This window comes from Excalfactoria chinensis, chromosome 1 (genome assembly GCF_039878825.1).
Source record: "Excalfactoria chinensis isolate bCotChi1 chromosome 1, bCotChi1.hap2, whole genome shotgun sequence".
Taxonomy (NCBI): Eukaryota; Metazoa; Chordata; class Aves; order Galliformes; family Phasianidae; genus Excalfactoria; species Excalfactoria chinensis.
The window spans coordinates 72,677,282-72,789,494 of NC_092825.1; the positions used below are offsets into that span (position 1 = coordinate 72,677,282).

A 112,213-nucleotide genomic window follows, 5' to 3' on the forward strand; every position below is an offset into this window, starting at 1 on the left:
AGTCTCCTCTTCTCCAGGCAAAACAATCCCAGCTCCAAGAGCCGCTCCTCATAAGACTTGTTCTCCAGACCCCGCACCAGTTTCATTGCCCTTCTCTAGACACGTTCCAGGGCCTCAATGTCTTTCCTGTAGTGAGGAGCCCAAAAATGAATGGAATACTCAAGATGCGGCCTCATTAGTGCTGAGTACAGGGGGATGATTACCTCTGCTCCTGCTGGCCACACTATTTCTTACAGGATGCTGTTGGCCTTCTTGTCCACCTGGGCACACTGTCAGCCGAGCATCAACCAACCCCCCCAGATCCTTTTCCTCTCCACAGTCATGCAGCCACTCAGCCCCAAGCCTATAGTGCTGCATGGGGTTACTGTGGCCAAAGTGCAGGACCCGGCATTTGTCCCTGTTGACCTTCTGAGGGGTCTGGAGCACAAGTATTGAGAGAGGAGAGGAGAGGAGAGGAGAGGAGAGGAGAGGAGAGGAGAGGAGAGGAGAGGAGAGGAGAGGAGAGGAGAGGAGAGGAGAGGAGAGGAGAGGAGAGGAGAGGAGAGGAGAGGAGAGGAGAGGAGAGGAGAGGAGAGGAGAGGAGAGGAGAGGAGAGGAGAGGAGAGGAGAGGAGAGGAGAGGAAAAAGAAGCTATCAACTGCACAGCAAGGCAGGAAATCAGTCACTATAGTGTATTTCCAGTCTGCAAACAGGAAACCCTGCACTTCATACATGCGCAGGAGTAGCTACCACACAAACTCCTCCATTGCAGTTTCCCTCTGACTCGATGTTTTACCATGATATGATTCACCATGTCTGGACAATTTTTCTGTTAAAGTTTTTAAATATGTTGAAGGACTAGAGATCAGAAGCAGAGGAAGGTACTGCATAGCATTAGAGATGGACAGTGGGGATGAATAAGTCATTTCTGCACTGTGACTCCTGTGTACAGTGCAGCAGCAGAGAGATTCCCAGTGCTGCCTGATCTTTGCATGACCCAGGTTGAGTGCCCATGCCAATTCTGCTAAACTCTTGACCTCATCATTCTGTCAGCTCAGTTTTTCTTCTCCATTTGAACCTTTCTTTCCTGCTTGCTTGTTTGCTTTCTCACTTGCTCTCTTTCTTCTCTCTTTTGTTTGTTCTTGTCCCTCACCTCCTTTCTGCTAAAGGTTTTCTTTTGATCTTGCCACACCTGATAGTTCCTCTCCCCTTGGAAGAGAAAACTTTGCTTCAGGACAGGAGCTTCTCAGCTCTACATATTGCTGTGCAGTGTTGAGGGAGGAGTGAAGCTCTGCTAAAATATACCACAGCACTGACTGAACAGTACCTACGTCATAAACATTCACTGGTAGCCCTTCTGCTGGCCTGATCACAGCCTATATGCCATCTATCATAATCATAATAACTCAGAATTTAGTGCCAGGCTACATGGAGAATCCTGTCAACCTTTCTTGATAAATCAGGATAATCTTCACAAATCTCCACTTGTTACTTGCCCTCTAGATCCAATTTTATTATTTTTCCTGACACAGACAGGTCAGAATTTTCCCTTAAAGGTCCTCTCTTTGGATCTTCCTAATCACTTCACATTCTAAAACTGCATGAGGTATCTAAAAGAGCATGACTTGACTGTATTTGTAGTATTTATTTAAGTGAAAGTGTGCAAATTTTTGCATTTTTCATTTCTTTAATTATAGTATACAGAAATGCAACCTATTGCTCTCAAATGTAACTCTTGTGTCTGATTAATGCCTTGTGGTTTACATAGATAATTCTCATAGTTTAACTCAAAAGAGCAACTATTTTGAAACATAACTTAAAGAATTAGAAAACCCTAATGTTTGGGTAGTCAAATGAAACTCTTCTAGGCTCCAACCAAGAACCAAAACTCCTGGCCTTCACATTTAAGAAATTACACACCCTTGATAGAGAATTTTTTCTTCTTAACATACTTCTATTATGGCACAGTAATCAGAACAGAGACAGCTTCCTTTGTGGTTTCTCTGGAAAGGCTGAAATATAAACCATTCCCACTGCCCCATCTGTCTTTCTGCAGCGTTCCCCATCTCCCATGTACTGCTGTTGCTGGAAAGAAGCGTGACAAGCTTAAGATGGAGGATGAGGAAGGCTACACCACATTAAATTTACGACTCCCAGCTTCAGTTATTACTGATGGATACTCAAGCAATAACAAATGTCCTACATTAAGTACTCCAGCCAAATGTGTTACAGTAGACAGTAAGTAAATACGGAAATCAGTTATCTATCTAAATAGGGACGTTACATGAATTAGCATGTTCATCTTGATTGCTCTAGGATCCTTCAAAACTTTACAGTATATTCTTATATAAATTTTTATATAATTTTTCATCAAAAAAAGCAGTCTTGTGTGATGTATTAAGACTTTGAGGTCTATTATTTACGCCAATTATTTTGCTCTATTTATGTGAAAGAAGACAAATTCTGCCTTTATATAGGTTTTATTGCTTTGGTAAGACTCATTTGGTACAGCAGGGTACTACAAGAGTGGAAGGCAGTCTTTGGAAATTGAAGGAGTTTGCTCAGCCAGTGTGAGTAGAAAGCTGCCCTGCTTTTCAGTCATAGCATGAATGCAAGCTTATATGGGAGAGTGTTTTTATTTGTTCAAAGTTTTTCTGTAAGGAAAATGAGTGCTAAATGAAGTAGTTCAAAGCTTTTCTATAAGGAGACTGAATGTTAAATAAGATAGTGTATCGTGCCTGTGGAATGCCCGAGTCCATAAGAAGGCAACTTGAATAAAATTGGAACTTAAGGAACAAGCTTTTGTGTGAAAGAACTGATGCTAATCATATTTTGAACAGAATAGTCATAGAATAAACTAATATAACTCTGGTGCTGTTTGGAATAGATTCAGGACTATTTTCTGAAAATGAAGGGGATGGATAAGCTGTTGGCAAGCAAAAGCCAGGAAAGCAGGGATAAATATTAGGTAGTCTGGTCTAAAGGCAGAGTTTCCCAGAAGGAAACATGGTGGCAGGCTCAGAAAACTTGAATGTCCTCTTTTTGGACATAAAGGACATGTAGATAGACTTATGTACCAATTAAGTTAAGAGTAATCACCATAGTTAATATTTCCCAGTCTCCATCTAGAAGGGGCTAGCTAGCAAGCTAGCTAGCTTGAAGACTGCTTAAGTTGCTCAGTCTGCTTGAATTTTGGAAACCTCCGGGCATGGAGACCTCACAGTCTCTGTGTGCACTTATTCCAGTGTGGAAGGGCAGAATTCTTTTCGTTCACATCTAATCAGAAGTTCTTCTGATGCAAATTGTGACTGCTGCATTATACCCTTTTCTGTGCCTCTGAAAAGAGTGTGGCTCCACCTGTGAAACTCTTCAACTATGCAGTAGGTGTGACCTATCTTATCCATCTTAGTGGTTCTCTGCTGGACTCTGTATAGTTAGCTGACATCTCTCTTGACTGAGAGGCCCCAGCACTGGATGTGTTACTCCAGATGTGGCTTCATTGCTGCTAAGCAGAGCAAAATAATGTCTTTCAAGCTGCTGCCTACAATCTTGACAGTGCAGCACAGTGTTGGTCAACTTTCTCTTTCAATAAAGGCACACTGGTGACTTGTGTTCACACTGTACATCAGGACCTTGAAGTCTTGATCAATATACCTGTCTTCTACTCAGTCACTTCTCCTGCTGCACTGGTTAATGGAGTCGTACTGTTAGAAGTAGAGGAGTTTGCATTTGTCTTTTCTGAGCTCTGCTATGCTTACAGCTCATTCCTGCTTTAAAAAAGCATCTCTGCCCTCCAGTACACCAGTCACTACCCACAGTGTAGTGCTCTGTCTTGTGCAGACTTTTGGAATGGCCTTAACCAGCAAAGGTTAGAATCATCTTTCTCAACTGTGGCTATGTAAGTTTAAGCTACCCAGTCCAGGTAACATCTGGAGACCTCTGGAGGGTAATACTTCTCACCTTATAAAAACTTTTTCCTTGGATGACTCAAATAATAGTACTTGGCATATGTAACCTATAGAGTGTGGATTGGACTTGGAAAAATAGAATAGAAAATTGTAGATCACTACTTCACAAAATAATTATATATGAAAATATTTTAATGAGAGAATAGCCAGCTTTAAATTTCTGAAGGACTGTATTCCTGATGGGGCACTGAACTCCAATGGAAATTTGGAGAAAGAGCCTGCAGAAGGATACACAGTTTAATGCTGAAACATTGCAAGCATTTTGAAATCCCAATCAGAGTGCCTAGAATTTTTTATCTAAAACTAGATGGTAACTTTTTTCCTTTGTGATGAAATCTTAAGAGTTTGTTTTATTATTTCTAGAATTGTGGAAATTTCAGAACTTAATTTACTTACCTACCTTCTGAGAAGAGATTTTGCTTAGAAACACGTAAGCTGCAGTTAATACAAATTGTCAGTGGATATATTGATATTTCTAGAAACAAAAACAAAACACATAAACAAAAAACTAGAAATTGAGGACAGTGATAACAAAAACTTTGTAGTAAGTAAAGGAGAAGCTCTATGGAAGAGATAAGGTGGTGATGTCAGAGAGCAGGTAACGCCACTGTGTGGTGAGGAGGCCTTTTTGTTGCTGAATTCTTTTCTTGTTTGTTCCAGGAGTCTCTGCCTCATCTGCCATAAGGCAACCAGCAACCTTTGCCTTCTTCATTTTGAGCCTGGTACTTCTCACAGGCCTGGTGGTCTTACTGTCCCTGTGTAAGTACTGTGGTGTCCCGAGGTATTGCTGTGGCAATTATTTACTTCCAGCAGTGCAACTACTTTGTCTGTTTATGCTGACCATCCCTCCAAACACCTGTGGAAATAATGTAACAAGAATGGAAGATTCCCTGCTCCATAGTGCATCTGTACATGTCACTTGGAATGACTTCAGTCTGTATTCACAGCCTCAACCCCACCCCACACTGACTGGCAGAAAAGCTTCCAGGTGCAACAGAAATTCCACAGCACTTAAAGGAGTAACCAAGCAGTGAAGGTCTGAATCCTTCCTCAGATGCTTAGTTTTTGTAACTTATATTGATCTCCTTGGCTACACAGTGCGCCCAGTGACCATTACTGCAATGTTTCACTTACCATTCCTACCTTCTCAAATTGCAAGTTTCATGCAGGGATGACAGTCTTGATTACAGTATAAGCATTTCAAATTTTCTGTTGAAGGTGATGCTACAGTACATGCGAAAGAAAAGTGAGTTCAAGCTTCTTTTCAGCATGAGGGATTCTTTTGCAAGTGCCCAGGGCAAACACTAAACTTAGTCCATGACTGTCCGCTCAGAAACACTTCTGTGAGTTTACCCTCCAGTGCGTCCCAAGCTGAACCACTTGAATGAATATGCATATGGTTATGAATACGAATACGAATGAATAAAATCATTTATACCTTTGTTTAGGTCACTTTTCAAATTCTCCAAGGGTGGAGCTGCCACCATTTCCTTTTTCAGTGCTGAACCTTGATGAAGAGCCCTGTTGGTGACCAACATGAATATCTCAAGTCTTAATTTGTTATGGTTGCCCACTGTCGTATTACTTTGTGCTCTCCAGGGCAGTTTTGTTCCCTTTTTGTAAATGTCCTTTGAGTAGCTGTCGACACCTATTAAATCCATTTGCAATTAATTCACATTTGGCTGAAAATCTCCTTCACCCCACTCCTTTGGAAAAAAAAAAAATGAAATGCAACCAACATGCAGGCTGGATACGCAAATAAACCAGACAAAAATTGTAAGAATGCCAAAAGCTATGACTTAAAATTATTTTTCAAGAAAAAGCTGATAAGAATTTTCATTCCCTTCAGTTTTTCAGGAATACAAGGATCCTGAAGAAGAAAAGAAGCTGCAGGCCATGAGGGAAGCACTGTGTTTTGAAAGGAAGGCAAAGAATGGTAAATGTAGTTGCTATGTAAGTAAGCCTGAATCATCCACTTTCAGAGCCCATTGACTGAGAGGCTGTAAAACCATGGGGAAAATAACCTGTACACCTACTGTCTGCTTTTAAGTGTGGTGGTATTTGAGATGTGGACATGTACAAACTAACATGTAAAAGAACTTGTCTCTCACAGGCCTCCAGATATCACAGTTGATTCATAACTACCCTTAATCTTCTTTCCTCAGTCAAGCCTGCAGTTAAAGCCCCAGTGTTACTTGCAAATCTGCGAGAACTTTCTCTCTGATTTTTAGAAACAGAATGTGCTCTCTGTCCAGCAAGTTGGAAAAGCAGTGAAGTCGGCAGCTGCTTCTACATTTCAAAGCAGAAGAAAACATGGAAAGAAAGCCAGGAGTTCTGTTCAACAAGAAACTCCACTCTTCTTGTGCTGAAAGACAAAGTAAAGATGGTACAGTCTTAATCTCGTGCTTCCTTTATGTCACATGTGTTTTAACTTCAAGAAAAGTGGCAGTGAGAAAACAGTTTGCTCATTTACAGGGCCTTAATTTGAATTCTCTGTGTCAAGCGGTCTTCCTGAAAATTACAGGATTTTCATGACTTGTAACGCTTTCTAAATTGGGTTATCAAGAATAACACACAATTTATGAAATACCTTAATTAGCTTATCCCTAGATTTTCACAGAAACAATAGATTGCATATTGTCAGCATGGTCAGGATGCCTAGCACTCAGAGCATATATCATAGTATCATAGTATCGTGCGAGTTGGAAGGGACCTTGGAGATCATCGAGTCCAACTCCCAGGATTTGAGCCCCTCTGTGTAGCAGAGCAGCACTTCTACCACTTGCACCACAGGGGGGATTCAAACCCGGGCCCTCCGGTGCTGCAAGCAGCACTTTATACCACTGCGCCACCAGGGGCACACAATATCAATATTATCTCTTTCCACAAGTTTTGTTACTGAGAATCATCAAACCTACATCTACAATTGATCTAGAGTGGCCAATATACCATGCTGTCATTTGTTGTATAAAATGGCAGTCCAGTTAAACCCTTCATAGACCAGCACTATTGACAGCACAAAGGCTAGACAGCAGTATATTATGACTGAATAAGGGTTAGGGAATTAATAGTTTTAGATAATCTTCTTAATTTTGTTATTTTTGTTGACTATTGAAAAATCAGTAGTTTCCCATTCTGTACTCACGCATCTAGGTAGCTCTTTTTCACAAGCTATTAAGCTTACACAAAGCTCAAAAATTATTTGCTTTTGGCTACATAAAACTTTTGTAAGGAAAATGCTTGAGTGAAAATCCCTCCTTTTCTCAGATGGATTTAATTTCAAATGTGAGTTCTCAGCTCTCTTACTTTAACGCTTAAAATACCCATTTGGATTTATTTTTTATTTTTTTAATGCAAATCAGCTGAATAGACACAAGTAGAGAACTGATACATTACTGAGCCTAGCAGAACCGAGAGCAGTGAATCTGGTAAAGGGTCTCAAAATCAAGAGTTATGGGGAGCCTAGAGAAGAGGAGGATAAGGGAAGACTTCTTCACTCTCTTAGAACTCCCTGAATGGAGGTTGCAAGAAGGAAAATGTTGGTGTCTTTTCTCTGGTGCCAAAGTGATAAGATGTGATGCAACAGCCTGAAGTTGCACCAGGAGAGGTTTGGAGCAGCTGTTCAGAAGAACTTCTTCATGGAAAGGGTGGTTAGGCATTGCCCAGGGAGGAGAAATTTCTTCCCTCCCCATATGTGGAGATTTAAGGGATGTATGCATGTAGCACTTAGGGACACAGTTTACTGATAGACTTCATAGGGTTAGATGATGGTTGGTTTGATTATCTTAAAGATCTTTTCAACTTGAAGTTTCTATGTAAAATTTTCTTCTCAACTTTAAACTTTCTATGATTCTATGATCCTGAGCTTATAATCCTTGTCCACATTGCTGGGCAATACCTGATCACCATGCCTTAAATGACTATTCAAGAGATGATGTTGGTATACTATATAAATCCATGTGTGGTTTGATGACACTGGGTGGTTGTTTTATCTTCCATGTTTGGTATGTACCAGTGGACCCTGACTAAAACTAGGCCAAGTTAATCTAGTTGTAGATTTTCGATTTTGGATGAGTCCCTAAGCATGCTACTAAGCAATGGTTTCTGGAGGATCTGAGCAGGTTAAGATGCTTTATACAGTTCAATAAATAAAGATATTTGAATGATCCTATAGTCAGAGCAGCCAGCATTGTATCGTGGAGAACAAGAATAGGCAACAGGTTACTCATACATATGAGCAATTGCAATTTGGTTTCAGAAACTTCACAGCTGGAAGATACAGGAATTTGAGTCTTATTTTTGAAATATCATTGTGATGATTTTCCCACTGCTACAGGTCTCTCTGCCATACGATTCACAGTTTTATTGGGTTGGATTATCGTACATATCTGAAAGAAATGGCTGGTTCTGGGAGGATGGAACAGCTCTTTCAGGAGAAGCCAAAGCCTGGTAAGACTTCATAACTGGTGTGGTTCTGTCTGACAGACCCTAGTAACATGCAATAAACTTACAGTTACTCTTACTTTCCCATGTTTGCCACATGTGCAATGATGAAGGAGCATGGTGATGATCATATCTGCTATAGGGCTAAACAACAGCTCGGTCACTGGCTGTGGACCCAAAAGGGACTAACAAAATAGCTCCAAGTGGTAAATAACTCTACATTTCAGTGGCAAATCAGTATGATTACAAATCCAAATACAGAGAACATAATATCACTGGGACATTATTAATTCCTGTCTTTTAATTTTCTAGGACTGTATTACGTGAGCACACCTTCTGTGCCTCCTTATATGGACAGATTATTTATGCCAGTAACTCCTGTTCAACAAAGCAATCCTGGATCTGTGAGAAAGGAGCCATTCAATTTGCCTGAAGAAGCACTGTGAGAAGGAACATGGATTCTATCACTGTTAGATACCGTTTCTAGGAACTAGGTGTTTTCAATGTAGTTTTATTTTTGTTTGTTTATCATGCAGTTTTCTCAGAACGTTAATTCAAACAGACAAGTCAACAAATATTAAACTTCCTCTTTGCCAGCACGTAGGTTCATAAATGAGAGAAAAATACTATAAAGCTTCAAGCTACAAGCCTAGGAAGCAACTTTAAAGGGTTAGCAACAGTCCAGTAATAATTCTTACACAAATTTCTAGAAGGACAACCACACATACTCACAGGGCCATATATTTATTGTTCTTCTGTTAGAATTTCTACTTTCCTCAGCACTCAACAGCTGCCAGTCCTAAACCACTCCATCTACATCCTTGATGATTTTACCCACTGAATTACTGCACACACTAACAACATAATCCTGTTATAGTTTGCCAAGTCATGCTCTTGTTCCAAAATCAGTTCTTCCGGTTCTTCCCTTCTTTGAGGTATAGAAATACAGAATGAACACAAGGTTCTATTTACCAATAAAACTCTTTTTTCATATGCATTAATATCTATAGAAACAAAAGGACATTTTTGGAAGAGTACAGGAAATCCCTGGAAGAAATCTCTTTGAAAATTAGAGTCAAATGTCATGCGCAGATTAAAATATCACCTAAATGAAACTGCAGTGCTATAATAAATATAATTGCTGTGCAAATAGTAGTAAGGATAACAATGACATGCTTTATTGACAGATAACCTCAATGAGTACTCAAGCTGGTGCAGTGTCTGTTGCCACAAATCTTATTTATGTTCTTTGGTTGTATCCACACTGTTTGGGATCTCTGAAGCACCAGATACATAATATGTGTCATATACTATTAAAGTATTTGTCACACTTCCTGGAACAAAACAATGCTTCTAGATTTCTGGGTGGAGTTTCATGGCATGAGTTCCTTGAAGTTTGTGTATGGAAATAATGGATGGATGTTTTACATCATACATGAAACATTCCTTAAATATATGTATATGTGTGTGTGTGTGTGTGTAATAGTACTCGGAGACCTTCCTTAAAATAAGTTAAATACAATTCTGTCTTTAATAATCATAATTTCCTTTGAAAATGATATCAAAGACTGAAGCAGTTCCTTCAAAAACAACCAAAACAACCAGGCCTCTACCTAGCGTGCTGAAATGAACTGAATTAATTCACAGTACTCAGTAGAGCCGAGTCCTAATGTATGGATACTGGAGGTTTTCAGAACAATTCTCTTCTGTGATTCTGTTCTATGAGATACCAGGTGAACTATCTAGTATTCATTGCTATTGCAATAAAAAGTGCATATCTGAAAGCAGGGTGCAATATTTCATCCATTCAAAGGTTTCAGCTCCTTCAACTTGAAAGAAAAAATTCACAGGTGGCAACTAAGCTGCTTTGTTTTGCCCCCCTTTCATTTATAAAACCAAATATGACTAACACTTGTTCTGTTGGTTGGTTGGTTGGTTGGTTTTCTTAGCAGTCTGTTGCATGAATTTGCTTGATAGCTGCATTGTGAAAAGAAGTGTTAGACCCCAGGTTTCCTGTTAATTGCTTGCTAGGCGCTAGAGTGGGGAATGTTATTACTGTGGGGAACGTATGAATCAGTTCTCAAGTGCTAAATATGAACACAGAGGAAGAAGATAGATACTCTCATCTAAACCATCTGCCACAAGGGCCATCCAGACACTGTCTCTGAATATCAGTGAAGGTGTGACTCTTTGAACTTGCTGTGCCATGCTATTCAGTGGCAATAGAAATGGTATCTCCTTATTAGGATCTACTTTAGTAAATGAGAAAAATATGTAATTGTAGGATTCATGTTTATTTCTGTGCACTATTTCATTGCTTTGTTTTTTGTTTTTTTTCCTGACAAGAATAAGCATGCAAGAATGTGAAAATAAAGTGTTGCCCTAAATTTCTGTAGAAAAAAGACAAGTGGCTTTGGATTCAGATTCTGAAGTCTGGAATCGGTTCTAATGTGATTTGTTTTATTTATTGTTGAAAGTGCTACAGACATTAGATGATCTGACTTCAACAGAAAAAAAGCTTTCATGCTTTGTCCTCTATTAAAGACTGCCGAAGTGTCAGACAGGTGCCTTAGAATCATAAAATGGCCTGGGTTGAAAAGGACCACAATGATTCTGCAGCTTATTTAAACTTCTTCAGCTTTTCCCGCTAAGGAGATTATTTGCTTAAATTTATCCCAGATCATTTTTGTTTAGAGTATACTTTATTTCCAAGCATAACCATGGTAGTCAAGCTGAAGTCCCTATACCTACTATCAGTTGGATTGGCTCCTGTGCTAACAGTGTATTGTATATATTGTTTTTGCTATGTCCATTTCAGATCTTCTTGACTACAAACTTTCTTTATTATAATTAAGAGAAATATTGCCTGTAATTTTATTTCACCAAATTCTTCACAATTTACAACTGGAACTTTAGAAGTCCCTTCCAAATGTTCAATCTAATCAACACTTGGTATCATAATTTGGGCAATTGTCACGGAGTTCTCTCTAGAGCTCTCTCGTGACAGGGGAACAAACCCAGGGGAGCAGGAACAAAAGTACCTCCCTTCCCTAACAGCGCGGCGCGGCCACGTGCGCTCCGGGAGAGGGGAAGGGAGACCGCGAATAGGTCTAGAAGGAGAAGAGAAAAAAAAAAAAAAAAAAAAAAAAAGAAAGAAAGGATGATCTAAGAACGAACGGCAGTTTAACAAACTCCGTAACACTAAACAACAACGAGAGAATTTCAACAATGAGAAAACCAAATCCCAATCTCATCGACGGGCTGTGGGAGGCGGGAAGTTCCGACCACGCTGTCTCCTCGCAAGGAGCCGGGCCAGAAACTCCATCCCCTTCCCGATCTCCCCTCCGGTGCCGCTCCACACATGCCCATTTAAGGCGGTCCACAGAAAAAAAAAAAAAAAAAAAAAAAAAAAAAAAAAAAAAAAAAAAAACTTGTCCCCTTAATTCCCATTATCCTACATGATGTTTTGATGTGGAATTCCAACACCAACCAAATTACAAAACCATAACAGTAATTTTAAAACAACAGACTGGTTTGCAGTATTTTGCAAACAGTTTTACCAGAAACACGAAAATTTATTTGTGCAATTCAATACTCCAAATACAAGCACACAACCAAAAACATCAGCGGTTCCTCTTGTGGACACTTCAATCTATATATGTCAGCCCTTCTTTCCAGTCACAGGTTCTGTTCATTCTCTTAATTCAGTGTGAAGATGAATAATCTTTATTTTCCAGTGAATCTTCTCTTTCTCAGTATTAGGGTCTTTGGAGGCTTTAGCTCATGTATAGTGTGCCCGCCTCTCCTTCTGTAGTTCTCACTGCTGTTTTGGCAATCAGCAGTAGTGTCGACCTGGTTTATGCTAATTGAGAGCAAATCAAATCATATTAACTAAGACATGGCTGAAAAGTGTAAGGCTAGGAGAGGTGCTTCTTTGGCTGCAGGAAAGGTTGACTGAATCAAAATAGCCAGCATTTAACCCAACATGAGTGACTCCTTCCCCTGTGTCACTGTTTTTGCAGCTCAAAGTTAAAGCTCATTTTCAATCCTAGGCTATTAAGTTCACGCATGCTAGGCTTGTATATGGGCAATCACTGGTGGACAAAGAAATACTGAAGAGGAAATGAATACCTACATTAGTTCCTACAAGAGTTTATGACTAACAAATAATTAGACAGTGATGCTGATTATTTTACAAGGGATTACTTTTATCCTTCTACCCAATAAAATGTTTTTTAAATGAGCTTCTAAAATAAAAGAAAAAGCATTTCTGTTGGTTTTGTTACTTGATGAACCATTTAAGACAAAATTTTCTATTGAATTTTATTCTGACATTTCAATTCTGAAAGGACTGTTGTGCTCATTTTGGTGATTTCAAGGAAAATCTTTTCCTCTGATTATTAATGCCCTGGTTGCAACGAGGAGCTCATCTATGCATGGACACATTCTCAGTTGCTGGGAAAAGCTCTCCAAATCCTCTCTGCTACCAGGACTCCCCAACAACTGTGTATCTGGACGAAGGTAGTATATTAGGGCAATTTGTTATGTATCTTTCTCAGTTACCATCACTATCCTCGTTTCATAATGGTTAGGTGAATTGCCTTGTTCTGTTTTATTCTTGTTGTATCATTTCACTTACTATCTCACTGTTTAACACTTAAGATAAATTTCTTTACCTTGGTGTCTGTGACCTTTTTAGTGACCTCATCCACTGTTGTTTTGCTTTGCTTATTTTAAGGGCTTTCGTGACACAGAAATACCAGAGGTTGTTTACAATCAGCAGAAGTTAAAACAGTTTCAGAACAGTATTTAACTCTCATGTATATGCATAGAAATCACCAGTTCTCAATTCATGGAACAAATACTTAGTTACCTAGTTTGGAGAATAAGTCCTTTCTCTGGAAATAAATAAAAAAAAAATTAAATTTAAAAAAAAAAAAAAAAAAAGGAAGAGAAGAGGTGAAGAGGAACTGATGTTACTTTTAGATTATGTCTAAACAACTATTTGATGTTTTTCAGTAGCAGAGACATTTGCTTCCTGGCTTTATTCCACAGTGATTAATGTTCAGAAAATCTAGCTAGAACGGTTTCCCAGTCTCACTTTCTAAGATGACAAGGAGAACTGAAGATAAAATGAAGTAGAAACCATACTTATCCCCTTTGCTTATTGCTTATGAGTACATCATGCTTGTCCTGAAGGGGTAACTCATGGTCTTGTCACAGCCACTGTCCATTACTGGGACATGAATAAATCCAGGTTTCTCATCTGTTGTTCCAAGTATGTCTGCACTGTAAAAGGCAGTGAACTGAAAAAATCAAGTGAACTAATGGGGAGTCAGGTGGAAAATTTACATACCAGAGAACAACGCTGTGCTCCTAGGCTGGTTGAGGCCCAGCAGTAATCTAGGCTCAGTTACACGTGACATGTGATAATTCCCTCCTTCTAGCAAGAATGATTAGTGGAGCAGAGCAGCATATCATTTGCTGGGTTGCCATTGCATCCAAGGCAGAGTCACAGCTGCTCTATGTACTTTCAAACTTCAGGTACATGGATGTATTGTGGAAAAACTTAACTAGTTTCTGATTTATTGTATATGACACTACTGCATCAGCCTAAATACTATTGGTCTCACCAGCTGTGTGTGAATTTCTGGGACAAAAGGAGAGCATCAACTAGCATAGAGTCCCAGACTTATCTAAAAGTGGAAAAACTGGGTGCAGTGACTTAGACTCCATTATCTGGGCAGACACAAATAGACCAATAAATGCCAGTTTCCATGAGTGTCTTGTTTTTTCTTCCATAAGATGATGCTTTTGGATCTTCTGTCATACCTTCTCACAATAACTCTTATGCAAAGAGAATGAAATGTAGAAGTGTTCTGCTTCTTTGCACACAGTTCATTCAATAAATACCTATTTTTGCTTTGCAAGAAACAGAATCCTTTCAGATTATTAAATATAAAAAAAGTCTTGGTAATGACTTGCCACACCTGCAAAAGTATCAGGGAGGCCTTGTGAGTCCCAGATGTGTTCTACATTTTACATTTTTAAATGCCTCTGGGGAAGTATTTGGTATGACTAATCAAGCTGGCTTCATAATGTAACACTTCATAGAAGAGTAAGCAGTAATTTCTCAACAAACTCCGAGAGCAGTACAGTGACATGTTTTCAGTGCTTTAAGTTTTATTCCCATTTAAGATCATACTACGTAATAAATAAAAGAACAGCCTTGACATCCACCCCTTGGTAAAACCAGAACATGATAGCTGACAGAAGACACGAGCATATTCTTACCACATTCAAACATGCTTTGACTGGTATCCAAGGAAGGATACATGGAAATCACACAGCCTACTATGGCTTTGACTCTTAGATTTTAAACAATGATTTAAAAAAAAAACAAAAAAAAAAAACAGTGAAAATTCAATGATGGGATATTTTGGTTTGTTTTAACAAGTCTGTAGGAGTCTGATCGCATTTTTAAAACCTTTTGAAAGTCAGTAAGGGAAAATATGAAGAGAAAGTTTACTTCAATATAAGATAGAGACAAAATAGAGAGATAACTGAGGCAAAATAACAAGAGACAGTGAAGAAATTTAAATAATCATTGGACGGCAGGCTAGCAGGGCAGCAGATAAATTACTGGAAGCACAGTATTAATGGCAATGCCATATAAATAGAAACAGAGTCATCACTAAAACTTAACAAGAATGAGTTATGCTTTTGGAGGAGTCACTTCATACTGCATTGATACTGTTTCTTTATAATTACTTAATCATTTTATCTGATTTTTTTTCAATTTGTTTTTTTTTAGCATTTGAAACTCTGAATTTCATCTAAAAAACTGGTGGTAATCTATTGAATCATGAGAAAAATCCCCTGAAAAACATGGATAATTTGCACTTCTTTTCTGCATTGAATCCCACCAGTTTTAAAGGCTGTCCATACAAGAAAAGCTATTTTATATTTATTCAGTTTTTTTGTTTGTTTGTTTGTTTTTTCTTTTATAAGTCACAGAATCATAGAAACATTAAGTTGTCTGAGTTGAAAAAGACCTTAAAGATCATCTGTCTCCAACTCCTCTTTTATGGGCAGGAATATTTTCTACTGGAATTCCAATAATACACAAGAGACTTTAAGAAGAAGGAGATAAAAGAAAATTATCCATATGCCAAATCGATACAAAGCCAATCACTCATGCTTCTCTTTCTTATCTATCTACCAAAACACAGAAACCTTTCAGTATAGTTTTGAAACTAAAAGAAATGAGAGAGTGAAAAAAAGAAAGAGAAAGAAAAAGAAAATAAAATAACCCATCTCACACTAATGCATGTTTACACTGCACCACTACATTTATAATTAGAGAACGGTAAATGGTTTTTAGTCTCCTTGTGAGAATATGTAACATTCATGAATCCATTGGTTCTGCTCTGCAACTCTAGAATGCATCAACATGGCTAATGATTCACTAGATTAAAGTGATTGCAATATTGAGCAACATGTCTCAGTAGATGCTTTCCTGCCTTTAACATATACAGCAGTCCCAGGCAGCTCCCAAACATGAATAGTAACACATTATTACAGAGCATTATTTTTTCTGTCTTAGCTATTCAAAAGAGAAAGAGAATACAAGTTTTAAAAAGCACTATTCTGAGTAATCATGAGAAGTAACAGAAATACAAAACAGTTCTATAAATGAAAAAAAAACTATCGGATTGTTGAATTGAATGTTCTTATTGGCTGTTGGATATATACATAGTATCCATGATAAGAGAATCAGCATGGATCCCCTGCATAGTGCAGCATTTGGAGGGATTTGTCTGACCACACAGAACGCTCAGGACTGGGACCTGTGAGAGAGAAGTGAGCAGAGTGGTAATTGCAGAACTGCCATAGCAGGAGACTAGTGGCGGAGCCTTAAAATTGAGAACACAGTAGGTGCTGTATATGTGCATACATACATCATTCAGTATAGAATTACATATTATATTGCAAAAACTTTCATTTCAGCAGGAGATGTTGATCACATGGCCAATTTTGGTAGATCGAACCTACAGAATTAGGACAACATGAGTGAAGGGGCAGAAAAGGTCCTGGAGGAGGGAGAATAATCTGACCTCCAATTAAACAGATCAGTAACATGACCTTCAACCCACTCACCCTCAGGGTAGGGGGAGGGGAAAAGAATAATTTGGAATGAGCAAATTCAGACCCTTTCTGCTCTTAGAAGGGCAGGGTTAGGTCTGCAGAGATCTCTTGATGCCCTTTACTGAGCTAGTTCAACATCTAAAGAACAAACTCGTGGCCACCACTTTTCTCCTGATCTGACTGGAAGGTTTTAGAGATCCCTTCAAAAGAGGGAACGAAATATACCAAGAAAAAAAAACAAAGGAAACAGGCAGAAACAAACAGGAGCCGTCAGTGACAAAGAGCAAAAAGAGGAAAGCTAAAACTTCAAGGGCAGAGACCAGGGACAGACCCAGAGGCAGACAGAAAGAACTAATGTGGGAAGAAGAGATGGGATTCAACACACAAGAAGGAACCTGCTCCTTCTCCTAATCAGTGGACTGGAGAGGATGAACAGAAGCTAGGAAGGAAGAAAGATACCAAGTAGCTTGAGACAGCAAAAGGCCACAGATCCACCCCATAGGGATGCATAACTCAGTCATTTTCTGCTTTGTTTTAGGATGTTTCTTATGGGTAAGTCACATCAAGTTCTTTTTAACACAGTCTGTAATGTGGAGTTATGTGGGAAAGCTGCGGGCGTGTTAGCAACTGGTGATAACAGGAATTTCTGCAGTACTAGACAGAGTTGGGCATAGCAAGGGTAAGCATGGAGAAGAGAATACTTGCTGCAGTTCCTGGGGTGGTACCACAGAAATCAATGTACCAAGGCAGAATGAGAAGGGTAGGAGTGTAATATGTAGCAGAAGTGTTTAGGGCTTCAAATATTTGATCACTGAGAATGATTTATATCTGTAGCATGACAGTTTTTGGTGGGGAAAGAGAAAGTTGTGGTCAGTGTGAAGGAAACTGGGGTCTTCACTGCAAATAACGTCAAGTGGGATTTTGTTGACTATGTGAAGTTAAGATGTGAAAATGTGGTTGGAATCACAGTAACTTCAAATCTAGATCAGAATATACAAGAAAATTACTAAAGATAACAGAAAATCCTTTTCATAGGAAATTCAGACTGGTAACAGTCTATGTAACTGAGATAAAGGCTGAATATCTTGTTTTGCTCCTTCTAGTTCCCCAAAGTAAGAAGTGAGGAAGGGTGTCTCAATGCTGAATTGTGAGTATTTGTAGGTATTGTGCTCTTCTAAGAAAACCGTGAAAGGTAAAGACATAACTGTTATGATACGGGGACAGACATTTTCCAGAAAATCTTGTTTACACTGTGACTGTTGAAAATTTAGATAAGATGTCCCTTGCTTTTGAGGTGAATTGTGTTGATTGCTACCTATTCAGCACACTGATCCTGCAGTACCATTTCAGCTTCCTGTTTGGATAACTGTTATGATAAAGAGCATTCTGGAGTAATTCTGTAGTTGATGCCCTTGAGTCAGACAGTGTTCAAGAGGCATTTGAACATTGCCTTCATTAATATGCTTTAAGTTATGGTTTATCCTGAAGAGGTCAGACAGTTGGACTACATGATCTTTGGGGGGGCCTTCCAACTGAACTACTCTATCTATTCTTAAAAAATAAAAATAAAAATAAAAATAAAAATAAAAATAAAAATAAAAATAAAAATAAAAATAGGTTTCTGTTTTATTAAAGAAATGTATTTAAAAAATACACAGGCAAGGTCTGCTGACTGAAACGAAAGGAACATACAATACAGCATCCAGAATGTGCCCACAGTATAAGGCCAGAAAGAAATAAAAAAGAAATTCAGGGAAAAAAAACAAAAACAAAAACAAACCACAAAAAGTAAAACGATAGTATTTGACAGACTAAATGATGAAAAAATGTTAAAGTAAGAAAGTTTAGAAATTACATGATATAGATCCCTAAGGTGTGAAAATAGACTTGGTTAAGCCCAAATATCAGGTTAACATTTAAAAGATAAAAACCAAACAGAAGAACTCACCTCTAACAGGAAGATCAATGAGGTTGGACAACTGTTTCCTATACAAATTACTATAGGTTTCTCATCTTTTATGCCATTTACAATCTGGATGTTAAGTGTGGAGTGTGAGGGGAGCTTGAAGGGAATGCTGTGGGAGATCTTCCTATTTTGTTGTTCTATGTCTGATTATTTTTTCTCCTCAGCTGTTCAGGTACAGAGTGGATCCGTCTGTGGTATATTTGGTAAGATGGCATATGATTACTTAAAATATGTGCATCACTGGGCAATTCTAGCCACAAATAGTGGGATTTAATGGGATCTTGTAACTCATTCAAGTGTGGTGCTACTCTCTCTTCCCCTCTATGCCTTGTAATGCTCTACAGTAGCAGTGTATCCCCTTAGCCATTGCGTTGTCTTTGGCAAACACTGACTTGCCATCACAGACATTTTTATTTTTAATTGCATGTATAATTGTAAGTATAATATTAATAAAGCTTCCATGTCATTATATGCCTTTTAAAAGGCCCATTTTTAAAAATAGTTTCATTCTGATTCCTTAGTAATGCAGTTGTTGGGCATCTACAAGGCTGCATTAGTAAGAGTGAAGCCAGCACGTGGAGAAGTTACGATTCTTCTCCTCCACTTGTAACTCATAAGGACACTTCTGGAATACCTAGCTTGGTTTTGTTTCCCAAGTCAAAAAAGAGGTGTTGACAAACTGGAGCAACAACGACTGGATCCATCAAACTGGCTAGGTGACATGATGTATAAGGAGGAACTAAGTTTATTCGTCCTGGAGAGGGTTAAGAGGTAGGGAGAAAGGAGTTTAACTGATGTTTTCCACTGTATGGGAGATTGGTAATCACAGCCTGAACCTGATTAATCAGCTGAGGCAAGTATGGGGTCAGCTGTGGGAGCACAGGTGAGAGTGATGTAGCTGCGCTCCCGGAAGGGGTGGAGCTTGACTCCACCTCCTCTAGACCTCATTTAAGGGCTGACTCCCTCTGAGGCAGTATCTCTTGGAGATCACTCACCAGTGAGGACTGCCCCAGCTTCTGCAGCCAAGGCACCACCACTGGTGAGTTTTCCTTTACTTATTCCTTCTGTGCATTTGCTACCATCTGTATATTAACAAAAAATACATCCACTCACTAAGGTAGGTCTAGATTGATGGTAGAGCCATAGTTTTCTCAGAGGTACATAGCAAAAGGATCTGAGGTCACGGATCAAACTGTATCCAGGAAAACTGATTAGACAAGGAAAAAATGCTTACCTCAAGGGAATGTTACATAGAAACTGGTGCCTGAAAGGGACATGGCATCCCCTTTTCTGGAGACTATCAAACTCTATTGAAAAAGGCTCCAAATGATTGTGTCTAGCTTTGATATTAGCTATGCCTTAAGCAACAAGACATTTTAATATGTCTCCTCCAAAAAAAAAACCTTTCTGTCTATATTCAGTTTTCTCTCTTCTTCCAGGCTAGTGGTTGTGATCAGTGGACTGCTGCTGCTGTGTGGCTTGGTTTCTGTCTGCATGAGATGCTGTTTCACTCACTGCCTTCAGACTGGGGAAGAATCAGGTCCTCAACCCTATGAGGTCACTGTCATTGCTTTTGATCATGACAGCACTCTCCAGAGCACCATTACCTGTGAGTTGGCTTTGTCGATACTGGGTACCTCAGCACACCCTGATGTGGGGGTTGCACTATAAAATGTCCAGACTGAGGCATCTCAAGTCCCTCAGTGGGCTTGCAGAGGGATGTCCCAGGCAGAGTGCTAGGAATGTGGCATCTGTAAATACTATAAATTAAGGTACTCACCAGGCCTTATGTAACAAATATGGTCAGATGGTGAACTGTTTGTAAGATGTGTTTGGGTAGACTAAGGGCAGCTACGAGATCCCTGATGGCATGAGAAGAAGGAATAATTATGGAATGTTGCTGATGGAGCTTCATTCCTCCCTTTAGAGGAGGACCAGGGGGCAGGAAAACATTCAGGCCACAGGGAGAGAAAAGCTCATGCACTGCAAATATACCCTTCCCACTTTAATTGTACGGTGCTTTCAGGATGAGGCAAATAGCTTCTTTCTCCTTCTTTTCAGCTCTCCATTCGGTATTTGGGCCAGCTGCCAGAAGGATACTAGCAGTGGCACACTCCCACAACACTGTGCAGGGCACGCCACCCCTCACAACATCAGACACCCCTCCAGTCTATGAGGAAGCTCTACACATGAGCAGGTTCACCGTTGCCAGGGCAGAGCAGAAAGTGCTAGACCTGGATCCAGCGACAAAAGAAAAACTGCAGATGTCTGCCGAGGACAAGGATGTCCAGCCAGTCCCTGCAGGACAGTAGTGCTTACATTTACCGAACAGCAGTAAAATATAGAACAGTAACATTCTGAGAGTAGTTCTTGTGGTCAGGGATAGGAACATCAGATTAACCTCCTAAGTCTAATGAAAAAGGGGAAAAAAGAGACTATAATTCTGGATGGTTCTAGATGCAGTGTATTTGGATAGCTCCTTTTCACACCTTGAGATAACTGACCATTGGCAATCCCTAGATCCATTAATTATACACACACATCACCAGATTCACAGATTGCACATATGCCAGTCTAAATTTCCTGGGGATGGCAGAGGTTTTCAGAGCAGAAAAAACAATATGAAAAGGTGTTACAACCAATATTAAAACCAAACTCCAGGAGAGCACCAACCATTCACAGTAAATTAAAGAAAAAAAAAAAAAAAGAGGCTACATGTACATAATCCGCACATAAGCGAGCATAGTAGTATTTACAGTTTCCTACATGCTCTACAGGATATATAGGAGTACTCTTGTCTTGAATATAATATATAGCAATTCCAACATAGCAGTTATAAGCTTTGGTATTTGAATTGAAACTATGATGTGTGCAATAACAAATCAAACAATAGGAGAAGAAAGAACTCTGTCATTAAAATAAAGCTTAATTACGTTTTGCCTTCATATTGTATCACTTATTATTCCTACCACTGCTGTCAAAATTAAATCAGACTAAATAAGATGATTTAAAACATTTAAGCCATTTCTCAGATATAAATAATCTGTGAGTCTTTCCTGATCCATGAAGATATGATTAATCAGGAATAAATATTCATCAAACTGCTTGGATGAGCACTGTTATGGGCTAACTATGAAAAGTTTAATTCAACTGGATACTCATGAGAAAGTGACAGCTGAATTACAGTGGTGTTGCCTGTACCCCAGGTTCTGCAACTGAAAACATTAAAAGGAGAATAACATCAAATACAAAACAATAAGCAGTCATTGTTTATTTTATTTCAATACTTTAGTTAATAATTACTTTATCTGTTAATGATGATGTGAATGCAGAGGTCACAGACTGAACAGCTATCTGAAGTGTTGGCACAGCTCTTCCTACTATTGTACCCCAAACCCCACAGACATGTTGAAGTTCACAACACTCCTTGTGAAATATGGAATAATACAGCCACTTTGTAGATAAAGAGAGAAAGGAGCAAGTTGCCAAATATGTTTAAGAATATAACTGCTGATTATAATCATCAAGGGATCTAGAAAGGAATGTTTGTAAGATATCTCCAGGGGTAGCATAAGGCAGAAATGAACAACTAAAAGATCTTTGATCATGTTCCAGACTTTGGCTGGTCACAGAAATTTTGTATCCAAGTAAATAATTTAATGCAGGTCTCAGTTCTCTAGTTCACCTTTCCCCTCCCTCCCCCCCCAAATTGCTTAGTCATGTTCTATTTGCATCAGTAACAGATGATAAAGTTGAATAAAATAAATAAGTGACATATAAGGTTATGTCTCTTCTGCTACACAGTACTTGACATGATAATAACTGTTTGTGAAACATCCAGTTGTGTGACCTATTTCATCAACTGATCTGTGGAGTTCAAGCCTGATGTCCCTATCACGCTGCAGAACATTTCCTGGGAGGCTCTTGTTTACTTCACGGTAAAGTCCTGAAACAAACTGAGGCATTTGCTGAAAACGTGTCTAACCCTTCTGAGACCAGAAACTTCTTGGAAGCATTCACTAACGTTTCCATTCGGAACATACCATTCCCGCACTGTGTCCACCCCTTTTTTCCTGCTGAAGAACTCAGCCGGCCAAGTCTTGAGCTGTGCTCACATTTAACAGAAGATGGTGGTCGTTTTCCACAGGGGAGCAATCTTGCTGCTAGAATTCTTCCCAAACCCAGTAATACAAGAATAGATATTTTAACAGAATTTTTGTAATAAGTTCACTGTAATTTTGATAAGGTGTTCAGTAAAAAAGGGAAGTTTTAAAATGTTTTATTCCCTCCCCCTCCTCTGCATCACATCATCACCTTTGCTATCTCTGTTCTCCATTTCAAGGAAAACAGAATGTGTCGCTTGTACTGAGAGCTACTCATCACCTGATGATGTGAGTGTATTTTCCTCGACCAGAGCCCCTATTGCCTAACTGTCATACACTGCTGTCTGCTCATGTCTTTTTCCATTTGACTCACGCTTCACTGTGACTGACTATAACAGGCCTTTTGCTGGCAAGAGATGAAAGAATGTGACAGTAATGATGCATACAATTTCATTTGTTAAGGATTTCCTAAAGGGACTTCAGATGAATGAATTCAGAGAAAATAATCTTGCAACTGATCAGACGCTTGAAGCCCACAGGATATAATGAAGTACCAGACTAGGGGAAAATAAAAGCAGACAAACAGACACTAGATCTCATGGGTGTCAAACCTTTTGGCTTGCCTGGGCTGCAGTCAGTGAACAGAAATTGTCTTGGGCTGCATAGGTTGCTCCAAAAGTAACACCTCCTATTTATTTCCATGGAGATTACAGCTGATACAAACATTGTATCAGTAACATTGTTTGTGATATTGGTGGGAAGGTTCCACTTCCACTGTCATACCACTAACATCCACCTCTGATGTAATGGGTCAACATAATAGAACAGGAGGCATTACTTTCGGAGCAGCCCTCATAAAATACACGCTATTTTTAAGATATAAATGAAAAAACATTTTAGTTGTAAACATTTCTCTTAAAATTAAAAAAAAAAGAAAAAAAAACTGGTGGGATATTTGACCTTGTTTTTGTGAAAACAGTCTGGTTCAATGGCAGTGGCTGCAATTCTTAGTGAGTTCTCAAGCTGTTCAACAAAGACTTTTAGTCTAATCTTGCTCTTCCTGTAATTCACCCCTGAAAACAGTTGCTCACAAATGTATGTGCTGCCTAAAACTAAAGATATGAATAAGATGTGGAAGTGAAGGATATTTTTCTCTGGTAGGACAGGGCAGAGGTGTGCTGCAGGATAGGCTGGGATGGGAAGCGAGCAATCTGTGGGTCATGGGTTGGATGTGATTGCACTGAAGACTTTCTAAAACGTCTGTCTGTGGTGATACAAACAGAATAATCACCTAAAGGGAGGTACTAATGAAAGAGGTAAGCAAGTGAGTCCTCGTTTACAAGTAGCTGATATGACCAAACAGCAGTTTCAGGTGGCATCTCCAAGAAAAATAAGGCAAATAAGAAAATAACAGGGATATTTTTATTCTGAAGTCAGGGAATTTTATCCAGTCATGTAGTTATTTCTAAGCTAGCTATGCTTCACAGTAGAACACTGCAAAGCTCCAAGCACTGTCCCCGGAGTGCTGTGTGGTACAGTAGGGACTACAGCCCCCTCCCCTTCCCCTGCATTCTGTGTAAATATCTTTATTCCCTGCTTCCATGGCTACAGCGTTGGCAAGGCTTGAGGAATCCCTTTTTAAGTGAAGTGCCACACACACAATACGCAAACACATCACTACACTACATAAACAATATACTTCTAGCACCCCAGGCTAAGACAGTTCGTTGGTTTAGCCACTCCGTGAACTCGTGAACTTCGTTGTGTCTGGAGTCCAGCGAAAGAAAAACAACCAATCCAGTTTCCAGCTCCTCTCTCCAGCACGCGGATCCTTAATGTGGGATTCGTCACATGCCCATGGGTTGACATTTTAATAAGAACTGTAAGTCAGATGCTTAGTTGTTTGTCTCTGCTGCTGCATGGATCATCTTCCGTCCCACCGCGGTGCCAGAACCGCGGCTGTTTTTTACTGAGCTGCAGGAGACGGAGCCGAACTCAGCCCTGCACGGGAGTAACGGGAAGGGGGAGGAACGACCTTGTCGGGGCGCGTCCGGGCTGAGTCAGCGGGCTGGGATTTGCGATCGTCACGTGGAATTTGTTGTGGGGAGGAGAACCGGGTCGTGTCTTGGCATCAGAGGAGGAGAAAACGCCAAGACTCTCTCTGGTTTGTTACAGAATTTCAAGCTAGATGTTAGCTCATATGCAGTTGCCTCCTCTCCTTTGTCCTTGAGGAACACATCACTACGTCTCTACAGATGTGGAGATTTAGCAACTGCTGTGTGGCAGGCAACTAGGAAGCAAAAAGGAGGCCAAATGTAGGTGTTACAGAGAAGCACTATGACATGAAGACAGCCTTTTCGCCTGGCCTGAACAAAATCAGTGCCTTGCTTCTGAGTCACCCTTCTGAGATACTCTGACACTACCAGCAACTATGGGAAAATGCCCCAATGCCTAATGACAGAGAGAAAGAGAGAAACAAGTCAGTGATGCTTCCTGTACTAACCTCGTGTATGTGAAATACTGAAGACTGGGACACACTGATCCATGCCGTTCCCACCATGGGTTGCTCTACCCTTAGTAGAATCTGGCATATACTTCTTGGAGGTCACAGCATCATGTGGAGATGTAACTACTTAAGCACTAAAACATCTGCCAGAGTTCTCTGGGAGGGGGTGGGCTGTTGGGGGATGGGAGGTAGAGTGGGGGGGCACACCTGGACACAATTTAGCCCTCCAAAAATAGATGTCATTATTCAGGTGAGAAAAATCACATCCAACATGCCTGTTTATTACCTTACACTATGAAGGCATTTTAAGGTGACAAGCTCTGGTACAAATGCCTGATTTGTAAGTGTAGGTGAGATTTCTGTCTCATGCCCGTCTGTGTTCACTGGGCAAGATCATTTGTGAACTGCCACTCTCAGAGCATATCTGCTTCTAAGTAAATATACTTCCTCCATATCTCCCCTTCATGCATGATGAGAGATCACAGTCACCAGGGCTTGGAGAGACCATTACCAATATACCTCTGAATTTAAGAAGCAGTGGGCTATAGAGTGCAAAGGTGGGCGGCAGGCAGTATATGATAAACAACTTGTGTGCCTCCAGTGGCGCTGTGGTATAAAGTGCTGCTTGCAGCACCGGAGGCCCCGGGTTCGAATCCCCCCTGTGGCGCAAGTGGTAGAAGTGCTGCTCTGCTACACAGAGGGGCTCGAATCCCGGGAGTTGGACTTGATGATCTCTAAGGTCCCTTCCAACTCGCACGATACTGTGATACTGTAACTCTCTCCAGGGCAGAGAGCACAAACTAGCACCCTGAATCTGCTGTGGGGATTTGCAGTAGGTCCTTCCCAGTGTTGGGATAACTCCTTCCCTTCAGGAAAGACTTATGTATATAAGCATATAGGGATAAAGAAACCATTAATGCATGAAGTATGAGTTTCTTGAAGCATGTGTACAAGTATTTCTAGAAAAGGGCAAGGGCTTCTTCCTGATCCTGATCCCCTGATATTATTTTTATTACCTACTATTTTGTTATGATGCCCTTACAAAGCATTGTAATGGAGCATCCATCTTTGGTCTTCCATTTCTTATGGTTTCAAGCTGACTCTAGTCTGGATCTTTTTTTCCATTCTAACTACACTACAGAATCATGGTGTCTGCAAAGTAGCAACTATGTTTTTTCCCACTCACATTCACTCTGTGCCAACAGGTTAGCACGGAGTTGAATAAAACACGCTGAACCTGCATTCTTTTACCTCTGCCCCTGCTGTGGCCTTGGAATATTGCCTTACACTAAGGCAGTCTACTATTCTACTATACAGGCCTCACTGCTACTACCAAAACTGCTGCACAAATAAAACATCATTCTTGGTAAAGTTCCACTTCTATGGATGAAGCATACAATAGAATAATTATTTGATGCACACCTGTTCAATGTTTCCAGGGCAGCAGCCATTTCTGGTACTGATTAGACCATGCAGATCCATATTTCAGCACCTTTCCTTTTGCTGGCCAGTATTGTGCACCTAGTCACGCTCATCAAAAACAACAAAAAACAAAAGATGATATTCCTATGTGTATCACCTAATATTGGCTGGCTGTTTAGTCTTCTTTACTGTCAACTCCCTTCACCACATGGTGCTTGTAATGTGCCTCTGGCCTGGGACATCATGTGACATACTTGTGATTTGAACAAATCGATGCATAGGAACTTAAAAGCAAAGTTTTGTTACTGTTAAGTCAGGTATTCTTTCTTAGCAGCACTGGGAAGCACTTGGGGATATTTCCACCATAAGTGCTTCCAAGATTACATGATTCAGAGTCCATTACATTTCCACAGATAGTACCTACTCATCAATTATATGTGAGACAGTGAACTTATACACACTTTTCTCAGGTAGAGATGTATGAGGTTTCCAGTCTTCTATTCCATGGTCTCTTCTACCATCTGGTGTCCTTTTAGCATCATGGCAGTCCAACTGACAGTCTTTTACTTCATCCAGAGGTCTTCCCCACTTGTCCTCTAGATGAATTTTCTTCACTGATGCATGCTCAGCAGGAGAATGCCTATTTTAAGTAATTTATAGGTACCAACATTGTAACATTTGCCCACCAGGCCATTACTTTTGGACATTTGCTCATCCTTGTATAGAGATAAGTTTGGCAACCTGTCTTTTAGTGATATATACCGGGGTGTTAACCTGTTTTTTAATAATATGTACTGGGCTGTAGAAGGATAGTTTTAATAATACATACTGGGTTGTAGAAGGATAGAGGGGAAAACCTTGACACCTGCAGAAGGAGACAATTTGGCCTCGTGTGGAGGTCTCACCTTTCATTATTGCTTTTCTTTTGCGGAGGGTCTCCTGTCAAAACAGAACAGCCTTACAACACGCTTTCTAGTCCATAATACTACACTCACACTATTCACACTACATTAATCACAACCACGTACAGAACAGACTCATCGGACAGCTGAAGGCACTCACACGGGGACACCTCTGAGGACGGTGCGTGGGTAACCCCTGAGTCACACACATTATGTTTATTTTGATGGCTGTGTTTTTGTGGATTTGTTTTTTCTTTCTTTTAAAATTGTTACCATTAGGTAACCCGAAAAGCACAGTAACCGAATGTAAACACAAAGGCCCAACACACTGCCACACACACACACCCGAGGGCAGCGCGGTCGGTGGGGGCACCGAAAGCGCCTACACCCCGCTGCAATGGCGACCGTGCCGGAAGGGGAGGGTACGTCGCTGTCGTCACGCAATAGCACGGCGCGGGGCTGCGCTGCGCTGCGCTCGGCTTGCGTACGCTGCGCGGGCGTAGTAGGGCTTGTTGAGTGCCCGGTCATAGGTGACGGAGGGAGGGTAGTGGCCGGCTCGGCTGTGTCGCATCATGAAGTTCCAGTACAAGGAAGACCACCCGTTCGAGTACAGGAAAAAAGAAGGGGAGAAAATCAGAAAGAAATACCCCGACAGAGTCCCTGTGAGTGTGCTGGACGAGCGCTGCCTTCGGGCTGGCTGTGCAGACCGTCGCCATTCTTTGCTGTCCTTGTCGTTGCCGCCTGCTGCTTTGCTTCCTTTTGCAGAGAAAAGGAACGGGATTGGGAAAGATGACTGTTACCTTGGCGTGTCGGTATTAATTCCGGATTGCTTTCTCTTTAGTGCGACCATATTTGTTGTTCTACGCCGAGGTCCGCGGGTGGGTGTGGGGGTCTTTTTCGGGCATCCGCAGTAATTCGACAGCAAGAACGCTGTTAATCTTATTGTGGCAGTCTATGCGCGTGGGGCTGAAAGGGTGGGGAAGGAGCTTACGACTTGCTCTGGGAAAATGGAGGTGAACAGTGAATGGGTGAAATAGGCGTTCTTTGTAAGAAAAAAAAAAAAAAAGAAAGAAAGAAAAAGGCCTAAATCGCTGCCATCAGATGTTTTGTTTTTATTTTGTACTTTTTTTCTTTTTGGAGCTTGCTTTTCAGTGTAGTCCTATGCCGTTCTTCTCAGTTTTGTGTTTTGCATGAGAGGAAAAAAGAGATGGATGCTCAATAATAATTCCCAGACTTACTTCCCTCCTGTTTAATCACCCCAAAAGCATCATTTGGAAAACAAGATAGCTAAGCTTTCCTTCCTTGTCTGTGTGGAATCTCAGTGGAAAACTCCTGGCTTTATATTTCTGGCAATAATTGCAAAAAGAAATAGTAACACTAGGGTTTATTTTGTTTGTTTTGTTTTGTTTTTGTCCCCTTTTAATGAATGTTTTACAACTTTTCTTTCCAGCCCCACTGGAGAGTTCTATTCTGGATTGGGGTGGCCAGGGATGCAGTGTGCAAAAGAACTGTTACACCTTAGCTTTTCCCTGTAGGATGAGAGCATTTGAACACGCAGTGTATGCAGGTCTGTCTTTTGAGATGAGGACCACAGCAGGCTCAGCTGCTCAGGAGAGTGGCAAACTGTAAACTGAGGATCAGTGTGGCAGCAGGTCATGATACAAGTGACTGGAAGAACTATGTGGACAAGCCAGCAACAGACCTGGTCTGGCAAGGAGTAAAAATGTTAAGACAGGGTCTTTAGTAGAGTGTAATGGACAAAAACAGGATCAAACTAAGCGAGCTGTGCTGCAGCTAAGGGGAAGTGAAATCACTGCCTGGAGAGGCCTGGTGTGGATTGTTGGGGAAGGCTTGTCAGAGCTGCACACGGGACAAATGAGTGCAGCTGATGTTTTTTTACATCACTTCTGTTACTGCCCTTCATGACAGTAGGATCCTTGACAACAATGTCCCATTGGCTGCTGGCACTTCACTGTTGTGATATATCTGCATTTTGCTGAAATTAAAATACTGGCCCAATCTGTTGTTACCACAGTCATCACCCAGCAGCAACAGACATCAAGATAATATATCTGCCCTTTGGATTGTCTTTGTAAGTTTGTCTCTCTGTGCCAAGTAACCTTTAGAAGAGATGCTGTGCCTGAGTTATCAGGGAAACTCACTACAGTTGATTATCTAGGAAAACACCTCCATTTTCCCCTCCTTGCAAGAGGGAGATCTGTCTCAAACTTGATTATTTGAATCCTTTCTAGGGGTTTAGAATCCTCAGAACTCACTTTGTCCTCATAGCTGTGGCTTAAATCAAGGTACCCCCTATCTTCTTTTCCTTTATCTAATGACTAAGCTACATGCCATCCTTTTGAGTCAGTTTGATCCTGTCACTGCTGCTACCTAGCAGTTCTGCTTACTAGTCTTCTAAATTGAAAGCAGAAACTAATGGCTTTTTTTCTACTTCAGTTTATTTGATACTATCTTGTAGTGTTTTAGGGTAAGAAAACAGGCAAAGTACTGTTGTTGGTCAGCCTGCAGCTGTGTAGTGAGGTTGTGCAACTACCTTTCCTTCACAATACTTATCAATTTTATCTTGTATGGAAATTCATGACCTAACACAAACTTAGTCTGAAAGAGCACAGTTGCCTAGTAGTTGACGTTCTTGAAGTAGCAAACTACGCTTGTGTTTTAGGAAGAAACATAGAATTTTCAGGGCTTTTGGTTGCATTGGTGGCATCTAAATGGAGCACAGTATACAGGTATCCAAGCCAGCATCTCTACTCTGTGATATGCTTTGTGGATACTTGGATCTGGAACGAGGAGAGTTTGGTTGGCATGGCACTTTTTCCAAGTTAATACACAAAGCTCATCATGTCTTTTTCCTTTGATGTACTGTTTCATTGATATGACAACACCATTTTCCTTCCAAAGAAGGAAGGAAACACAAAGCACAACAGTTCAGCCTTTTCTATTGCACAGCTGACACCACTGCTGATTTTGGTTGCCAAAGGGCTGGGAGCACAAGTCCTTAGAAATTAGTCTCACAGTGTCTCAGGTACAGTATATTACAATCACAGGTTCTAGCAGAATTGGAAAGTTTAGAAAGTTCAGAAAATCATGCTTCCTTTTTAGAAGGTCAAAATGGTTTCTGCAGAGCAGTAAGCCACATACATTGAATCATGTAATGTATCTCTACTTGATCAAAAATACATACCAGGAAGAAAACAAACCTACCAGTGGCTGCATTTTCTTTCCACATGCACACAGTATTTCCATGGAAACGTGTCACCAAGCTTTGGAAAGGCTTCCAGGCCTTTTCATATTCATGTCACTCGGGAATAGTTCCTATTTCAGAGATAAGCATTTTGCCTGGCTCTGGTAACAAAAAAAAAAAATTGTACGTAGCAGAAGATCTCTTTGCCTCTTTGACCTCAGAGCTACTGAACTTATGCTTTTTAATGTCGTATAATGAGGATTAGTATTTTGTGTCAAAGGTTTCTGTAAGTCCAAGTGGTAGTGTGTTGTTTAATCATTATATAGTTACATGAATGAAGAAATGTTTGTAACTATATTAAGTAGGGAAAATAACATCAAGCTGTTGGAGCAGATCCAGAGGAGGGCCACAAATATAATCAGAGGGCCTGAACACCTCTCCTGTGAGGAAAGGATGAGATATGGGTCGCTTCAGCCTGGAGAAGAGAAGGCTCTTGGGGGACCTTTATAGTGGCCTACCAGTACCTGAAGGGGGCCTATGGGAAAGCTGGGGAGGGACATTTTATAAGGATATTGAACAACAGGATGAGGGAGGCTGGTTTTAAACTGAATAGGATAGATTTAAACTAGATGTTTAGGAAGAAAATCTTTACTGTCGGGGTGGTGAGACACTGGAACAGGTCATTCTGCCCAAAGAGATTGTGGATGCCCCCTCCTTGGAGGCTTTTAGGGCCAGGCTAGATGGAGCTTTGAGCAACCTGATCTAGCAGGAGATGTCCCTGCCTATAGCAGGGAGGTTGGAACTAAGTGATCTTAAAGATCCCTTCCAACCCAAGTCATTCTATGAAATAGCCAAGGGATGTGAATTTCAGAGTAGAATATAACTACTGAAGATCTGTGAATTTGAAGAAAATAACCTTCCTCAGTAAGCTGTAACTTCTCCTTTAATTCATTCTAGATCACTGTGAGTGAATGTAAAATTTAGGATGTGGGACTACTGGGACTGGAGCTGATTTGTGTCAGGCAGTTTGGAGCTGTAACTTGGAAACAGCTCAATTTACTTGTGTTTGTGTAGTAGCCTCCCAATAGCTCCTTCATGCAAAATTAACCTGCCTTAAGACTATCAAGGTGACCTGATTTTTTTAATTTTTTTATTTTTTTTTTCCCCCTTGGCAATTGCAGTTTATTTTTATGCTTATTCCAGTTTACATTTTTTCACTCGTTATGCTTACTGTTATAATCCTGAGCTCCCAGCACAGACATTGCCAGTGATTTGCTGTCTTCTTCTGACTTGTCTGTTCTTTACTATTGTGTACTTGTTAGGGATTAAAGACATTTCTAAAGGCCTGGTAGCACCAGCTTTCTCAAAGGGTACTGTCTTCTTCAGGTCTGTTTCTTTTGTTCATTTCCTTTAATGATGCCCATGGCTTGTCTCTTTCTACCTCATCAGGTAATTGTGGAAAAAGCACCAAAAGCCAGAGTACCTGATCTAGACAAAAGGAAATATCTTGTGCCTTCTGACCTCACAGGTAACGAAGTCTGCCTCCGTTCTTCTTGATTTTCATTAAGATGGACTTATTAAGTGACTTTTGTTCATCTTATCATCACCAAAAATGAAAAATCCAGGCAAGTTCAACATCTTATCACTACCCCAGTTTGCCTGGCTCTACTTATTGTATCTGTCTGTCTTACAGTCAGGATTACAACATGCAGAATTCTTTGAGATCGTAGGTGTCACAGTGACTAAAATAATATGCATGTGTCAATGTGACTTCTAGCTGTGGTGAAAATGACTGAGTTGTGTATCACAGGCGGTGGTGAAATCATCAGTCACTGATGACTTAGCTCAGGTAGCCAGAGGCTGTATACTTGCTGCAGGAAGACAAGTTCTTGAAACGTTCTCATTGTTTTCCACCACTGTGGTTGGAGTCATGACAGTGAGGTTTTTTCCTGAGTGTTCATGGACATTTTTGTGTGGTAACATTTGTTTTCATTTGAGAACATAAATAAGTTACAGAAACAGGTTTTTGTTTTTTTTTTTTGCTTTCCCCCCCTATTGTAGTATGTAATTTATTGCAGCCTACTTTTCTTGTGCAAAATAGCTCAAGTCAATAAGCAGTTTGTTTTCAGGAATTGCAACCCATTTACAATGGGGAAAAGTCTCTTAGCATGTTTTTGACGTATCGAGTTTAAAGGTTAAGCAAGTTAGATATCTTCCCAGTAATCCCTACAATACATACCATAATAGGTGGAGTATGGATTTAGAGAATGTGATGGCCTGAAGCAGTATTGACTAACTTGTGAAACTGTCAGCTCAGTGTGGATTGGCTGCTAATACGGTTACTACCTGCTTTGCCACACTGTCCATTTCCCTAGTTTCTACATAGTGTGTGATTTCCCATCACTTCATTCTCTAAAGAAAACAGCCATGTTTAGTTGGACATTCTCTTTGTGTGTAAGGCGTTCTCTTCTGTTTCTCTTCAGTTGGGCAGTTCTACTTCTTAATCCGAAAGCGGATCCACCTGAGGCCAGAGGACGCACTATTCTTCTTTGTCAATAATACCATCCCTCCCACAAGTGCTACCATGGGTCAGCTGTATGAGGTAGGTCTGACCTATCTTTCTCTTTTTGTTCAAGTGTCCAGAAGAATGCATATCCTCATTGAAGTACATCTGAGCTTTACTGAGCTGGTGGTAGCAGCAGCTTGGCCACAGATACCTGAACATGGACCCCTTTGGTCAAGGCTGTATTCCATCATCTCTTTTGGGAATGTTCATTCTGCTGTTATGAGGAGCCTAATACTTTGTTGCCAGGTTAAAGCATGTTGCATCATGCTTTCTCCAGCAGTTATATGTTGGTCATACCATTTTAACAGGCTCCTGGAATAAATCATTTACCTGAATTTCAAAGGCAAAAGTGTCTGGAGCAGGAGTCAGAGCATATGTGCTAGCTTTCCTGTTAATATGAAAGAAATTTCCTCTTAGCAGTAGAACACAGTATCACTCTGCAACTAACTGTCTGTAAATGCATTTTGAAAGAACACTTATTTGTGGTTCAGGAGTACTTTTTCCTAGCTTGTACTGTATAAGGACATTGTGAACATTGCTTGCTAATATTTCTACTGAGCAGTGTCGCTCATTTAACTTTGAAGGCATATTCTGTGTCCATCAGAGGAATATTCCTCTGTTATATGGGCATTAATTATATCATGGTTGTTTTGCAGCCTGGATTGATTTCTCCTTGATTTCTCCTTTGGCTGTGCTTGTGGTTTTTAATAGAAGAGCTCCAGTTTGGTGCTGCAAGCCTTATTTGACCTAGCGCTTTTTGACAACAAGTGGATGATTTGTATGTGTGGACTAAGGCAGATGTAAGATTAACATAATCAAATCTGGTTATGTAGGAAGAAGTACATCTAACCATCTAGAGCTGAGATCAAGACCCTCTTTCTGGCATTCTGCAGACTTTTTGTATTCATTTAATCATTTAGCATCTCAGCTTTACTGCCCATATTTAAAACAGGACTAGAATCACAGCCGTTTGGTAAGGTGTTCTGAAATATGACAAATGTAACAACATTTATCAAATATCAAAGTATGCAGAGATTGTTTTTAATGTTAGAGCACTCCCAAATCACTCCTCCTGATCTTAAGGCCATATCAGTGCTGACATTCTGCTGCGTAGCCTGCAACAGTCAGAGCTGTTTCTGTTACATATTTGCAGCACGTTATCTTTTCTAGTAAATCCAGTGTATCCAAAAACATGACATGTCTAAATTTAGAGGTTGAGCTGTGGGTAGAGAGCGCTTCTGTATGTATTCTGATAGGAGGTTGTGGAGCTATCAGCGTAAAGGGAAAGATTAAGAGGGAAAGGCTACAGTGATTTCCTTGTTAGATTTTTTCATATGCAATAAAGAGCTACAGGGCTATGGATTGATACTTCTTTCCTTTCTGCCCTTGCAGGATAACCACGAGGAGGACTATTTTCTCTATGTGGCCTACAGTGATGAGAGTGTCTATGGCAAGTGAGCAGCAGTCTCCCAGGCATGCAGGCGAGATGGACTGATGGAAGTGACTGGGGGGTAGGGGGAGGGTGTTGAAGAGGAGGAAGAAGAATGTTTGAGAAGAGGGGAAGAGAACTGGAAGTTAACCACATACACAATGCCATCATCTTCCATGTGTTAATTATAACCATTATTTTTAAATTGAGGGGAGGGAGGGTGGGGGTGTCGTAAATGAAATGGTGAACTGATAGGCTAACAAGAGGTTCTTTGTTGAGGAATGGGAGAATCCACTTGTTTGTACTCTTCCCTTATGCAGCTGGAAGTTGTTAGCTGGTACTGGAGGCTGCTAGACAAGCCAGTGTAGTGGAGCTCCTGGAGAGTGAATGAACAGGAGGGAAACGGTTGTTCATGTGTAACCTTTCCATTGGATGTGGAAGGCATGCCTGGAACCTGTACACTGATCTTGCCGCACCTTACCCATGGCACGGGCTGCATACCTATGAGCATTCAGTAAGCTGTGAAATATTTCACCCTGACCATACAAGGCTGTCCTGTGCTGATAGTCCTCACTCTAGCTGCTATATGTGAAGTGTTTCAAGACTACTGTATTTCCTGTTGCTTTCATCATTTTAGATTGCATTTACTCCCAGCCCCCAATTCTGAGGGCTGGGAACTTCTCAGCTGTGAGACACAGAGATGGAGAGGATGGGGGAGAGAAGGGATGCATATTTTTTCCTTTGTTCTTTTAATTGCAAGTGCTGGACAGAACAATGTGAGACAACTCTTTTGTTCTTTTCAGTGAAGATAACCTCTGGACCTCAGAAGAACAACTAGCCCGCTTCAGCACTGAGGCAGGATTGAGTATACCAGTCATGTTCATAGCTATTCATCCAACTTGTTCTCAGAGATATTCATTTAGGCAGACCCTGGAGACTGCTTAGATAGCCTGTTCCAGTTTCTAGCTAACCTACAAGGGAGAGCTTTTCTTGCTGTCTAAGTTTAGTCTCCCTAGCAGTGCATTAATACAGTTAACTAGTGATGGTCTCGTTGCTAGTGAACACAGCATTGTCCTTGCACCAATCTTCTGCAGATTTGAAGTTGGCAGAAATCTTTTGAGTTTAGCCCTCCCTTCCATGTCTCATCCCTGTACAGATCTTGTACCATCCGCATAAGCAGAAGAGATCAGTCCTTCCTGTGTGTCTTTTGCTTTTTGTGACTGGACAGCGATGCCACTCTTTGACATGAGAGGTGCTTTTAGACATGAAGAGGAAGGGGAAAAGATTCTCTGAAGGTTTTGCTTTGATTTTTTTTGTTGACGTTTTTTAATTTATTTTAAGCCAGGGTTGTATATGCCCTGTCCTTGAAGGTGTTCAAGGCCAGGTTGGATGGGACCCTGAACAACCTGACCAAGTACTTGATCTTGCAGTTGGAAAGCCTGCCTATGGCAGGGGAGTTAGAGCTTGATGATCTGGAGGTCTCTTTTAACCCAGGTCATTTTGTGATTTTATGGAAGTTACCAGATAGATGCTGTCCTGTGCAAACCTTATGCTGTCATCTCAAAGCAGTTACTTCCTGGTGGCACAAACAGCAGATTTTCCCAAAGTTGCCATAACTCAGATGAGGGGCTGTGGTCTAGGGGGTGAGCTGACTTTCAGGAATGTTCAGGGGTTTTATCTAAAGATCGAATAACTGGACCTGAATTACTGCAAGCATTCCTATATCTAGGGGGTAGATCAAGAGGGAGGAAAAGATGAGAAAGATGAAGGAGACCGCCAGAGTCCAAAATAAGCTGAGGGTGTTTACTGTATTTACCTGAAGAAATTAGATCCCAGTTCTCTGCATTACTCAAAGATGATAGATCAAGATGAGTGCTTCTATGACTGTGGGAGACAGGAAATCAGATTGCAGCCTTTTCTGACTTGATCCACTAAGGTACGGAAGATGGAGAATGAGGCTGGGAGTGTGAAGCAGAAGTCATTAATACAGATGTGTGAAGGACAGGGATGCAGTGTAGTACAGGAGAGTCACTGCCTGTGTGGTACAGTAAGTAGCAAATGAATGGGAGAAAAGGGAGCAAGGAATCTAGGCAAGATGGTCATAAAAAGGAGACAGAAAATGGGAGAATAGAGGATGAAATGGGAGAGTAAAGGATGAAGTGAGTGGGTTTCTACAGGCATTTTTCATCCTGAATTTCAGGTTTGCTGTTCTATCAGGTTCATCTGGAATAAATGCATTTGGAGGACTTTTATCTACTGCAACCTTACGTAACTTCCTCTTTTACTGGACCACTCTCCTTCAGTCACACTCTGTTAACGTCCTTGGGGTGAGAATCCACATCAGTCTACTCTTTTATGAATCTCTGAATGTTCTGAAGTAGAGAACAGATTCAGAAGGCTCTTTATGGTAAAAGAGAAGATGGGAGCAGATGGTATACAGCCCTTTGCCATTGTCCCACTTGCTCACGTGTGTGCTGCTAGGCATGTGATTGTGTGTTGTCTCAAACTAACTTGTGCTTAGGCACGCTCAAGAGAGAAAGAGTTGGAATCTGGGTTGTGTATTTTGTGTTCAGACCTCTTTTCCCCTCCTGCTGCAGGGTTTATAAGTAAAAAGAATGGGACTTATCTCAGCTTTTGCGATCTTTGGAATTTACACTTTACATTAGTTATTTTATGTTTCTTTTAATTGAATTGTGACATTTACTTCTGTTTTTGTGCTAGACTAATATTGTACAAAATAATGACGGTAGTTCCTTTTTTGTGTTGGTTAGCTGCAGGTTCTTTTAAAAATTCATACTACTTAAGCTAAATCAACCTGTCAATAAAGATGCATTTGAAAATCACAGGATTGGCCCAAAATATGATTGACTGTAGTACTTATCACCATGTGTGCTTGTAAATAAAGAGCCTGACTAACTGGGGCTGCTTTGTCACAACTTCTTGCTGCTATGTTTTTGTAGAACTCTAGATTTCTTCTGTCCTGTCTATAAGTCAGACCTCTCCTTTTGTTTTGTTTTGTTTTTGTTATATTGTCACATGCACACACTTTTCTGTCTTGCCATGCCACTCATGTCATCTTTATTTAGATGCAGACCATGTAAGAATGTGGTATGAAATATCTCTTCGGTTAGTTCATATCATCTGCCTAGTTATGTCCCTTCCTTTAAATTTATTCACAAGGGAGAGACAGACTTGGCACTGCAAACATTCTTTAGCACTAGCTAAAACATTGTGTTATCAGACTGCTGTAATAAAAATAAGCTCCATCCTAATCAGACCCATACAGTGCTGTGCCCATGCTGATGAGGAGTGGCCTTCACCTCTTGCCTTGCAGTCCATTCCTTCTGCAGGCTACACCTGCAGAAAGTTGTTTTAACCACTGAAGTCAAAGTCTGTAGTACTGAAACTCACAGGGATATAACCTGCTAAGTCTAATGGTATCTTTTCTTCCCCCCTGACTACAAGGTACAGCCACTGTGTGCTTTTGTTGCTTACACCAAAATCTAATAGAGGCAGTAATTCATCCTGCACCGTGTTAACTCAGAGCCTGACCACAGAAGCAGTTTTTGTGTCCATATTCTCCACCAGGACCAAAACAAATCTCCCTGTATGACAGAATGGTGTGGTGACTCGAGCCATACAAGGCCATAAATCTGCTCAAAACATAACTATCTGAAATATCAAAATAGGTGCTGTTTTCTGCTTTGATTTTTAGCTTCAAGTATAGTGCACATCTTGTTTGGTCGGTTCTGTATTTAAAAATAAAAATGAAAAGCCTAATCTCCCTGAACTCTAGCACCTCTAGTAACAGTATTATACACACTAGACAGAAAATCTGAAATGTAGATCCTATATACCGCTATTATCTTTCATTAATGAAAGAAACTCCTTGTTGTATTTGGGAACACAGGCTCAGAATGTTTTGGTATTCTGCCATTTGCAGACTGGAAAAGCTCTGATTTCTTTGCCAGAACCAGCAACTAGGAGTTTGCTCCTATTCAGATATACTGCCAAGTAAACACTGCTGAGTTGTCTTTGAGCAACAGTTCTGTTCAAAAATCTTCTATTCGTTTATCAGTGCCTTCTTTCTCTGGAACAAAAGCAAACAGATAAACAAACAACAATAACAAAAACAAAGACATCGCCACCAAATCACAGCACAAGCCTGCAAAAAATATGTTTTTTCTTCTTGTTATTTACATTTTGTTGCATTTTGTCATCTGCTATTCTATTATGAAGATGTTTCATAAAATTTTTGCAAAAGGATTTTAATTATTTAGAAGCTTCTTGGTAAGTACAGAACAAAAGACACAGTGAGCAAGCGTAGCACTCTGTAAGTGAAATAGAAGCCTCCTAGTTATTCTAGTTTTCAGACAATTGTTATAAGTACACATTTTCTTTTACAGATTCTTGTTTCAGTCAAGTAACTCAAATACTCACTGATAATGTAAGATATTTATTTATCTGCCTGGTGGAGTGTAGGAGAATCTCCAAAATGTAGAAGAGTCATTAAAAAGTCATCCTACCAGACAGATTTAATCATGTTAATGCTGGACCTAACATGGTAGGATAAATAGCTATGAAGTTCAGAAGCTGTAGCCAAAACTTGACGCTTAGTGGATTTACGCTATAAAGGAGCATAGCTTTATCCTTTCAAATGGATTTCACAAGAACTCTGTTGATCAAAACTACTGAAGATGTTGGTCAATTTAATACAGCCTTCTGACATACAGACCAGGCCTTCCTTTTGTGCACCCCTGCATGCTGATGTTTGAACTTGCCTATCATATTGGTATAGGGAAAATGAGTGTGATTCTGTTTGGGACTAATGTGTCAGTCACAGATGCATCTTTCTGCTACTGGAATTCTGTGCTGCAGAATTCGGATTGGAATCACTGAATTTTTCTCGTCCAGCTAATAAAAAGAATTGCACCCTCTCATAAGGCAGCTAGATGAGCAGCTGTTTGTCTCTGCAGACATTTCTGAAGGTATATGTATGCTACGTGTGATGCTGTGAATGTTAACAACAGTGACATAACAAAATGTATTCTTCAAATGTTACATATTTATTTCATGCAGTCTTTGGACCTTAACACCACTGAAGACTACTAGATGATTGTTATGGTCCTTTTCAACCCAGGTCATTCTGTGATTCTATGATCCTCTTTGTTTCCTCTTTGTTTGATACCATCCTGAATGACATCCTTGTTACCAAACTGGAGAAAAATGGTTTTGATGAACTCAGAGAGTTGCAGTCAATGGCTCAATATTCAAGTGGAGACTGATGATGAGTGGTGTTCCTCAGGGATCTGTGCTGGGACCAGTGCTATTTAACATCTTTGTAGGTGACGTGGACAGTGGGATCAAGTACACCTTCAGCAAGTTTGCAGATGAAACCAAGCTGAGTGGTACACTTCATGTACTAGAGAGAAGGGATGCCATCCAGAGGGACTGGGACAGGCTTGAGAGGTGGGCCCATGCCAACCTCCTGAAGTTCAATACAGCCAAGTGGAAGTTTTTGCACTTGGGTTGAGGCAATCTAAGCACAAATACAGGCTGGGCAAAGAATAGCTTGAGAGCAGCTCAAGGAGGAGATTGATTTGGAGGTATTGGTTGATGAAAGACTCAACATGAACCAGCAATGTGTGCTTACAGCCCAGAATGCCAACCATATCCTGAGTTGCATCAAAAGAAGCATGGCCAACAGGTCAATGGAGGTGATTCTTCCCCTTCACCTGGAGTACTGTGTCCAATTCTAGGGCCCCCAACACAAGAGGGACATCAAGCTGTTGAAGTGGGTCCAGAGGAGGACCATGAAGATAATCAGAGGACTAGAGCATCATCCCTATGAGGACAGGTGCAAAGAGTTTGGGCATTTCAGCCTGCAGAAGAAAAGTTTCCTGGGGGACCTTATAGCAGCTTTCCAGTGCCTGAAGGGGGTCAACAGGCAAGCTGGAAAGGGACTTTTTAGAAGGGCATGTAGCAACAGGTCAAGGGGAAATGGCTTTAAACTGGCAGAGGATGGATTTAGACTAGATACTAGGAAGACTTTCTTTACTTGTGGGGGTGGTGAGACACTGGAACAGGTTGCCCAGCGAGGTTGTGGATGCCCCCTCCCTGGAAGCATTCAAAGCCAGGCTGGATGGGGCTTTGTGCAACCTGGTCTAGTATGAGGTGTCCCTGCCTATTACATGGGGTTGGAACAAAATAAGTCCTTTCTAACCCAAACCATTCTATGGTTCTACTATTCTATAGGCTACACTTAAGTCAAAATAAGTCAAAATACCTGGGAATCCCTTCTGCCAAACCTGTGCGTTGTTTCAAAGTATTATTCAATTTACCTTTTGTACAGGGAATACTAATCGATCCCATCATGACTAACTTTGTTATAATTTGCAAACAAAACCAGAACAACAGAATTCATTAACTGGTCTGACCTACTGTATGGCAAATTGGTAATCACAGCCTGAACCTCTGATCAGCTGAGGCAAGTGTCAGGTCAGCTGTGGGAGCACAGGTGAGAGTAATTTAGCTGTGCTCCTGGAAGGGGTGGAGCTTGACTCCACCTCCTCTAGACCTCATTTAAGGGCTGACCACCACTAAGGCAGCATCTCATGGAGATTGCTCCTTGGTGGAGATTGCCTCAGCATTTCCCAGTGGAGATATCCATATTGGTGAGTTTTTCCTTTTAAATAACCTGTTGAATATCTGTTATCATCTTTGTATCAATCAACCTTACACCTACATGTGTAAAACATTTGAAGGCATCCAAAAATATACCAGTCAAGAAGTAGTGAAAAATTAAGGGAATGATTTTATCCTTTTGCTAACACAGATGGAAAAAAGGAAAAAAAAAAAAAAAAAAAAAAAAAAAAAGGAAAAAAAAAGCAAATTCTAAATTCATTAAAAAACAAACAAACCAAACAGCATAGATGTCTGAAGAAATGTTATGTTTAATTAGATGCTAATTTCAAATAAATTATTTACTGTATGTTGAATACTATTCACAAGCAGTAACATTGTAATGGTTCTAAGTGCTTAGAACTGCTAGGATTGGCAGAACAGTTCTCATTCACATCTGCTCCAGTAAGAGATCGGTAAGCCAGGGTTACTTTATGAACATGATATTTTCTTCTTCTTTCCAAAACAGCAGGAAAAAATAGCACCTACTCCCAGAAGTCTTCAACTGGAAAATTTGACTCCAACTTATAACAGAGTATTGGAATAAGTGGCTGTTTCACCCTTCTGATGAAAGGTAATGGAGAGCTGGCTTCCTCAGACATAGAAAAAGCTGAGGTACTCAGCAAGTGCTTTGCCTCAGTCTTCACAGGTGGTCAGGCTTCCTGTGTTTGCCAGGACCCTGAAACTCCAGCTGAGGGTGTGGGGAGTCGATTCCACCCCACTGTAACAGTGGAACACAAGTGGTGATTTGTGTTCCAACTGTGTAAGGCCAACTGTGTTCTGGGCTGTGTTAAAAAGCTTATTTTGAGACCCATTAAGAAAAAGTAAAATAATCTAGCAGGAAAAAGTCCTGCTAGATTAAAGGGAAGGGGGGGTGGGGGTGGGGGGTGGAATTGAAGGGTGAAAAGGATCCCATAATAAGGAAAAGGGAACACCTTGCTACAGAAAGGGCAAAGGACTTCACAGGAACCAAGACAGGATAGTTACAGATAGTATTGCATATCCTAACATAAACTGCCATCTGTTGTAGGCTACCATTACTGTGATTTGAGTCAAAGCTAACATCGTTATTCCTGAAATTTTGGTGAAGCTTAACAAATGATATATGCCATGGTTCTGTTTGAAATGCCAGAGTGAGTGTGGTGTGAGACACGGCATAGCTGTGGGGTGAGTGCGGAGGCCCGACCTGCAGTTCCATCCTCCCACAAGGGAAACAGCCAGGGATGGAAGAAGTGAAAGTCATATATGTTGTCTTTTCAATACGTGTTTGTTCTTGTTTTGTTGATTGTTGGTCACTGTAAAGTGCTTAATTGTGAGGTGCATACAGGGTTGGCTGGGAAAAGGGTAATCCACAAAGGGTAAGACCACAATTAAGGTTGAAGTGTTCTTACATCTATTGTAAGATGGTATAGCGGTTTAAGTGTGATAGGATTTGATTAGATTTGGTAGATTGAGTTAAGATGGAGGGATCACAGGGAAAAGAGGTTCCTAAGTGCACACCTTTGGGATGTATACTGGCACATTAGTGAGATATCACTGGGGAGCCAGGGGGAACCCTGAGCCGGAAAACTCTGATTAAATACTGCAGTCAGTGGTGGTTGGTGTATAAATTGGAGGATGGGGAAAAGTGGCCCCTGAATGGGACTGTAAATTATAATACAATCTTACAGCTTATGCTCTTTTTGAGAAGAGAGAGCAAATGGAATGAGGTAGCATATGCAGATATGTTCTTCACCCTCTGTAACCATCCTGAATGGCAGAAAGAGTGTGGGATGGGGCCACTGCAAGATCCATTCATACTAACTGTAGAGAAGTAGCAGTGGGAGGCAAGGGAAAATGCTGCTGCTCATCCTGTAGTGTCGGACAGCAGTGCATAAAGGCAGGCAAGGTCAGAGAGCCCGTGGAAATGTTGGAGCATCTCCAGGCTCCCTGGGCAGCAGGGGTGATAGTCGAAGAAACCCTACTAGAAAGGGAGAGATCCTCTGAGGTGCCTCCTCTTGATTACCCTCCTTCGCCTCCTAATCCTCCTGTTCCTCCAGTGCCCTCAGCACCCCCTGCCTCCCCAGCAGCCTCACGGACCCAGAGGCAACAGCAGCAGCTGTTAATAATAGCCCTGCTGAGGGAGGTGATAGGGCCAGATGGAGGTACAATGTTAGTCAAAGTTCAGTTTTCTTCATTTGACTTAGAGTCCTGGAGAGAGATTTGCATAAACTACCAGGATGATCCATTAAAGGTAGCAAGACATTTTCAGTTTCTAATTAGACAACATGAACCAGATTGGAATGATATTCAGCTGCTGTTAGATCAGCTGACCGAAACAGAGAAACAAATAGTCTTAAAAACAGCACAGACCCTAATTGAGGACAGTTTGTGAGGAACGAATGAAGACATTAAATCCTCACTGGGACCTGAATACAACACATGGAAGGGAGCTTCTGGAGAGATACCGAGAATGGGTAGTGAAGGGAGTGGAAAGAGCTATCCCTAGAACAATAAACAGGTCTAAACTATTTGAGGCAAAGCAGGGCCCTAAGGAATCTCCCTCAGAATTCCTGGACAGATTGAGGGATGCAATGAGAAAACATACCTCCTTGGACGTGAGGTCTGAAGAGGGCATACAGCAGCTAGTATCGTTGTTCACAGGGTAGTCTGCGGGGGATATAAGGAAAAAAATGCAAAAACTACAAGCTAGTCGGAATCTGGAAAGTTTTCTAGAGGAGGCTTGGTGAGTGTTTAGCAATCCGAAGGAGGTAGATAAGAGAAAGGACAGAAAGATATTGATGGCAGCTTTGCAGGAGGCAAGAAAGGGTGCGATGAACAAAGTTAGGAAGCCTCCGGAGCAGGACCAGTGCGCCCTCTGCAGGAAAAAGGGATACTGGAAAAATGAATGCCTGCTAAGAAAGCAGAAAGGGGGGGGGGGGGGGGTAATTCTGCTGAATTTTCTGGGACTCAATGGGTATCGAGTCCCCCCACAGAAAGCCCAAGCATGGAATAAGATCCAAGCTCCTGTGGAAAAGGACTGACGGGAACCAGGAGAATCTACCCTAGCAGATTCACTGGTTAAGATAAAGCTAGGGAATAACAAGCAGAGGGTTGAATTTCTAATAGATACTGGTGCAGCCTGCTCAGTTTTAAATGAAGAACTAACCCCATTAAGCAGAGAATTAATGACTGTAAAAGGGGCCACTGGTCAACCTGAAAAGGCTTATTTCCTCAAACCTCTGAAATAAATTGGGAAAACAAGTAGGGATACCTCGGTTCTTATACCTACCTGACTCACCACATCACCTCTTAGGGTGGGATCTGTTAGAACGATTGGGGGCAGGAATAAAATTCAAGTCAGGAAAGATGAAGTTTAAAGTGAAGGATGATTCTTTTATTGAAGTACTTAGTCTGGCATTGATAACAACCCCAGGGAATGCAGGGGGTATCTGGAAATTGCCTGAGGAAATTAGTAATTGGGTCTGAAGCTACCATGTAGTACAGGATTTGAGGGCAATTAATAAAATAGTAGAGGATTTGTATCTTCTAGTAGCAAACCCACATACATTGCTCACAAAGTTATCTAGTGAATTGGCTTGGTTTACCGCACTGGACTTAAAGGATGCATTCTTCTGCCTGCCTCTAAACCCTGAAAGTCAGCTATTATTTGAGTGGGAAAACCCCAAATCAGGCAGGAAAACACAACTGACATGGACAGTGCTCCACCAGGGATTTGAAAGCAGCCCAACTATCTTCAGGAATCACCTCACCAAGGATTTGGAGTAATGGGAATGCCCCTCGGGGAAAGGAGTTTTGTTACAGTATGTAGATGATCTGTTGATAGCTACAGAGACAGAGGGATCATGTGTAACATGGACTGTTAGTCTGATGAATTTTCTGGGACTCAATGGGTATCGAGTCTCCCCACAGAAAGCCCAAGTGGCCAAGCAACAGGTAGTCTATTTAGGCTATGAAATCACAGCTGGATTGAGATTGTTGGGAACAGTGAGGAAGGAAGCCATCTGTCAGACCCCTGAACCTTGGACTGTGAAGGGGCTGTGCACATTCCTGGGGATGGCAGGCTGGCGTTGACTCTGGATCCGTAACTATGGACTATTGGTACCACTGCTCTTTGTGCTCTTAAAAACCAACCCCAATACTCTCAATCCCCATCCCAATGTGGGATGGGGAGAGCAGGAGAGCCTTGAAACAGTTAAAGCATGAGCTCATGCAGGCCCCTGCAGGGGAATCTAATGAACATGTACCCAAACTTGGGGGGAGACTATTGATTATGTATTAGTTCAACCTATATCTGTAACATGCTTTCTCCTTATGGCACACAAGTCTGGAGCGTTAACCCCTTGCACCAGGGCTCTGTGCACATCTCATTATTAAATCATACCTGCTTTATATCCTAACAGTCTATAGAGTTTGATTCCACATGTTATTTGGACTCACCTGGTCTAAACTAATGTTTGTCAAGGAAAAACTGTTGATCTCCCTTCTCCTGACATCTATTTTTCTATTGTAAGAGGCTGTCACTCCTGAACGCTACAGTAACAAACAAAAAAAGCCCAGAACACCCAGTAGCCAGTAATTAATGCACCTTTTTGATATTACTTTGTCACATGACAGCAGCTCTGATGTGGTGAGGCTGCCCTTGCAGTAGGACTGAACTATCTCAGCACTAGCTTCCTAGTGTTCCAGCTGACAAAACAAGACTATCCGAGACCATGTGGTCCATTTTCTTTCTCAGCAATGACAGTTCATTGCATTTGCATGACAAATACTGATGTTGCAAATTAGAGAGGTAAAGCTCAGGTGCAAAGTCCATTCTGACAGTTTTGCAAGTTGTGACTCTTGTGTTCCACACCAAATGAGCATAGTAGACTGAATTAAGCAGATTACTCTGCTGTCTTAAGAGAAAACTGCAGTGTAATACTAAAGAGTTAACATTTTCTATGGAAACAAGATATTTCAATTAAACAAATAAAGCAAAAGTGAAAAAAATTCACCAAGCCCACAGTGGTTGTGGTAAGGAGAAACTCCTACATGACTCTATGCTGATCTTAAAAGTTTATAGACCCATGCATGAATGGAGACTGCCATGTGAAAAAACAAGTCTATATTCATTATCACAAAGTGTAGTTGAATTTGGGTATGCCCATGTGTTTAATTCCTTTATGCCAACAGAAAACTCAACCTGATTTTGATTAAGTTGCTTCCAAACCTGTATAAGCTAATGTGGGGAAAAAGCAAAGTAATGTAAGAATGCCCATGCTGGGAATTAAGCCATTTCAATGAAATGAATTTTAGATATTATTAAATAGCAGGAAAATGTCTTTCTGTGGACAGATTCATAAACAGTTCCTTGGCATGGGCTTGATCTCAAGTAAAACTGAAGCATTTATTTTCCTAGAGATTATACGATGCTCAAAATAATAAATTCCCACAGCTTCCCTTAATCAAAGCTTTGAAAACAGAAGCAAAATACAAGGGTTCATGTAAGCCTGAACATTGTTTTTAGGGATGTAACACAATAGGGAGCTCTGAGAACAGTGAAGCATTTGTCACATTTGAAGCCAGTGACCCCACCTCTGTGCCTGGGAAGATCATGGAGCAGATCCTTCTGGTTGCCATATTAAGGCACACATGAGACAAATTGGTGATCAGAGACAGCCAGAATGGCTTCACCAAGGGCAGATCTTGCCTAACCAATCTGGTGGTTTTCTATGATGGAGTGATGGCTTTGGTGGATGGGGGAAGGGTGATGGATGTTTTTTTCCTGGATTTCTGCAAAGCTTTTGACATGATCCCTCACGGCATCCTAAGATGATCCAAGGGCTGGAGCACCTCTGCTATGAAGAAAGGTTGAGGGAACTGGGCTTTTTTAGTTTGGAGAAGAGACTCCAAGGAAACCTCATTGGAGTCTTCCAGCACTTGAAGGGAGCATAAAACAGGAGGGGGAACGGCAATTTAAGAGTGTGGATAGTGACAGGACAAGGAGGAATGGTTTTAAGCTAATATGGGAGGTTTAGGTTAGATATTAGGAGAACGTTTTTCACTGAGATTGTGGTGAAGCACTGGAACAGGTTGCCCAAGGAGGCTGTGGATGCCCCATCCGTGGAGGCATTCAAGGCCAGGCTGGATGTGGCTCTGGGCAGCCTGGTATGGTGGCTGGTGACCCTGCACACAGCAGGGGGTTTGAAACTACATGATCATTGTGGTCCTTTTCAACCCAGGCCATTCTGTAATTCTACGACTCTATGATTCTATGATATGTAAGTCACTAGAGCAGTCACCCTAGCTACTAAAATCTTTAACAGAAACAAATCCACTGATCACATGGAACGTACATGGCTTAGAAGAATAATACACGCAGAAAATTTCTGATATTACCATTTTAAATTGAAACTTGAGTTCCCACTCAGCAACTCACCAAGCACAAATTCACATTCGCTGTATGATTACCAAAGTATCTGTGATGCTTACATATGAGACTTTGAAGTAGCTGTGTTGTCCCAAAATTAAAGTACTTTAACCTAATGTGCAAAGAACCAATATGCACATGGAGGCAATTATTTATCTCTAAGAATACTGATAACATTTACCTACAAAATGATTTACTCCTCTTTTTCCATTTGAAATACTGTCAGTTCTAATTTCTGTGAGCAATGCTCAAGGTTAATGCCATTTGCAGCTAGTACATTCCATGCGACTCAAGACATGCACAACAGACATCTTCTTTCAGTAGGCTGGTTGACTTGTTTCCTTTAGACATCAGCTGTGTTTTCATCACCATATTCACAAAATGCTACATGCTGTCACACCTGTCATATGGTAGCTAAGAAAGAAGTATCAAATATCCATATCCTCAGAGCAGAAGTTTTATAACAAAGTTGTCATCAAAGAGATAAATATAGTCTACAGTCTACTCCCACACAATCACACATCACCACTATGCATGTTTATTCTGATTATGTGTTGTTTTATTGTAACTCAGCCTTTCTTCTTTGGTGCACTCCTACTATTTCCACACTCTTTTTACAGTAGTTGTTACGACTATAACCAGATATCATCCTCCCTTAAAAGAAAATATACATTTATTAACCCAACAAATTGTGACTCAAAAAAGAAGCATAAATGACCTGTTCTGCTCAAAGGAACGATTGATAATGAACCACCCCTGAGAATTTTAGGTCATTTAGAACTTTTCCCTGTGATAAGGATGGGATCATATTCCTCATACTCCTTTTATCTTGGAGTATTGCAATGGTGTCCCCTCCCACAACTTCCTCCTTTGGTCTGACTATTACAAACAGGGGCTTGCTCAGGAACAATACTATGAGCATAATATATGAGCACAATACTAGTTACACTCAGAATCCTCCCAAGACAGATAACAAACACAAATCTGTCTCAAACTTGGTGCTGAAAGAAATGATGGCACACACATAGTTCAACAGCTGAGGGCCAGTTGAGCATGTGTCAAAAAAATGCAACTATGAGTTAATCATCTTACCCCACAAATAATAAGCAGCCCAAGAAAGCCTTGAACCCTCCTGCGTGGCAGCTCGCTGCATGACAGAATTTCCTTTTAAGTAGGGAAGGCTACTGAGTTTACACCTGCTGTAAAGATCCCTTACACCCCAATGCCAAGATACAGAACCTCTGTAAGTGATTATTTAAGGTTTGTTAGCTTTGTTAAGATTGTATCTTGGATTGATAGTGCACATATAAGCTCTTAGACATAAACCTTTGACCAAGTTTGGGTCTAACAGTAGATTTAGCCACATCCAGGCTCTTTACTTCCATTGTCCAAGGTGTTTAGAAAGCAAAGGGCTGCACTCTAAACCTCATGACTCAACAGGAAGGTCTTCTGGATGAGCATGTTTATGCAGTAAAGAATTAAGTGTACTTTGACATCTCAGTCTCTGTACTCTGCCATCTAAGTTGCTGTCTTATTTATGATTAAGCTTTGCTAAATCACTATATTATTTCAATAAACATACTGCTGCTTCTCCCTTATGACTGAAGCACAGTTTCCATTTGTGACAAGCATGCACTCAATCTCATCACTGCCACAGAAAAGGTACACTCTATGTGGAGATGTATCACTTCAATTCAAAAATTTCTGTAGTCACAGATATGTAAGCATTTTATTTTGTTTAAAATATACAGAGCCTATTCGTTCATGCGAAGTTCTGGAGAGATTCCAGTCATTTATTCAGCGCTTAACAGGCAACAATGCAAGTTAATCACGTAGGTTGATTAGTGAGTGCGTAAGTAATAGATAGTGTCTTGGTTTTATGATTGTTGGCAGTATTCCACATCATAACATCAAAACATCATGTAGTGCACTGGGAGTTAAGGAGTTAATGCTTCAATTCTGGAAACCTGTCCCAGAAGAGAAGAGAAGAAAAACTACATCTCTCTTAGGGCTATTTGCTGTTCTGTTACTGTTTTCCACCCAGAGGGAAAAATAAGAACTGTTCGCAGATCATGGGACCTCCCTTTTTGATCTTCTGGCTTGTCTCTGTTGCAGGTGCCATATTGCATCAGCTTACTTAGAGTAAGGGTTTCAGGTTTTGGACTCTCTCTCTCATTTTATTTGATTTATTATATTAAATTTCAATTATATTGTATTATATCGTGCTATCTTGCATTTTGATATCTTTTTTAGTATTTTAGCTTGTTTCTCCTCAAGTCATCATTGCTGTTTTGTTTTTAGGCCCGTCCCCTACCCTTTCCCCTTTTCCCTTTCCCAGGGTGTGGGTCTGTGGGTCCCCTCGCCCCGCTAGAATTGGGCTGAGCCAGCCTGTAAACAGTTGACAAGACAGGAAGCCATCCATTTCTGTTACCTACTCTGTCCACTTCTTCCAGTAAGATGGTGCCTAAGAGCGTATTCCTCAGGACACCTCTTCTGAATACTAAAGTGACACAGTTTCATGGGAAAGAAAAATGGATAGAGATTTCAAAAAAACTCAAATTTCTCATTGCATTTTTTATAGCTTCCTTAATCCATTTTGCTTTGAAATGACCACTATCAAAATGGTATCACCAAGGTGATTTAGAAGTACTGCTACTACCAGTTCATTATTTCAAGTGTGGAGGACAGATCTGAAATATATACATAAACATCTCCTGAATTTGCCAAGTGTCTTGAAAGGGCAATACAGAGACATCTCCTTTACTTATATGAGAAAGAATCCTTCAAAGCACAGTATAATCACTCACTAGACTGTCCATTGCAACACCAGTGATATCAGCATAGAGTTCAGGCACCACTAGCTCAGGAACCTGCAGTACTCGCTGGTCATTGCTGGTCTTTATAGCTGTTTGTAGGCTCTGGATCAGGTCTGACGGGGAAGGCCTGTCAGCTGCATTCCACTGCCAACAGGACTTCATGATGCTGTACCTGTAAAATGAAGAAGTAGAGAGGAGTGAAATGAAGAATGAAGAGGAATGAAATGGAGGAATGGAGAGGAATGAAAAATACCAACAAAAATTTTATCTCATATGTAAAACATCTGCAGGCCTCCTCTCTTTCTGCCTCATAGAAAGTTCTTTCAGCAAAGCCTGTAACTACGCAATAATGTGTGAGGAAAAGGGCAGACAGCTGTTTGCCAGGATGTCATGCCCAAGTATGGGAAAAAGGGAAATGATTAGATTTGATATTTCCTTTTGAAGCAGAAACTGGGGATCCTACCAATGAAAAAAGCCTCTGAATACTAAAAACAAAACAAAACAAAACAAAAACAATTTTTAAAGACTTCACAAAAAGAAACACAATCCCTCAGATCTTACCTGTGGTTTCTTAGTTCATTTCAGAGATAATTCAGCACTTACAGGAGACTGATTACTCTGGAATAGTCCGGTACCTTGCAGAGAAGCAGTGGAGCAACAGAATTTAAGGGCAGAAAATAAAGCAAAAAAAAGAACAATTTTCAAAGCAGGTAAGAGAGTGGCAGTCAAGGTTTCATGCAGGAGAATCCAGTAAGATGTGGCAGGCATGAGAACAAGTCTTTTCAATTAAGAAGATACAGTTTTGTACAGTCTAGACTTCTAGATTTCTAAGTCTAGACTTAGAAATCTTTAAGATACAGTTTTGCATGCTGCATTTCCATTTATCTCTGCAAGTCTCTCTTTCAGTGAGCATGGCTTGTGGCTTACATGGCTTGCTGGCAGCTTGAGGGCTGTTTCATAATGTTTCGTCTCTGCAGGTATGGTAAGATATCAGAAGGTCGTACCTCAGGATATGGTGGATCACCTGGAAGATGAAGGGGAAAACAGCAGAAAAGCTATGAGGTAAAGGTCACAGACAGCAACTTCAGTACAAGAATGCCATCTCTGCCTAATAAAATCTATTCTCTTTCTCTTTCAGTTCACACTGATAGAAAAACTAAAAACAATTGCCACGACTTTGCATGTTAGAATAAAAACAGGTTGCTTATTATTTAAGTTAGTTTCAATTTTGCATTCTTAAATGTCAGATTTTTTATCTTGTTAATTTGTTGCTAGCTTCTATATTTAAAAAACTTTTTAAATTACATCTTCTTACCTAATGTAATCATTTCATACAGTAGAATTCCAAAAGACCATCTGTAAGAAAAGAAAAGAAAGCTATATTAAGTTTCTGCTCCAGCAAGCTCACTAGCTTAAACACATACAAATGATTAGTTATGTATACTGCAGAAATGAGAAGGTATGAGATGTGAAGTTAAGCACTGTGCTGAGAACAGGTGAGCCTTGCTGTGAACTTCAGGACATGAAATTATTATACATAAAGAAGTGAAAGAGAGGTCTGACAGATGAAATTCTAGTTCAAAAATAAAATCATACATGTCTGCCTTGATGCTAGGGGGGTTCTTTAGAAGCCGCTCCGGTGCCTGCCACTTTACTGGCACCATCTCTGTGACTGAGCTAGCACCATATGTATGAGCTTCATACACCACCCCAAAACCACAGAGCTTGGCAGTGAAGTTGTGATGAAGTAGGACATTCCTGGCAGCGATGTCACCATGGAACAATTTCTTCTGTTCAAGGTAAGCCTAAAAAGTTGGAAGAGACTATGATCATTTTAAAAGTAATTCTAATTGGCAGAAATTTTTAATGAGTTTGCACCCATCCTCCACAGTGTAGAACAGAAGTGTAGGCCCACCAAATCAATACAGGTGTATTTGGCTCAGTTTTAACAAATGGCATCCTTACTGCCTAAGTTAAGAAAATCTAGGCAATCATGTGAGCTTATGTTGCAATCAAACTTGAAACAAAAAACTGAGCAAATCTGAGCAGACTTACCAGAGCTCCTGCAACTTGTTGTCCAACTTTGTATACTTGCCTTTCAGTGAGGTCACAGGGGATACCATCCATTGTCATTACATCCTAGAGACAAAAGAGTAGACCTTGGATTACAGCTGCAAGGTGCTGGGGAACCTGTCTCCTTTTAATCTCATAAAATGAGTATGACATAATGATAAGCTTCCCTGGCTAATTTCACAGATTATTCATAAACTGACTGAAAGACAAGGGCATATGAATGGTTGATGTTCATGATAAATGGTATGTTGGGTAAGATAAGGACAGCTGAGACAGGTGGGTAAACTGAATAATGGAAAATAATAGCTTGGACAAAAATGAGCAGAATGACAGTGGAGAATGACAATTCATGCACATGAGTGAAAGAACTGCAACAAATTAGAAAAGCACATCTGTAAAACACAAATGAATATCTGGGATGAGATTATCAATCCATCTCTTACACTCTTGCCTCTAACAATGACCCTGGCTGTATACCCAAGTGAGAGAGAGAAAACAGAATAAGTATATGTTGCTTTTCCTAAATAGTCTTCTGCCCCCGGTTCTTTCCAGTCTAAAGACTTCCCAAAATGGTTAGGATCTCTACATGTTCAGTAACCTTCATAGTTATCTTCCATGAATTTATCCAGTCTTGTCCTGAACCTGTAAAAAGCTTCAGTATCAATAACACTCAGTGAAAAGGAATTCCATTAGTCAAATCCCTACTTTGTGAAGAACTACCTCCATGTGTTTGCTTTGACCATGGTACTTACTAGCCTTATTTGTTACCACCTTGTCTTTCTGCTGAACAAGACAGAGAGCAATCTCTCTGTATTTAGTATTTCAGATGTGGAAGAAAGACAGATACAGAGACATAACAGTGCTTTGTTTCTATGCCTTTCTTACTAATTTCAAATATTTGTGGATTTATTTATTTATTTATTTTTTGCTTGAGTTAACTTCTTCATGACAGTATGTGTGTTCATAGAATTAATCCCATAATTTCACATCGGATCAGCAATAGGCTAATACAAGACCATCATTAAGTCAAGATTGCTTTTGTTCATATGCATCATTTTATTTTTAGCTGTGCTGAATTTTATCTGTTTCATTTTACTCATTAGTTACTCAGTTTTGAAGGATTCTTCTGCAAATGCTCAAGCCCTTGCTATTCTCATCACCAATCATGATCACCTCACTTGCAACATTTGTGCTAGGCTATTGACACACACATTGAAAAGCTCCAGGTCCTAATACATTTCCTAGCACAGCTTCATGTGTGACCTCTCTCCAGTGCAAGTACTGACTGTTCTCACCTGTATTCCATTAGTTGTCTTTTAATCATTTAGTTATCATTCAAAGACCTTCCCATCTTTATAACTACTCTGCTGCTCTAAAAGCTTTTAGAGTAGAACTTCCACTTAAAACTCTTGGGAAAAAAAAAGTATATGTCAGTGTATCATTTCTTCCATTGCCTGCTTAACCCTTCAAAGAATTCCAGTGGTCTACAAAGTCAGACTTCTTACAAAACATCAGCTTCTCCAGACTTTTAACACACCTATTCAGAAATGCATTGCTTCTATTCCAACTCAGAACTTCATAGAACTTCTTTGAGAATGGAAATGGTCTAGACCGATACAGGTGGATGCACAATTAGATGAAAGGAATCTTCTGTGACTTACACACAGATATGCAAATGAGCAATTTTAAGAAGATATGCTATCACATCACTTTTTTTGACTCACCTTACGACATGTCCATAGAAACTTTAGCAGGTCACCAAGAGATACATCTTCCATTACCATATAAAGTGGGAATTGATCTACACAGCATCCAACCAATTCAACCAGGTTCTCATGATGGCCAAGATTTTGATGGAATTTAATCCTTCCCAGGAAATCCTTTACTTCCTGGGGACTAACCAGGTCTGAAAGAATCAAAGAAGTCCCAGTCCACCACCACACGGAAGCAGTTAGCAATTAGCTTGAAATGACAGCAGTCTTCTTTGATACTACTACAATACCACTTCAGTGGATTAGTTAACATATTAGTATGTTACTGAACACAGCTCAATCTTGCCCAGTAACGATTACAAAATTCTGCCCACCTTCATGTCTTTGACATGCAGATCTGTATCAAACTGGATTCTCTGCCATGTGCTTTACCTTGTAAGGCTTTCAATATGACACTCTTAGTCTTGCCCGAGTTCCCAGTTTCCAATTCTGCCCTGTAGATGCTCCCACTGCGGACATGTTTTACAATCTGCAGGCTGCCTAGTGAAAGCTTTTCTCGTGGTATCTGCAGTTCTTTCAGAGTCAAGGATGCAGAACTTAGCAGGTTCTCTGTAGATACCTCACTCAGCTGTATGCAGTGGTTCTCTTGTGAACTGGATTCTTGGTGGTTCTTGTTTGCTGACAAAACCAAAGACATGTGAAACACAAAAAAAGACAGATGAACTCTTGTAACAAGTAGCAATGCCCATTATTCTATTTTCTTTGATTCTTGCTCCACACTACTTTAGGAAATGAGGACAAAGGAAAGAAATACTATTGCATCTTATTTATCCCAAACCTGGAAGAGGTGAAGGACTTTATCTCACTCTTTAATTGACAAAAAGGAAGAATGAGTTTGGAGATCTCTACTACATTTAACTATGCAAAATTTCTTTCACTTTTGTAATTGATTCTTGTGCTGAAGAAACAGACATTATTTTCTTTTATTACAAGCTAGAATCATAGAATTGTATAGCCACCAAGACTGGAAAAGACCTCCAAGATGATCAAGTCCAACTGTTCACCTATCACCAATATTTCCCACTAAACCATGCCCCTCAGTACAACATTTAAATGTTTCTTGTACACCTCCAGGGTTGGTGACTCTATCACCTCTCTGGGCAGTCCATTTTAGTGGGCTAAAACCACTCTTTTGGAGAAGTTTTTCCTAATGTCCAACTTGAATCTCCTGTGGCATAACTTGAGGCCAGTTTCCCTAGTCCAAACACCAGTTGCATAAGAAAAGAGGCTCACCTTCACCTCACCACAACCTCCTTTCAGGTAGTTGTAAAGAGCAATAAAGTCTCCCCTGAGCATCCTCTTCTCCAGACTAATCTGTTTCCTCAGCTGCTCTTATAAGACTTGTGCTCCAGATCCCTCACCAGCTTTGTTGCCCTTCTCTGCACATGCTGCAGGGCTTTGATGTCTTTCTTGTAGTGAGGGACTCAAAACTGAACACAGTAGTTGAGGTGCAGCCTCACCAGTGCTGAGTACAGGGGGATGATCATCTCCCTGCTCCTGCTGGCAACACTATGTCTGACACCGTCATTTATGAAAGAGACACACAGAGGGTGCTTCCATCTATACCTTATCATGGTTTTCAGTTACTTCCCTTAACACAGGCTTTTTTCTTGTATAGAAAGAAAATCAGTTCAGAACTAGAGTTTCATTTCAGCATAGCAGCATGCGCTTGCAGTAATGACAAACTTTTCCCCTTCTCACTGCTCCCTGTTCTCTTTTCTGTTGTCCACATAGGACACCAACCTAAGATGAAACTTCATAAATGATAATAAATGAATGGCATAACTAGGTGTGATACAAAATTATTATATACGAACTTTCATTTGTAATTATCCCTGTTGCTTGCAGGAGCATCCATGAAGGCTCTTACATAAACATACTTTGTAATTCTCAAGTGACGTTATCATTTGTTAATTCACTTACACAGTATGCTGGTTTAGGTTTTCTCAGATATCTCAGTACTATAGATTCTATCATTGCTAACAGAAGTTGGACAAAAGAAAGTTCTCCAGTTTTCTTTACATTCTCTAGATGGATGAATACCACTCAGGAGCTTCAGAAACCCAAGAGGGCACTGAAATCAATACTCTTCCCTCAGTTTGAAAATGGTGATGTTTACCTTGTTGTCCAGATGATGATGATTCCTCCCGCTTTGTTCTTGTTCGCAAGCCACGGCAATGCAGCCAAAGGATCACAGTTAGCAGAATGACAAAAAAACCCACAAGGAGAGCTGGGACAACAATCACTTCAGTCTGATATTCACGCACAACTACAAGCAGATAAAGAAAATGGGAATTAAAGGAGCACTGCTCTGAGGACTATGTGCAGCATTGCCTTGTGTGTACCAATTCTACAAAACACAGCAGTAATAAACTGTTTAAGGTGTAACTATTTCAACTCTGACAATATGTGTGTGTGCCCATCCACCTGCGGCATCTTAGAATAGCAACTGAGCACCTCCTAGTGCTGCAACCCTGTTTCTCAAACCTCGTTTCTCAATGGTGCTGAAAATTTGAAACCTCATAAAGCCATTAGAACTCCCTGTACTTATTTAGATGCCTTATTCACTTATTTAGATGCCTTAGTACACAGTCAAGGAACGTCAGTCGTGTAAGTATCACCCACCACTGAAAAGTTGTGGCCCTGGAAGAGGTATAGGAGGGCTTTGGGAAGATTTGGCCATTGCTGTGCCATCACAAATCTACAGTGAAATTACATGTTAAGCTTCTTTGATTAAAAAAATTAGGGAGCAATTTAATTTAAAGAAAATAGGGCATGATCACCTACTTTGGAGTCTGACCAAAAGACACTGCCATTAATAAGGAGTTGCAGGTAACAGACAGCATTATGTCCCCAGATTTGGAGGTGGTGATATTTTTGCATGGGACAAGGTTTCAAAGATGACATAAAGTGACAGAATCAAAATCTCACAAAATCGGTCCTTAGGAAAACAGAAGAGAATTTTGACTGACTGTGTTATGAGGTTTTAACCTCATTTTTATGTGTAATTCAAAGTAGAAATACTTGGCTGTAAAGGCTGGGATCTTCACAGGACTTTCTGCAGTCAAATCCTCTTTTGTGGCATGGGATGTAGGTGGACAAGGGGAAAGACCTTGTTCATTTTTTTTATCAAAGTAGGCCTTCCTGCTCTGTATGTGGAAAAATACTGCCTAAAGGAATAAGTGAATCTTACCACACAGCTTGTCATTGCTGTTGCATTCCAGTAGCATGCGTGTGAATCTTTTCACATCTGCCATGTTCAATTACAAGCAAGCAGATCTCCAACCTCTGTCTCCTGCATCGATATGAAGAATATTAATAAAATTTGTCAGAAGGAAGGATGATTTATTAAACAATTAATGAGCAGAGTATGGACATTTCCACTCCTAAGTTCAGAGGTAGTGTGTAGAAGAGGCACAAAGACTTCAAGGCTTAGAGAATGATATGGAATATCTACTATCAAATGCCATGAACCATAGACAGCATGACCAATGATAACTTAAGATTAAGCTTCTACAGTACTACACAAGTATAGCAACTGAGCACCTTGTAGGAAGGCAGGGCCAAACCAAGGGAGTTCATGTGCATGCAATATACCTGAGTGTTCCACCCCTTCCCAGACCTAATTTAAGGGCTGGCAATGGAAGCAAGGGTATCTTGCTGGAGATCCCTGCCTACCAGAGGTCTCCTAAAGGTAAGCAGTTTTTCTTCCCTTGTTTCTGTGTCTATGGCTGCTGCTTGGGTTCTTATTTGTTGAAGCCTAGGTTTATGCTGCACAGCTACTGTTGCTGTACTTTCCAGCGCATTATAGTGTTACAACAAGTAATTTGGTATCTCTAAGTCTAAAGGTTGGCATATGCACAAACATTCACAGTCACTTACTCAATCTTACCTAAAGAATCTGACTCTTCCTAGGTACAAGAGTGACTTGGCCTTTTATCTTCTGATCCATAACAATCAGAAGTATGCATATAGAATGTGTGTCATTCTGGACTAGTATTTCTTATGGCTCCACTAATACAAGAAAAAAGAAGGCTTGTCGTTAAGGTTCTCTAATACTAACAACTTTATATAGATAAATCTATTACAACACCTGGGACCCCTTCTACTGTCTACAGGAATGCATTTGCAGTTGAAAAACACAAAACCTGTGCAAACATATGCATTTTCAGAGTAATTTTGGCTGTCACTATGCTAATCCCGTAGCACTTGCAACTACACACTTACAAAAGCTCCTGATTTTTATATATATATGCATTTGTCACAAGTACAACCTCAGTCAGGCAAGGCTCGACTCATGAGTACATGACATTGACTTTGTACTGCACCAGGGCTGCAGACCAGCTGCAGACCCTGCAAAACACATCCTTGAGGTAGAACTTCGGTTGTTCTGTACTACAGGTGGAGATTACCCTTGTAGAAATTTGTTTTTCGGTATAAGCTGTTCATGTTTTTGTTTATTCTCTAGAGAACATGTAAGAGTCTTAGAAGATGCCACACTGCTACACTACATATAATACCTCTACCGAGGACTGCAGTTACAGGATAGGAATAGGCTCTGTGGTGCGGTGCTGTGGGGTTGTTTGTTTGTTTTTCTCTCCCATAAAGCAACTAGAGTTGGAAGGAACCTCTGAGGGCCCTATAGTTCAACTCTCCTGCAAATGAATGGGGACACCATAGCAGGATTAGGCTACTCAGGGCCCTATCCAGCTTTGCCTTGAAAGTGTCTAGGGATGGAACATCATTCACAACACTTAGGTAATCTGTTCCAGTGCCTTGCCACACTCAATGTAAAATATTTTTTCCTTATATCCAGCCTAAACCAACCTTCCCTAAGCTTAAAACCATTTTCCCCTTGTTCTGCCACCACAGACCCTGCTGAAGAGTCTGTCCCCTTCTCTCCTGTAGCTCCCCTTTAGATACTGAAAGGCTACTATCAGGTCACCTTGCAGTCTTCTCCAGGCTGAATTGCCCCAGCTTTCTCAGCCTGTCCTCATAAGAGAGGCATTCCATTCCACATGTCATTTTTGTGGCCCTTCTCTGGATGTGCTCCAACAGATCTGTATGTCTTCTGTACTGAGATCTGAACACAGTATTCCAAGTCTGAACACAGTATTCCAGGTGAACTCTTACCAGCACAGCGTGGAGAGGCAGGATCACCTCTCCTGACCTGCTGGTCATGCATCTTTTGATTCAGCCCATGATACAGTTGGCTTTCTGGGCTGCAAGGGCATTTTCAGCAGCACAGAACCTAGAATACTATTTCTAAACTGTGAGAATTGATGTAGTGAATGGTGATAGCTGATAGAAAGGCAAGACATTATTTAGCCACTGTTTCTTATGAACTTTGCTGGAGGTTTAAGACTCAGCATCCTCCCAGACAGTATCATCTACATTTTTTAAAATTTATTTCTCATAAGTACTTCCTTTTATCCCCCCCCTTCAGCAAAGGGTTCAAGGCAATTAACTCAAGGAAAAATGTGAGTGGTAACATGGGATGCTTGTTAATACTAACATAGCTCTATAGACTTTGATGATAGATAAAACATTAGCAAGTTTAATCTCATGCTTAAAATTAAGATGAAAACTTATTCTTTATCAATTGTATGAGAGGTAGTAGAAAGAAGAAAACTGGCTATATCTGTTTTTTAAGATATTGCAGAAAGGTTTTTTTCCCTTGGTTCTTAAAATGTTAGTTTTTGCAGTGTAGCTACACAGTGAGTTACATTAATGATAACACTGAGATTTTTCAGGTACACTCTGAAAGCGAGCAGACTAAGTTAAACTACCTTGGCTATAAGACAGGCACACATAGCAACACATACACCACCTTAAGGGGAACATTCTGAACTTTTTTTCATTCTCAGACAAATGCACACATTAAAAAAATAAATCAAAACAGGTATGAAGAGACATGACAGCATCACAGGAATATAAACTTTAGGACTATTTAGACAGCAACGACACTGTATAATCAAAGTCAGGCATGTCCTACCTGTGACCCTTAGGACACATTCAGCCTGGTATAGCTCTCTATGCTGCCTGCTGCCATGATGGCATGGGGCAGAGGGCAGGTTGCACTGTGAGCTGTGCTGGGCCACACACACTGCCAGAGTGCCCAGCCCATGCCGAGAGTGCAACTGTGACTCAGCACCAACCAAACACTGATGGGCTATTAACCCTACCTGGGCTGAAACCAGGGCATGGGAAATGAGCAGTGCTAACTCAAGGTATGGCAAATTATTGCATGCATTTTGGTACACTGATAACACAGTCCTGTGAACAGCAAAAAATATGCTGATGGATAGCTTTGTAGTTTGTTTAGATATTGGGAAGAGTCTGTGTCTTTGTACCAAGCAGATAAGTGCTCTGCTTTGTCAAAGCAGGTACTGTGCAGTCAAGGCCAGGAGCTAACTGAGCATGAATGGAGACCAGGTTCAACCAGTGAAAACAGTGAGGAAGAGTACTAACTTCCTCCAGAGACCCTGGAACCACCACCACAAAAAGACTGAGCATGTGCAAGGAGGTGGAATCCTGTGTAAATGATTTCTGGGAAAGTATTGAATATATACATGCTGCCCAGGAAAGCCTTTGCCTGTGTAACACAAGGAATGTATATAAGCTGAAGATCTTACATTCAAGGTATGTATGATGGGCAGAACTTATCACTCACACATCCAGTGCCAAAAATAATGTCTGCTTTCTAACATCAGAGTATTAGAGAGTTTTCTGATCAACCGATTTACAGTGACATATTCACCAGACTTTTATCCTTTTATCAGCTCTGTCCTACCTCTTGCTTCACTATCATGCCATATTCATGTAATCACTTTTTGGCAGCATGCACATTTGTGATCAACTGTTTTCAAGGTTGAAGCACAGGAAAAATACAACTTTATCAAAGTTCTCTGGCAATCAAATCAATGTGACTTAACAGATTAATTATATATATATATAGGTAAAAAGCATGGTAGTAGGCCCCTTTGCTTTCAGAATGACAAAAATCGAGGTAATGCTGATATGTATGGTGTGGTTTCAGGCTCTGAAAACCTCCTGAAGGATATCTTTTCCTTTGTACATTGACCAGAATGCTACTTAGCCTTTCTAGAACAATGTTTCTCAGAAGGAGAGAACAACAGAAGTTTGTTCTTTACAAAGAACTTCACAACAGAGAGTGCAAAGTTCTTTGAAGAAGAGTTTTGAAAAGTCACCCATCTATTTCCCAGAACAGGGTGGGGGGAGCAAGAACAGGTTTTTCATTAAACAAAACCAGTGAGATGTGAGAGTTTTTGCTGTGGCAAATATACAGTGACTTACAAGGCAATGCTCAATTTATTGTTAACAATGTTGAGATACAACATGGTTCCATACAGACTGTAACAACAATGTCAGTCAAGCCTTTCTTTGACCAGTACCCAAATCCAAAACTCCAGGTCCAAGCTAAATATATATCCAAGAGTGTCATAGCTAGAAATAGCAGAAGCAACTGTCCTTGAACTGTAAGAGATATATAGCAAAACCTGAGCAGAGGCTATCCTGCAGTCAACACTGTTTGCAAACTGATACTAGCAGGCTACCGAGTAAACTGCGTATAGGGCAGTTCCACAGCTACTCCTTTGTTGATAGTGCCAAGTGTGTTAGCTCCCATATCTGGCTCATACTGACTGCTTACCTCTCCACATCTGACAACATGATGAGCACTGGTGAAAAAGGTGGTGTTTTGTTTTCAGCCATGTGTGTTCCTCAGGCTGTTCTGCCACTCTGGTAATTGATGGTAATTAATGAACAACATCAGCTCAGGAATAAGTAGGTAAAATATGTCAGTTGTGGGGTTTGTATAAATCAGTTTAGTGTCCCAGTAATTAATACAAGTAAAGTTTTGTGATTGAAGCCAAGCTGAACAAAGATTCACCGCTACCAAACAGGGCAAGAGTATCTTTCCTTTCTGCTCTCTTCCCACACCGTTTTGCTCTCAGCAGGGCATCTGGTCACATGATAAACTAATTTAAACCTCTATGCCAGTACAAATAATATTTACCACAGCAGTTTCCTATCACTTGTCACCAAGCAATTTAACAAGTGCCAGCACAGGCTTGAGGAAGTGGTGGGAGCGTACGTTCAGCAGCAGAAAGAGGGAAAATTGATCTCCCACTACCCAGGATGATGAGCAGCTATTTTGTCTAAAGCTGTATTGTAATACTATTCCCCATGTCAGAGCTGAGCCAGAGGCACGTTTTCTCATATTCTGCCAGTCATTTTCAAGTCCTTTTAGTGCTAACAGAAGTACAGTGCATGTGTTGTGAGACAAAGGGTAGGTAAAGAATATCTGAGTAGTTACTCCAGCCTAGCATACCGTCTGACTGATAAAGCAAAGTAAATCCTTTAATCATGATACATCCTATTACTCTGAGGACTACAGGCTTTTCAGAAGGAAGAGATGGGGTAGGAGGAGTGGGGGATAGATTGCTGTGTCTGAGAAACAGCCACAATCACATTGAGAGCTTGTGGCTTAAAATCAAGGATCAGTCCAGTAAAGGGCATCTAGTGGTTATACTTTGCTACTGGCCATCTGATCAGAGGGAGCCTGTTGATGAGGCCTTCTTGCTTCAGCTGCAGGAGCTGTCATGCTCACAGGCTCTTGTCCTGATGAGGGATTTCAACGTTCTGCATATCTGCTGGGATAGTGGCACGGCAGGTGTCAGGCAATCCAGGAGATTCCTGGAGTCTGTTGAGGGCAACTTCCTGGTCCAGGTAATAGCTGGACTGACCTGAGGTGAAGCCTTACTGAGCCTGGTGCTCACCAATGCAGATGAGAGCATTAGAGAGGTTAAGATTGGAGGCAGCCTGGCTTGTAGTGACTGTGCCCCGGTGTTCACGATCTTGAAGAATGCAGGCCTTGCAAAAAGCAGAGTCAGGACCCTGAGGTTCAGGAGAACAAAATTCCAGCTGCTCAAGGAACTGCTGGATTGGATCTCATGGGAAACTGTCCTTAAGGGCACGGGCACAGAACAGAGCTGGCAGCTCTTTAAGGACACCCTTCTGAGAGCGCAATGGCTTTCCACCCCCCAGCAGAAGAAGTCAAGCAGGGGAGGCAGGTGACCAACATGGCTGAGCAAGGACCTGTAGCTTCAACTGAGGGAAAAGAGGGAAACATACTGCAATTGAAAGCAGGGTTATAAAAGAAAACCAGAGGGGGTTCTGCAGGAGGTGAACAGGCCAAGGTGAGTGGTTCCCCCTCTGATTAAAGTTATTGAAAGCTGGCTTCCTCAGACATAGAAAAAGCTGAGGTACTCGGTGAGTGTTTTGCCTCAGTCTTCACAGGTGATCAGGCTTCCTGTGTGTGCCAGGACCCTGAAACTCCAGATGAGGGTGTGGGGTGTCGATTCCATCCCACTGTAACAGTGGAACAAGTCCACGTCCTCCTCATGAAATAGAACATGTATAAGTCCATGGGGCCAAAGGATATTAAGAGGTTCTGAGAGAGATGCCTGGTGTGGTTGTTGAGCCACTTTCCATCATATTAGAAAAATCATGGCTGTCTGATGAAGTCCCCAGTGCCTGAAAAAAGGGAAACATTACTCCCATTTTTAAGAAAGGGAGAAAGGAGGACCTGGGGAACCACAGGCTGGTAAGCCTCACCTGGGAATATTATGGAGCACATCCTAGAAATTATGTTAAGGAACGTACGAAACAAAGAGATGATCTGAGACAGACAGCACAGCTGTGATACAAAGTGCAGATCTTGCCTTGCCAATCTGATGCCCTCTTTGATGAAGTGAAAGCTTTGGTGGACAGGGGAAGGGCGATGGGTATCATCTATCTGGACTTCTGCAAAGCTTTTGACATGGTCCCTCACCACATCCTTCTCTCTAAATTGGAGAGATGTGGATTTGAAGGATGGGCTCTTTGATGGATTAGGAACTGGTTGGATGGACTCAGCCAAATGGTTGTGATCAAAGTGTCAGGGTAGAGGCTGGTCACAAGCGGTGTCCCTCAGAGGTCAGTCTTGGGACTGGTGCTCTTCAAAATCTTCATCAGTGACACAGATGATGGCAATGAGTGCATCCTCAGCAAGTCTGCAGATGACACCAAGCTGAGCGGTGCAGTTGATACAGTGGAAGGGAGGGAAGCCATCCAGAGAGACCTGGGCAAGCTGGAGAAGTGGGCCCATGAGAACCTAATGGGGTTCAATAAGGCCAAGTGCAGGGTTGGGGCAGTCCCAGCTATTTATACAAACTGGGGGAAGATCTCCTTGAGAGCAGCCCTGTGGAGAAGGGCCTGGGTGTCCTGGTGGATGAGAAGCTGGACATGAGCCAGTAGTGTGCACTTGCAGCCTGGAAGGCCAACTGCGTTCTGGGCTGTATTAAAAAAACAGGTGGCCAGCAGGGAGAGGGAGGTGATTGTCCCCCTCTACTCAGATCTTCTGAGGCCCCACCTGCAGTACTGCATCCAGGCCTGGGGCCCCCAACACAAGAAAGATGCATGGTTCTTGGAGCAGGTCCAGGCCTGGGGCCATTAAGATGATCAGATGGCTAGAGCACCTCTGCTGTGAAGAGAGGTTGCGGGAACTGGGCTTGTTCAGCTTGGAGAATAGAAAGCTCTGGGGAGACCTTGTGGCCTTCCAATACTTGAAGGGAGCATATAAATAGGAGGGGGTAGTTTGCATAGGTTGATACTGGTAGGACAAGGGGGAATGGTTTTAAACTAAGATGGGAGGTTTAGGCTAGAAATTAGGAGGAATTTTTTCAGACAGAGGGTGGTGATGCACTGGAACAGGCTGCCCAAAGGAGGTTGTGGATGCCCCATCCCTGGAGGCTAGATGGGGCTCTGAGCAGCCTGGTCTGGTGGTTGGTGACCCTGCATGTAGCAGGGGGGTTGAAACTGGATGAACTTAGTGGTCCTTTTCAACCCAAGTCATTCTATGATTCTGTGGTTCTATTTATTTAATTCCTTGCAGCAACAGAACCATAATCTCATGCCTTTTCAGTCAGCACTTTTGAACTGCTTTTATTATTTTATTTCTCTTTTATATGACCTTTGAACATGGCTTAGACAGACGCACGCAGAGATGTGCAAACGTGTTGCTCAGTCCACGCAGCCAAAAGAGAAGAGAGCTACTAGGAAGTGGCAAATGCCAAAACTGCAGTGAAACCACAGTGTCTGGTCTTCAGATAACCTGGCAGTTTTGGACACTGAATACATGAGTGGCAAAAGAAAATCAGTCAAAAAGTAGATGGTGAAATACATTTCTTCCCCGCAGCACTGACAATATCACTTAGCAGTAACATCCAAAAGAAATAAAAATCCAACTGACAGGTCTCACATCTAACAACGTGATGCCTGGACATATGCCTATGGCTTTGCATGCCCTGTCCCTTCTACTTTCAGAAGACTTTTGAGACAGTTTCTCCACTAGACTGGCAGATTGTGGCAACTTTGCAAATTTTCTCTGGCCTACTGAGCCGCCACCTCATTGTTCACCTCTGAGCTGCTTAGTCTGAGCACTGTCTCCAGCTGTTTACAATGGGAAATTCCGACTTGTCAAATCAATTCTCACCATACTTGGAATGCCTCACCACTGTCCTGAACAGAAATTACCAATAATAAATAATATTCTGCAGCTTTTTGTGCTTGGTTTGATAATTCCTCAGCTATAAAGATTTGGTACTTCAATTCACTCCCTTGTGTGCCAGCTGGCAGCCATAATGTTCTATAAGAAGAAAGACAGTGCTTTAAAAAAGTCATGTATTGACTCAGTTTTTTCACTTGAACAAAAATTAGAAGTGGTATCTGAACATCAAACATAGGCTAACTGCTAATAAAGCATATTAAGGAGTGAAAGAAAAGCAGGATGACAAGTTTTGAAGCGTTAAACCATGAGGAAAACAGCAAATAACGTAATCCACAATGCAGTCTGAGATGGTGAATTACTTAGAGCAAACCTGACTCCTTTTCAAGGGAGAATTTAAAAACAAGCAAAGTCAGCAGCCACTGCTGCATTGAGAAACATGAGTGAAGAGCACTTTGCACTGCTTAAAGAAAGGTCAGTTCAAGCTGGCACCACATCAATGGAGATACGCAAAATTTCAAGGTGCTAAGCTTTGTTTAAACTTAGATAATTTCACAAAAACCCCACATTTATTTGTGCAGCCTGAGAAAATTCTGGCTACAAACTGTGAAACAGCACAGAAACTGAACTGTGATTTAAATAAAAATATCTTTTTTTCTGATGCAGACAAGACCTTGTATATTTTCTGAAATATTAACATATACCTTAACCATATTGATCGTATTCCTGCTCAAATGAGGCCACACAAAAAAATCTTATTTCTCACAGACAGTCTGAAAAATAAAAGTCTGTATTACAAAAACAAACAATATGTGATACTGATACTCTAACACTGTGACAGCAAAAGCTGTGGCAGGAAAGAAAAATGTTAAGGGACCACAGCTATATGTAACTCTTGCTGTAAAAAGCACTACCGATAAAAACACACCATATTATGGTGCTATGTAATGGCTTATGAAACACAGTTTGTATCTGCTTCCACAGTTGCACAGCCATATTAAAACTTAGCAGAGGTTGTGTACACAGTTTCACCTCCACAGGTTCCTAACTTTTAGATGATTCTTGGTGCACTTGAGATTTTGTTTATAATTTGATCAATAGCATGTGCGTACACACAAATATACAAAAAAAGCTCAACAGATTATTTACCATCCTTACAATCAAGTAAAGCTGAATGAAATAAAGCGCTAATTAATTCTGAGTTGATTCCCTGGTACACACAACTTCATCAAGCACTGAACGAACTTACTTATGTAGACAGGTGCTGCATCACTAGTGAACTGAGGTTAATTTTAAATTGAACTTACTTCCTTTGTTATTTTCTCCCTGTTCAAAACGTGTCTGGGAGTTATTTCAGTTTATTTCTTCTTTTTTTCCTCCCCAAACTTCAATACCATTATGATCACAGAAGTATTACCAGATCAGTAACTTCTATACAATCAATAAGTACAGATGCAGATACATATACATACAGAGGCATATACACTTTATGGTGCAATTATATCCTAGTTTAGGGCACATTCATGTTAATAAGTCTTTTCAAACATTTAAATACTCATTAGCTAATCTTCCAGCAGTGTTTTATCTTGCTTACCTGAATTACACCACTTCTCTTGCCCTTCCTGAAGCTTACATGCCACTGCTTCCCTGTTTGTCTGAGGCCGCTCAATACAGACGGTTACCTCAGGCTGCTGTAACTCTTATGACTAAGTTTCTTCTCACTGATATCCCTGCCCCAGACCTGCCCAGCTTCAGTTCTCTACTCTTCGAGTTTCTTTTTTTTCTCCCCAGAAAGATCGTAAGTCTAACACATGAGTTGACAGGTAGGCACAACCCCATGAAATGGGTCTAATCTGGCTGGCATGCACTGGCTGGCTGATGAGAGCTGAGCAAGGCAAAGACTCCTTGGGTGGGGACATGGTGTGTAATTTGAAAGGCAGATAAACAACAGACCAAGAGGGATTGGCTAACATAACAAATGGAAACCATGCACTTCATATCAATATTTCACGTTTAGGAAAAAACATGAGAACATGCAAATGAGCAAAGGGAGAAGAGACTAAAAAACATGACAGAACAGACAGCAGCAACGTGAGTTTTTCTTACATTCAGCCTTGTCCCTTGTATCCCTCCTGCTCAGGCTGTCCACTGCATTCTGCTTTCATTTTTCAGCTCTGCTGTCACCACTTCTCTTTCTCTGTCCTCCCAGTAGTCCAGCCCGGAGCTCCCTACACAACCTCTTCAAGTATGTCCTGAGCTCCCTAACAAGACCTGCCAATATTCTTCAACTTGCCCTGTGATGTTGTCCTGTTAACATGCCCCTGAGGACACTGCTCAGCTCTGCTAATGCTTTCAATCCTGAATCACTCGTGAGATGTATTCCTCACTGCATTTCATTTCCTCAGCACTTCTGCCCTGAGGACTTTCTTCCAGCCAATCAGTGTATTCCAGTCCCAGCTGCTTGACTGCCGGCTCCCCACCATCAGCTCAAAGACTGCCTTTGCCTAATGCTGAAAAATCTCATGTTTCAGATTCCCAACTCCTGGTTAAACAAGCCTCTACAAGATTGTTTGCTTACCTATATCACACAAGTGGAATGCAGTTGTATTACAAGAGGAAACAACACGAGTCCTAACACTGAGAGACAAAGTTCATTTTACAGTCAGTATTACGCCTCAGATAGCTTTAAGAACACAAAAACGATATGATCTCTACCAACTCCTTGAGCAAACCTGACCTACTCATATTAATACTTTGGTGCTGTGTACATTACTTCATTTAGGGAAGATTTTAGTTCAGGCAGGGGCAGAGAGGTAGAGTTACATACTGAAACACAAAAGATAAATTATCTGCAAGAACAACCACATACCAATATATGCGCAGAGCAGAACATCCCAAGCTTCAATCCAGCACTATTCTTCCAGATGGTATTTACTGCAAAAGTGTGCAAAATGGTGAACACTGGGACTGTGTCTCTTCACTGCGTGATCTCTACGTAAGCTGGCAGAACAGAAATTATGAATAGTTCAGTGACGTGGAGTTTTGTCCCTGAAAAACCAGAAGAGAAATCCCCTAGACTGCTCAAACCAACCTGTGGCCCTCATTCTGCATGTGGCCCAGTACAGCTCACAATGAAGCCTGCTCCCTGCCCCGTACCATCATGCTGGTGGCTATTCCCCACCAAGAGGTCTGGCCGGGCCCTGGGTGCGCACCCATCCCTTAGCAAACAACCAAACAACACAAATGGACTCTATTGTAAAAGCTAGTTATGTGGTAGCAAACCTGAATGAAAAAAAAAAAGTAAAAAAATCAAAAAAATAAAAGCATTTACTGATGATGAGTTTATTAAGCACCGTACAAAATGCATGGCAGATAGAACATATCTCTATAAAAAAAAAAGCAGATTTTTCTCGCTGGATTATAGCCAGGCAAATTGAAGAGATAGGAAACTGATAATATCAGATCTTGTGCTTTGGCGACACATGGAAGCACTGAAGACATGGCTCAACTTGCCATTTTCAAGAGAGGTACTGATAGCAAATGCAGTGTCACTGAAGAAGTTATTTCTTTGGTGCCAGTAAAAGACACAACAGAATCTCTTGATTTGGATGAAGCAGTAAGAATTACATTAAGGCACTTTTCCTTAATCTTTGTCAGCATATCTGGTGCAGATACTGATGGTGCCGTGCTGACAACTGCTACAAAAGGGGACTCAGAAAAGTTACTGGGAGGCAATGCAACTGCTGTCAGCAGCTCACACTTGATGAAATACTGCTGCATTGGTCATCAAGAAAATTTACCTACAAAACTTCAAAAAAAGGCAATAAAGTCATGAAGATCATCACCAAAGCTGTGAGTTTCATGATGGCTATGGAATTGAACCATTACCAGTTCCAGGAGTTCCTTCAATGCACAGATGCTGATCATGGGGATGCCTTTTGCTTTTCTGAAGGAAAAGTAGCTGAGTTGGGGTAAAACGCTAAAATGACTTTAAGATTTGCAAAATGAAATCAAATCATTTGTGGAATCAGAAGGAAAATTTGTGCCAGAATGTGGAGATTAAAAATGGCTCACCGGCTTAGCATTTCTGATGGATTTGACTGCTCCTTTAAATGAGTTCAACATGCAGCTTCCAGGTGGAAATAAGCTTACCTGTGCTACGTTTCAAACCCTAACAGAGTTCAAAATGAAACTTGAATTATGGCAAGCTCAGGTTATGGCAAATAACTGTATGCATTTTGATACACTGGTTAAATGTGGCCTTGTGAACAGTGAAAAACAAGCAGCCATGCTTTTCATTTTGTTAAAGGAATTTGAAAATAACTTCCTAAATTGAAAAAAAAAATAAATCTAAATTTTGGTATATTTGTGACTCTACTTTCAGTCAACATATGTACATTACCTGCAAATTTTCGAACTGAATGTATAGAGTTGTAATCAGATATTCAACACACAAAAATTGGTCATGTCTCTTCACCAGATCTTATAAGAAAGATCTAACTCACCAGAGAAAAATATCCCTCACTTTACAATAATGCCTTACTTTTGTCAGCAATTATTTTTTTGGCAGTACATACATTTGTGAACAATGGTTTTCAGGGCTGAAGCACAGGAAGGGCACAATTAGATCAAAAATCTCTGACAAGCACCTTGAGAGCTCACTAAATATTGCCGCCACTCTCATCAAATCAGAAATTGATGCATTATTTTCAGAAAACCAAGGTCAAATATCCCACTAGTTTTATGTTTCTGTTGCTCTCCTTTTTTATGCTTCAATTTAAAAAGTATTAAAAAACACAAAAGAAGTATTTAAATACATTAGCTGCATTATATATTTTATATACTGCCCAAGACAATTCTTCTTCACACAGTGCAGCCCAAGCAAGTCAGGAAGACGGACACCCAGGTTCCAGACTGAGCATTTACTTCAGTTACAAAGACTGTTACAGCTGCAAACTTTAAGCTCAGGCTCTGGTTTCTGTCATCGTTTTATGCTGGTGCTAACCTTCGTTGACTCTCAGTGTTATTTTTTCCATGAAGATGCACAGGATCTGTCCTTTAACCCATTCCTGTTTAATATGTGGATACACTGAAAATGACATTTTCTCTTTTACATGTGTTATTTACTGAAATACGTTGCTTTCCACAGGCTCCTTTTGTCACGGCAGCTGGGGGAGCCTCTTCAGAGGAACCTGATTCCTATTTAGGGATTAGGGTTTAAAAACACAGTAACTGATAGTCTTCCTCCTTTCACTCCTTCTTCCTCAGTTTTCTAAAGACCCTATCTGCAGGGGAAAAAAAAAAAAAAAAAAAAAAAGTGGGATATGCAAGGGGTTAATATTCAAGGTATGCAGCAGTCCCCACCGCTTTGTCTTTCCTTTGTTAATCTTTCTGCCGTGCTCCCAGTCAGACTGGTTGGAGAAGATACTTAAACAGTTCAGAGTTCAGGTCTCAGACCGGTGTTCCTCACTGGTCCATAAACCCTTCCTCCTGTTCAGTTAAGGGACAGCATACATTTACTGTCACGTTTCATCTCGTTAAAAGCAAACATCTGCTGCAGGTTATTTATTCTGTCTGTGCACATCCACAAGGAGAACACTGCCTGTTTAAATGTTTGTGTTCTTCTCACTATTTTTCCTTATGCAAGTATGATAAGGCACACTGACATTGGTAGACTGGCGGTTCCGTTAACACAAGTGTCCTCTTTATCTCTGAGATATCTACAGCATATGAAGCAACCATTCAAACCACACACAACTGCTCAGTAATCTCTACAGTGCACTTTAGAGACTGACAGGAAATGCAGCCACAAACTATTCAGTCTTTTTCTTGTGTGAAGAGACTGTTAAAACCACAGAGCTAATCTTGTGGCCGAAAAGTCACAAAAATCAGCAAACTCCAAGTAAATGCCCAGAAAGCAAGTTTTTTCTGAAAGGATCTGCTCTTTGGCATCCCAAAACCAGTACTTATCCACAGTTATCCCATGGAGTTCTTCCCAGGACTCCAAGGGCAATAGGGCAACTGATAGACTGGAAAGTGGGTGCAGCATGCATCACTTGTATTTCCATTAGCTTTGTGTAGTTTCTGGGTGTTATTGACCTTAGCAACTGGGTTCCTGAGCACATTATGTATGCATATTCTTCAGTTAATTTGACCTTTTATCTTTCCATTTTGTTCATTCTGTTAAACATACAAACTTTCCTCTTAAGTTCCTGGGTTTTGCCACTCCATTTTTCACGTTGTTCACATCTCCAAGTGAGAATACAACAGTTCCTGTTGGCAAAACTTAGAAGCTGTTTAACATACTTAACTTAAGCACCCGTGTAAGTATTGAATAAATTGCACCACTTCACCAAAAAGAAGTAGAGGAGCCTCCAAAAAGGTTGCCCACAGAGACCTTACTAGAACTAGGAAGTACATATCACAAAAGTTTTATGTAACACTGTTACATAAAAATATGTTCAATAACTATTTCATTTAATAATGCATTTTTGACCAGTAATTCACCTTCTAACAGATCAGCGTGTCCTAAAGAACAGTCTATAAGAATGACAAATAAATCAGACATGCTGAAACTGAACATTTTCCTGTCTGCAAATGTCACTGCAAATAGATTTCAGTCTATATAGTACTACGTACTAGCAAGGTAGCTATAACTAAGCTACTGGAACTACATGCATGAACAAATTACTGTAGGAATGCAAAATACTTGCTGCCTGGACTTTCACAGAGCAAGGGAGCAATATTAAATAGCAACATCACCAGAGCAAGCACAAGTTTTCTAACATACAAACACACGTATATATACAGGTGGCTGCATCTGGGAGACTGCTTAGTGGCAGAGAATTCAGAAGCTGGGGTGCCAGAAAACATCAAAATGACTGTACCACTTTTAAACAAGGGGTCCATTAATGAGTACTGTGCCTCAGCTGGCAATGGGACTGCTTAGGGAAACTAAAGCTCAAAACAACATAAAATGGTATTTTTCACAATGCTTTCCAATGCCTCCAGCAACCCACGATACAAGAATTTATTTAGCCAAGTATTATCTTTTCTTTCATCTGTCTTGAAAGATTTTGCCTACTTTCAACACCCTGCACAATTTTAGCAACACAGTACTTCATGGTAAATTCCACAGTTTTTATGTAACTTGTTACGTTTATGTTTGCATAAGGGTGGAGAGCAATATTCAAACTAGCTACTTATTTTGCACAGCTGGCAGTGAAATGAGCGATGGTAACAAGAGATGAGTAAAAGTTTCACACATAATTAAAGTACTAATATATTCAATTATTTAAAAACAAGAGTAGTTTAAGGTTTGGATACTAGAAGAAACAGATAGTAAGGTTTGGATAGGAATAAAGAATAGGACACGATCAGGGGTGTGACCCATTCAAAGAGCCGTGATCCTCAGTCTCCTATATACCACTTAATGCCTATTATCAACAAATTGGACAAACTTTGCATCTTATTTCTCAGCCATCATAGAATTTCTTTCCCTTATTTGCTTAGCCCTGCAAACACCTTCTCCAATAATTGTTTATAAAGACAAAGATTATGAAGACGGCAGGTGTACCTCTGTAGGAAAGAAAGCAGATGCAGCCAACTTCGAGAGTTCGTGCTTGAGGCATCACTTGGCTCTTATCTTCAGATCTCTCACGACAACAGGTCGGGGTCCCTGGCCCGGAGCGGCAGGGTGGGTAAAGGACGCCAGCATCGAGGGGTGTTGCGATGTAGGGCTGTGGGAACTGGGGGAATTACCTTCTGCTCTCCGACCTCCGGTAGTACTTATGTTTTGTGGCAGGCCGGGGACGAGGCACCACGCAGCAGGCAGAGGGCCAGGCCTTCACAGGAGGCCATGGCCAGGTTGCACCGCGGCAGGGGCCCGCTGAGGTGCCCGCTCTGCCGCAGCCCAGGGCCGGCCGCGACCGCGCTGGAGGAAAGGCTGGACGGACACGACACTGCTAGAACCGGCAAGCACCCTCCTGTCGCGGCGCCAGGGCACACCTGTCCGGCTGCACCGCCACTTCCAGCCCCGTGTCTTTCCCCTTCCTTTCCCCCGGCCGCCTAACTGTTTGTCGAAGTGTTTCTTGTCGTGAAACAGAAGATTAACCGAGGAGGTGAATTCGAGGGCAGAGTAGGCACAAGCGTCAAGGGAAAAACATTTTCTCGTGTCCCGCTCCCGCCCGTCCCTATTCCTAGGATCAGGAGGAGGGAGCCGCGCTATATACACGAGCTCGGAGGGTTGGGGCGGAACCCGTGGGGTCGGTTTGGCGTGTCGGTTGCGGCCGGGCCCAGGGCGAGGCGGTACGGGCTGGCAGGGCGGAGAGGGCCGGAGCGTGAAGGCTCCTCAGGGGGGAGCGAGGACCGAGGTTCCTCATGGACACTTTGGACTCGGGATGGGGTGGTAAAGGTGCAGGGATCACCAGAGCCAGCTCTCTGCCTTCTGTCCAGGCATCGCGGCGGAGTGCGGTTGCCTGAAGGGTCTTCGGCCAGCCTCGTAGCGGCGCTGGCACTCCGGAGCCCGGCAATCACTGTGGTGGGTGACAGTCCTGAGGAAATCGGGACTGTGGCCGCTTTTTTAAGACCCTTGGCATCCTGACTTTGTCGGCACACAGTTACTTAGTAAGACTTAAACGCCTGGTGAGACCTCTGAACAAGAAGCACCCTGATGAAGCTTTAAATCCATTATAACTCATTACATTTCTTCCACACTTCCGCACAATAAAACCTGAAAATGGATAGCCTCTGATAGCATTTGAGCAATTACATATATTTAAGATAAAACAAACAAAAACGTTGCCTACTGTGTGGCATAATTACAACAGTGAAGCTCTTTCCATACTGTCATCCCACTCCTTGTTTTCAGAAAAGGAAATAAAAGCAAGGCTATATGTCTCGTGTTTGGATAATATCAAGGTTCAGAAACTCACTGTTGAGCTTGAGTCTACCTGTTTTTGCTTCCCGCACTTTTAAGCTAAGGTTGCTCCTACAATTTAGCTGTGTATATGGTTACAGAATTTAGTATGTGCAGTTATCTGGTGTGTATGTGTGAAATACTGGATGTAAATGGGGATTTTACAACTCACTTTGGAAAACAGTGACTGGTCTGTGTCAGAATATTTGAGAGAGAGGCTGTAGCAGAATAATAGACAAAATGGTCTAATGATCTCTTTGATACAGATACTAAAATAGTTACTTGGCACAAATAGAGCATATTGAGTGTAATTCCCTCTGAATCACTGAAAATGATTTCAAAATGGATTAAAAGTAGTATGCAAAAAGGCAGTTGTTAACCTGTAACTTTCAGGCCAGATTCTTAATGAATTCACATCTAAATTGAGAATTGTATATATTTTAATTAATACATTTTATTACACTATTACTTTCCCTCCACAGGGAAAATCAACTCACCTTAAAGCAAAATAAATTATAAAACACTTGCTTTCCTTGTAGATGGCCAGACAAGAACCTCAAGAGAGAAACTATGACAATATGCTAAAGATGGTGGAGGATCTGAACAGGGACCTAGAAAAACTTCTGGAGGAAATGGAAAAACTGACAGGTAAAGGTCTTTATTAAGAACAATATGGGTTTGTTTAATATTGTTTGATATTTAAGTAGTTAATAGTCAAATGGAAGACTCCTTTGCAAATTTAATCTTAGTCCCTTACCTATGGAGGGGACTGCATGTTCTTCTTTATTTTCTGCAGCAGTTCTATCAGAAACTATTTGCAACTAACATGATAGATGGAAATGGATAATTAAATGATTTGCTATTAGTGGCAGCTCACAAATGTTGCTGAGAAAACTACAGTCTGTTTATGATAAAACAGAAGGAAAAATATGAAATAAATACAAAAATAATTTCCCTTGCTTTATCAGAAACTTTTTTTTTTTTTTTTTTTTTTTTCCCTGAATCAGTCTCATTAGTTACGTTGTTCTTAATAGTTTTTCATCTCCATTCTGTGGACTTCTTAGTTCTTCCCTACTGCTTTCCACTTCCTGAATGTTACTGACCTGGAGAGAATTCTTGGTTCACTTCATTTATTGTAAAAAAAAAAAAAAAGCCTGTTGTGCCTTTCTTTTTAATTACTCACTTTGTTGTAAACTTCAGGTAAAAGTGTCCATCACCCTTTCATACTTTGCACTGTATACATCTGTATACTTCCATACTGAAGTATTTTGAGACATCTATGAAGAAATAATATCAGATTTGTTACATTTATTGATTTTGAGCATTACCATGGGCACCTTCTTCTATTGTACATCAGGCTTTCTCTATCATAAGATCTGAACTGATAATTATTGATGTTTGGTTTTGTTTATATATTTATATATTTATATATTTATATATTTATATATTTATATATTTATATATTTATATATTTATATATTTATATATTTATATATTTATATATTTATTTGTTTATATAATTATATATATATATATATATAATTTTTATTTTTCAATCACCCCCTGTGTTTTTAGCCAAAATTCCTGGCTTGGTGGTATCTCTTGTGTTTATAGTGCAGGCAACATGGATGGCATATGACATGGTAGTAATGCGTACTAACCCTGACCTGACCAATTCCATGAGGCGTTTGGAAGATGCCTTCCTGAACTGCAGGGAAGAAATGGAGAAAAAATGGCAGGAAGTGCTAAGAGAATCTAAAGGTGAAGAGCAAAAAAAGGAATGAGTTGAATTTAGTCATGCTGTCAGAACTGTATCCTTTGGAAAGTCTCCAGTTTTTTTGTTTTCCAGGCATGGAGGTTTCACAAACACCATGGAAAACGAATTGCTGTTCATCTTACTAAGAACTATGTATGCGTTTACATTTGTGGAAATATTTTTATGATATATTAATGTTGTTGAAGATAAAAGGTAACTATGTTTCTATTTTTTATTGTGCTCACGTTGTAGTGTACATGCATACAGAACTTAGGTGCTATACATGGGTTATTTTTCCTGGAAGATCACACTCACTTCATAGTCAATATGTGTATGTGCAATTCTTTGATCCCTAAACAAACTGAGTGGGCGAGAAGGGGAGGCTGTGCAGTACACAACTACACTAACGTGCCTGTCAAGGAAAACTAAATAATTATATTTTATTATTACTATTTTTTTAAACCAAATTAACAATTCTAGATTCACAGACTCATCATATTAGCTTGATGTGAGATCACCTACTAGGTGTTCATTGACAGAACTTTTTTATTAGCTAGCTCACCTGTAATTTCTTTCATTTTATTTCCTGAAGGTAACGTCTCATTTAAGAAAAAAATGTTCACAGTTATTAACTACACTTTGGTCTGTGGGACTGCTGCTGAAACCAAATGAATCTTATTATGAAACAAGCCTTTCTCTCTATGTTCCTGCTGTATATTATTAAAAAAGAATAGAAAGAAAATCTTTTGTAGTCAAGATGCAGACTAAAAGCACCACCTTGTGGCTTGCAGTTAATTCATAAATATTTTATCTAAGCTGGAAAGCCATGTGAGTTTCCATTATTCATCAGGCTGATTTCTAGTGAGCAGCAACATAGCAAGTAATAGCACCCTAAAGAAATGTCAACTTGCCCTCCCTCCCCCCAATTATACCTAGTGTTTCTAGAGGCAGGTGGAAATCTATATTCTTGACTTCTGTTGCAGTAGTTCCTGGCTCTTCGTTCCAGCCAGGGTAGGGCAAAATAGCAGAACTTGAGGAATCTTGCAATTTCATCACTCCTTGGAGGACCTTCGTGGCCTGCTTTCACTTTAGTACCTTGACTGCATCATCCCCCTTCTTTAAATCTGCATTAAGAACTTTTATTTATTTATTTATTTATTTATTTGAAGTGTCACAAGTCTTTTAATTGCTCATGTGGAGATTTCCTCAATCTAATCATTGTGTGGTGTAACCTTTTCGTCATCCTTTTTCTTACTCATGGACATTCTTACCCTAGTAATCATGTGCCCAACAAACACCCAGCTATGATGAGTGGTAGGGACAGAAGTTGGAAAGAGAACAAAACACTGCATGCTAGGACTGTATTTTGCTTGGAGGATCTGGCTACTTTAGTAGATTTAACTACATTTTCCTCTCTAAACTTTTCTTTCCAGCTGCATAACGATAACCACAGGGGAGATGCACCAGAACAGGGACAAGATTATTACACTTGTCTTTCACTAACTTTTTTTCTTTTGAGATTTATTGATAATGAACTTGAAGGGATTTGTTTCATGCATCTCACCATCTTCCACATTTCAGCCCAGTTAGATACCTTAGACCTGCAACAGAAACCATACTGAAAAACACTGATGTCCTATCACAGGGACAATTTTTATTACAAATTTAATTTTCAAAAATAAAAAGGTGCTGGATCAACATCTTCATCTAGTGTTCACATAACTTAAACAGTAATCAAGATCACTGGGCAGACATCTGTATCATCCATCATGGAATATTTTTGTAATGAAAAGTGTCAGTAACAGTTAAGCTTTATGCTCACTTGCAGTGAACTCCACTTATGTGATTTCAGCCTGTACAGCAGTTATACACAGGTGCTTCCTGTACTGTATTTCACAGAAAAGCACGCTTCTGCGCAACAGCCACAAGAGCAAGAGAAGTTGGAACTGGTGGACTGCCAATCTGTGTGCCCAAATATAGCAGTAAGGAATTTTTTTTTTCCTTGGCTATTCTTTCCTGAGCTTCTGATAGTAACATTTCATAAGCAAGATACAAATCAGCTGAACTTTGTTGGTAGTTGTTTTAAACACAGATCTGGACAGACAGTAGAATTTGTTAGTGCTAATTCATATTGCATAAATAAAGACAGTGCTCATCACAAGAAAATTTACAGAACATCGTTATATACCTAACTCGTCTTCAAGGCAAGAGTTGAATGCCCAAGAGTTAACTATCCAAGAACCAGCAAACCAAGCCATGTCTTGTCCAAAAAGCTTGTAATGACAACACAGAGCAGAACTGAGAAGGGGCTGTGGGGCCTCTGCATTTCACTTACTTAGGCATCTCACTCCGTGTTGAAACGTAGCCTAGAGCTCTACCTAGAATATTTGCTTCAGTATTGGTGCTTTGCAGTTCTCACTACCCTTTGGCTGGTACAACTGCTTTTCCCCAACTATGTACGAGTCTCAGAACAGATACTTTCTTGCTACAACTTTACAGTGATGCTGAAGGCCAGCTGGTTTCACAGGCTAGACAACATCTAAGACTTAAACTTGAGATTTGCAAATAGTCTTCCTGAACAGAGAAACCAAATTTACTTGTATTTACTTGTCACTACAACTCTTAATATCCAGATCATGCATTTCATTCTAGCATTCTTCCAGGGAGCCTGAAGCATAAGTCCTTGCTTTAAATACACATGTACATAGGACTGTGTTTTTCAGCCCTTACAGCAAGCTTTACAACAATAAATGATATACTGTAAAATGATTACACTCTGGGTGGCCAGCCTTTTGGCCTACTTGGGCCCCTTTGAGTGAAGAGAAATTGTCTTAGGCATCATATAAAAAATATGGCCCAATTATATATTTTGTATATATATATAACACATAACTTATTTATATATTCACTTATATGTTTACTTATTAAAATATTATAAAGGAGAACAAAAAAGTAGTAGGACATTCGACCTTGTTTTTATGAAAGTAAAGCATCAGCGTCTGGTTCAATGGAAGTGGTCACAATTCTCAAGGTGCTCATTAGAGGCTTTTGATCTTATTTTATACTTCCTATGCTTCATCCTTTATGTATGTACTGCCAAAAAATAATGACATGAATAGGACATAATTGTAAGGTGAAGGATATTTTTCTATGTTAAGGTAGGTCTGGTGAAGGTCAAGTAAAGAGATATGATCAAAATTTTGAGCTGATTGCAACTCTATACATGCTGTGCATAACTATCCAGAACGTGCTTGTCTTTTATGTTGCTGTTGCCACTGCTGAAATACACAGCTGTCCTAACACTCACTGTTTGGTCTCCATAAGGGAGCATCAGTTAATGTCAGCAGGTGCCATTTTTTCCCCCCACAAGAAGACACTAGTGACACACCTTTGCTTCATAAGCACCTCCCATGTTAGATACCATTTTGTCCAACTGCCTCTCCAGGTGTCACACAGCAACAAAATGTAACAGAATATTGGCAGGAAGGCTCAGTCTCTACTGCCATACCACCAACACCTGTTTCTGACATCATGTGCCAACATAATGAAAGTAATGCCTCTGTGTATAGTAAATATCAAAGCATTGCTACAGAATTTAAGAGTATATCACATCTGTTAAGATTACAATGAACAAAGACAGCCTTGCACCCACATGCCTGAAATGGATTTATTTAGTCCTGCTTAAGGATACTTGAGAGGTATGTGTGTTTTCCACAAGTCTTCCATTTGTCAGAACAGCCATATTCTTCTTCTCCTAGAGAAAAATCCATGAGGATCACTGTTCCCCCATCTCTTCCCTAGTCTGTAGCACAGCAGTTTCAGCACAGAACATCTCATGATAGTCCTTACCTAGCGCTTATGAAAGTAGTAATGGAAGTGACCAGTACTGCAACATAAGCTTGCTTTACAGTGAATGGATGCATTGTTACATGTGCCTAAGGGAAGCAAAAGCACTCTTATTCCTGAACCACATCTGTAGTTTTCACTGTACTGTTTATACAAAGTTCTTAACTCACTGATTACAAAAGCAAGCTAAGAAACACATAGTGCTTGTGCTAGGGGCAGGGTAATCCATGCATTATGCTTTCCCTTGTCACTCCCTCACGCCAGGCAAAGAGAAAGGAAGCAAGGCTCCAAAGCAACTTGCTTCCAACCCTTATTATTCACAACCTGCGACTCCCTTCCTTTCCCCACCCCCTATTTCCTGAGAAGTTACATGGGAATGTAAGACCCCAGAGAATCTCATCTGTTTTTTAATTATTAGAGCAGAGAAACTAGAGGGGACAATGATAGAAATTACCTGCCAGGAATCTCTCTACATTTGTTTAGTTTTAAATATATATGGTGTTGCTCCATAGCAAAGGAGATTTACCTAAAGCACAATTTACTAGGAGCTGGGTAAGTGTTGTATTGCTAGGAACAGAATTAGGTGTTTTAAGGAAACAAATACATTATTCAAGGCCAGGATAACATCAACTGTAAAACAAGAACATGAGAAATACTTGGACCAGAGAATGAAGCATGCAACAAGATAGCTGAAGGAACACACCCATACTCGGCAGCTGGCAGTAGTGTGATAACACTTGCAAAACAGCCCAGGTTTGAGGAAGAACACTAAAAAACCCCATACACATTAGTATCACTCCTTGGTTATTAGCACAAAATGGTGCAGGTGGAAAGATTTCATTGTTTTCAGGTAAGGAAAACTGAGGAGGCTAATGAAATATACTGCCATTATTTGGAACTTTATTTGCTAGAATAAAGTAGCAATCTAAGTCTTTCTGAGCAGAGAGGAACCTGCAGGCTTGGATTCTACTGCTTTGATAACAAAAGCCTTGCAAACCTAAAGGGAAAAAAAATATCCCACCAATGCACTCTAGATGTTACAAACAACTGCTGCAGTATAGTAAGAGGGAAAAAAAACCCGAGTCGAAAAGCAGAGAGGGTAGTGTGTTGTAACAGTAGTGTAGGTTATAGCTCTGTTGTCTAATTACTGTGCAGAAGCTGTTTTTGTTTCCACAGTAGCCATGACTAACCCAGTCAAATCCTTGCACATGTATTGTCCAGCAGTGTTTTAGACAAGACATATCACTGCACATTAAGAGATGCATCTCATTTTCACATGTCAATGCTGAAGCAGCAAGATTAAAGTTAAAGATTTTAAAAGGTAAACACAAACACTTCAGTGGGTTGGTTTTGGTAGTTGAAATCACTTTAATTTGCAAGGAACGTCACCCATGCTGCACGGTTTCAAATAGACCTTACCAAGGAAAGCTGAAATTTCTCCTCCCCATGTCCTGAAGTGAACAGGACTGGCACAGAAAAAAAAAAAAAAAAATACTCAACACACCTGGGAGGTCTAGCACCAGCATCCAATAAAGAAAAGCATTTGATTTCTATTTCAGTTCTTTCAGTGGGTATTTTCCCCTTTTCAGTTTGACACCAAAAGAAAAACTGAAAAATTCAATACTAGTGAAACATTGAAATTCTAAACAAGAAAAAACCCACAGTTGCTCTTGGAACTGGGGAGGTTGCTCTTTCCAAATCTCACTCTTTATGCATCCATCTTGCAGGCGTTCCCTGGATCTCATCTGCTGGTTTTGTTTGTTTGTTTTTTTCCTCCTGCTTTTAGTTCTGATGTTTTGAATCTTTGCTTTCATCACTGTTGCTTACTTATTGCTTGAATGTTTCTTTGGTGTTATTTCTGAGTTATGTTTTAGGACACCTGTTAAAAAAAAAACAAACAACAAAAAAAGAAATTAAAAAAAAAAGTTTAAAGTTTCACTTTCCTAGTGTAGAGAATATTATACTTATTATATTATACTTATTAATGACAAGATAAGCATGACCAGCATATCTTAATATAATTTGAGTATCACATCTTCCTAATACTTCCTAATAGCATCTGTTGATGAGTTGGAGCTTTAACCAAGTGTACATATACAGAATCACAGAATGGCCTGAGTTGGAAGGGACCTCAAGGATCCCCCTTGCCCCCACCACAGGCAGGGCCACCAACCTCCACATTTAATACTAGACCAGGCAGCCCAGGGCATCATCCAACCTGGCCTTGAACACCTCCAGAGTGTTCACCACTCTCACAGTAAAGAGCTTCCCCCTGACATCCAACCTAAAATCTTCCCTCCTTCAGCTTAAAACCATTTCCCCTTGACCTGCTGTTACCAACCCTTTCAAAGAGTTGAGTTAACTATACCGATAAAGCAAACTTTGTGACAGATACAGGCAGAGGCAGATAAAGGTGTTCCTTAACTCACCTATAAAAGGCCATCAGAAGTTACCACCAAGTATCCAGCCTGAAACACATGGATGTGGCCACATCCCAGGAGCCCTGGAAATCCCATTTTGTTCAGAAAAGATACTAGCTATACTACTTACCTGAGAGATAGTAGAGGTGCCTGCAGAACCTGACGTTACTCAGCACCACTCTGCTCAGTCACCGGAGCAGGATTTTCAGCAGGTGTTTCAGTCACTTTTGTCTGAGACACAAAGACAAAAACTTTTGTTATAGGTAAAGACTGAGTTAAGTCCCTTCTCCGTCCAATAGCATTTTTTTTTTTTAATTTTTTTTTTTTTTTTTTTTAAAGTAAGCTCTGACACAGAGAGAACCACCTTGAGTGAACAGGATAGAACAATAAAGTCTTCTTCTCACCAGGGTAAAGTCTAATTATTAACAGTTAACCTAAATCTAGTTTGTACAGTTCAAATTGATTCAAATCCATCTCTTGTCCTGGAGAGGGGTAGTATCAGGAAAATAGTTTGAGCTGGAAAATAAAGTGTTTCTTCCTACTTCAGAAGTCTTTATTACTGTCCGACTCCAAGTAAAAACTATCTAGAAGCAATTCCTATCCCACTCCTAGTTTCATTTGAGGTAAGCTGCTCAAACAAATTCATAAGAAACAGGCAGTTAAGCCAGCTACCTTTACTATCAACTTGCCATTGGTTTCCTGTAACATACTGACAACAGACTTCTCAAATCCCCCTAACCAAACCTCTTAACACTCATGCCATCAAAACTCGGCCTCTGTCACACAGCCAAGAGCACGCTTACCTCTTTCCCATCCTGAGCTGGTGTATTGGGTGGACGAGGCCGACGCCGGTAGTTGTATGGGCGCCTATACCCACGGCGAATCGGCTGCTGACTCACAGCACCGGCCTCATGCTGGTTCTCTTTGTTCTCAGCCTCTCCAGCGACAGGGGCAGGGCGTGGACGCAGGGGCCCCCTTGAAGAGGCAGGGCAGGGAAGTACATATAAGTACAAAAGTAGCCTAAGTCTGTTAAACTAGCTTAATTTCAGCCCAGCAAAAACCTCATTAGCCAGCTACCATCTTTTATGGTTTAGAATGTAAGCAAACAGTTCCTTTGGAGTTCCACTGTTAGGCAGCTCAAGGGAAAGTCCTATTTCATTGAGATAGGCATGCAGCCTGAGTGTCTCTCACTGCTGGAACTACAACAGCATGTTCTGCTGCCTGTTCTGCAATAAAAGGTAGGTAAACCATCCAAACTGTTGGCTAGGAGAATTAAAGCAACCACCACCAGTGACCATTTAAGCCAATCTTGCCAATTAGGCTTGCACTGGTTACACACCAGCCCAGCATTATAACTGAAGGCCACAGTTCGTGGGAATCCCTGTTACACTTCATAAGGAATATCCAGAAATGGTTCATAAGAAACCAATACAGCGTTGTCTCTCTTGACCACAAAGTACACATTTCAAGGAGAGCTGAAGATCACTCACAATGGAAATAAAATAGTCTTTTGGGTACTTCAGGAACATTGATTACTTCATGTATGTGAACTTCACTGTTTACAGCAGTGTCCAAATACAGCTAGAAGTCACTGCCTATCTTGTTCTCATTAGGTGGCTTAATTAATCCACAGTTACCCAGTTCCAAAAGCCAATTCAGACTTCCCAAGAAAAAGAAGAGAAACATTAGTATCACTAGATTTATGCATTGCTTGCGCTTACATGCACTGTTAACCTAAACAGAAACATAATTCACTCACATTGGAATGCATATGTTAAGCTACCTCTACAGGAGGTAGCCCAACACTAATGAGGACTTTCAGTAATAGTTTATACATGTCAGATTACTACACAGTGTCAGTATTATCCACATTCCTGCAGCCCCAGATAATGTTTGTGTTGAGAATGACTATGTTAAGTGCTAGAAAACCTCAGAGTGGAAAAGGAAGGCTTATAGTTGTAGACTCAGCATGCACAAGAGCATTATGTTTAACTGCATGTTAACATGGAATATGTTGTCACTGCAATTAAGGACCACCTCACTATTCCTATGAAGTTCAGCCACTTCTTGCTTTTGCATTATTATTTTGCTCCTTCCTTTTTGTTCCTGAGTAAATATGCAACAAAGAACTAGAATTATCAAATCCAAGTCAAAACTGGAACCTGACCTCCATAAGCTATATTAAAAATAAGATAACCAGATGAGAAGGACCAAGTAAGGCACATCATATGGCAGACTAATACAATTCTTCTCCTTAACAGTCTCCATAAGGCATTACATTTGTCACTCACCCTTCAAGAGGAAACAATCTGACTTCTTGTGACTTATTTACTTTTTTACTTACACGAAATTAAAAAGAAGTGTGCAAGACCTCAAAATATGTAATAGTTAAAGGGTAGGTATTCCATACACTGATATTTTTAACTACATTGAATTACTCAACTATGGGATCACTCCCTAAGCATGGAGGGCTGAAACTGGAGTGGTCATGTCAGAATTAATAATAGACAATTAGGAACAGGAAAAAAAAAAGAATCCTATACTAACCAATTTAAGGTATGACTAACATAGGTGACTCAGCAAGTTACACTGCTCACATTATATACTGCTTATCCCATTGGAAAGTATTTGTGCTCATGTAAAATCCAAATAATTCTTTATATATATATATATATATATATATTTTAAGTAGTCCTGCTGAATCTTCAAGAACCCCTTTAGCTCAGTACCAGGAATCCCTAGGGAAGAATAAAGATAAAAAAGCTTATTTCCCCTACATAGCCTCCTGATGTCCAGTTGTTTCCCACTCTGGAGACTTCCTGAACTAGATACAGTTCACCATTTAGTAATACTGCAACAGTGTTCTATGTGACCTCTTGTATGTGTTCTCTTCTGACCACTCCAAGGGAGTGGTCAGGTGCTGTAGCAGGCTGCCCACAGAGGTGGGAGTGTTCAAGAAATGTTTAGAAGTTGTACTGAGGGACATGGTTTAGTGGGAAATATTTTTGAGACATGGATGGTTGGACTGGATGATCTTAAAGTCTTTTCCAACCCTGATGATTCTATGATTGGCTGTAGCAACAACAAAATGGTAGACTTTGAGGTGATTATGACAAATAGGAAGGCACACAGCAAACTCACTACCATTCAGGAAAACAGATCCCAGGAACCTGTCTGAGAAATAGGGCATAAAGCCTTGGAAAGAAGAGAGGTCCAGGAAAGTAATTTAATATTCAATAATCACCTTCAATAAACTCAAGAGCAAGGCAACTAAAGAGATGGACAAAACACAAAGAGACCTGCATGGACGAACAAGAAGCTCACAGACAAACCCAAACACAAAAAGGAAGCATATGGGGACTGGAAACAAGGACGGAACCAGCCTGGAAGGAGCAAATCATTGTCTGCGCAGCCAGGAATCTGATTAGAAAAGCGATAGCCCTAGAAGAACTGAATCTGAGGGACATCAAGAGCAATAACAATAACAAAAGGCTTTTAAGTATGTCAGTGATAAAAGGAAACTAGGGAAAACATGGTCTCTCTTTGTAAGAAAATAGGAGATCTTGTTACCCAGAATATGGATAAGGCTGAGGTACTCCATAACTCCACCTTCCTCACCCCCTTTAATCTTAACTGGAAAATGCTCTAGCCACACTGCCCAACTCATAGAAAACAAAGAGACTGGAAGAATTAAGAACTACCCACTGTAGGGAGAGATCAAGTTTGAGACCATCTAAGGAACCTGAAGTTGCACAAACCCACAAGACCTGACAAGATGCACCTAAGGGTCACAAGGACCTCTCCTCCATGGATGGGACACTCACAACCTCCCTCAAAAGCTTGTTCCAGTATCTCACCACCCTCTCTGTAAAAAGACTTCCCCATGACATATAAATCTCCTCTCCTTTGATTTAAAACCATTTCACCTTGTCCTATCACTATCTGCCAATGTAAGAAGTCAGTTTCCCTCCTGTTTAGTGTCCCTTCAAACACTGGAAGGCTGCAATGAGGTCTCTCCTGAGCCTTCTCTCCAGAAGCAATGAAGCCCAACTCCCTTAGCCTGCCTTCCCCAAATCAGAGACATGGACGTGACAAATGCATCACTCAGTGGATAAGAAATTGCATGGTCACACTCAGACAGTTGCAGTCAGTAACTTGATGTCAAGGTCGAGATCAGTGACAAGGGCATTCTTCAGTGTCTGATATCAGGACTGGCACTATTCACATCTCTGTCAGCAGCATGGACAAAGAATTGAGTACACCCTCAGTAAGTTGGCAGATGACACTAAGGTAAGTGTTATAGCTATCACTAGTGGGAAAAAATTCCTTCCAGAGGAACCCTAACAGATTTTGAGGTGTGAACCTTATGAAATTCAACAAAGCCATGTACAAAGTCTTACACGGGGGTTGGGGTAATCCCAAACATGAATACCAACTAGATAAGTAGACTGACGGCAGAACTGCCAAAGACTTAGGGAGTGTTAGTGAATGAAGATACGAACATATGCTGGCAGTATGTTTACAGCCTAGAAGGCTAACTATATCCTGGGCTAAATCAAAAGAAGCATAGCCATCAAGTCAAGGGAGGTGATTTTCCTACTCTGCTCTTGCAAGACTCCCCTGGAGTACTGTGCTCCTCTCTGGGACCTGAGCATACTGTCATGGATACTCTGGAGCAAGTTCAGATGTGGGCCATGAATATTACCAAAGGGCCAGAGCACCTCTCCCGTGAAGAAGGGCTGGAGCTGAGAGAGCAGGAGCTGTCTAGCCTGGAGAAGAAAAGGCTCCAGAGAGTCCTGATATTAAACTTCCTGTATCTAAAGGGTAGTTTACAGGAAAGCTGAGGACAGACTTTTTACTAGGGCATGTAGTGATAGGAAAAAGAATAATGGTTTTAAATCAAAGACAGTAGATACAGATTACATCTAGGTAAAGCTCTTTACACTGTGGGTGGTGAGGCACTGGAACAGGTTGTCTAAAAAAAGGCTGTGAAAGCCCAATCCCTGAACATGCTCAAGAACACCAGATGGCATCTTGAGTAACCTCACCTAATAGGAAGTGCCCTTGTCAGGGATGTTAGAACTAGACAACCTTTAAAAGGTGCCTTCCAACCCAAACTATTCTATGATTTTAAATATCTTCCCTCCCCTCCCCCACCTACCTCCAAGCCTAATAGCCTTTGCTCACTCAATAGGAGTACTTTCTAGCACAGCATACTACAATGTAACTGAAATCCTACCACATACCTGATGCTCTATAGGGGACAGAACATGACTTCATTTTTCTCCTGAAAAAACAGGCTCTCTTGTGCATACAAGCAGCACAAGTGCTTAGACCTAAGCTTGAGTGATACATCATCTGGGTCCTGGGCACACAAGCTACTAGTCTGCAACATAGTGCTAGACTACTGGCTGCAGTCTACAGGAAGCTTTACAAAGCACATCTTGCCCCTGCAGACACTGGATCAACCTGCCCCATGTCAAGCAGGACCTAGATTTGTTATTCACCTGAAGTAGTATAAGAATTTAAGCTGGGAAGACGTGGAACTTCTCATAACTGAGAAACACATAGAAATGAGTTGGTACAGGACACAAATAACTTTGCCCTTTCTTGACCTGTTCCTGGATCTGAGTAACATACAATTAGATCAAACTACAACTTCTACAACTATTTCCTTACTCTTAAAAGTTACAGCTTCTTCCTGGTAGTTTCAGCAGTTCTCATTCTCTCCACCACTTACGTGTACTTGAATGCCTGGGAATTCAGATTCTCACTCTTTAAGCTTTCATAGACTATATTTATTTGCAATAATGAGCAAAGAAAACAGCACAAACCTGCGATAGCGGGGACGATAAGTAGGATTCCTTTGGACTTGCTGATGAATTTGTCCTCCTTCTGTAACCCCATCCTTGATTTCTCCCTCAACACCCTAAAACCGAGATAAAACAGACAAAATAAAAATCAGGGACACAGATGAAGTGTTACCTTACTTCACAGGCAGCATACTGACTGTATAGCCCAGTGACTTCAATATCAGCTTAGACAACAGCAAGTCTGTACAGAAACCCCAAGATACTAAGCCAAAAGACAGCAGATAAAGTCTTTATTTCAGCAAAGAAAAAGATCAAGAGCAGAACAAGAGCTAGCTGCGCTGCTCATGTTCCTAATAGTGAGGGACAATGCCAACAGTTAGTGTCCCCTCCCTGTCCCAAGGGAAAGGTAAAGAACCTGACAGAACTCTCCAATGCATACAAAGTAGGTTTCAAGACATGACATTGAACTGCAAAAAGGTAACTATGTTAGGGAAAGGCAGCTATTGACCCAGACACTTCTGTATTTGGAAGACTAACTGAAAGTTACCATGCTGAGCACTGCTAGGGACCTACTCTGACTTCATTAAGCAAGATCCTCTTTCCCCAAGAGAAAAAAACACCATGTTCAAGACAGAAAAATACTAAACTATGTCAAATACTCAGCTCATATATCCACTTGGTATCAGCCTGAGAGATTTCCCCTTTAGCTGAAAATGGATAAGGTTGTATTACAGCATTCTTTTCTCCTCAAAAGGTAAGACTACTGGCACATGAGGTCATCATGACTTACAGTTCTAATTTTATTATTCGTTGCTCCAAAATACTCCAAAATAAAGGATTCAACAAGAGATCTGGAAAGAGAATGTTTTCTGCATCTGAATCAGCACATAACAGAAGCTATTTATTCCTGATGCCTTCTGTAGCCCACTTAAAAATTGTTTGGAAAAAAAAAAAAACAAACAAAAAACAAAACATTTCTGAGCATTATAGAATTTATATCCACTTTGCAATACTGCTCTGTCTTGTTTATATTGAAATGCTTTGTTCTATGTAGCTTGACAGTTAAACCTGTGAGGAGTGGTCAATGTCTGCCTCACATAGTGAAGTGTGTGTGCCAGTAACAGAAAGATGTGGCTATTCAGTCTAGGAAAGCACAGACATGGGAGACCAAAGAAAAAGCAATATCTGAAAGAAAAAGAAACAAAATCAAACAAGTGTATTACTGTATCCCTTGTACTATGATCCTGTGCAAGTTTCAGCATAATCACCATTTCCCTTTTCCAGGATTTCTAACCAAGCAGTTGAAATTCTAGTGCTGCAATTCCAGACATATGAAAACACAAAGGCCTAAAAGGTCTTGTCTAAGAGACAGCATGCCAGAGGTTAACAAAGCATCATCCATCTCAACAGTAAGGAGGAATGCAAAGTCATCTTTTCATCAGCCAAAGCTCTCTTATAGCACTGGACAATTAGTGTTGCATTCACTGCTCTTTAAAAGATAGCACTGAATTCTTATATCTTTAATAGCAAAGCCCAAACACATTTCTCCCCACAGAATGCTGCATTGAAATCTCAGATAAAGAACAGTCTCTAGCTCCTTTAGTGACAAAAACTTTGATAAAGCTTTTACTGAAAAGCAATGCAGGCGCTATTTCCCTGTTCATCTTGAACAGAATGTTGATATGTCAGTATTTTATGCAGGCTCATTCTAAGCAGCTAGTTGAAAACATGAATTACCTAGCCTAGAAATATCAGTGATTCCCTGCATCCTCTGCAGTATCACAAGAATTCAATTAGCACATTCATATAGCTAACAATTACTCAGTTCTGCCAGTTTGAAGTGAAGCACACTTCCTGAATAAAGCTGCTATGCTGCCAGAAGTCACTAAATACAGTTTAACCAGAAAACAGAACCTAAGCTTTGAGATAGTTTTATTATACTGACAATAAATTATATTCATTTACTTCAAAAACTTCATCTGTACTATTAAAAGCACCAAACTCCCAGCACATGCATGATCAACTACATGATATACTTAACATTCTCCACTGAAGCCTTCTAACTCTACATACTACCTTTTAGTAATACTCCATGTCATCCTTAGAGATGGATGTAAAGAAATGTCAGCTTCTCACACACTTCCCTCTGAAGACTACCAAAATAGGTAAGCATGCTGTACTATCCCACAAAGACACCAAGTTTTAATCCCTCCCCTGAACAGAATGTCTTTAAGCATTTACTGTAACCCCAAGGAATTTTTTTCCACCCATCTTCAATTTTACTCATTAGTTCTTAAATTTCTTCAAATCATTCTCTAACTTTTATACATTAGTATTCATGTTTTCACATTCTCTCAATAGTGAGAGTATCAGCCTTTAAAATCTTTCCCAAGAAATTTTTACCTGATCTATGTGTATAACTTCTTTTGTCAGTAATGCACACAGTACTTAAGAGGATATCACCAATTCAAGGTTATTTCATGATCCATTGCCTGTAATAGTATTCTGATTACAGCTCCATGTCATGTCTACACTACCACAGCTTGTGGAAGACTGCAGCCTCTTCAGAGAACGAAATTAAAGAAGATTTCGATACAAAGTCCCATATTCCACAGAACTCCCCACACAGTTCAAATAAAAGTCCATTATAGTTGGTTAAAAGCCTCAGGCTGCTGAAGGTTCTCTTCACTCTTGAAGAAATTCATACTGTATACTCAAAAATAGGTCAAGTTAGTTATGTCTAGACTACAGACACACTTGAGCTAGCATGGCTAACAAAACAGCATCTAGCACTTAAAGCCCATAGAATTAAGTAAGGAGAAATAGGTCTTGCTTGGCTAGAAGGTTGGACTGGAGTTAACTAACATCAGTTACAAGTTCAAGGAGGCTGGAAGTCACCTCAACATATTAAAGCTGAACATTATTACAATCCATAAACTACAGCATTAAATTTTCCTCCCCCCACTTCTTTCCCCCCTACTCCTCCCCCCCCCCCCCCTTTAGTAAACAGTATGAGCAATGTGGCAACTGAGTTGTGGAAAAACCTTTTGCCTTTGTAGCCCAGTACATCAGAAGATGTACTGTGCAACAGGTCTAAGTACAGTGAAATCTATTCCTTGAAGTGTGCAACAGTTGTCTATAAACAAGGAAACATTCTTTAGACATAGAAGGCTGAGCGTAGCATCAGTAACTTAAGTTTAAGTCTCAGAAGTAGAGTTATTTCCATCTAACTATTTTGCAGGACTCACAGAGAGAGGCACCACCTTTATTCTCTGTGAATGGTACCCTGCAGCTCAGACATTGCTAACTTTCCTACCCCTCTGCAAATCAGAACAGAAGGAGGTCTCATTAAAGAGAAGCTTCTTTTGAAATACAGTAGAACTGCAGCTGCCAAATGAAGAGTTATGTTAATTGATGCAAGAAATTTCCAAAAATAAATGCTAATTGCTTCAGCTAATTCAGTCTACAAGCAATTGATCAAAAGCAAGCACACAAGACACAGCAAGATTTGGGTAAGTGAGTGGTTTCATTGACCTACACTAGGACAACTCAGAGGCAGTCCCAGCAGAGAGCCCTTTGGCATCCCTAACAAGATCTCACTAAAGTGGAGCTTTGATTTGTTCAGGCAGCTAATCAACAGGCTGGTAAGAAATCCCAGCAGAACTGGTCAGTCCTCAACTAGCTGATAGTGCAAGAATGGCCCAAAGGAATTTGCACAGAGCTCAGCAGGCATAACTGTGAAGAGTGTTGAAACAGCACTCTTGACTGCGCTCTTCACTGTGAGTGAGGTATCACTTAAGCAAATCATACACACCCAAGCTTATGTGATTAGACAGCATGCATTTAAGAGCATTCAAGGAACCGGCCACTATTAAGTTATCGCAGTCATGAGTTTATTTGGTTATCTGTTGAAGGCAGACATAGTACTGTAAGATCTCCAACATCTTTGACAGTGGAACAAAATCTACTTTTAAGCTCACAGATGACACCAAATCTAAAGGAACAATCAAGACATTGTTGGGCAGGCTGGACACTCAGAGGAATCTTGAACTGAAGAGGAAGACAAAAGAAACTTCATGAGCTGTTATCACTAGCACACTTTGAAGGTTATAATTCTTCCAGAATCATGGATTGCTGAAGAAGACCAGTTGCTTCTAATTTTTAATATGTATAATATTTATATATAAAATAATAATAATGTCTCTTAAAATTTCCAGACCCCAGACAAAAACATTGAGGTCTGCTGTGTTTTGGGTACCAGTCTGAGGATTTGGATATAAGCAAGTGTAAGGAAAATGACACGATAACATAATTTTGCTCCCCCTCTTACACCAAGTACTGGAATCTAAGTTACACTGTTACATGTAAGTCAGAGCTCCATCTGCAGGAATTTCCACCAGATATCCAAGAGAAAATGGTTCTGTGCGAGAACCTTGAGACTAAATGTTCCCTATGCCTGAAACAAGCCTCACACAATCAATCTTCAGGCAAAGCCCAGATATGTTTGCTCCTTTAAAATCTGAAGCGGGTCCCAGACAATATAAATACCATCAGCTAAAGCATTCACTAGACAGTTGAATGAGATACTCATTACAGGAGAGCAAGAGGAAGCAGAATTGATACAAGAACATCGCTAACTGACATTCCTCATTTTTAGTTTATTAGCTCACCAACAAAACTCTTAGCTCTCCGCTGCATGGAATGAAAGTATAAATTGCAAACTATCCCTACAGAGACACACTCAGTAATAAAGTATCAGCTACTACCACCAACTTCTAGCAGTCTCCAGGGCTTCATTCAGAAAGAACATCTTTCATGTTATTTAAAGTTTGGTGGTACCTTACAGCATTAAAAGACTTCAATAGACAAGCATCAACAGCTAGGCTATAAGGAAGGATGCCTCTATACTGACAATGCCACGGAACAAAATGGAGAGGTATGTTGCTTGGGTAAAGCAAGATTTTCATACTAGATCACCACATACTCCTGTAAAAGATCAGACTCAACTGTTAAAATATATATATATATATATACACACACACACACACTGTCAAACCTGCACTACATTCAAGTCATTGAATTGTTACAGGCACAAATGCAGCAAAAGTATAACACATAATAGTAACTGCCAGAATTACAGACACACATCACTTATTTAGACTTCCCTCTGCAAAATCTCACAGGAAAGCTTTCCAAACCTACACACTACATGTTTATAACATCTCTGTTCAAAGAGAAAAATGCATTCTTATACTGCACTGCTGCAGACAGTACTATGAAGGGACACTGTGTTAAGAGTAGCAACTAGTCTGTCAAACTACTACTGCACCATACAAAAACAATGAGCTTTTAAACAAAAAAGTTTCTCCAGTCAACCTTCACAAGTGATTGTCGCGATGCTTACTTTATGCAGTATGAATATTTCCTATTGCTTCATGTAAAGGGCATGGTTAACTGCATAGGTGTCTTATTTCTCAACAAGCAGATATCCTAACACTCAAAAAGATACTTAAGACAGTTCTAGAATGGGATGAAAATAAAGACACCCAGTAACAGAGCTATCACTGACAACATCAGCAACATGCTGGAAAAAGCCAGATTATTACTGAAGAACACTCACAACTTAAGTTGAACCTGTAGATCCTTCTCTTGAGAAAACTAGAATTACAGTGGAGGTAAAGTGACCATTGTTGAAAAATAAATAAAAATTAAACCTACACTTCGAGGTGGTCCACGGCGTCTGCCAAAATAGCCACGTCGGTAGCGGCGACGGTCTGCAGCATAGCGGCTGCCTTCTACAGGGACTCCATCTGGCCCAGTGACATTAGCTGCTTCTGCACCCTGGAAGACAAAAAAAAAAAATAAGCCATGGGTATGCAAGAGAAGATCCAAGTACAGCAAGAATGGGAAGGAAGATAAAACATGAAGCTTGTATGCATAAACATTATTTCCTAGCTATAGAGATTCCTTCATCACAGGTAGTGCAAAAGCAGGCCTGTTATTTATAATTCTGATGATACAGAGTGAGAATTTGAGTGCCATTCACTCCAGATATTAATACATTAAAAAGACTAGATATAAAGCAAAACTGGTGTTACATCTCAGAAGAATACTGAGAACTCCATGGGATTATACCTCTATGCCTCGGTAATCTCACCTTCTCTCCCTCGACCACATCAAATTCTACAGTCTCTCCATCACCAACACTGCGCAGATACTTCCGTGGGTTGTTCTTCTTTATAGCAGTCTTTAAATAAAGATACAGGAAGATACATTAGTTCACTTTACACCCTCAAAGCCTCATAGATGAGGAAAGAATAATCTTTCTGCTACAGTCTAAAAATCCACATACCAGATGATCAGCCACCACAACAGAACACATAAAATACATAGATCTCTTCTCACATTGTTTCCTCTTTACCAAGTCAGAATTTACTCCCTCAATATTTGTGAGCTTACAAAGCAGCTGTCACCCCAAGATTCCTTCTCTCAAGCCTACTGCATATCTGGACAATTCTGGATGAAATTTTTTTATTACCTGCATGCTCTACCAAGATAGCAACTGCAGAAATGATTACAAGACATACTGAACACGAAGAACTTAAAAATCAAGAGCATTTTGGAGGAGGTGCCATCAGTGACAAGGTATTTTAGTAATTCATGGTAACTAAAGAAGAATTACTTCAACTCTAAAATAACAGAAACAAGCATTTTACCTAAGCACTGTAAGGGAGAACCCAGAAAGTTAAGCAAGTCCCTACCAAACACAGGGAAACAGTACTAGAACAGATTACCTCAGACATCTTTCAGACAAACACTAAAACGTTATTAACAACATCATTTAGATCCAGTTGGTATTACTTTCAATCCCTAAACTCACAGAAACACACTGTTGATAGGCTGAAAAAAATCATTCTAGAGTGCTTTCCAGTTGGAGGCATGCTTCCAGATTCCTAAAATGCATTAGGCAAGGCAAAGCAAGACAAGGCTACTATCAGCTCATTAAGTACAGGTTTACAAACGTAAGAGACTGAAGAACACTAAACAACACGTACTCTCAAGATGCCAATATGTCAAGCCAGCATTTGATTTTTCTTTTTACTGAAGTATGCTTCAATTAAAGACCAATATACTTCAAGTTTCCTGATACAAGTGTCTTGTTAGCATAAATGAGGCAGGTATAGATCTAAAACTTAGAAGTACACAAATCCCACTTCAGAGATGGGGTGCAAGGTAAAAACAGAAAAAGTCATCTGCAGTTTACAAAAAGCAGGCCAAATGAAGATTATCCAGTTGTTGCCAGTGCATGGCAACTATAGTCACTTATCAACAGTGGGGAATATTTTAGGCTACTGAAGTACCAAATGAAAAATTCTAGTCAGTTTAAGCTCAGCTTGACCAGTTTAGAAAACATACTTTTATTTGTTGATGAAAAACCACCCCCCCTTCCTTTAAGGCAATAGGCCTACATGTCCTTGTAGCACTGCAGCTGCACACCTAGACAGTTATTCTCTGTACCCTGCAGTGTCCCTGAAGAACTGCATAGGCAGTATTGATACCAAAGCAAAATAACAATCCAAGAATTTTTCTGATACAGGAACAGAATGAACTGCTCAAGTACATTCTTTTGGGAAACAACACAACATGCAGACTCCCACTCTCCAAGAGAGACAACTTGCTTTCCTGCTAAATTTTTAGTAACAGCACATTACTAAAACCATCTGGAAGTGCTAGCTTTTCAATAAGCGAGAAATATTAATACTAAAATTGTTGTCTTACTGTAGATTAAGGGTTTAATTATTCCACTACTACTTGTATTGAAATAATTGGAATGACCTCAATAGACTTGTGCTTTGACATGTCAAGAAGTTGTATTTTCAAGTCTTCTTTCTTGCAAAGGGGGAGGAGTAGAGAACTATAAGATCTCCTTTCAGCAAAGGGCATACTTCAGATAAATAAGAAAAGTAAAGGAAGATGAATTCAGCAGGACTTCACAACTACTATTTCAAACTTGCATATAGAGACTTCAGAATTTAGATTTGCAACTGAATAGGAGACAGAAGCTACCACTTGGTAGACTTGGTTCATTTTATGAAGGCAACCAGGAATAATTCAGAGTACATCCCAGAATTCAGAGTAGAAACTATGATTCTGCTACTGCTACACCAGTAGTAGGTATACACTGAAGAAGTAAGATGCTTAGAGGCCTGAACTTTAGGCTTGGTGAAAAGACTTCCACACTGTATGCCCAGGGAGAAGAGAATACTGTTCTTCCTGCTGCTGCTCATCACCATCCTTCAGGGCCCTGATTCAAGGGACAGATTATTTGTATTGACACAGTTTATTGCTCGGTGCTAAGATCTTTTCCAAAGGGACACCAATGAACAGAAGGCTATGACAGACTTCAGAGTTAGTTCAGTACTCTGTTTGGAAAAGTTCCTTCCACACACAATATCACATCGTGTTTACATCCGGTACAGTTACAGTAAAAGCCATGATCTGCCACACCAGTTACTGATACATCTATATTAGGCTGCACTATAAGCACTATAACGTAAGAGGAAAACAGATCAGTTCAGACAAGAAAAAGAAAGCCATTTATCTCATTCACTGCACTAGCTTCCTCTTTGCTGCTTCTTGATTCCAAGTCTCTCTCATTAAGTTTAACTTCTCTGGCTACACATACTTCTAATAGGGTTAAACTGCAAGACACCCCAACACACTCCACAAGTCAACTGCACAGAGATGCAAGCAAGACAAAGCCAAGCAAGACTCTCTCTTCACCATACTACTGTTTGGGTCCTCTGCAAGACAAAGGGTTAATTCAAAGCAAGCTATGCATGTCCTAAAGCGAAAAGCATTTTAATCTGTGCTCAGTTTATAGATAGCATCCAATAGCCATACACTGAGAATTAACCCCCTATCCTGATCATGAGACCAGGCTGTTCCCTTCTGTGTGTGTACACATGGGCAGTGGAGGGGGGTGGTCTCTGTTTAACTAGGTCAACCTTATTCTTAAAGGATTAGCTCTGTAATCCAGCCCATTCCAGGCTGGGTGTAGGGGAAGTAGAGGAGGAGCTGCACATGCACTAACCAAAGACAGGGGAGCTCTCAGCAGAATGTCTGTAGGACTCATTCTCCTTCCTCACAGCCCATCAGATCTGGCTCCCCACCCAAGAAGGGCTCTCCAACACTGAGCAATGGCCACAAGGCCCCATGATCAAGGATCTCCTTCCAGCAAATTATGGGAGGAAAAATAAGGCATATCACCCCTTTACACCCTCACTTCCTGCTACTGTGTATTAAAACAACTCAAAACTAAGAAACTTCAGAATATGTGATTGCAGCTGAGGCAGGCTGCATTTGGGAGAACCTACTCTATCACACAGAGCCTACAAACAAGTTATATTTGATGTGAGCTTGCATGCCATGTAGTATTTCTAAAACATCAAGCTAGTTTCGCTTTAGTGTTTGTGTCTAGAGCATCTCATTTTTTGTGGTGGAAAAGAAATCAAAGTTCCACCACCAGTTTACAAACAACTCCACACATGATGAAACAGCATAGACAGTAGCTTGCTGCTGGCCTTCATTGTTTTTGAAGCCTCCACACAGTCTTCCCATAGAAAATGATGCTCTGTGTCATTTTTGTCATCAGAAGGACAGCTGGATGTCCTCACACAAATCTCAGAGACACCTTGTTTTCAAGGCAGTTTTATAATGCTATCTATGCAAAATAGGTTTTACTACAAGAAATTTTGTGTACCTTTTTCTAGATACAATGCCACTGTGCTGTTGATATGCATCTGAATCAGTGTGCACAGAACATATGGTTGTCAAAGCAAAGGGACTGTTAGAGATTTGTTTATTAAGACCTCTTGAGGCATTCATATACGAATCAAGAGCTCTCACTACTAGTCTACTAACTCAACTAGGAATGCATACTGAGAACATGGACTGGCACTACCTTCAGTTGTTCCAGGCACTAGTCTTACTCAGTTTCATCCATTTTATGGATAATGAGTCTAAACCCCTTGTTATGACAAGAAACAGTTATGATGTTTAGTTTAGTTTGTGGCTTCATGACTAACTTGGCATTCAGCAGCAATTTTAACTACACACACACACCCTCTTTCCTCAGTGACCAACTCTGAGGGTAAGTTCACCAGTTATATTTCATGGAGATTCTGTCACTTTCATGCTACAGAGGAATCTTGGGATTTTAACAATCACATAGGCAGCAGATCTTTCATACGAGACAAGCTCAAAGTGCAGTATTTCATTTGTTGCTATAGCTTTAGATGATGCAAAAGCAGATCTAAGCCAGCCAATCAGTTAGCATCAGAATGCAGGCAGCATCCTCAGCCTTCCCACAAGTTGTCTGTGACCCAAGGCTCGTGATATAAACTTAGAACAGCCTACCAACAGTTCACAGAAGGTTAGCCAATGGCAGGCTGATTGGCAGCCTCTCCCTCCTTGGGCACACTCAGCACACAGGCTTCCATCCCTTCTTCTCAAGAACAGCTGCCTCACACAGCAACAGCTGATGGCAACCCAACCTGGTCAAAAGCCAGGCCAGATCACTTTCTCTCCAATACTAGGAAGGGCAGACAGAACAGACGCACAGATTAAGATGGTGGGAAAAAACAAGACACAGGAGAAAAATGACAAAGTAGAGGAAATGGGGGGGAAAGACAGGTAAAAACCATCTCTGGGTGCAGGTGGAGCTTTAATGTTCAAATTAAGGCAGACACACACAAGACAGCATGAAGGTCTGCAGTATCTACTCCTTCAAATATGACTTTGAGAGAGGAAGAAAACACACCCTTGTATTCCTCCCTGAAACACATGCATGCCAACTTGAGATATCTGAAGTAAATATTTTAAGAAGCAGTCAAGGTAAGCTGACCCCAGTGAACCAGGAGTTCTAAAAGTTACACTAGAAGCCTATTGTAGGCCAAGGACAACATTTATCTTTAGCTACAAATACCACACTCTTACCTGATGAACAAACACATCTTCTTTGGTATCATTTCTGCAAACAGAAAGTAACAAGTCATAAGAGTTCAGACTAACAGACTTAAATAGAGATCTCTGACTTCACAAGTAAGGCCTCCCTTCCACCAGCCCATCAAACATCGCCTGGATTCCACACATTCTGTATTAGGCTATGCTATCAAGACCCCAGTCTGACTTTTCCAGGATCCTACCTTTAATAGCAGTAAGAACTTCTCATTCTTCAGAGAAGTGAGGGAACAGGAGGGAGGGAGGTGCCCCATAATTCATAGGGAAGTGTTTTGTGTTGAAACAAGAGACTGAATAAGTAATGACTGGACTACTTGCCTTTCACTGTACCACTACCCCAACTCCCAGAACCTCCACAGTGCCTGCAACCTGATCTGTTATCCCAGAGGTCAAGCAACACTACCAACAGGACTGGCCACAGCTGTTAATAACTCTCCTTTCAGTGAAGCTTAAAGCAACCCTGCACAAGGTGCTAAGAGCATCCACTGGTGAGAGAGCCAGAAAACAACTCATATGGTTGTCTAGATTACACCAGCCAGTTCAGCCTCCCGCATGTAAAACCTGAAGATGTATGAAGATACAGAACTGACACAACAGGAAAAACCTAGATTCAACAGTCTAGTATGTTCACTCAGTTCTCTGTAGAAGGAGCAGGTACATCCTTCACAAAGGCTTTGTGAAGATAATATCATTCTAACCTTGCTATGCTTGGAATAAGTAACTTCAGCTTTGTGAGCTTCAGATCCACAAAACAGGACTCTTCTACCCCATTCTAGTGTTCAACTAACCCAGACCTGCCTGCTACGTAGCATTTCAGGGGCTTGCAGGAAAAGAAGTACGTGTCTCGCAAGATGTGACCTACAGTCTGGTAACCCTGCCCACAGCAGGGGGGTTAGAACTTCAACATCTTTAAGGCCCCTTCCAACCCAAGCAATACTATGAGTCTACTAAGTGTTCACTATGCAGGGACCATTTCTCATAAATCATACATTTAAGCCCCTCAACAGATATTCCAGCCTTAAAAGTCAGAGTTCCCTGCAGCTAAGCATGGGTCTCATGAACCGGAAGTTGGAGGTGTGACAAACAGCCTCTTACAGCTGACTATTACTGGTGCCACTCAGATGCTCATTTATGTTTAGAGAGGAAAAAAAACCACAACAATAAAACAAAAACAAAAACCAAAAGATCTGCAAACCCAGGCCTAAAATACTTTCAGTTATATGATATTGGGAAATAAATAAATAAATAAATATCAGATGTACTTAGTTATTTTGACTAACATCTTAACACACTAGATTTTTAGCCACAAATATTTCCCCTCAACTTCCAGTCTTCCTCATACCTTAAAGCCACATAGTGATGAAAGATAAGACAGCATATTATAGATATAATAGCTATCTATATATCTATCTGTAATACAACTCATTAGAATTGTAGCATGAGTAAACATGAAAAGTAATTAATAGACCAAATTTGTACTGAATTTAACATTCTATATTTTCTACCCCACACATACCACTGGGCAAAGGACCACCTCAGAGGAAACTCAAGTTTACTGAATGCCTGACCACTAAGTACACAAGCTTGCAGTCAGCTCTTTTGGTCACTGTTTGAACCAATAACACACAGTATATTATCCATATAATGAGTCCTTATACAGTATATGCATGGCCACCAATTTAAACATACCTGTTAATAAAGCCATATCCATTTCTGACGTTGAACCACTTGACCGTGCCAAGAACTTTTGTTGCTGGAAAAATAGTTCAAACATAATTACTATAATCAATAATAATACAAAAGTGTCACAAAAACGCTTTTATATCTGCATGTGATGTCTCAAACCAGACATTGTCTCCTTCCTTAATGCTACAGGTGTACTTTCAACTCCATTTCAGTTTATACCAATGCAGTAGCAGGAAGTATTGCTTCCACTTGCTGCATGGTAGCTTCCACCATCTACAATCAAGTCCACCCTTATTTTACATAGAGTCAGCCATTCATTTTCCATCTCCATTTTTTTTTTTTTCTTATTCCAGAAACAAGAAATGAACCTTTAAACCTCTGGTGACTGCCAGTCACATGTTCTCTTTAGCTCAGTAGTTGTATGTTTTTCACATCTAGCAGAAAGAACCTGTTTAGAAGCAGTCTTTCACTCAAACATCCCTCCTTTCTTCTTCCTTGGAAATGTGAGCTGGCTGAAGAAGCAGTATGGCAGAGACCATCCAACAATCTCACATGAGAATGGCAGCACATGTTTATTTTTATGCACGATCTCTCTCTTGCGTCGTAAACCTCACTCTAAACAAAAACCAACATCTGCTTCATGTTTATATTTCTCACTCCAGAACTCTTCCATGAAGTATCAGCTGTAAACTGATCAACTATATGCCCTGAAGCTTCGAGAAAGAAGACAACTTCTTGTCTCACAATAGCAAACTCGCATCTTAAGTAGAAATCAGACTGTAGTTTCTTGAAGGATCTGGTGGAACTTGTTCCACCAACACGTGGGCAATGTGTGGGAAGGACTCAGTTGTGATGGAGGTAGTTCAACCTCTTTCTTGTCAGCAACTGGGCGGGGACTACAAGCTTTTCCCTTTCCAGACCTGCAGGAAAGGGAGAACTTGGGGATCTATAACAGTTATTTACTACACTGCAACTGTGTGGCAGTGCTGTATGTAATACACCAAGTCAAACAGTCACACTGCATAATTTGACCAGCAGACACTTGCAAAGGATCTAGTCAGACAAATGCCAACTTTCTTAGGGGGGAGAAAAAAAAAAAAAAAAAAAAAAAAAGAGTAACAATTAAAGGGGAAAAAGACTTCTAGGGACAGCTTCCAGATCAGAATCCTAAGTCAGCCTGCTTGAGGCAAAAAGAAAACATTCTGGAAACAATTACCTTCTTTTGTATTCTTCCCTAAACATTCACAGGGCAATAGCATAGCTAAACAGACCTCTGGCCCTACGCAGTCTTGCCACTGACATACATACACACCTTCCTGACAGACAAAAAGTGACCTTATCCTCCAGATACACAGCTACAATAGAAATGTTTGCTGGTAGAAGTCCACTGTTACACTGTTGTTGAGGTCTACTGGAAGAAGCCACAGACTGCTTTAGCATCGCACTTCAGTGAAGGTTTTGGCAGATGCTCATATTTCAGCAGCAAACATTTATATTCATTAAAGGCAAAATCATGGAAGACCATAATTGTTACTAGAGAAAAAAAGGCTGTGTCTAGTACAGCATCCATTCCCAGCTTTCCCCTCATTTTCAAGATGAGGGAAGTCCAAGTTTTGCTACCCAGCATTGACTGAAGGATAACAGTTACCACTCTTATAATAGGTTTAGTTTCATCAGGTCATAGCTAGGTCCAGATACTTGTTGCTATTATGAAGGTACAGAACACAGGCAAGAGCTCACTGCACTGAGCAAGTCAACAGAAAGAAGTGGGGGAAGAAGACAATTTGAGGGTTTTAGTCTTCTTTAATAAAGAAGGCTAATACCACCGATTGCCTTATCATCATTCTTTTCTTCCATCAAAACAGCCATGAATACATTGGCCTGCTTCAATCAGACCAGGAGAAGGATGAGAAGCCTGACAATCATAAAACTCTCAGAGGAGTCAGAAAACTAGCGGAAGGTAGTCAAAATTCATCCTACATGGCCAGTTGGCTGCTGATAAATGGAAATCTGCACACACAGAACAACACTCTTCCTTTTGCACAAGCTGTGCAACTGTAGGAAGGAAGCCCCCAGCACATTCCTAAGATGGCATACTAGGCAAGTAGTATTTCCCCGCCTGTATTAGTGTTAACAGTGTCCCCTTAAGCATCACCAAGAGGGTAAGAACATTAGACATCAGTATTATGCTCGATCTCCATGTGATCATAGCACAGCTGTTGTTAAGCCTGGGCTGTCATAGTGGAGAGATCAGGCAGGTAGAAGGACAAGCCCAGAGGAAACCATAAGCAGTTTCACTGGCAATTCAAAGAAGGCAGTTAATGTGATGAGTCTTATCCCACTGGCAAGCAAAATCTCAGAGATCTACAAGATGCTGTGCACATATCAGGGGAATCATAAGCCACTCCTACCCACATTTAAATAGCCTTGTTTTCCTTAATTCAGCAGTGAAAAGCACGTGAAAGCTGATTTGTCCTTATACCTAGAAGTCAGACACTCGGACACACTAGGGAAGCCTCAAACCTTGCTTCCAGTGTGATCTTTTGGAGAGGAGATTGAAGTGCACTGTACCATAAGACCTATTACAAGACTACTACATACTTTTGAGCCCACTTTTAATTACATCATTTCCTCACATCCAAGGAAAAAGCTTGCCTAACATCAAGGTCAGTTTGCAAAAGCATCACCACAGTGGGTTATTTTTCCTACTAGACCAGGAAAACACTCCCTCTTTGCCCCCTCCAGGAAAAGGGGGTTGGGTTGGAAGTGGGGGCTTGATCTGCATGAAACTATTACCAAGAACATACCACTAATCTACTTTGCTAGGCTGCTTCCCACTGTAGTTCCAATGAGGTCTTTACCTGCTCCTGCATCTGTTGCATTAAGATTTCAGTTCTAAAGAGAAGATGCTGCTCAGGGAGCTCAGGGCTCTGCATTAGTAGTAAGCTTTACTTTTGTCTTGTTAACCTCTTAAAGTTAAGTGGTTATTAATAGTCGATTATAAGTAAGATAAATAGGTTACAAACAGTAGCTTGCTTCCATTAGAGCAGTTTCAGCGTAGACTTACATCCAGGCCATTTCAACAGGTTGGTCCTGTTTAGCTACAGTTTAAGCAGAAAAAAAAACATATTAGGTATGCACAGGGCTGGAGCACTGAGACAGCAATTTGGTACTTTCGCTACTGTAAAAGAAATAGTTAAAAAATAAAACAAAAAAAACCAACCAAACAAACAAAAAACAACAGATCCTAGAGACATTATTGGAGCAGCTGCCGTCCTTTAAGAGTAAAGAAGTTCAGCCAAGACTTCAGAGATCCGGGCTCACGGTTATATCCGCTTGCTCTGCCAACAGCCGATTCCGGCAGTACGCTCGTAGCCCCACGCCCGCCCGTACCGCTCCGGGCGGGGCCGGGACGCTCAGCCCGCACAACCGCGGGCTCACCCCACACAGCAGGTGCCGGCAAGCCTGCTCCGCCGCTAGCGGCTCTCCAACATGGCTGCGCTCGCTTTCTCCGCTGCCCACGCAGTCCCCGCCCGACAATCCTTGACACGGGGGCCCCCGTATAATAAGGAGTGGGAAGCCGCGCCCCAGCTCCGCGCACGACCGGCAGCGGCGCCGCCGCCCAACTTCGCGCCGAGTTGCGTGCGAGCCAGGCCCCGCTCCACTGGCAGCTCCCCCCGAAGCCGCCGCCACCCCGCGCCCAGCCTGACTCACGGCTGCAGGGAACGGAGGGAGGACTGGGGAGTCTGCAAGCGGGCGGTGGCTCCACCCGGCCCGGGGCACAGCGCGAACACACCGTCAACCCTCCTCCCGCAGTGGGGCGAGCGCGAAGCCGCTACACGATACCCCTCGCACCCACCCAGCACCCACCGAGCACTTTCTTCTCCGTCTCCCCTGCGGCGGCGGCAGCGGTCGCAGAGCCGGACTCGGCGGGTGCCACCTCGCCGCCCGATGCTCCAGGCGCGGCGCCGCTGACAGGGCTCTTGGGCTTGACGTCCGGGGGGGAGCCGGCAGCAGGGGGCGACGGCGGCGCGGGGGCAGCTGCGGCGGGCGTCATGCCGCTAGCGGCGCTGATTTCCGCCGCCTCGCTCATGTTAGTTGGTAACAGGACGGGCGCACAGCGCGGAACAGCTGCTGTTCGAGCCCGCGCTGGGTCTTACTGCCCCTAAAATGGCCCCGCCGAAGTTTTAACACAGTCAGCGGGGGCCGGCGCCGGGACTTGCGCCGCCTCATTAGCATTTAAAGGGGCCGCACCGTGGTCGCGGCTGGACCGAGTGAGCGGGTGACGGCGTGGGGATCGGCCCCGGTGAGGTGAGGCGCCCGCGCCGTACGCGCTTGAGTGTGCCCGTGCGGTGTACAGGTGGCCGTGTGTGCCGCTCGAGTGCGGGTGTGAGCGCCGAGCGTGGGGCGTGCGTGTGTGTGTGTGTGTGTGTGTGCGCGCGCGTGTGGAGCTGAGCGCCGCCCGTGCATGCCCGTCTGTGTGGGTACCCGCAGTAGACCCTCTGTGCGTGGGGTTGTGTATAGATACATACGCACGACTGCAGTCGAGAGTCCGAGATGTCAGTAGGCGCGTAGCCGTGCGTTGCTGCTTGCTCCCACCCGTGTGTAGACAAACCCGCTTCGGTGCTCTGGCGGCGGTGCCTGTGAACGCGCGTCTGCCCCGTGCTCTGTATGGCGGATCAGTTCGTTCTGGACGCGAGTTCGCGTGCTCTCCGTTGGAGACAAACGTCTAGATGAGGTGAGCGTGTGTGTGCGCCTTGGTTTTGTTGCCCCTGTTTCTTGCCACGCTGCTACTTAACTTACCCGTGGTGAAATTTGCAGCCCCTCGAACTTAGTTTCATCCCACTGCTGCCTCTTTCCCTCGCAGCTGCGCTTGTATCTCTCTCACCTTCCTTCCTGCCTTGTCTTTTTTTCCTGCTCTTCCCAGTTTTTGAACAGCCTCCTAAGTGTCCTTATGGTGATGTTTCTGCTGCCATGTAGCCATCGTTAATTATTGCCTCTGCCTTGTGTCCTTTTGCATTTTGCAAAAGCTGCAAAGTTATGCAAGGAAAAGTTAAGAAATACTAGAATTGAGATTACTTTTAAGCTTGAAATTCAGTCCCCCTTTGAGTAGGGATAATTGTACTTTTCTTAATTAGATACAGAATTTATTGGGACTACTTCTATTTAGCATCTTTATTAATGATCTTGATGAGGGGACTGAGTGCATTCTCAGTAAGTTTGCAGATGATACCAGATTGAGTGGGAGTGTTGATCTTCCAGAGAGGAGAAAAGTGCTACAGAGTGACCTGGATAGACTGGATCAATGGGCCAAGGTTAACGGCATGAGTTTCAATAGGGCCAAGTGTCGGATCCTGCATTTTGGTCACAACAACCCCAGGCAACCCTACAGGCTTGGGGAGGAGTGGCTGGAAAGCTGCCTGTCGGAAGGGGACCTTGGTGTGCTGATGGACAGTAGGCTGAATATGAGCCAGCAGTGTGCCCGGGTGGTCAAGAAGGCCAATGGCATCCTGGCTTGTGTCAGGAATGGTGTGGTGAGCAGGACTAGGGAAGTCATCCTGCCCCTGTACTCAGCATTGGTGAGGCTTCACTTCGAGTACTGTGTTCAGTTTTGGGCATCTCAATACAGAAAGGACACTGAGGTTCTGGAGCAGGTCCAAAGAAGGGCAACAAGGCTTGTGAAGGGCTTGGAGAATTTGACCTATGAAGAGAGACCGAAGGAACTGGGCCTCTTTAGTCTGGGAAAAGGGAGGCTGAGGGGAGACCTTATTGCTTTCTTCCAATATCTGGAAGGTGCTTACAGCAAGAGAGGTGTTGGTCTCTTCTCACTGGTGACAGGATGAGGGGAAACGGCCTTGAGCTGTGCCAGGGTGTATGGGAAACTGGTAATCACAGTCTGAAACTCTGATTAATCAGCTGAAGCGAGTGTCAGGTCAGCTGTGGGAGCACAGGTGAGAGTAATTTAGCTGTGCTCCCAAAAGGAGTGGAGCTTGACTCCACCTCCTCTAGTCCTCAATTAAGGGCTGACTACTACTGCGGTAGCATCTCTTGGAGATCACTCCTTGGTGGAGAGTGCCTCAGTGTTTCTCAGCAGACCAAAGGCTTCCATATGTGTGAGTTTTTTCTGTAAGTAACCTTTTGGATATTTCCTACCATCTTTACATTATTGTCACTTTATACAGGGTAAGTTTAGATTGGATATCAGGAAGCACTTCTTTACTGAAAGAGTAGTTAAGCACTGGAATAGGCTCTCCAGGGAAGTGGTTGAGTCACCATCATTGATATGTTTGGATGTGGTGCTCAGGAACATGATTTAGCTGAGGGTTGTTAAAGTTAGGGTACTATGGTTAGGTTGGGGATGGAAATGATGATCTTGAAGGTCTTTTCCAACCAGAGTAGTTCTATATTTCTATGATTCAATGATTCTTCTTGTACCTTTCTTTGGGATTTTGCAGGGCTTTTACTGCTATGTATCCATCGTCCTCAAGACTTAATGAATGTGTTTTAACCACAATTCTGGAGTCAGGGAGCTGAGGCAAAAAGAGACTACTGCTACTGTTTTCAGTTGTCTGCTGATTCTGGGTAGTTGCTTGAACACATATATTTCTTTTTCAAGTAGCTTGCTGTTTCTACAGTTTGAGTGGGACCTGAAACACTTGCATGAGGCTGGGACATGTGGCACAGGAACAGAGGAGGTTCATATCTTCGTATGGAGGCTAGGCAAGATGCCTTAAATGTCATGACACGTTGAATGGCATCTATTGCTTATACAAAGCAGATTTTTGGCTTTACCTAGAAGTGCACAGGCTGAGGAGGGCAGGGTAGCCCCTGGGTATGCTGAGGGAAGGTTGTTTATATCCTGACTCCAGGTGAAGTTGTTTTCAGGCTGCCATGTCAGGCTGGAAGCCTGCCCTTCTTGTAGAGTTGGGTTTTGAGCCCCACCTTTTCTCTTGCTCTTTTACACTGTTGAGCATAGGTTATCATTCACTGTGTGCAGTATTTCTCTCCTCAGGTTACTGATTCTTCCAGTGGTCCATGTGGGCTTCTCAGGGAACTGCACTCCATGTTTTGGATTCATCAGGTACCTGCTTTTGATTTGAAAGTACTTTGTTATTTTTGTGACCAATATTATAATCATAGTATCATAGTATCGTGCAAGTTGGAAGGGACCTTAGAGATCATCGAGTCCAACTCCCGGGATTCGAGCCCTCTAGTGTAGCAGAGCGGCAGTTCTACCACTTGCACCACAGGGGGGATTCGAACCCGGGCCCTCTGGTGTTGCAAGCAGCGGTTCTAACACCGTGCGCCAGGTGTTCTCTTTCGTGATTGTTGACTCTCAAGTCCTGTTATAACCTGAAACTCCGTGTTTGCATTCCTTTGTTCAGAACTAGCTTAATCCATGCTAGCTGTAGGAAAGGTACTGCTTTAAACATAAATAATAAAAGAGATTAAAAAATCATCCTTTATTAAAAAAAAAGATTTTAAACCAATTTGTGATTTTTGTTATGGAAATTTATAGTAGTGTGACATAAGAATTCTAGAACAGATAGATTGAGTCTATTGGATTATTTGTGGAGATGAATACTATTTTCTGTTTATAAAGTAGCTTTTCAGAGGCCACAGTTTCTATTGAAGAGTCTAGGAGGAAAATGGGAGTTCTGAAGATTTTGCATAGTACGTGGTATGCAGATTGAGCTTACAAGTTTTGTAATTAGAAAATGTGTTAAATGAAGCTGAAATATCTGGGGATGTAAAATAACTTCTGCAATGTATTTCATGAGGGGAAAAATGACTTTCAATGAAGTGGAATGGTTTTGTTTCAACAGTTGCAGAAAGTAATATTTAAATACTGCCTATCCAAATAATTTTGTGAACAGAAATTATTTTCTGTAATACAAATAAGTATATATATTTTTTTAATAGTAAGCAGTATTTTTTTTTCTGGGGACATGTTTCATAAAATGCACAAGTTAAGAAATACTCCTTTTTATTCTAGTTTTGGAAAATAAAGACATTCAAAGCTGAAGAACTGACTTCAAAATGGAAAACATTCATATTCTCTGGTCTAGTTGGAAATGTAAGACACTTCTTGCATTTTAATCGTGAATTCAAACCACAGACTCAAGATAGAATTTGTCCCACAGTATGCTCTTACACACATGCTAGCATATTTGGGACCTTATGTTCACTACATCTGGTACCTGTGTTGATGTCCTAACATTGTTAGTACAATGATCTGCCACAGGCAGATCATTTGAACTCTTTACCTGCCATATTGAAAATTTAAGGTTATGGCATTCATGTAACAACAGTAACAACAACAAAAAATGAAATGTGCATTAAAATGCAAGGTTTGATCCACTGAGTCAGTGGAAGAAATGGCTTGTGATTCAGCCTGAAGTGTATGATTGGATCTAAAATGTATAGGATTGAATTACTGATATTGATTACAGAAAACTGATGTAAAATTAATAGGTACTTCTCAAACACCTTCTCTGATATTGGTTTAAAGTCAGTTTGACACTCTACAAAATCCAGCCACTTTGGCTTTGGGTTATCTTGGTGTTATATTTTTTTAGGAGGGAGAGGTGATGTTGTATTTATTTATTTATTGTTATTAAAGATTTCTATTAAGAAAAAATACCTCACAATGACTTTATCAGAAAATATTGATAGCCTGTAAGTCCTTTAATCTAGAAGGAACCAGAACAGTTTATAGATAACATACCCTTGGGACACAGCAGATGAAGGCAAAATGCTGCTTCACTAGCCTGTGTTCAGAATACTTTTTAGTAATGACGTAGATATTCTTTGCTTCTCTCCTAACGAGTATTCTGTGTCTTTTCCTTGCTGCACATACAGAACCCATCCTTCTACCCTACCTAAATCTGCATTGGCTTCCTCCTCCAGTCCTTTTTTTCTAGATGCTCCCTGTTATCACTTATCCAGCTAAGGCTTCGTACAATGTCACATGGATTAATGTTACCTAAAGTAATAATATTAAATTAATATTAATTCACAATGAAATGTGTTTTTCTAACCAAGTATTAAGTATATCTGGAAGGTCTTTATCAAAGTGGGGAATCTATTCGCTCAAGCACTGAACTATGAGGTGACAGTCATGCTGATTTGTTTCTATATATGTTTTTTACTTACCATTTTTAAAACACTGGATGAATGCCAGCTGTTGGCTGAAAGGAACAAGGTGTCTACAGGTTTGAGCTCTGTGATTCTCCTCTGCAATTCTCAGAGCTGCTCTTCAGAGACAACTTTTCTCCTATTCCTCTGAACCAGGTCCCAGTAATGGTAGCAAGTATACAAGTATCCTTTCTATTTACTTGAGAAGGAGCTTAGCTCTTAGCAAGTATATTTGGCATCTATGGAACTTTAAGAGTCTGGAAAACTGTAGTGGTTTTGTTATTTTTGTGTAATTTTAGTGGTATATTTTTATCCACATTTTGAAAATAAACATTTCACAGTAATTTCTACCTGCCAAAATTATTATTACTATTATTTGCCACCAGTAATTCAATATCTGTGCTTAAAAGCCGACAGGGAATCAAAGTGATTTAAGTGGGAAAGTAAGACAAAACTTCCAAGTGCAGCAGAAATTGTGTTTGCATTAAAACTTGTAGCTCTCACATACATAGTGCAAAAGAGAAAAATGGTTAAGGGCCAATGATGAATCTTTCAGTCATAACCAATAGATGGCAGTAAAAGTCGAGGAATAATTAAGATTTAACCTGTAATATAGAAATGCTTTGTGAATTCTCATTTCTATGCAGGGATTTTATTGGTGTCCTGGTACACTATTGTTTTCAGTGAGACCCAGAAGACTGCACTACATGGTTTCTTGGAGATCTATTTTTCCTTATGGTTTGTACCTTTCTCCTTAGGTTTTTTGGATGCATGGGAAACGTCAACATATCTGTACAATAAATGTAACAGTTTAGCTCAACAGACAAGACTCCTTGTAGAAATGTTGCAAGCACAATGACCAGCTTATAGATAGAATCACCCACAAACTGCTGAAACTCAGCTTCCCCTCAAAGGCCCATTAACTAGTAGGTGTGATCTATCAACTGAACAACAGCTCATGGAGAAAGTGAAGACTACAGCCTGCTGACGTACAGATAGCCAGTGGAAGCAACTGGGAGCCCATTTGTCCACAGTAATGTCTGGTCAGCGTTTGGATTAGCAAATTGAGTATAGCAAAGAAAAATAATCCCAGGACCTTAAACAAGTGCAGTGATCGAAGCCCAGGCTGTGCATTTTATACAAAACAAAGCCTTGTGCAGCAGAATACTGCATAGGCATGTATTGTGTGAAATGAATGAAACACTCAGCATTGTAGCTTGTGCTAGTTACAATATCACTCTGCAATAGCTGAGCACTTCCCACCTGGGCATTAAGGGACATGACTGTCTTCTGCTACAGCAAGAGAGGTGAAACATAGGAGTATAAACCTGGGGGAATCCAGGGTCCCTTATATTCTACCCTGACTTTGCAAGTATTCTAACCACATTATGGTTGAGGTACTGATGCGGGGTGGGGTGCTGCTGGACCTTATTCTCACCAACAAGGAAGGACTCGTTAAGGAAGTAAAAGTCGGGGGTAGCTTGGGTTGTAGCAACCATGAGATGGTGGAGTTTGAGATCCTGAGTGGAGGAAGCAAAACAAAAAGTAGAATTGCTACCCTGGACTTCAGGAGAGCCAACTTTGATCTCCTCCGGGACCTACTTGGGGCTATCCCGTGGGCCAGGGTGCTAGAAGGCAAGGGGGCCTGTGAGAGC

General features: G+C 41.0%; 6 protein-coding genes across 13 annotated transcripts; 4 read left to right on the top strand and 2 right to left on the bottom strand.

The window, feature by feature from the left end:
* The first annotated feature begins 2,090 nt into the window (after positions 1-2,090).
* KLRD1 (killer cell lectin like receptor D1) lies at positions 2,091-8,823 on the top strand. Its single transcript, XM_072326654.1, has 6 exons — positions 2,091-2,217; positions 4,608-4,706; positions 5,797-5,883; positions 6,179-6,333; positions 8,284-8,396; positions 8,703-8,823. Exons 1-6 carry the CDS (start codon positions 2,091-2,093, stop codon positions 8,821-8,823), a joined length of 702 nt encoding a protein of 233 aa, XP_072182755.1.
* Positions 8,824-12,826: 4,003 nt separating this feature from the next.
* On the top strand, positions 12,827-21,600 carry TMEM52B (transmembrane protein 52B). The gene is made up of 6 exons (XM_072335796.1): positions 12,827-12,911; positions 17,041-17,090; positions 17,642-17,685; positions 18,669-18,707; positions 19,926-20,113; positions 20,566-21,600. The coding sequence occupies exons 1-6, from the start codon at positions 12,827-12,829 to the stop codon at positions 20,814-20,816; spliced, it is 657 nt and encodes a 218-aa protein (XP_072191897.1). The 3' UTR covers positions 20,817-21,600.
* Positions 21,601-27,884: 6,284 nt separating this feature from the next.
* Positions 27,885-37,558, top strand: GABARAPL1 (GABA type A receptor associated protein like 1). The gene is made up of 4 exons (XM_072332665.1): positions 27,885-28,099; positions 32,092-32,170; positions 33,126-33,244; positions 34,601-37,558. Exons 1-4 carry the CDS (start codon positions 28,010-28,012, stop codon positions 34,664-34,666), a joined length of 354 nt encoding a protein of 117 aa, XP_072188766.1. The 5' UTR covers positions 27,885-28,009; the 3' UTR covers positions 34,667-37,558.
* Positions 37,559-49,052: 11,494 nt separating this feature from the next.
* On the bottom strand, positions 49,053-74,031 carry STYK1 (serine/threonine/tyrosine kinase 1). Of its 5 annotated transcripts, XM_072347192.1 has the most exons (13): positions 73,722-74,031; positions 73,537-73,638; positions 68,830-68,960; positions 57,585-57,686; positions 56,511-56,660; positions 54,764-55,009; positions 54,344-54,525; positions 52,602-52,685; positions 52,143-52,351; positions 51,862-51,902; positions 51,474-51,570; positions 50,538-50,718; positions 49,053-49,697 (listed from the first exon to the last, which is right to left on the bottom strand). In XM_072347192.1, the coding sequence occupies exons 4-13, from the start codon at positions 57,646-57,648 to the stop codon at positions 49,668-49,670; spliced, it is 1,284 nt and encodes a 427-aa protein (XP_072203293.1). In that variant the 5' UTR covers positions 57,649-57,686; positions 68,830-68,960; positions 73,537-73,638; positions 73,722-74,031; the 3' UTR covers positions 49,053-49,667. The 5 variants fall into 5 exon arrangements, 4 of the variants coding, with proteins under 4 accessions (XP_072203293.1, XP_072203285.1, XP_072203311.1 ...); XM_072347184.1 differs by lacking the exon at positions 73,722-74,031 and having other exon boundaries at positions 73,537-73,675; XM_072347210.1 differs by lacking the exon at positions 73,722-74,031 and having other exon boundaries at positions 49,053-50,718; positions 73,537-73,675.
* Positions 73,600-83,009, top strand: SYCE3 (synaptonemal complex central element protein 3). 4 transcript variants are annotated; one of them, XM_072347252.1, is made up of 4 exons: positions 74,167-74,267; positions 75,417-75,525; positions 76,492-76,688; positions 82,918-83,009. In XM_072347252.1, the coding sequence occupies exons 2-3, from the start codon at positions 75,417-75,419 to the stop codon at positions 76,659-76,661; spliced, it is 279 nt and encodes a 92-aa protein (XP_072203353.1). In that variant the 5' UTR covers positions 74,167-74,267; the 3' UTR covers positions 76,662-76,688; positions 82,918-83,009. The 4 variants fall into 4 exon arrangements, with proteins under 4 accessions (XP_072203371.1, XP_072203363.1, XP_072203353.1 ...); XM_072347270.1 differs by lacking the exons at positions 74,167-74,267; positions 82,918-83,009 and adding an exon at positions 73,600-73,656 and having other exon boundaries at positions 76,492-77,022; XM_072347262.1 differs by lacking the exon at positions 82,918-83,009 and having other exon boundaries at positions 74,161-74,224; positions 76,492-77,400.
* On the bottom strand, positions 82,054-105,596 carry YBX3 (Y-box binding protein 3). Its single transcript, XM_072347228.1, has 9 exons — positions 105,291-105,596; positions 101,424-101,487; positions 99,711-99,744; positions 94,870-94,959; positions 94,431-94,553; positions 88,734-88,828; positions 83,703-83,874; positions 83,030-83,130; positions 82,054-82,358 (listed from the first exon to the last, which is right to left on the bottom strand). Exons 1-8 carry the CDS (start codon positions 105,511-105,513, stop codon positions 83,065-83,067), a joined length of 867 nt encoding a protein of 288 aa, XP_072203329.1. The 5' UTR covers positions 105,514-105,596; the 3' UTR covers positions 82,054-82,358; positions 83,030-83,064.
* Positions 105,597-112,213: the final 6,617 nt, after the last annotated feature.

Bases quoted from the DNA above. Each gene is read 5' to 3' on its own strand.
- KLRD1 (XM_072326654.1), top strand. From the start codon at position 2,091: ATGGAGGATGAGGAAGGCTACACCACATTAAATTTACGACTCCCAGCT. The intron at 2,218-4,607 runs GTAAGTAAATAC...TGTTTGTTCCAG, and splicing joins CAAATGTGTTACAGTAGACA to GAGTCTCTGCCTCATCTGCC. The intron at 6,334-8,283 runs GTACAGTCTTAA...CCACTGCTACAG, and splicing joins TGAAAGACAAAGTAAAGATG to GTCTCTCTGCCATACGATTC.
- TMEM52B (XM_072335796.1), top strand. From the start codon at position 12,827: ATGGACACATTCTCAGTTGCTGGGAAAAGCTCTCCAAATCCTCTCTGC. The intron at 12,912-17,040 runs GTAGTATATTAG...TCCACCCCATAG, and splicing joins AACTGTGTATCTGGACGAAG to GGATGCATAACTCAGTCATT. The intron at 18,708-19,925 runs GTAAGATGGCAT...GTCTATATTCAG, and splicing joins ATCCGTCTGTGGTATATTTG to TTTTCTCTCTTCTTCCAGGC.
- GABARAPL1 (XM_072332665.1), top strand. From the start codon at position 28,010: ATGAAGTTCCAGTACAAGGAAGACCACCCGTTCGAGTACAGGAAAAAA. The intron at 28,100-32,091 runs GTGAGTGTGCTG...CTACCTCATCAG, and splicing joins AATACCCCGACAGAGTCCCT to GTAATTGTGGAAAAAGCACC. The intron at 32,171-33,125 runs GTAACGAAGTCT...GTTTCTCTTCAG, and splicing joins TGTGCCTTCTGACCTCACAG to TTGGGCAGTTCTACTTCTTA.
- STYK1 (XM_072347192.1), bottom strand. From the start codon at position 57,648: ATGGCAGATGTGAAAAGATTCACACGCATGCTACTGGAATGCAACAGC. The intron at 55,010-56,510 runs GTAAACATCACC...TGGTTTTGTCAG, and splicing joins ATCATCATCTGGACAACAAG to CAAACAAGAACCACCAAGAA. The intron at 54,526-54,763 runs GTAAAGCACATG...TGATTCTTTCAG, and splicing joins CATATTGAAAGCCTTACAAG to ACCTGGTTAGTCCCCAGGAA.
- SYCE3 (XM_072347270.1), top strand. From the start codon at position 75,417: ATGGCCAGACAAGAACCTCAAGAGAGAAACTATGACAATATGCTAAAG. The intron at 75,526-76,491 runs GTAAAGGTCTTT...TTGTGTTTATAG, and splicing joins GGAAATGGAAAAACTGACAG to TGCAGGCAACATGGATGGCA.
- YBX3 (XM_072347228.1), bottom strand. From the start codon at position 105,513: ATGAGCGAGGCGGCGGAAATCAGCGCCGCTAGCGGCATGACGCCCGCC. The intron at 99,745-101,423 runs GTATGTTTAAAT...TTCTGTTTGCAG, and splicing joins GGATATGGCTTTATTAACAG to AAATGATACCAAAGAAGATG. The intron at 83,131-83,702 runs GTAAGCGTGCTC...TTTGTGTCTCAG, and splicing joins CAGCTCAGGATGGGAAAGAG to ACAAAAGTGACTGAAACACC.